Source organism: Pyrus communis, chromosome 5, assembly GCF_963583255.1.
Source record: "Pyrus communis chromosome 5, drPyrComm1.1, whole genome shotgun sequence".
In the NCBI taxonomy this organism is placed as follows: Eukaryota; Viridiplantae; Streptophyta; class Magnoliopsida; order Rosales; family Rosaceae; genus Pyrus; species Pyrus communis.
In genome coordinates this window covers 3,660,090-3,765,111 of record NC_084807.1, presented here as the reverse complement: position 1 = coordinate 3,765,111, position 105,022 = coordinate 3,660,090, and the positions used below count along the sequence as shown (strand labels likewise).

Sequence of the window (105,022 nt, the reverse complement as noted above, 5' to 3'; positions counted from 1 at the left end):
CAATATGAACTCTATATGTTGATGGCTCATCCAACCAACAGGGTTGTGGAGCAGGACTAGTCCTGACTACCCCCGATAAAGTGATAATGGAGTATGTTATTCGCTTCAAATTCAAGGCGTCAAACAATGAAGCCGAGTATGAAGCCTTTTTAGCAAGCTTACGTTTGGCCAAACACCTTTGAGTTAAACAAATTGATATTTTCAGTAACTCTCAATTGGTGGTTAACCAGGTCACAAACAACTTTGATGCTAAAGATAACTCCATGGCAACGTTTTTTGCGCAAACGCAGCTTTCGCCTCTCTTCAGCAGTGAAAGACAAGATTAGGAGAAAAATTCATGTCGAATTGTTGGCAGCACCAAGCACCATGGTCGTAGAAGTGTGCAACTTGCAACATAGGGATTGTTGGATCACCCCGATTTATAAATTCCTTGCTTATGGCACCCTCCCAAATGATAAAGTCCAAGCTAAGCAGATTCGATACAAGTCTACCCGCTACCTGATCATTAATGACCAACTCTACAAGCGAGGTTTTAACCTACCATACTTACGGTGCCTCACACATGCGGAAGCGGAAATTGTCCTTTGGGAAATACATGAAGGAGTCTATGAAGATCATGCTAGATCTCGATCCCTAGCACATAAGGCTTTTTGCCAAGGATATTACTGGCCAACACTCCACCAAGATGCCATCAGAATATCCCGCTCATGTGATAAGTGTCAACGCTACACAACTATTCATCACTCTCCTCCCAAGCCTCTTACTCTTATGATCAGCCCTTGGCCCTTCGCCCAATGAGGACTTGATTTGATCGGCCCAATGCCTGCAGGGAAGGGCAAGGTCCGCTATGCAGTCGTTGTAGTTGACTACTGCACAAAGTGGGCCGAAGTAGAGCCCTTGGCAACCATTACCGAGGTAAAAATAAAAGCTTTCGTATGGAAGAACATCCTTTGCAGATTTGGCATTCTCAATGCGATAGTCACCGATAAAGAGGCGACGGTTCAACAACAAGAAGTTCAGGATGTTCTGCTCTAAGTTCAACATCAACTTATGTTTCGACTCGCCAGCTCATCCCCAATCTAATGGATAAGTCGAGGCCATCAACAAAATAATCAAGCGCACTTCGAAAACCAGCTTGGATAAGGCTAAAAGTTGTTGGCCAGAATTTATACCCCAGGTTCTTTGGTCATACCGCACTTCGTATCGGACTTCAACAGGAGAAACTCCATTCTCACTTGCCTTTGGTACAGAGGTTGTTGGCCCAGTTAAGCTTAAGCAAGCAACGTTTCGAGTCTAGAACTACAGGGAAAGTGAAAATGACAAACAACTCACCCTTAACTTGGATCTAGTCGAGGAACACAGAAACCAGGCTCACTTAAGGACTGTCGCCTACAAGCAACGTATCTCCAACTACTATGACTCAAGAGTCAAACCTCGCTCTTTCAAAATGGGGGGCTGGATATTAAAGAAAAGATTGAAGAAAAGACTACTTTGCGATGGAGTCGCGAGCGAAGGCACGCTGAGTCCAAATTAGGATGGATCGTTTGAAGTTATTAGCATTAGTCGCCGTGGCTCCTACAAACTCAGGATCTTCGATGACAAGATCCTTGGCCATCCATAGAACACTGATCATTTGAAATACTACTACAAGTAGACTCACACTGTACAAGTGTTGAGTTACGGCCATTCGGCATCCTATGTAATAAAGGTGATTTGGCATCAATTTAATAAAGAGGTGATTTAGACAACTTAATCCTAACTCCTTACATCCCTATCACTTAAACGTTTAGGTTTAAAGCTTCAACACGAATGCGTACAACATGAAATAAAGTCTAAGTATATGTCAACATTACTTATATCCAAACAAGGGATCTATTCAAATATAGCCAAACATTCACCAATTATAGTACAAATACTTGGCAATTAATATCAAAGCGCACAACACAAGGTCGTAAACATACATAACACAAAAAAAAAAAACCTTCAGGCTTATAATATGGCACATGCCATACAAACAACAAACTAGCACATCGAGAGTACATGGCATATGCCACACAAACAACAAACAAGTACATTCAAAGTACATGTAGAAAAAGAGGGTATTATGAGTCATCCTCATCTGAGGCCGAGCTCGACAATATCACTCTGTGTTTCAACTGCATCGCCATCGCCACCATCCTCGGTATCTCTAGAACCATCCTCACTCTTCCGAGACTGCTCACCGACATTAGCATTATTATCAGAGTCATCCTCACTACTAGGATCAACTGCGAGGACGAAGGCTTTACCTTTTTGTCGGTACTCATCCATCTCATCACGGTACTTTCGGATAATACTTTCATTACCGTAACGCTCAAGGATGGCCATCCATTTTCTTTTCTCAAAATTAGACGTCCGAATGCAGTGAGGTCTAAAGGCATCATGAAAGGCCTGAGAACCTAAGAACTTCTGCACGACAGCGTTCCTCTCAGTTGGGATACTCATTTTCAACCCATAAACCTCAACCAAGGCACTATCCAACTCCCCTTTAACCTTGGAAACTTCGAGGATATTTGTCTCCAACTGTTTCTCAATCGCCTCCAATTGCTTTTTGAGCCTCACGTTCTCATCATTCCGCCTTTTCAAACTTTCATCCTTGAGGCGAATAGCCTTAGCCAAAGCTTTGCTCGTTTTTTTGGCATCATTCACAAGTTGCTTATTCTCTTTAAACTTTGCCTTTTACCGCTTGACCTCTCGTAGTCTGTCATCGTACTCGGTCATGACTTATATGACAAGATGATCGTCACTACCAAGAAAAATGGGAGAAAGTAAAGAAATGACAGAGTAACACTTACATAAGAAGATAGCTTCATCATCCTGTCAGGATCTAATTCATTCTCATCTAGCGGAATGAAGGCTCACCTAACACACATTCCATCCAAATAATATAAAACCCAATCAAGGTATCCCAAAAACCAGGATTGAGTTGCCCAGACGCATATCCAATGAAAGATAGCATTCGTTGCAACCACGGGTGCAAAGGCAGCTTCACCCCTAAGGTCAATAATATTTGGGTATAGAACATAACATGACCATTGGGTGGTTCAGAGGGCAATTCTTCATGATGTACCAAATGCATTCCTACACTACAGGAGATACTACATGATTGCCTTAGGGCCTCAAGCTGCTTTTCGCTGTCCAACAAGTTTTTCTCTAAATGGTCCGCTACGAACTCAAAGCGAAATATAGGTATGGCGTAAAAAACCTCCTCACCCATTGACATGAAGGAGCAAGAACCAATATTGGCTAAGGTTTGACAATTGTGAAGATCATCCAACGTTTCTTTTGTACAAGACTCTGACAAAGGTCATGAAGACTCCAACATTGTAAGCTCAAACCTAGAGCTAGAGTTAGGGGAGCCCTCATCATTAGGACTTCCAGACTCTGACATCTACAACAAACAGAAACAAACTCTATCACTACATGAAAGATTGAAACATAAGGAAGTTCCTAGGGCATGAAGAAAAGCTCAACCACCTCATCATGTTCTCAACAAAATACATGAACACTCAAACAATTCAACAAGAATGAAAGCATGCGATCTAGTGGAGAAGACTACCAACCTGAAGATGGTGTAAAGCAATGCTGGAATCTTTCTCAACTAGAGCACACTCTGTCTTCAAAAATTACTACAAAATGAGCAAATGAAGGCAAAGTAAAGAGTGGAAACTTATATTTTTTATATAAGTTCAACATAACCAAAGAAATTCAAAATTCAAATTCAAACCATGAGAAAGCCCCACATGGAAAGTCTTCAAACTTCCACACAAGTTAGGGAGTTTCAAACTTCAAATTTTCAGTTCCTCCACTCCCAAAAAAAAAAAAAAAAAAAAGGAAGGGGAACACAACAACTTCATCAATGAAAGACAACTACAATTCTCAAAAGCTTCACTCTTAATCAAGATAGTGTGAAGCAAAATCAATTTATGATGCCAACAAAAGCTTCAACAAATGAAGGGCAACGACAAATGTCAAAAGCCTCACACACTTTTGATCAATATAGTGTGAAGCAAAACCAATTTGTAGTGATCAACACAAAGCTTCACCCATAAAGTTTCACATACAAAGCTTCACTTATAAAGCTTTAACCACAAAGCTTCACCTACAAAGCTTCAACCACAAAGCTTCACCTACAAAGCTTCAATTTTCAACCACAAAGTTTCACCTACAAAGCTTCAACAGCAAAGCTTCACCTACAAAACTTCAATTTTCAACCACAAGGTTTCACCTACAAAGCTTCAACCACAAAGCTTCAACTACAAAACTTCAACCTTTAACTACAAAGCTTCACCTACAAAGCTTCACCAAATAGAGAGCAACTACAAATGTCAAAAGTTTCACACATTCTTGATCAAGATAATGTGAAGCAAAATCAAGTTCTTGTGTCATAAAAATAGCTTCAACTATTCAAGCTATATACCCAAATAAAAACCCACAACCAATACACCTTACCCATTTACTTATATATGTTTCCAAACATATTATAATACAGTAAATAACAAGTTAAAGTTCCACATTTAATGGTGAACAAAAGTACAAGAAAGTCACCAGTAATGAAGGTGCTACAAAAACTGGAATCTCCCCTAAACTAGAAATCCAACCCAAGCAGCCTCTTTCTCTCTCTCTCTTTTCCGTCTCCTTCTATCTATCAAATTCCTACAACTTCTGCTCTTCTTCAATGGAGCTGAATTTTGGACATCTTATAGTTCTTGAGCAGATGAACAACTTTCAAGAAGGAATTGTTTCTGTTTAAGTGACGGAAGTTAAGAGTATTGAAGCTCCAAACATGACAGTCGGATTTCTGCAGATCTCAAAGCTGCCGTAGTGTTACGAAGATCTGAAAATATTTAACCGTTAGTTTGTTCTGAATTTTTGATATGTTACAGAAGAAAGGATGAGGAACAACTTCGATGAAGAAAATATGTTGATCTGAACAAGAGAAAATGGAGTTTCGAAGCTCACAATATGTCTGACGAGTTGACAGAAAAATAATGAACGGTCACTTATCATACCTGAATTTTTGGAGTTGTACTGCTCTGATGGTTCTCAAATTTGGATATGTTGTAGTTCACGAGCTAAGGAACAACTTTCATGAAGACGACTTTGATATTCGAGCTACAGAGGGTGTTGTTACATTGAAAAGCTATCGCTGCTTCTACGTTGACTCCCTCCTCAACTTCCCCAGCTCCAACATCGCGTCAGAGTAGGACCTTATCCACATTTCCTTCAACATGACTCTGCAGCAACTTAGTTTGTTAGTGGAAATGAAAAGTAATTCCACCAAAAGAAGGGAAAGGTAAGACAAAAGAAAAGTTAAAAGCAGAAAAAAGTAGCTAAAAATTAAAAAATGAACATTGAAATAATTAGAAGAAGCAAGGGAAATGGGGAAGAAGACACGGGCAAATGGATGAGACCTTAGGTTTTATTTTTTAAGGAAGGTGTGACACAAAAACAAAGCTTCGTTACTTTGATAACTTGGCCACTACCAAGACACCTTCCTTGGCAACTATCCTCGCCCAAAGACTTGGGGAATTCCTACCATATACCACTACATCTTGGTACTCGAAAGTTTCGCAACTACTCAGTGACTTGGATTTTTCAAGTCCCCAATCAAGAAGTTTTCCTGTAATTGGTCAAGCTTTCTCTTCATGGTTGTAGCATAGCTATGTGCGAGCCTGTGCAACTGTTTATTCTCGTGCTTAAGTCCTCTGATCTCCTGTTTGAGACTTATCACTTCAGTCGTCAACGATTCAACTCGGCGGGTTCGAGCAAATAGGCGTTGGGCTATATTAGACACAGAACCCGCACACTGAACACTGAGAGCCAGATAATCCTTAAGAGACATGGCTAAAAAGGATGGGCGCCATATGTTATCCTGAAGAGACATGACTACCTCTTCCACAACATTCAAGTCCAAACGACGGTCGGGCATGCCAGAGATTCTCAAAAAATATGAAGAAAAAATGAGGTACAATAAGTTTCAGAAGTACGAAAATAAGGGAGGAATTCCTACAAGCAGTAACTTTCTGAACATACTTCTTGAACACAATTGGTGCTCCTATAAAAGAAAGGGCAACATGGTCGTTTGTTCAAAAATCGAAGAGGCACCACTCTGAATTTTGAAGAAGCAGATTTTCCTGAGTAAGATTTATTAACAATCTTCATACGCAACATCAGTTTCTCGGATACCAAAGATAACTTTGCCAAAGAACTTTAACAAAGTGAAGACACGTAAATTTTGAAGGTCCAACTACCCTACTATTACCCATAAGGGTAAAGAAACAACACCACTTTTTGATAACTGGAAAATCCTTATGTGTGTCAACCTTAATGCTCCGTGGCGAAGCAGACTTGCAAAAATGCCCAACATTTCTTCACAGTCGAGAAAGCACTCCCAACAAGATTATTTGCTTAGAAATCGAAGAGGCACCGCTCTCCAAACTTTGAGAGCCAGATTTCCTTGGATAAAATTTGTCTACAATCTTCACACGCAACATCAACTTTCTGGATACTACGAACCATTTTTTCAAAGTTCTCTGACAAAATTAAAACACGTGAATCTTGCAGCGGCCACTACGTTGCTCTGACCAAGAAGGGTAAAGGAGCAACATTACTACTCGTTGTTGGGACAATTCCTATATATGTCGACCTCTATCCTCTACAACCAAGCATCCTCCACAATCAGTCGGAACCTGAAATCAAGCTTTCGATTTATAACTAATTGCCCAGAACCTTTGCCTAGTTGCTTGCCTAGCATTGCTCTCGAGTACTCATTCTCAACTATTGTCAAGGTCACGAACTCCTTCGGCAAATACCTTAAAACAGTTGGTACGATATTGGCTCTTTACACTGAAGCTGCTAAGCATGGATGAGTCGCTAGGAATTAGTGCTCTGAATGACCATTTAAATGCAAAGGTTGCGCACCGTTTCTGCTATACAAAAGATTGAAGCAGAATGTTCAATGACGAGCTGGAACAGATCACTACAACACGACGCCTTTCTTGTAGAACTGCATAATCCAGACGAATGAGTCTAAGTCAAATCCAAGCTCAAACACATAAAAGAAAGGAACCCGCGATGAGATAGAACGGAACAACACATGAAAGTATAGCTTCAACAAAGATTTGATTTCTCATTAGATTCATTTCCACATAAAACTTCCGAATTCATGATGATTTCGACTCCAACTTCTTGAGTCATTCTGTACTTCTTGAGTAGCTGGTTCAATTCAAACAATATTGTTTGCTTATACTGTTATCTACGTCTTCATTTGCGCTATTTATAATGTCAAGCTTCAAACCATGTAGTTTGGTAAACATAATAACACCACAAGAAGTTGCAACTTCATAAAACACAAAGATCCTACAGTAGCCGGTGCAATTTCTAGCCTCGGATTCATGGTATAGCCTTTAAATTTGTCTATGAGTTCCCATGTATCATATTTACAAGATTCTCAACCACATACCTTGAATGAACTCATGGAATGGAGGGTCTTCTATGAACATGCTTCTCACTCTTTACAACCTTTGAGGCAATGTACAAACTAAAGAATCGCAAATCTTTCTAGATTACCCGAGCATGTCTCCGCTGTGTAATTTTGGCCCGCTCAAAGCTGGTGAGATGCTGAACGTGTTACTGTTGCCATTGCCAAAATTTGAAGGATAACCAAGAAGCATTGGCCTATCTGGAATCTGTGGCACCTCAATATCTCCCTCCAGCATTTTCAGGGCTTCCAAAATGGTAGGCCGTAAAGCCACCATTATATGAGCACACAAAATGCCGACCAGCAAATATCGCTCCATTATGCTCTTTGGATTCGAATTCGCATTATCCCCATCTCTCAGCAATGAGAAGTCTAAAGCTTGCTCAGCTTTTCCAGATTTCACTAATGACCAAGCCCAATATGTGATCAAGAAAGCACGAGGGGAACCCAAAGACGACAAATCAAGTGCTTTTCTCCCACACATAATCTCCAAAATAACCACTCCAAAGCTATAATCAAGTGCTTTTCTCCCACACATAATCTCCAAAATAACCACTCCAAAGCTATAAACATCGCTCTTCTCGATCAGCTGTCCATAAAGAGCATATTCAGGGGCTAAGTATCCATGAGTCCGTGCCACTCTAATAGTGAGATGAGACTGGCCTTCCATGCTCTGTTTTGCAAGCCCAAAGTCCGCCACCCTCGCTCTCATATCGGCATCTAATAGTATATTTGTAGCCTTAATATCTCTGATATATCGCAGGCTCCACTCCATAGTGAAGATACGCTAAACCCTTGGCTACATCCAAGATTATGCTCTTTCTTTGAGGCCAAGTCAAGGGTTTCCTTTCAATTCCGCTCTGACTACTAGGCTGAGAAATAAAGAGATGGTCATCTAGATTCCCATTCGGCATGTAATTGTAGACAAGGTATCTGTGACTTCCTTCTCCTCGTAACTGTCTTCCCCCTCGACCACACAACACCCTCTAAGCGGGACAAGATTCCAGTGCTTCAAATAATAATCTCAACCTCATTGCAAAATTCAGCATCCCCTTGAAAATCAGATTCTATAACTTTCTTAACAGCAACCATGGTCCCGTCCTGCAACACACCCTTGTAAACAACACCGAACCCACCTCGACCGATAAAATTCTTCTGCGAAAAGTTATTAGTTGCCTTCTCAAGGTCCTGAATTTTAAACCAAATTGAACCGGTGTTTGGTCTCACTCTAATCCTAGCATCTCGTTCATCCAAGTCAAAACCGGATTCCATTCGAGACCCTATAATCCTTTTGTTCCTCCACCACCTATCATACCAAAAGTACAACCCCAACAAACTAGACATGACAAACACCGCAACCCCAGCGCCAGTGAGGTCGAAAACAAGGGCAGTATTGCTCTTTTTCGACGATCGCGCATTGGAAGAAGACAACCCAAATATACAGTTCACAACACCATTGCTTTCAGGGCCAAACTCATTGACAATACCAGCAGCATAAAGAATAGTAAAGTACCAACAGTCTTCAGTGTGAGAAGAGTTACCATCGGCGGCAAGCAACATCTTCTGAATGGCAAAGCCGGCGTCGACACAGCCCCCGCAGGAGGAGAGATCGGAAAGGCCAGGGCGGCAGGCGGAGTCGAGGACGGTGGAGTTGCCAAGCTTGGAGACCCAATCACTGGTGGACTGAATGTTGGCGCAGATGTTGGGGGTGATGACAAACTGGAGAGGGTCAAAGCAGTAGGAGACAAGATTGGGAGAGAGGGAGAGGGAGGAGAGAAATACTGAAATGGCTATCATTTAGTCTAACAGTCATATTGTTTGGAATTTGAGTAATTTTTTATAAACATGATCCTTGAGGGAAAACTAAAAATAGATGATTTAAATCATTAAAATACATTACAAAGTAAGCCCTACAAAATGAGTGTCAGAATGTATGTTGTTTGTACCATACTTGACCAATCCCGAAACTACTGAGCATCGGTCAACAACATATTGTCAAGGACCCACAAGACTTTCCTCCAACCAAGAGGCCAATCACAACACGACACATGTCGGTATCAAAGGCCAATCATTGTGCTACACGTGTCGATATCAAAGGCCAATCACAACACGACACGTGTCAATGTCAGAACAAAACTAGAAACTCTCTTCTATAAAAGGGGATCATTCTCCCACAATAATCCCTAATGCCATTTGTACTACATTATTCACTAGAACTCACTAAAAGAAAGCTTGAACCTATGTATTTGTGTAAACCCTTCACAACTAATGAGAACTCCTCTACTCTGGGGACGTAGCCAATCTGGGTGAACCACGTACATCTTGTGTTGTTTGCTTCCCTATCTCTATTCATTTACATACTTATCCACACTAATGACCAAAGCAATCTAGCGAAGGTCACAAACTTGACACTTTCTGTTATACCAAAGTCTTCGCCGATTTTGTGCATCAACATATGTCAAAACATGTGTCCCTCGATCCTCACCCTTTATTTACAATTTAGATGTAGTCTCCGATCAAGCCTTAATTAGCTGGTAATTCAATATGGTGCTAATTTCTCGTTTGAGCTTGCTTTACAAATTAAATCTCATCATCGTAAGTGTTTGTTTTTGAGGTCTTCATTCATACATCATTTTTACAAAAATTCACTGAAATCAGAAATAAGCTAGTGTTTTAACTATCAATGTGAATATTTCATGGTTAATCGGAAAAATTGTGATCGTTTATATATCTTCGAGTCACAGTTAGATAATGAAGCATATTCTGGTTTCGATGAAATTTTGCGGGGATGATCTTTTATTGATAACATAACAAATAGTTGGTTCAGATTATGAAAAATATTGTCAAGGGGACTAGACAAATGATTAATGCCTTGTTAAGTTGCTAACTAATATCGCTTAAGCACTCACATCTATATTATTTAAATAAATAAAAAAGGCAATATGCTAGGGAGATCATTTTTAGACTACATTTGTAGACCATACGATGTGTCTCCAATAGAAAATAAGCTTGTTAATTAAGCATTTAGGTAATAATTCAATCTTTCCTTCCTCCTCATTCCTTTACAAAACCCTAAATCTACAAACTCCATAGCCACCAGCCCTTTGGTCCAGCTCAAGGCCATTGGCAGTCCCTTCTCCATTTTTTCTCTAGCCTTCCTCCTTTATCTTCTCATGGATTGTTGCTTCTCAATTTTTTGTCTTAGTATCTCTCCAGTAAATGTCTCCTTGGTGAGGTTATCTATGAGTCTCTCTTCGTGAGTATTTAATTTTGTATTTATGTGATATCAAATCATTTGGATCCACTTTGTTGGAATCATTATCTTCGTTGATGGTGTTACTCGTAAAATTCATGGTGGTATGGACACTAGTTGGTTCGTTGTCGTTGTTCATTATATTAAGGCTTTGTGCATAGAAGCTTTCATAAAAAATGGAGTTTATCTAGCTTTGGAGTGCCATCTCAATTCTCTTGAGTTTGGGTATGAATGATTTCAAGACTTGGATGTGTTTCTTTGCTTATTCTCAGGCATGTCTCGCCCTTAATCCACCAGTAAGGTGACAATTAGATTGGCCAAGTTGGTCTTTTATTTTATGTTAAAGTTTCCTTGGATTAAATATTATCTCGAATGTCCTTCTTGATATTTGTAATGATTCTTAATTTGATAGTAAAACCGCTATCTTAAAAAAAAAATATCAATCATCAACAACCATATATCATATTGTTTACAAAATATAATTTTAATAAATAGTCTCCAACATTACCAAAAAAAAAAAAAAAAAAAAACACATTGGCAGATTGGCTACCTTTTCTAGGAAACTTCTTGTTATAACCATCTTCACAATGAAATAAAGAAAACCAAACTAATTAAAACTAGGACAAAACATTAATTACATATGCCTTGAAATATATAATATCAATTAGTCCAAAGTTGCCAATTAGCTACGATAGTGTGTCCATCTTTTTTTCTCCAAAAGTTAGACTAGTTTATAATACTAACTTGTATAATAAAAAACAAATTTATTAAAAGTAAATAACTAATTAGAATTAATTAGAAGAAAAAAAATCAATGTGGTTTTAAATAATTACACGTGTATTGAAGGAGGCGGCGTGGACGGATCTACCCCTCTCACACACTCGAGATTGATGAGCACGATTGAAGTGAACACACATTTCAAAATATGTATGGCTTCAATTGACGAGCTTGCAAAGGTACTCTAAGGTCATCTCCAACCGAGGGCTGGTCAGATGGCTCGTTTTAATCATCTGGCCCTCCAAGATATTAATATTTTAATGAACAGTACAAGGCTATATTTGCCTCCGTCTCCAACCGATGGCCAAAGGGCCATAGGACTCATTTTAGCCCTGTCACAAAAAATCGTCTTCAACTGAGAGTCAAAGGGCCAAACGTAATTTATTATTTAAATTTAAAAACTACAACAACTTAAATTCAAATCCAACAACTTAAATTAAAAAACTACAACTTATATTTAAAAACTAGAACTTAAATTAAAAAACAATGAATTAAATTTAAAAACTACAAATTAAATTTAAAAACAACATTAACTTGAATTTAAAAACTACAACAACTTAAATTTAATATCCATAATCAACATCATCTTCATCATCAGCCATTGTATAATTTATATGTTGGTTAATGTTATTTACTGTTGTTGCATATTGTTTAATGTTGTTTCATGTTACTTAATTTAATTTAATGTTGTATAATGGCTTAGGAAGTTATAGGAAAAAAAATAATTTAAAATAAAATGAAACAAATTTTGTGAAATAGAAGTTATAGGAAAAAATGGAATTAAAAAAAAATGAACAAATTTTGTAAAATAAAAGTTATAGGAAAAAAATAGAATTTAAAAAAAATATGAAAAATAGAAGTTATAGGAAAAAATTTGTAAATAAAAAACAATAATAATAAAACTGTAAAAAAAATTAAAAAAAAAATCAAATGCAGCATTTGAATTTTAGCTTAAGCATTCATGTTGGTTATAACCGATAGGATTAATGTTTTTTCTAGCCATCCCTCCAACCCTTTGGCCCTTTCAGATTCCATGGGGCCCTCTCAAATTCCACGAGCTCTCTAGCCTAGCCCTCGGTTGGAGACGATTTTCGGGCAATTTTCGGCTCTCTGGACCCTTCGGTTGGAGATGGCCTAAAAACAACAAGGTCCCGAGGGCTCTTAATGATGTCCATAAATATGTCTACTCAAATCAAAGGACTAAATGACTTAAAAGACGAGATAACAGTTTATAAATTAACATATTAAAGAACGCCACGCACATCTCTATGAGTTATTATCATGTTCAAACTTATTAGGTATAAAAGGACATGGTCTTTCACAGTGCGACAAGAAAACACCTCTCTTTTCTTAGTTTGAATGATATAATCGGCTTTCGACACTTGCATAGAATTCGTTTCGGAACAAACAAATTTACTTATTTAGTTAAAAAAATCGAGTTATTTCCTATACAACCATATTCTATACTAAGACAATGTGATTTGACTAAGCCACACAATGAATAATCTGTAACTAGGTATCAAACTCTATTTAAATATTATATATCATCATTATTCAAGTGAGTTGAACTTAAGACTTTATGTCATAACTGAATATGTCAACACTGCTAAACAAAGAAAAATTAAATATGTTTTTAATAGGGGATTTGAATATTCTAAATCCTATAAATTGTTTGTATTAAAAAAATAATCTTTTAAATTAATGATACTTACTTCAGTGGAATATGTTGATGCTCGAATCTAAACAAGCGCGTGGGAAATAATTTTGCCGGCTTTGGATGAGAATGGGATAGAACGCTTAATGATAAGAAGTCTGCAGGCTGCATGTAGCAATGCCCTATAATATAATGAATGAGGATCCTCCTCATATTCTCTTTGTGAGGATCCCGGAGATCCTCTAATCATGTATGTTCATTATATATCATGAGGTAAAAAAATATTATAATTTTTATTATTTAAAATTGAATATAAATAGTACCAGACAAAAATTAACCACTCGATATATAATGAACGAATGTGATTGGAGAATCCCCTGGATCCTCACAAAGAGGATCCATAGAGGATCCTCATTCTAATATAATATATCGGTGTGGTAGCAAAAACTCATCATCTTCAGTTTTGACGAATGTGTACTTACAAAACAATCAACATACTTGATCAAAGACCAAAGCCTGACGCCCAATGGGGATTTGGTCAATGGTTTGATGCCCAAGTTAGTAACTTTGAATAGAGTGAGTGTTTAGGTCTGTATCTATAGCAAAAAGCTTCCCAAAATATGGTGAGATGAATGTATTTATAGGAGTGGTTAGCCATAGGGTTAGGGTTTTTTTGCCCTACACATATATTGGCCAAGATGGGTCATCGGTTTGATGAATGAGGAAAGGATATTCCCAAAATATTAATTATGAGATAATATCTTGGTATGAGGATGAACCTCCATGATTGATTATGATAGGGATTCCTTACTGAATAGAGTTGACCTTCAATTGACAATGTATGAAAGACATGATTTAGTCGTAGTTAACTGTTTGGATCTTCAAGGGTGCTGAGCTGCGTAAGAGAATATTTGAGAGCCCTGCACATTTGATGAGGGCAATCTTTTCTTTCCTCAAAAGAAGTTCAAGCGTCGTCATTTGATTTTTTGGGATTATTTTTTGCCCCAGAAATGAGATGGACCCATGACACCACTTTTTTTACACAACTTTTGACGCGCCTTCTTGTAATACACTTCGTAATGTATTTTAACGATTTAAACTATCTATCTTTTAGGTTTTTCCTTAAAGATCATGTCTATAAAAAAATACTCAAATTTGAAACCATATCATTTGATTTTTTGGGATTATTTTTGACTCCACAAAGGAGATGGATCCATGAAATTTATCTTAGAAAGCCTTAGCGATATTTAACGGTGAACCTCCAACGTATAATTTGTATATTTTTTGTTTATATCTTCGATGTAGAACTCTATCTTACATCTGTTCTCTAACACTTGAAACCCCTGTACTTTTTGGTCGATTTCAAGTTAGTATGAAGGATTGAATCTGAACACATCAAAACTTCAGTGGTAAAATTCATGTCTTGTATCGACTGTCTAATTCTTCTCTCTTTTAAACAAGTCTAATTACACCGACTGAATCTTAAGGTACAGCAAAACAAATGAGGAACACAAAATATAAGCCTGGCACTACAAAGTTACAAACCCTATCCTTCGGATAGCAAACAATAAACAATGAGGCAACTAGGAGAGAGATACTCGGAAGCAGCCTAAAGAATAACATTTTTACAAAAGAAAACAAAAAGGGGATGTCGAAAGCAATAACATCACCTGCTCATCTCCTCGGCGGGTCCAAGATCGCATCCATTTCTATTTGTGCAGGGTTTGACGCGCTTGGATTGCCAAACTTCTCAAATTCTCTTGCAATCTGAACATCACAAGGTCTATAGTACTGATACAGAAACTTCACAACAAAGCGTGGAGCGATCGCAGCTGTGACGATTGCCAACAAACATAACCAAAACGATGCAGTCTTTGCAACTTGAAAAATGGCCCTGTCAAATTATATTGGAGTTGCAAAGATTAGCATATGCAAATGCAAGTGCCATCTATAATAGAAAATTTCAGAAATGCATGTGGGGAGCTTCTCGAAGCACAATAAACTCGTTGGCATTTGTGACAATGACTTTTTTCAGTTCCAGTAAAAAAAATTACATTAATAAAATTGGTGATGGTGATTTCTTAGATGGCTGTTTCGCTATTTCTAGGAGGAGAAAAAGATAACGAATATCATGTTCTACCATGAGCTGCAGATAATGAAATTTAGCACTTAATGTAACCAAAGAAAAGGGTTCATGGATAGAAACCAAGATGTAATACTTCTAACAGAGTTTTTTCATTATGTAAAGCGACTTGAAACAGTTCGTTACTAGGAAAGTTTTGAAAGAGATTCAACAACCCCGATGCATTTCAGATAATTTTTTTCTTCTGGAAATGATGTTTATTTTGGGAATGGATTGCACAGGCATGAATTCTGCCTACATTAATATTTGGGATAGTTATACTGTGCCTCCAATGCAAAGAAACACTTGCATTTAATTATTTGTTGAAATTAGTAAGCAATCATGAACTAACCTAACATCCAGTTTTGTGTTCTTTATTTGACTCAGTATTGTGAGCTATTGCACTTGCACTAATTGAATGAGTCTACGAGTTTGAGAGGACCTATATATCATGATATCGAATCTTTGATCATTGCATGACATGAAATGCAACATAAATGCTTGCCGCTGCTTCTTATAGAGTGTCATAGTTTAAACAAGTTAGACGCAATTATGTTTGTGCAAAAATAAAGATATACATGCAATACTACTAAGATTAGAGAGCATACCAGTAGCCAACCAGTGAAGGTATAGCATCAATGACAATGACACAAATCCAAGTCGCAATTACAGATCCCCAAATGGCTGCATGTGTAATCCAATTCCACCGGATAACATCCATAGCCAAATGCAAATTAACCAAAATTACCACTGCCAGTGTCCAAAGATCTCCTATACTCGATGTATCAATGCTGCTGCCCCAATACGCAAAGAGAGGGATAAAGAAGACAGCCAGACTTTGCCACAATGTGTCAAGAATCGTTAACCAAAATAATTTTGAGTTGTAGCATTCTTGTCTCTGACCAGCTCCGTATAGCTGAGGATAATCTAGAAGGGTCCTTCTACTTAGGTCCTTGTCAAGAATCCCAACAACAATTGTAGGTGCTGCTGTGTAGATTATAGAATACAACATGCTGCTCCATTCAGTGATTGCAGTTGTCAAAGTAAAAGAAGTGAAGAGCACGTACCTACACAGATCACATGAAATATAATCAGCTAAATAATAAGCAAGACTTCATACAGAGTCTTCTTTCTTTTATTTTCCTTTACTGGTTAGCTCCATTCAGTCCTCCCCTTCAAACCAAAAATAAATAAAAAATACTCACAGCATGATCTCAATGTCAATTATAATTTGTAACACATTACACTTCGGACATAGAGACCTACTTTGACGCAAATGTATCCAAATCTGACGAGCTTCAAACTTTTAGCATCAAGTTCAAATGTCATTTCCACAACATTTCAAGCTAGAAATTAGATGATGAATTTTTATAATGGAAGGTAGAGATTCTTCCACTCAATGACATTGCTTTCTGACATAGACAACCATGTGTAATCCTCTCCCTAGTATTTTGTTAATTTAATTTTTAGAAGAAAAACAAAGTCCAAGTCAAAGTTCAGGCTCAAGGAAAACAATTGTAATCTGCAGAACAACCAGAGTGTGTAACTGAAAATTTATCCAACGAAGAATTACTCACCAAAACAAAATAAGAACAAACACTGCATTCCTATAGAAATTGTATAATATCATATAGCCCATCCGCTGGTAATTCCAATGGCCATGAACCAATAAAAGGGGAACTAAGAATCTGAACTGCCCCATTGCAAAATCTGATGCCATGACAGCTTGCCGACCTTCTTGGCCACTGATGCCAACTCCCACATCAGCCATTTGGATCATTGAAACATCATTAGCACCTATCAATATAACAAAAGAACTTTCTACTGTCAACACCAAATGTAAATGAGAGAGGGCATAAGATACTAATTCTGGTATTGGAAACATAAGATATCTACATAAGTGAAATAAATAGAATAGTGTACCATCCCCAATGGCAAGTGTCATATCAGTCGTCCTGTTCTTCACAAGGGATACAATTCCAGCCTTTTGCAATGGAGCGACTCGGCAACAAAGCACCACAGCACAGTTACTTGCTAGTTCAAAGAGCTATGGCAAAAATATGTTAGATCAGCATATAAGACATTATCCCAAAATAAAAAATAAAAAAAATAAAAAATAAAAAATAAAAAATAAAAAATAAAAAAAATAAAAACACATATGGCATTGTCTAGATACGTAAAAAACTAAATAGGTAGGTCTAAAAGCAATTACCTTTTCCTCAAGTTCACTGTCAAGAATGAACACAAGGCTGGTGCCGTCAATAATTAAAGCTACTTGAGTTCCACCATGTCCAGAGTTTCCTCCGTCGGTGTGTGTATCTGCGGACACCCTCACGAGCTTCCTAGACATTAGTATGGCATCCTCTAAACTCCTTCGACATGAATCCTTAGAGCTACTGTTAATTATAATCTGTGTCATTCTTCTTGTTAGAAGCTTTGAGGAGTAGCCGATTGATATGGCAGTTTCTTGCTTGTCCCCTGTCAAAACCCATACCTGAACCCCTGCTGTTCTTAGAGAGTCTATGGCTTCAGGCACCCCCAGTTGCAGTTTATCTTCAATGCCAGAGGCACCTAGTATAACGAGATTGTTTTCTATGTTGCCCGCAGCCTTGCGAAGTAGAGCAGCCCTACCAATTAAAGCAGTGCTTGCTTCCTCAAAAGACAAGTGCCACTGCTCGAATTCTGTACCACTCAGTTCTCTCATGCCCACCACAAGTGTTCTCAAACCCAAAGAGGAGTAAGCATGAATATGGGCTTCTGTTGCTCGTATTATATCCAAGTTCAATCGTTTGTCTATTACACTGAACATGGTTGTGTCAGCACCTTTTACAAAGACTTTGACAGTCTTATCAGGGCACCCCAATATAACAGACATTCTCTTTCGATCACTATCGAACTCGTGCAAACCCAAGACATTGAACCTGCGCTGCCCAGGAATGGTAAGTTATAAACAAGAAATGAAGGGTCTTTACTCTCTAAAGGAAGTTCAGTATTAATTTACTAGATTGTAATCACAGGGATTACACAAGCATGATTACTCAAAGTCAAAAGTATCTATATATAAATTAATTAAAAGACATTGTCAAATTACCTTTTCCTATCACCTTGGATATCAATAATTATATGACCAGAGGTTCGTTCAATAAGCATAAAACCATAGGCAGCAGCAGCATAAACCAATGCTTGTTCATCTGGGGACTCCCCTTGGTAATCTAATAATCCCACATTTGGATCAGACGTGTCTACAACAAGAGGCACAATGGTATTACAAGCTGCCAATGCCAGGAAGAACTCGTACACATGTTTGCCTTCATTTGTGTTCTTTCCACTTCTGAGTAATTGCTGAAGTTCTGGGTCAGCCTTCACCTTCATCTTTGGCCTCAAAATTTTCCCATCAACTGATACCAAACAAGAAAAATAAGAAATTGCAAACTAGTAAAACAATTGGAAGTACTAATCAGAAGAAAACATAATCAAAAGAAAAACATTTATTACCTTCAACAGAGTACCCCACTTGCTCCAAACTGCTTCTCCCACCATTATAATCTACTCCCCAAATGCTTGCACATTGAAATTCCATTTTATTTTCTGTCAGCGTACCAGTTTTGTCTGAGAATACATACTTAATTTGTCCTAAATCTTCGTTGATATTCAAAGCTCGGCACTGAAATCTTGAATTAGAGGCCTCATCATACATTTGACCATCCCTGATCATGAAGTAAGCCTGACCCACCCGGACAAGCTCCATCGAAATGTACAACGAGATGGGGATCATGACCTGGAACACGATGACAGACATAAGGAACGTGAAAAGAATCTCCAAACCCCATCCATAATAGTTATAATCGTCCACTTTCTCCTCCGAGTAGTCCTTCTTCCTGTAGAAAAGTATGTCATCCAACTTATCATTGTTGCGTCTCAACCAAACAGCAGCACATAATGAGACAACTGTACACAAAGTAACAAGAAACCCAGAGAGCATAATGATCTCAGAGTTCATACGGGTCTCAAGGCGACTCCTCTTGGATGGGGCTCCAGAGTTATTGAGCATAACTTTGGTCTCACGACCGGCATATACAGCAACTCCAAGTGCCCATTGAGTATTCTTAAGCTCACACCCTCGAAGTACAATGTTAGAGGGTCCCAGTGACAACCGCTTCCCATCAATTTCCATGAATGCGTGAAAACCGTATATGTTCCTGTTGGGAATTTCGCACTTAATCAACCCAGTAATCTTCTCCTTATCAGACAACTTGGAGAGGGTTTCTTGTTTTGCATACCGCGTCTTCAAATTTGACTCCCCATCTAAATTGATAGTCTGCACATAAGCAACCCCAGTTGGATCACTCGTCGAAAGCAGTACCATATCACAAGGTATAGCCTCATTTGCTTGAATTTTGATGATTTCACCAACTCGAACATCCTTCCACTTTTTCGACTGGAACTGGTTACCAACCAAAACTGATGCCAGACGATTGTTCTCAATTCTATCAGACCGATGCCGCCTGTAGTCCTCGTAGGCATCCTTAACAGCAGTAACAAGCAATACAAATGCCAATGGCAATATGGAAACTCCACGGCCAAAAACCGCCAGCTGGGGGAGCTGATTGAGCACAGCAATCACAAGAAAATATATGTATGCTACCCTATGAAACTGTTCAAACAAATTTCTAGGCAAAAATGTAAAAATTGAGTACTTTGCCGTCCTAATTGAATTACCAGAAAACGCAAACCTCTCATTTGTCTTAGCAACATCATCTATATAAACAACCCTTACATTCTCCTCGTTCAACTCCTTCTGGGACATGCTGAGCGCTTCAGAATCAGCTCCTCTCGAACCATAACGCACCGGCTTCGATCCGACATCGCCCAAACTCACTTCCCGAACAGAATTGTTCTGGGAAGCCTTGGATTGAAGGGAAGAAACGCTTCTACGGGAGGTAGAATTGAGGGTGCTGGGTTCAACGTTGATGGAATTGTCAGCTGCAGCTGGGTTTCTCGAACCCATGCCGGAAAACGACCCAGAGCCACCGGAAGTGGAATTTAAGAAATCGGAATAGATGGGTAGAGTAGGGAGGTGTTGGGTATTGGGGGTTCTTGGAGATGGGATCAGAAAAGGCCGCTTCGAGGTCATGATCCGAAAAAGATTCAGATCACAGAGACCTCTCCCAACAGCATTCAGTCAACAATCATGAAATCCACGAAATACCCAGATGCCGAATCCGACCAAAGTCGCACAAGAACAGCAACGAAATCTCGAAAACAAACGAACCCCAAAAAGAAAGCAAGCGAATAATCCAGTAGAGTCAGCTAAACATGCAAGAATCGTACATACAAATTAATACAGAAAGTTGGGAGTGAGAGAGAGAGAGAGCCTTCGGGTTGAGCTTAGTGGGTTAGCATTTAAGAGGAAATTGAGGAATTGCAGACAACAGTGGTGGTTGAAGGAAACGTGTGATGGATTGGAAATGGAGGATGAGGAAACGTAAAAGGTCGAAGGCAGGGATTATGGAGTCTGAGGAGAAGGAGGGCGGCTAATACAATAAATGTGGAAGAAGAACAAGTCGTAAAGGGTGGCGACAACAAACATAATCAAAATTCAAAAATATTCTTCTTCTTCTGTCTTTTTCTTTATTTTCAAATATTCTAGAAGGAAGGAAGGATGCTAGGAATCCAATTATATTAATTAAGCTGGAGATTATCGTTAGTTTTTGTATTGAAGGAAGGAAGGATGCTAGGAATTCAATTATATTAATTAAGCTGGAGATTATCATTAGTTTTTGTATTGAAGGTTATAAACGTGCGTGGGTGTCTGAGTTTGACTGGACGGTCTTTTATTTCCATGTTGTTTCCTTTTCTGTGAGAAATTTTCAGTACTAGAAATACAATCCGATAAGTCATGTATAATAATTCACGTCGTTGAAATTTATTTTATAAATTTTTCAATTAATTGTGTTATTGTACTTAGTATACTAAAAAATAAAGGTATGTTATCCACATATCCCTTTTTACTTCTCACAAATTTCTTGTTAATTTCTGTTACTTGATTTTCTTCAATTCACCCGATCTAACGGTCGAAAATTAAAAAAGAGTATAAGAAGTAAAAAATGATATGTATATATCACATCCCAAAAAATATCTCATTTCCTACCGTTTATGTAATAAATATGATAAATTTCTCAATTTTTTTTTCCATGCAACGAGCATTGGATAAATCGAAAAAAAGCTACTCATATGGTTATAAATCCGGAATATATAATATTACAAGATTTTTTTAAAAGAAGTGATATATATATATATATATATATATATATATTTTAATAAATGAGAAGGACAAAATGGTGAAACATTTGATAAACCCAATATAGTCCTTTGCTTCCTTCACAATCAAAATCCAAAAAAGTTTAGAAAATATTCAAAATAAGGATAAAATGGTAAAACCAGTATCACTACACAATAGAAAAGATGAACGTGGTTTGGTTTGGAACTGCTATGAGCAGTTACGTTCGGTTTCTCTCTTTCTTCCACCATCCACCATGCAAAAACTCAATCGTCTCAGTCTCTTAGGTTTTTTTCTTTATTTTCTTCTCTTCTTCTCTTCTCTTGCTCTTTTTGGCGTTGATTTCTCTCTCCATCATCTCTTATCAAGAATGAATTTGAAGTCTAAATTACGACTAAAAATATAGAGGAAATAATCTGGAAGGAATCCATCGGTGGATTCAGACGCGACTCTGAAACGGCAACGATCGAGGTGAGATCAGAAGCAGGCTGCAATGGGCAGTGAAACCCCGATTTCCAGAGCAGCAACAACCTTATTTGGTGGAGTTGAGCATGCGACTACTACTCGAGTTGAATAATCTCTGCGACGGAGCAACTCGGTTTGCAAATAACTTACGATGAACTGAAACCTTCCTCCCAATTCTACAGCCAACATCTCACCACATGCCTTGAGAACAAAGGGGTATGCAAAACTGTTCGCTTTCTGTCCAAAACTAAGTATTTCACGGTACAAAAACCCGAGACTTGAACGGACATCCATTGCAGGCATATCCCCTGATCATGAAATTCCACATGAACAAGTTTTTCAGTAAAATCCCATAAAAAATTTGCTGCGCTTGGGGCATTTTATCGCAGTACATAGAAAGGGCCGGTGAAGGTGATAGCGGGGAGGTTCTGGCCATTTAGTAAGGATTTGGTTTTGATGAGGGATCGGAAGATGGTATTTTTTTAGTTCTCCCTTTACTTCAAATGTTGCAGATCCATAAGAAAGAGGTGTTTCACTTCATTGGTTTGTATATTAGCAATTTTTATATATTTGTAGTTTGTAGCCATATGACAGGATTACAAATAGTAACGATATCACTAAATCTCTCTAGCTTTAATTCTTTGTTGTTTTATCCTTTTTGTGTGAGATTCTATCAAATTATTTATAATCTTTGCATTCTTATTCATGTGCTTATAACAACCATTTATTGATTATTATTTTTCTTGCAGTTCCAAACTTTTGATGAATTAAGGCCAAATCTCTCGATCTCCCTCTTTATCCTGCTTTCTTTCAATTTCTTGGTATGCAATATTTCTTTGCCTGGATTTTTTATAATATTATTTACTATTATTATATTTTCTTCTTCTATATATATATAAATCCAGAAGGCAAAAATTTTAAAATAACCACAATCCAAAAATACTCTTATTTGATTCAGATTTAAAAAAAAAAAAAATTATTTCAATCAGTAGTCTTCTAGCAACTACCATGTAGAGGGATAAAAAGGTAAAAACATGGGTATAAAGTTTTTTTCCTTTCGTAGAATGGCTATAGAGTTTTGAACGTGGGAGAAGACAAGATGAGAGCAGTGAGTTTTCTTTGGTAGAATGCTTTTCGATTTAAGTTCGTAATATGCTTTTCAATTACTGAATGATTTATTTCTCCCTCTCCTTCTTCTTATAGGGAAATCTATATATGGAACGATTATTGTTGGACTTCATGCCTGTTTCATTTGGAGAATAGTAATTCTGACTTTCCTCACTTTAATTCCTTTTTGCTATTCATATTCCTTTTCCATTCTCATTACATGTACGTTCATCCAAATTTATATGTTTTGCACGTTCTTGATCGCGGTGAGAAGATTGAGTTGTTGGTGGATAAAACTGATAATCTTTGCTACCAAGTTAGTCCATAGTTTATGCGTATCAGAATAATATTTGATTTCTTAATTGGTGGCTTCATTGAAATGGAGTTTGTTTTTAAATTGAGTTCTTACAAGGGATGTGATATCCACACACTTCTTTTTACTTCTTCCACATTTTTTTAGTTTTTGACCATCAGATCGGATGAATTGAAGAAGATTAACGGACATAAATTAACAAGGGGTGTGTGAGAAGTAAAAATAGATGTGTGAATAGCACACCCATTACTCTAGTCTAAAGTAGGAGGGGAAATCGAACTATTCATATGAACAGTGTTTTGTAAGACATTTCAGTTTATTTACAAGACTACCACTGGCTTTCTCTGCCGCTAATCTTGATGCATACGTGTTGATGATCGTGGGAAGGAAGAACGATGGTAAAGGCGGTCTTTTCCGTTTCCTTCTCAAACCGTCCTTGACTCTTCCGTCTCACAGACCGCAAGAGAACGACACAGACGGTCTCGCGTCCATCCTATCCTTCTCTCACCGCCATCTGCCTTCCCTTGCCTATGTCGTCTTACTCCATCGTTTGCGTCATGGAGGCCCGTGCGTGGTTTTTTGGGTGGGGATTTCAGATTTCAAGGGGGAGAGAGGTTGTGCTTCGTTTTGATCGGATCGAGCCTCTATGATTCGATTGGATCGAGGTGATGGGGACAACGCGAGGGGTTGAGGGAAGCCGGCTCTAAGACTCTGCATCTCTCATTTTCTCATCTCTCAAACCATTTCTGTGTCTCCCATCTCTCCCACTGTCTCCGTCTCTCGGTTTTCTCGCTCACTCTATATCCACTGAAATTTCAAGGTGAATTTCTAACCCTAAATTGATATATTCCATACCTTGATTTGATCTTAATTTATCTGGAATTGATCTGCATATGTGTAGTATAGATAATTTTATCTAATGTTATAGAATCCATGTCCTATTCGGAAATTCTGAAATTGCGATTCTACTATCTCAACTATATGTAAAGACTTGATTTTTAATGTTAATGCATCTGAAAATGGCGTGATGTGTGTCGTTAAGCGAGTTAAGCTGCCTGATTTTCAGTTATTGATGTCTGTTTGTATGTTGTTTGATTGGTCTTGAATTTTTTGTATCGTTGTTTATTGTTTTCTTTGCCCTGTTTGTTCTCGAACAGAAAGATTCAGGTGGAAAACGGGTGAAATTAGCAGGATCCAGTAATGAAAATGGCAGTTTGAAGGCTGAAGTTGAAGAAAGTTCAGCTGCTGGTGACAACAAGCCAGCTGAAGAAAGCTCTAAACCTGCCGAGCCACCCAAGCAAGACTATATCCATGTGAGGGCAATAAGGGTACAAGCTACATATAGCCACAGTCTAGCCGAGAGAGCAATGCACTTTTGGTCCTTTTAAATTTTCAATATAAGAATCTAGAACATCAATTATGGTTGCATGTTCTTAGTCAAGCTCTGTAGTTCTCGACAAGGAATAGGTTTCTGTTTTATTCTTGGATTGCCAATTGAGGATATAGCTGCAATTCAAATTCAGACTGCTTTCCTTGCACATGTTGGTATGTATGTGTGCACTAAAATCTCCAAAATATAAATTTCCAGTTTCATTCTCTCCCTCAAGAACATTATTAGAAGAAATTAAAGATTATTTTTTGTTCTGAGTATGAGTGCTATTTGTGTTTCTTTCATTGCTAAAAAGTATGAGACATAATTCTGCAAAACTTAATTGATGACCGTATGAAAGCTATGAAAGAACTCTCCAAATAATTCTTTGAATCTGGTTCAGTTTTATCTTAGATATGCATACAATCATTATTTGTGAGATAATTAGTTGCAGGGCTGGCTTTTAGCTGTTTGTTTGTTGATAAATTACATATGGTTCTTAAGGAATTATATATGATTTGTGAGGTTTGAGGTCAACATCAATATCCATGGCCTGTCACGATCCCCCATTGTACCATATGGCCATACAATTTGGCAAAATTATGATTCATTCAACTACTTCTTTTTGTCTTTGTTTGATCTTTGTTTCACTGTGTTTTGCAGCTCATGGAATACTCTTCCCAAACTTAAGACACTTAATCAGTAAGTGAGTGAACGACATAAGTTTCTAAATTACAGGTTAGTTATCCATTTTTTAAAATCATGTGCAGAGTAGTTGATAGATGTTATGTTATTTGAAAGTTCATATTGTTGTCATTGTGTTGTGCTTGCTGTGATTTGCTTAGCTTAATTATAAATTATGGGTGGTTGTTTCAGTTTTATTCATCTTAGCGCCATTCACTGTATTTAATCTGGTTTCATTCTTTAGATAGACTAACCATTTTTGCCATTTTGCTGTTTGTGCAGAGAGGAGATATCTCATTACAAGGAACTCTCTCCAACAGAACTCAGTCCAAAAGAACATTTGCTACTCTTAAAAGCATTATGTGGACTCCAAGCTCAAGTCAGTCCTTAATTTTCATGTATTTTTTATTTCTTTATGTCTAGGTGGTTTACATGGTTTTTAACCATGAAATCACCCAACTTTATGTTTGCAATTGTGTTGTTTCTGATTGTTGATATCAATTGAAACACATCATTTAGGTTATTAGATTTTATGCTATAAGAGTATGCTAACATATTCATTTTAGTAACTACCACTTGCTTTGATACATTGTAAATGCTATTTCTGTGACAAGAAAATAACCTTATTTCCCGTTTAATAAAACTATTTAGTAATTGGAAAAACTGTTTGTTTAATGTGTTCAACATGTTGTAATATTTTAATGTTGGAAACCATTGGCTGTGAATCTTTTGGACGAAATTAGCCCCATGAAGTAATAAAACAAGGTCATTTATGGAGAAATGAGATTGAATTGTTTGCTTTGCTCAAGCAATTATGTTTAGATTAATGGATGTTAGAGTGCATTTTGAAACCTAAGTAAGTTGTGGATTCATTTTCGTAGCGAATCTCAAATATTCAGTGTGCGGAAAAATGATCTCTTAGTTTCAATTTAAATACTTATAGAAAGTTAGAGATCTGTTGAGCATGTTGGAAATTCAGAGTAGTAGCACTTTTGCATGCTACACTACGACCTATAGTTCCTTTAATATTTTTGAACCAATGATATTGCATTTGTTATATCTGTTTGGTTCCCTATTTCTATAGTTACAGATGTGATTAGTGTGCGTTTGGTTTTGCTTGGTTGGGGTATAGGTTTAATTGAAATAGTATTGGTTTTTATTAGTGTTCTTTTCCCTTCCAGCAGTGCCCATTTCCACCCAAATTGAATCTCAAGTTCTTCTGCTTTCGAAGACGGCATGTTCGGCCAACCGTGTATTTTCCATCACTTTTTTATTCAGAAATAATGTATGCTGTTTGATTAATTGAATTTGTATTTTTGTTTTTGTAGATTTGACAAGATCATCAACAAGGAAATACCGAATAAGGTGATTTTGAAGACGATAAGGTGCTCCCTACTGTGTTTCTTCTCAGTTTCAATTTCCTATTCATTTTTTAATTGAGCTTTACCAGTATTTACTTTTTTTTCCTTATGAAGTTTGGATTTTTGAGTAATGGGTTTTGTTAATTAATTTTAGGAGTTAATTCTTAATCAATAATAAGTGAATTGAGAGTGGAGAGCTGGCATGGTTGGGATTAATTCTTAATCAATAATAGGTGAATTAATTCTTAATCAAACTAATCTCTAACCCATTCTTCATCTGTCGTCAAGGACTTGAAGAAGCAGCTGACGCTGATCTATCCCAGAGACGAAGGCAAATCCCTACTAAACAGCCCATATTGGCCGACGACAGAGATTTAGTATGCAAAGTCAGCGAAGCTGGTGAGGTTTCCAAGGACGTCACCAATTTCGTGAAGTTGCTGGAGAACAAATTGGAAAAGTTCAATGCTTTCTTTGTGGAGAAGGAGGAGTAGTACGTTAGTCGATGGAAGGTATAATTTCTTGATTTTCTTTAAAAAATTATCGAAGATTACAATTTGGATTCTAGAATTATGAGAATTTGTTTAGGAATTGAGAGAGATTGACTTGCTGCTTGCGAATTCGGAACATTTATTGTTTTTGTATGATAATTTTGGTTTAGGATATCGAAAGATTGTGTCTTTGATGTATAAAATTGAATTTGGATGAAATTGATTAGATTTTGCCTTTTTTTAGGCCATTGTATGTATTAAGTATGTAATTAGGAATTGTTTTATATGATTTTCTGTATTCGTAATTGTTTAGCATAATAAAAAATAGGGTTTTTTTTTTTGCTGTGCTGATTTTCATGTACTCTGTATTTATAATGGTTTATTTTGTAAGGGAAATGCGGGATATGATAGCGATGTAAGCAATTTCAAATCTTCATTTATCCCGTTTCCACTTTGTTCAATTCAATTTGATTTAGCGTTATTTTCGTTGCTTTTGAGGAAACCAAATTAAAAGTGCCTTTCGATCTTTGTATATCATGCTTATGTTCTCCTTTATTGGGAGACTGATTTACTGTTTTAAATTGGTTCAATTCTCTTATATTTGGCCTTTTTGTTGGTTCTGAAAAAACGAAATGACATGTGGATTTCTGTCTTCTATATCATGTTTATGTTGAAATGTTATACTTACCAAAACCACATGTTGAAATGTTGGACCGGTAAACATTTTTCGTTATTCTGTTTTCAGGACTTCATTAACCTAGAAGTCAACCCGCTGATGCCAAAGCAGAAGAGAAGTGAAGATGTGAGGTAATTTTTTATGTTGACAATTAATTTATTGAGTTTTAGATGACGATCACATTTTATATCCATATTTACTATTTCATGGTTTATAGATGTGGTTTGATTTTGATCGCTGGATGAGAAATCAAGCGTGTTTGTGACTTGGTTTTGTTTGTTTTAAAATATATGTTGGCGTGCCTGTTTATGTGGTTATGTCTGTTTCTTTTTAAATTTTCTATGTTTATCTTATTTGTAGAGTTAAATAGCTGATGAATCTTTATCAATGAAGCAGCAGGAATGCTTTTGTTGAATGTGAATGATCATTGTCTAGGGGAAACATTATAATACAAAGTTGTAAATTGAGTTTTGGAGCAAAACTCGAAAAAGCTTTATTACTAAATATTATCGTGTATGAATGTCATTATAATCTATAGCTATAACTTGAGGTTTTGGAGTGAAACTTGAAAGAGCTTTAGTACTAGATATTATTGCGTATGAATGTGATACTGGATCTTACTATAACTGGGAATAAGTAATAAGAGATGGTGAGCCCATTTTAAGTGTGATTTGTCTTCTGAAACTCAAATTTTGACTTTTTTGTATATATTGGTGGAAATGTAGAGATGGGTGCTCTTTGCTGCTGTCCTTGTGGTGAGGAATTTGAAGAATATGCGCTTCCAAGCAATCCATTATAATATTGCTTATTCCTGAGATACTTCTTCCAGCAGCTGTTCACTGGGGTAGGTATAAAAGCCATGATCAACTTAATACTTTCTCGGTTCTTCTGTTCATGAACTCTCCTAGGAAATTTACGTAGTTTTCTATTATCGGATGCATTTGGTTATATCAATGTTTTAGATTTATTGTCTGAAAAGAAAGGGCAGTGTGATCATAAATTGGCATGTGAGTTGGAAACTAAGGGGCCTGATGCAACTAAACAAATCCGTCTACATTACTTCTAAAAAATTGTAATGTTAATGATGGGTACAAAGTAAACTGTTCGAAAGCATCTATCATTTTTAATTTTGGGCCAACATACTTGAATAGAGAGACATTAAAGTTTATTTTTAAATGAAAATGTTCTTTCCAAAATGCTTAAGCTTTTATGAAAGTAATCCCAATAAGATCCATGAGTTTGATTCACTTTATTTTTTATAATTCTTATTTTTTTCGCATTTCTCATGTTCATGCATTACAGTGCACTTTTCCAAAGGCTTGATGGACGACTACCTTCATTACCTATTCAAGGGGCCACTTTGGCATCATCCAGAGTAGGCACATCGCTACAGAATAATCCCTTGAATGATGCTCAGCTCTCATTTTCCAAGCCAACCCCTTTTGATGCTGATCAGAGATGCTCGCGTTTGCAGCGTGATGGCTTGGTCTCTAGGTGTGAGAAGTCACTGACTCATTTGCAAGAAGATATGCAACAACTGAGAAGATGGAGTTCTGGCACCAAATACCTGGGTTTTGGGAAGAAATGGAATGGGGATGACACTGAAGAAGATTGTAAGTCATGCCTAATCACTAAATACATTAGCAACTTTAGTGACTGGTCTGAGCTCACCCTATATATAAGAAGACATATTGAAATAATGATAAGAATATGGTAATTCACAAATGATTAGGATTGTGTAAAGGTTAGTTTAAAATGAAGTTTCTATGATAGAATTAAAAGAACTATGCACGGTGGATTTTTATAGGTGTCAAGAAATTTTTATACCAGTTTTTTTTATTTATTTATTTTTATTTTTATTTTATGGGAATCAAGTATGGGTGGTTTTTTTGTTTTTGAAATTTGAAAGGGGAACATAAATTACAAGAAGAGGAAGACTGAGCGCCGATCATGGCCTTCTCTTCCTGCCTTATCCAAATCCGGACATGGTAATTACTCGATTCTCATTTCTCATTCATCTCCTTTTTTTTTTTTTTTTTTTTTTTTAGTTTGGCTTTTGTGAAAGTGTTTGTGAAAATTAGGACATTTCAGATTATGGTTTTCATTTTAAATTTATCGATTATCAGATGACATAGTTTGTGATATACTGTAATATGATTTGAGTGATTATTATTAATTTTAATTTTTCATGATCAGAGAGATGATGAATATGTGAAATGATTTTGGATAAATGAAAGCCAGGGATTAATGGATTTTTCTATAGTTGTCTTTGTAATGTTTCAGTTGTGTGGCATTGGAGTCATTCCTCAACAGGAGCGTGTTATTTTGGTCTGTTAACAAAGGAAGCGAGTTGCTCTGTGCTAAAGGGGGATGGTGAGTCGAAATTCTTGGCCCTATTTTAAGGCTATGAGAAAAATCATAATAAAAATTAACATGGCAATCATAGATGTAATCCTCATTTTATCAATGCTTATATATCCAGTTGAACTTGATCAGTTTCACAATTATCTCAATAGTAGCCGCATCATAACAATTCCTTCCTATAAGGAACTTTCATGCCAACTGGTAGTTTGTTCATAAGTTTCTCTTATTTTAACACTTACAATATTTATGATCCATTTGACATTCCCGCAACAACGCATGGGCTAAATGTGTTGCATATCAATTATTCCTGCTATATGGCTCAACACTACACAAAAATCTTACCTTAAATGTCTCAAGGTCACTTCAATTATTTACCCTACTCAACTTAAATTTAGTTCCCTTTTTTTCTCAAATTGTTATATGTTGTTTGATCCTTTATTGAATAGTTGTTAGAAATGGCGATTAAAACGTGACTCATATTTTTTGCAATTTTTTTGTTGTGTAGAAATATGCGGCGCATGATTGGCGAGAATTCTTCTTCATTGTGAACATTGAGGTAAATCATGTCTTTCAATATTTTTCTATTATTCTTTGCATTGTTCTTTCTTGGGTTTTGTGTGAGATTTATTGGAATGGTGGTGGTTTAATGCTTTTCTAGGTTGCTGATAAAAGAATTTTGGGTAACATGGTAGTTTAGGGGATAGCTATAGCCCTTGACGGATTTCAAATTAAGACAATATTTTAGTTTAAACTTTCAGTAACCCAAGGCAGAGGCAAATTTTGATTTTTGCCTTCCTTTTTCTCGCCTGCCGTGGGGTGTTTTGGGGGGGGGGGGGTGTCTCGGAGAAGCATGTAACAAAGACCCCACTTTTTTTATAATCTTTGGAAGTATTTAGTGGTTGGCTAACGATCCTATTAGCGTATCCATTGGAGGTTGTTTGGATTCATATTTCTACCTTCTTTTTTTTTTAACTATGCCTCGAAATCATAAAGATGCTTCTGAAGAATGATAAGTAATGATTTTCAAAATTTTATTGTATGTTTTTTCAATGGTGTCAAAGAGCTAAAATTGAAAGATGGGTTCTTTTTAGTTCTGTTTTGGATTGCTCCTGATTGAAAAAGGATGAACATTCTTTGTTATTTTCTCACCCATTTCATTATCTATTTCTATAAAATCTCATTACTCATGAATATTGTCATCAAGGCAGATAGCATGAAAATGTTAATGCATTTTCCTCTGCCAGTTTATCAATTTGAATTCCACTTTATTTGCGGTTTGTAATTGAAATATGTACTGCAAAATTCATTACTTTTGAGTATGAGCTTTTGAGTAGTTATGAAAGGTTATATATTTTATGCATGTTTATAAACTTATGACATGCAATTAGTTTCTTTTTAGTTGGGTTCAAATATATTGATTGTGGTGTTATAAAGCTCCTTTTAATAGTTAGGTTAAAAATAACATTAATAGATTCTTTATTTGGTTGATCCGATTTAATCCTCCTTTTGTTTTAGTTTCATGTTAGCACATGGTGTATATTGCTTTACTTGCTGGTTATTCAATGTGCCGTCAAATTTGAGTATCTTTATGTGGAAATGATTCATATCTGTTGCAGATTATAGCAGCACTTCGTTTTGCTTTGTAAACAAACTATATACTTTGTCTTAGGTTAAGTATAATGTTTAATGATTGAATTTGTAAGACGGTTTAGCAATTTTTTCAGAAACTTACTATTCTTGCCAGAGCTCAAGTATTATGTATTCTACTGTTCTACTTTCCCTTTTCTGCGTTTTTCTTCCATGTAGTGGGCTGATTACTTGAAACTATGATATTGATGACACAGTACGATCTACAAATGAATGTTTCTTATAGCTATCCATGATAGCAAGCAAAGTTTGACTTCATTGGTTCTTAGGTACTACATCTTTTTAGTTGCTTTGTGTGGAAATTATTCATATGAATGGATTTTGATCTGTTTAAAAATATCTTTAGTGATGATTTTGAGTATAATGTGTTTTCCTAATACTGTTTCTCTCCCTCTTTGTAGTACAGTCATGCAGAAAACATCTCCATTAACCGGTAACAGATGAAATCGTTTACTGTCGAGGTTCCCGTGCAGAAGAGCGAAAATGCTGCAAGTGGGGGATAGATAACAGCTCAAGACACATGGTATGAGGGTGCAGGTAAACTGTACATATGCATATGGAAAAAGTTAAGGCGGGTTAGCTATAGCTCCTCCTTCTTGCCATAACAGAAAATACTTTTGAACTGCATTAAGTTGTTAATAAATTAAGCTTAAGCTATATTTTACTTATCAAGAATGAGTAAACTGTTTTAAATAGGAAAATTATGTGCTTATATCGGGTAAACTGTTAATTTTACAAAGTTTTCTGGTAAATTAGATATATAGTTTAATTCAAAGAGCTCTGTTGACCTTTACTTTTGTTAAATTATATAGTTTAATTGTGTCCCTTTTTTCCAATCCCTATATTTGCTCAACTCTTGGGTCAATTATTTGTCAGTAGGAATGCTTAATTGCTTGATCAATGATGTCGATTCAATTTGAAGAAGAAATAGGACTTTTGTTCTTTTTAGTTGCTTTGTGTGGAAACTATTCATGCCTGTTGCGACAAATACATTCAAGTCCCGCAGCAACGCGCGGGCATATTTTCTCGTTCTTACAATTGTGGCAGCATAAAATTGACAAAGCAATTTGCATGCGGAATGGGAAAGGGTAACATATATATCAAGAAATAATAGATAACATACTATGAAGCCAAAAACCCTATCAACTCCATCTTTATCAATTTCTAATAAGATAAATTGTTCAAACAAATGTGATAAAAGTCAATGTATTTTGTGGTACTGTAAGGAATATATATATATATATTTATTTATTTATATATATATATATATATATATTTATATATATATATGAATTCTTACACTTCAACTTAACATCATAGATTAATTGTTTAATTTATTCTCTTACATTATTTTTACCTTTATTTTTTCCTAATCTCTTTGAATGTGCTTCCATGCGTATAAGGAGCATTTATTTTATCACGCATTTTACACCCAACTTAATTATATTCCAACTGACACATCCCGACTCGGAAAGTTTACTTGGACTCCGAATTGAGTTGTGATGGCCGACACTTTGAGGGTGACAAAGCCATAAAGTGTAGTGTAGTGGAAAAATAATGTGAATAAATTTAAACCTAAAAGTGCCTAAACAAAAGAGTGAGTGGGTGAGCGGGATTACACCCATTTCACACGACCCATCCTAGGAAATTCTCATGTGAATTCCCAGAAACAAAACCACAAAGGCGTGGCCGATGCCCAAAGCAGACAATTTCGTGCTATGGCGGAGCCAAGACTAGGATGTGACACCAATACCTTTTATTTGTAATTGTATGTTGTATTTTATTTTTAGGACGCCATATGAGAAAGATTACAACTACCACAACACATCTATAGGGTAGCGCCTGTGATTAAAAAAAGTCTCTTGCATGCGCGTGAGCACGTGTGGAGAGGCTAGTACATTAAGAAAGTGGGATAGTGGATCAAGCCTCACAATGGGCCAACCTTGATATTATCTACATTAAGAAAGTGGGAGAGTGGATTAAGCCTCATAATGGGCAAACAATAATAATATGTCTAAAATCCATCTTTAGCGAGAATCAAACCTAATACCTCTCACTTACAAGCGAAGATGAATACCACTAGACCGTAATACCAAGTGACATTTATATTCTAACTAGATTAAAGGAAGATAAAGATTGAACTCAAAACACAGTAATTGTAACTTCCGTAGTGAGATTTTAGTCATCTGATCATATGTGGTAGTCATATTTTAATTTTTTTAGTAGTCTATGTTGGTTTTCATCGATCTTCCTACAAGAGTTTGGGTGCAATGTAACCATTACAAACTTCATATCTAAACAAACATGCATCGACCCGATTGATCCAGCATATCTCAAATTGAGTTGGGCAACACAAAATCTTTGAAAGCATGACAAGAAACAGATTAGAGGCAAAACCTCAATTATTCGATCCAAACAAAAGTTGATAATTTAGATCTGCAAACCTGTTACTTCATTAGAGGATCATAAGGCCGAAGTGATGGAAGTGTTTTGTCCTTGGGCTTTGCCTTGGTGTCAATGTACTCATTCCAATTAGTGACCGGCAGGTGGTGAGGAGGGTGGCTTGGGCCAACTGGCTGTGGTAGGGGTGCGATTTTGACGGCTGCCGGAGGTGCATAATTAATGGTAAAAGAGTGATATACGGTGTTGTGCCCGTTTCACCAAGACCGATGGAAGACACTTGAGTACGACCCGTTAGATAATATGCTCATGAGGTCCCCAACATAGACCACCAGAATCGCGAACCAACCGGTTCCCTCTCAAAAAACTTGCAAGCCATCGATGTTGCTCTGGTGGGCAATGGAAACGAGGTTCGAATCAGTATGGGGAACAAGGTCTAGGGCCCGATCCGGATCCGGACAAGACAGGTAAGAGTTGAGCTGGAAGGCAGCAGATGCATCTTGGTCATCACCTTTTGGACAACGTTGTCCTTGGATATTCTTAACAAGGTAAGCATTAGCCACATGAGCCTAGAGGCAAGCCTCTTAATCTCTTTCTCAAATTCTTCGGTAATGCAACTGAAAAAAGAGAAGATATTCAAAAAGTTTGGTCAGTCAGTACACCCAAATTAAGTAACAACCTCTTAGAAAAGCGGAAATTAAAAGGAGTAATGCTACTTGGACGTACATATTTTTGTTTACAAACTCTAATGCATGTACGTTTCATCAACAAGCTTGGACAGCTTTTTCTGTCAAAGACTTGGGTGCATTGCACTACTTTTTGGGTCTCGAAATCACTAGAACTGCAGAAGGTATTTTTCTCTCTCAAAATAAATATGCACTGGATCTTCTTTTTAAAATTCACATGGAAGGTAGTAAGTCTTGTACTACTCCTCTTGGCACTCAAAAACTGGATCATACTGGTTCTCTATTACCAAATCCACATGAATATCGATCAATAGTTGGTGCATTGCAGTACATGACTTGGACAAGACCTGATCTATCTTTCACTGTTAATCAATTGTGTCAATTCCTTCACTGGCCACGAGACACACACTTCTAAGCTGTCAAGAGAGTACTACGCTTTCTCCAAGGGTCAGTTGATAAAGGACTATGGTTCAAGAAGAGAAATATCAATCTCACTGCATTTTCAGATGCAGACTGGGCCGGTGGTGTATTTGATAGGAGTATTAGTGGTTATTGTGTTTATCTAGGCAGTAATCTTATCAGTTAGAGTGCGAAGAAGCAACACACTGTTGCTCGGTCTTCCACTAAAGCTGAATATTGATCTCTCACACATACTTCTGCCGAATTGACTTGGATTCAAAATATTCAAGGACATTGGATTCCCCTTATCTCAGGTACCAGTTTTGTGGTGTGACAATGTTTTCTTTAGCTTCAAATCCATTTTTTCATGCTCGTACTAAGCATGTTGAGATCAATTATCATTATATTAGGGAGCTTGTTCTTGCTCATCTTCTGAAAGTTCAGTTTGTTCCCAATCAGTTTCAGATTGCTGACATTCACACTAAAGCTCTATCAAAGTCTAGATTTTAGTTTCTACAATCCAAGCTCTCTCTTGGTTCCCCTCCGCTCAGCATGAGGGGGTGTAAAGACACAGATCAACAATGTAGCTCCATGTCAGCTACACAGTCAGCAATATCTTGGCTAGGCTATCATAGTTTGTTATGGTTTGTTACAACAGAAAAGTAACTAACCTTAGCTTAAGTTTAATTAGTCTTTACTTAAGTCCTTGATCATTTTTGACAAATGTATAAATACCACAGTGTAATATTCTATTCAATCAATGAAAAGATATTTTCTCAATATGTTGCTTGTCCCAAAATGCAGCTATGAGATGGAAGCCGTAGCCGGAAATTTGACCCGGTGAGCGGGCAGCTTTGAGCTTTTGGTGGGCTGGCAGGGAGAAAAGGCTTCGCGCAGCAGATTCCATGTCATGAACCAGAGACTGGGGGATGCCGTGGTCTGTGAGTTGGAAGGCACCCCAAGCCTTGCATTCATGGCTAAGAGTTGACGGGCATTTGGGTCATTCAGATTGACAACGGGGACAGAGTCCGGGTCTTGGGAGGGATGCTCGTTCAGGGTTGTTCATGCATGAGAATCTGGTAACTCATGTAATGAGTTCAATTCATCAGGGACTTGGTCCAACACCACATTCACAGAGTTGCCTTCGTAGGCATCAGGGACCACTCTTGCACTTTTAGGCATGGTAGAGAGAGAGAGAGAGAGAGTGAGTATTTGATGCCCTTAGCTAGTGAATGTATAAGCATTGTCAAAGCTTCTCAAACCCAATAATTAACCCCTATCACATTTGTGTACATTTGTGTACCATATGGCGTGACAAATGATATGTTAACAATCACTGAATGAGATAAACTCATTAATAATATGTACAGCTCACTTATCTAATCAAATCGTACACTAATGTGATTTAATATTTTCCAACAATAAAAGACAAAGATTGGTAGAAAAGTAAGAGGAGTCAAATTCTCTGCTCTATAAAATATAAATTAAGGAAAATGTCAAGGAGACTATATTTTTGTATCACATTTGTATACCATTATGATATGGCAAGTGATGTGTATATGTCACGTTAATTAATGAATTTATCTCAATGAATGTTGATTGTATGCCTTACTTGCCACATGAAATGGTATAAATTTGTGGTCTCCTTAGCAATACTCATAGATTAAACTGTTAAATTTGATTTAATGAACTAAAACATTTAAAATTGAGAGAAAATAGTGAAACACAAAAAAAAAAAAAAAAAATCATAAATAAAAGTGAGGTGTGGCTTCAATGTTATATGTATCATTTAATGTTGATAGTGTTTAAGATGTTAGATTTGATCTCCACAACTATTTAAATTTTTTATTTTCAATCTCATCCATTTACTCATGTGCTATTCAATGTTATGAAGAAAATTCCCAAAAAAATGAGATATAAAAGAAGAGGATGAAAAAGGAGTCAAAATGATGACAGGACCGACAACACAAAAATGAGTGAAATAAAGGATGAAAAATGTGAATGCACACGCATTAAGAATGTGAGAAAAGGATGAAAATTGTGAATAAATATCTTCAAAAGATGTGAAACTGATAGAAGAATAAAAGAAGACAAACGTGAGTCGATGCATAACTGAAATATTTTATCTGCAACGATTGTTTGTTTCTATGAACTTGAATATATTTTGCCAAAATATATTAGAAGATTATCTATCCATGCATAAATGTAAATGAGAAAATAAACGAGAAACTTGCCATCGTAAAATAGTGGATTGTTTTAGTAATTAGGATTTTTTTTTTTTTTTTTTAATTTACATTGTTCGAGTTGAAATCCTTCCTCTTCTCTTTAATGTGAACTGGTATAGAATATCACTCGTAATAAAAAACGAGAAACTTGCCACCGTCTATATATATGCACACAATCCTCACTCTCTCTCACACAGTCCTCCCTCCCTCCCTCTCTCTCTCTCTCTCTCTCTCTCTCTGATCTCTCTCTCTCTCTCTCTCTAGTAGTACTATCTACTATGTCGAGTGGAAAACTCTCAGATGCATTCAAATCCCACCCTATCTTTCTTCACAAGCAACACCCACACGACTTCGGCTCATTACAGGAATTGCCGGAGTCGTATGCATGGACGTCACAGCTTAACGAATATCCGTCTTTCGAATCATTATCTTGCTCAGAGTCTGTGCCGGTAATCGATCTCGCCGACCCAAATGTCTTTGAACTCGTAGGACATGCATGCAAGACTTGGGGCATGTTCCAAGCCACAAACCATGGCGTCCCCCAAAAACTTGTTGACGACATGGAATATACAGTTCGAAGCCTTTTCTCTCTGCCACCCCAACAAAAGCTCAAAGCAGCTCGATTGGCCGATGGCATTTCCGGTTACGGTTTCCATCGCATATCTGCCTTTTGTGAAAAGCTAATGTGGTCTGAGAGCTTCACTACCGTTGGCTCCCCACTTCAACATTTTTGCCAACTTTGGCCCCAAGATTACACCAAGTTCTGGTACGTACGCATGCATGCACGTATTACTCCAACCACTTATAATTATATACAATATTTAGACATACAAAACTGGCATTCAAGGTGTGCTTTACAATATATCGTGTATTTGAGAATGCGTTAGCAATTTAGTATGTTAGTTTTTTGTCTTTAAATTGCATACTCAAATATATATTGCTTCTATATATATATATGTGTGTATATTGTGTTTTTGCTTTGAATTGTGTTTGATTTTTGTTTGGTCAGTTGTGTTACTGAAGAATATGAGAAAGAGATGAAAAGGCTTGCAGCTAGATTGATGTGGCTAATGCTTGGCTCATTAGGCATATCCAAGGAAGACATCAAATGGGCGGGTCCAAGAGGTGAATTTGAAGATGCATCTGCAGCCTTACAATTGAACTCATACCCCGCTTGTCCGGATCCGGATCGGACCATGGGTCTTGCCCAACATACTGATTCAAACCTCCTGTCAATCGTCCACCAAAGCGCTAACGCCAGTGGCTTGCAAGTTTTCCAAGAAGGGAAGGATGAGGGCCGGGGGTGGCTTATGGTTCCACCGGTCCCGGGGGCTTTTGTGATCAATGTGGGCGACTTAATTCACATATTATCAAACGGATTGTACCAGAACCCCCTTCACCGGGCAGTGGTGAACCGGAGCCAGCACCGTGTATCAGTTGCCTACTTATATGGTCCTCCGGAGAATGCTCAGCTCTTTCCCCTCTCGAAATTACTCGGCCCGAGTTGCCCTCCGCTGTACCCGCACGTCACTTGGAATGAGTACCTTGGAACCAAGGCAAAGCTTAACAACAAGGCACTTCAATCACTCCGACTGAATGCTCCTCTGAATTAGTTGCTGAGTGTAATCATATAACCATGCTGCGTCTTCCTTTGCTTTCTTCTTCCCCGTAACAAAATAATAAAACTTTTAATTTCTGCTACATAAGAAATTAAGGATCTAAATATTTCTTACATGCCCTTTGACTTGCTATAATATTCATGAATTTAACACAAGGAAAAGGATAGGAAGACAAATATAATACATTTTTGTACAAAAAGTAGAATTTCTAGTCTATGATTTCTTCCTCTTAGGTCTCTCTGTTCCCTCTCCTTCACCGTCATCTTCATCACTGCTATCAACAGAATTCTCGACATTGTTGTTATTTCCAGAATGATTGTTATAAACTCTTCCAACCATGGATTTATCACTTCCCTTAAAAGCATCTTTCTCTATAAGTGAGGACGGCTTTTGAGCCACCTCTCCGTCACCGGCACTTTCTTTTACTGCTACAGTAGGGAATTTCAAAGGTTTGTCAGGACAATCTTTGAAGAAAGAGTTTGTCACCATGAACCTAAACACCTGCAGCAGGTGGCTTCTGTCTCTCCTAATATCTGCACTAAGAAGCTTCTGCAGCAAGGTTGGCTCCCTTTTGTCGAAAGAAGGGTCATTAGACGAATCCTTTTGATGTGATCTTTGCCTCTTGGAAAACCGATCCTTTCTATCATATTTTTCTCTCTTACCAAACTTGTTTGTTGACCTCCCCTTCTTGGTCAATGTTTCATTATCTTCCTTTATATGCCCTTGATTTGAATCTGCAAGGTAGTGTGATGGTACTTCAGCAACTTGAACTCCCAACTCAGCCTGCTTTGTAAGAATATCCTTGAGTTGCTGCAACGAAGAATAAGTAAAACTATCAAATATAAGAAAATGGTCGTAAAGATTTACTTCCTCAATGTCCAGAACAAAGTCGAGGAAAACCAGTATATCACCTTCTGAAACATAAACATCAAGCATGATACCAGTAATAGAAGAACATTAGTCTCTAGTAACTAGGTTTTGATTAATTTCCAACACTTATGAATCTAATTTAAAGAAGATGGATGAAAAGACTTGGATTGATTGCATATCAACTCAGATCCTCAGACAAAAAACTAGAAGAAGCAACGAAGAAGAGCAGTCTCAAAGAGCTGTCATGACACGATCCAAAATTTCAGGTTTAATGTAATACTAGTGATCTCTTTGAGTAACAATTAGAAATATAAGCCACGATGCAGCTTAAAGACAACAAAATGCAAAAATTAACCAGAACTAGCTCAGTTGGCCAAGGTGATAATGAGTTGAGCAAAAGTATTGCTCAGTCTTGTTCAATGATTATAGTGTAAAAATAATCAGCATGAGCGCGCATACACACACAGAGATAGAGAGAGAAGTAATCAGCACACCTCTCGTCGAATGTTTGCCTCTCTTTCGATGACCTCTGAATTTATCTGCTTTCCACTTATCTTCTGCAAGTGGCATTTTAATATTAAAAAAATCTACATTTAGATGGAAAGAAAAAGCAGGCATGTCTCACAGTCAGCCTAACCTTCTCTATGTTGGATTTCGACGGGTAGTGCTTCCTACGTTCTTCCCGCCACCGCTCAATCTCTTGTTCCGTATATGACAAGAAAAGAGGTCTTCTCATTTGAGACAAAAAGAAGGCGTGTCCATGCACATAAAAACAGCAGTGAGTTTCATTAAGAAACAGGAGAGTGTGATCACTCATAAGGCAAGATATAAGGATTATGGATGCTGAGAATGTAAAGCTACTTCATGACTGTTAAGTTTGCAATGTAAAGAACAAATACATATTATTTTTCACTCCTATCAGTGAGTTCCTAGGTACCAAGCCCATAATTGGAGAGTTGGAAGACTTTCTGGATTCACAGATGGCAGTTACAGAAACACTCTTCTTAAACTAAAGAGGAAGTTTCTTGTTACCCATCCTCTTTCTTGGAGAAACATTATGGTATCATCAATTTTGGGATTACATTAAAATGGTATTTTCAAAACCGGTCAAGTTTCAATACTAATGTTACTGTGCTGCAAGGAGGAAGAACAAGAGGGAAAAACAATAAGGAACCGGTTGGTATTATTAATACAGTAATTAGCACTAGCACTAGGAGTTTGACTGAGCTAGCTCAAAAACCAACTTGTTTAGCTAAAACATTTTACATTGCGGTCTTTGAACTTCGAGTAAGCTTATTCTGGATAAAGGTTTTTAGGCCTGAAAACAGACTAAAGCATAGATCAGCCCACTTTAGGCCTCACACAGTATCTTCAAATAATTGTTCCATGTCAGCCTGCCAGTACCTCAGGCCAAATACTGATCTACATAAAGGCCATCTGACCACTTAGGCTCAGGCTAAGGAAATTGTATCTTAGTGAAGCTCAAACATTCCATCAGCCTGCCAACTGAAAATCCTACATTCGACTACTCAACTACTCAAGCAAGCTATTATATTTTGTAGCACTCCCATATTTGGTTTTCAATATTTTATATTTTAGTCATAGGTAGTGAGTAGATGCAAAGGAGAAAAGAGGGAGAAATAACGGACAAGGAAGGGACAGTGATGAATGAGGGACGAAATGTACATGAAGATGTAGTTAACCCACTTTGTTGAAAATCATCTTAACAGAGACAGGTATGATTTGATCAAGAGTATGTTGTTAAACTTATAAAGAGCAAAAAATCTTCAAGACAGTGTACAAGCCCGAGTGGTGAAATTTCAATTAGAGAAAACTCATTAATTCGTATTCAAAACTATATGATATGAGAGAGCAGAGGTTACCTCTTCCTTTCCCTGCCCTGGTTGGAAGAGTTGGCCAGAGCAAACTTTCCTTCGCTTTCATTTCTCAACCCTGCAATTTTGTGGACAGAGAGAGAATAAACATCATGCTTACAAAAAAGTATTCTGTACTTGAAAAGAGTAACAGGAAATCATGGTTTATGATATCTCTGCAACCCACGCTCAAGCATGCACAATGACATTAAAAGAACAGACAGGAAAGATAATATATAAACTTGGTAGACAAGTATAAGTCCATACCTTTTCCTTTGTGCCCATTAGGAAATGCAAACTTTCCCTTTGCATTTTTCATATGATGCGACTGAGGATTCTGAAATCTACACAAACCATATTTATTATGAATCACAAATCATTGGTCCAAATCTTCAGAAGTAACATAATGAAATGACACTAGTATAACCTACCCCCCTTGGTGATTCTTCAGATTCTTTGTAAAGCTTTTGCTTGGTGATTGTTTCCAATTGGAATTTGAATTGTAACCACCACTACTATTGGTTTTATTTCCCTGCAGAAGCCGACAATATTTTTATCAACCGCAACCAATGCATTTACTTCAAAGTAATATATTCTATTAGCAACTAACTGTTTTTAAGAAAATGTACTTAATAAAAAATGATGGCAGAATATCTATATTAAAGTTAACAGAAAAAGAAGGCAGGAAATTTTGACGGCCAAATGATGTATTTTAAAAAAGAATGGCATTACCATATCAATATAATGTAACAACCTTGTCCATTGAATCGTAACCCACAATAAAGTGACCTACTAATCAGTATAAGTAAATTAACCACTAAGTACACACATGTACACAGACAAAGGAGATCTCGGAATTTACCATGCCCTTATAAAATATTAAAAACTAAATCTGTTACTAAAGTTAAAAAGAAGAAACAAAAAAGGTCCATTTTATAACCATTTTGTTTTTAGTTTTTAGTTTTCATTTTTCATTTTTTCTTTTCCAGTTAGAGATAAAGGGCAAATACAGGGGAGCAACGAGGGATATAGAAGGGTGGAGGAAGGATGGTGGAAGAGATGTAGAAGAAATGTATAAGGAAAGGTACACACAATGAAAACTATAAACATAAAAATATCAAAATTTTGTTCTCTTCTCATTCATTTTTCTTTACTTCTACCCCTCTCCCCTACCACCCTTCTTCGTCCCTCCTTTTTCCCGTATATTTTGCCCATATCTCAAACACAATAATAGAAAATTAAAAACTAAAAACAAATTGGTTATCAAACGGATAAATAAATGTAGCGATATTCATGTAATACTTTTTGACAGAAAGAATATAAATTCAAATATCCGCAAGGCAAAACAAGGTTACCTGTGTCCCTTGCACTGGAGGTAGACCCAAGTTTTGCTGATTTTGGTTAACTTGCTGGCCTGCCTGATTAGAATGCAGATTAACCTGGTTATTTGCAAACAATGGGACATTTTGAGACATTGTGGTCTGAGGTGCTTGATTTGATCCCGGAACACCATAATTAGGATGGACTTGCGATGGATTTTGCATTTGCATTGGCACAAATTGATTCATGTTTTGCATTGAATTCGGCAAACAAAACTGTCCATACGGCAAACCCATATTCTGGTTCATCTGTTGCTGTAAATTTAACATGTTATGCCCAAATATTTTCCCAGGCACTTGAGATGACATCAATTGATTCACTTGCTGCACCAAATTGCAGAATTGAGGCATACCTTGCGAACCGAAAAACCCAACATTCTGCTGACCCGGTTGAGATGTAGGGCCAATGGAACCGAATTGAGGCACACCCAGATGGTTATTTTGCATAGGAAGAGGGTTGTTTGGTAGATTCATGAAATTGGGTTGAGCTATCATAGAATTAGAATTACTAAATTGGACTGGAATTTGGGGATTCCTGATACCCAATTGAGGTTGCATCTGCATACGCATAGAACATTGCAACATATCAGCAATGGATTAGATTCCGTAAGCTCCTGCTGCTGCTTAAACAAACCATAAAAGCGAAAACCCAGAAAGCAGAAGCGGGGTGAAGTTAGTGAAAGGAGTTGTATTTTGGAATGTGGAAGAAAATTACCTGGTGAGGAGGTGGAGCCAAGCTACCAGTTGTGTGAGCTCGGTTGGAATGGCGAGGAAAGGAATTGTAGTGAGGTAACATTTTGCAGCATCCGGACTGATACAGTGAGTTCTGGGTACTCTGAGGCAGGGGAGGAGGAGGAGCTAGGGTTTAAGAAGGGTTTAGAGTGCCTCGTTGTTCGCTTTGTCGAGGGGAAGGATTTGGAGGGCCGGGGAGTTTCTGGATTGACAAAGCGAAGAAGTTGGGCTTCATTTCTTTCTTTTTCTATTTTTTTACATATTGGGCCTACGACTTTAAGCCCAAAATATGTATGAGTCATAATCAGGTGACACACATTTTGACACCCACCTTATAAGGCTGATTTCGTAATGTATTTCAATAGTCCAACCGTCTATCTTTTGTGTCTTCTCTCAAATATCATGTTTACCAAGAATTATTCAAATCGGAAATATGGCAATTGGAATAAATGACAGCCGTTTTAGTGATTTTTTATTTTTTTTTTTGCAAAACCGTATTCGTCTATTTTATTTACTACAAATGAATGTCTTAAGGTTTTGGATTTATCTAAATTTTTTGCAAGGATGATCTATGAATGATGAATTGAAATATAGCGGGTTTGGATTGTGAAACAAGTTACAGAGTGGTTCGTACAAATGGGTGTATCCTAACTCAAATGTATATATATGGTTAGAATTCGATGACACACGTTTTTAACACACGTTTTGAGGAGGCCCACTCTGTAATATTTTTCAAGGATCCAATCAAAGATTCATTTTATTCACTACAAATGAATGTTTTAATCATTTTGGATTTATCTAAATTTTTGCAAGGATAATCTATGAATGATGTAATAAAATATAGATGGCTTGAATCGTTGAAATACATAACGAAGTAAGCACCACAAATTTGTGTCAAAAGCGTGTGCTCTAGATCCTAACCCATATAGGGGTGGATTTTTTTTGCCAAATTGCCGTGCCAACTAAATTGTCAACCATGTCATACCGATTTTGTGCCAATCGGCAATGGTATGGTATTGTACCGTAATGAAATTTTATATTACGGTATTGGTAATGTATACCGTTATCACGGTATTATCGTACCGTACTAAAAATATAATATGTTAGATAATTTATAAATTATATAATTATATAACACATATTTATAATATATGTAGTTGATAAGCTCTGATGAAGGAACTTATACAAGAAATGAGGGAGCAACACCTTTTGGAGATATCCAATGAAGTTGATAAGTACTTTGCCACTCCTTATATTAGCATTGTTGTTGGTGGCTTTGATCTCTTGAGTTGGTAGAAATCAAACACAAAAGAGTTCCAAATTCTTTCACAAATAGCCAATGATATCTTTGCAATCCTCACTTCTACCGTTGCTAGTGAAAATGCATTTAGCCTAGAGAGGAGGGTTGTGGACCCTTTTAGGGCATCCTTGACTTCTAAAATGTTAGAGACACTAGTGTGTACTAGTGATTGGCTTATGGTGAATGAAGTAAACTTCTACAAGGAACCAACGGAATATATGCTTCAATTTTACAAGGAAATGGAAGAAGTGGAAACAAGTAAGATATGCTTTAAACTTTTTAGTAAATTTGTTATTAAATGGTTTTCAACTTTAATTCTTCTTGCTACTAATATGTTTTCTTTGTTTGTAATGTAGGCTTGACACAAGTTCAATCTTCTACAAGTTCAATGCCTCCTCCAAAAGCTTCGACATCTCAAACTTAAAGAATTGATCAATGGATCTTTTTAAAGTTTAATTCCAATTTTCATTTGGTTTGAAACTTTAACTTCTATTTGTTTTGGTTTGTGACTTCTATTTGGATTATAAGCTTAATTTTCATCATGAATCTTGATACATCATTTGAACTATTGTGTGTGTGAATTGTGAATGATGAATAATAGATGAATTTAGGCTACAATGTATGAGATAACAGTGCCAAAAAAAAAAATTGCCCTTGAATTGGGTTAAAAAACAAAAACAAATTTTGTCCCAAAACAAAGTGGCAGTTACTATTACTATACCACATTAACCAAACTATTTGGCAATACCAAACTTCTGTGTACCGAAAATTTGGTATGGTAATGTTAATAAATTTTGCCAAACTGAAAGTTGGGTATAGTAATTGGTACTAGGGTTTTGGTGTGATAACCGTACCGAACCCACCCACCCTAAGCCCATATGTACATAGAGCCCCCTTCTTATGAGTGATCCCTCAAATAAGCTTATTAGAGCATCTCCAAAAGAGATGTTAAAATTGCCACGTAGGCATACAACAGTAATAAAATGAAAGCAAACTCTCTCTAACCAAGCCTTCAATTTCTTATGTGACGCTGAGTCATTTGAAAACAAAGCCTTTTACTATCAAATTTGATAGCAGATGTCAAATTTATTAAATGATTTTTTTAATAGATTAATATAAAATATAATATATAATATATGTTGTTATGTTTTTGAAATATTTAATTGGTTGTCTTAATCATTGGACTCCACAAAAAGATAAAAAATTTACTAAATGACATTATTATTTAATATATTGGGTAAAGCAAAATATTGTTCAAAATGTCAAATTACCACATAAGCTATTAACTATGATTTAATGTTTAAAAGGAGATGCTCTTAACAGATCTTTTGTAGAGCTGACTCCCATCGTATTTTAACAGTACAATATTGGAAAAACTAACCAAAATTGGGACCTTGAATTGAATTTTAGCCAATTATTATGTTTTTATATAATTCTAACCACATTTTGACATAAAAGTACTTACACACCCTCGTTAACTAAAAATTGCAGAAGCTAGCAACTTCTGTGGCGAATAATAGTCAACTAATAGTCATTCTAATCCATCATCTTTTAGATCTTATCGCAAAGATTATACAGGGTTTCAGATCTAGGTCCAAAAACATAGATGATTTTTTTTGATAAACCACCCAAATTCAAAACTATTTGACCGTTGGATTAAATAATAGTCATACTGATGTTTCTTTGATAAACCGACTTTGTCTAATTTCTTCACAATAACTGGATGCCTTAATATTTTTGAATTTGTTTAATTTTTTACAAATATGATCTTATGAATAACAAATCGAAATATATACAGTTAGAATCCTGGAAAAAAAGTTATAGATTGAACTTATGAAGTGTCAAAATGTGTGTCAAAAAAAGTCTCATCCCGACCCCTATACATAGGGCTAGAATCGAGGCATATTTTTTGACACATTTTGTTTATGAGACTTAACTACGATACATGCAGCTAATTAATACATTAATCATCTAACAGTCAGATACATGCAAATATAATAATCTCTCTTTTTTATTGCATCTGCAGAGGGTCCTCTTCTTGGAATGAGAGTGTTGACATATTCAACATCAAAACAGGTATATATGGAGATGGAATGAATTTCCTTCCACTTGCATGCTACTACAAACTCAAATCAACCAATGAGATATAAGTAAAGTGGATCAAGTAGATTGTGTACTACTAATTATCACTCTGATCACATTCTCATAACTAATCACAAGCTCATAGTCATACCATAACAGCACTAAAACAAACACACACCAACCAATTAACACCAAGCCGACTAGACGGGAGACGAGCTGAGTTTATTCAGATTCGTTACACCGAAGATGTGACTAGTTATGCTTATGCACGAGAATGTGATTAGAGTATGATTAGTAGTATACAATTCCTAAATCTTGAGGCACCAAGGGCCCGTTTGATAACCATCTCGTTTAGTTAGTGTCACTTTTGTGTTAGCATAGAGATAGAGGGAAATATACGAGAAATGAGATGTATAAGAGGGGAGAAAGGATGGTGAGAGAGATGTAGAAGAACGCATAAAGAACGTACACAAAATAAAAACTAAAAACCAAAAACTCTTCTAAGTTGTTTTCACTTTCAAGTTTTTGCTTTCGTATAATCTCTTTCATTTCTCCCTCCCACCCTTCATCCTTCTCCATTCCTTATTTCTTTCATATATTTCCCTCTATATCTAGGAAAAATAAATTCAAAAACTAAAAGCTAAAACGAGTTGGTTGTCAAAAGGGCCCGAAATTAATGAAAGCTCGTTATTTTTCAGCCACCACATCTCACCAGAGCAAAAAAAAAAGAAAAAAAAAATTTACCGGAAAGAACACAGAAGCAAAGCCTTAAATATCAACCCAAGAATCAATCAAACATAATCAAACTTGAAGCCGTGAAGAAAAGAGAAAACCACTGTAAAAAGACATTTACGAAAATGGCGCAATAATTTTCTGTTCAATTACAAAGTCGATGTATTTGTTAAGGGCAAGGACCAGAGACGCCAACTCACAAGAAGCACATATATGCCCATAATTCTATTATATTGGAGTCAAGTATGCCCTTGATGCATCCTTATGGAACCTTAAGTCTCTGCATCGCCTCAAAATTGAAAGTTTGAAGTTTTCCGGGGAATTAAGTGATAAATAGGAAAAACTCACCTGAAAAAATTCGGCATTCATCAATTTGTGTACGTCATTCAGCATTCATCCATTTATGTCAGTCTTATTTGCTTCTGATTCCAACAGCGTGAAAATGGAGAAAGGGATTACCGCACAAATCACCTCTCATCCAGAAGCAGACACCGCCCTCAACCATGTGTGATAGATTCCATAGTCTTTCACTCTGTCCAAAGACAATATACTTATTACAAACAAATAGATAATGAAAATGTATTGCATGTACATAATAAAAATAAGAGTTAGTCCTACCACCACCTTGTCATCTACATTAATTTTTTACAGAAATGCATAAATGTGAAGTAGGATAGCTTCAGGGTGTAAACTTCAAGATGTATCGCGTTCGTAAGTAGATCGAGGGTTTGGGATGGTTTAAGGGAAAAACTGGGGCATTTTTCAGTGGTTCAAGGCTTGAAATTTAAAGTCACAGGATGGTTATGCTGGACTTTGACAGTGGACATTCCAACTGCTAAACCTGTCACACATACACACTTTACACATGAGAATACGCAGACGCATGCATTATGTGTGCTATCCTAATGTCATAGGGTTCCCATTATATGTTTTTTTTTTGAGATGTTATTTCTCGCATTCAAAGTCTAGGATATCCCCACGTACTTGCATGCCTAATATAACGGCCGGAAAACAAAATATTCATTATCTACCCCCATCATCCATCTTTTCACTTTATTTTTACCATTGGCTCTGCCACCAAATAAGTACTACTGTAGAGGTTGATCTAATGATAATCTTTTTGAAGATGCTTAAATTGTATAAAAATCAAATTGAATCACTTGGAGACAAAGTAACTAAGATTTGACAAACACGTTCCTTCAGGAGAAGAGATAAAAGCATCAGATAAGGAGAAACATCAGTCTTCAAGATCAACGACAGATTTTTCACTTACAGGTACAAGTCATCTGGATCGAATTCTGGAAACAGGTTGATATAAAAGCGAAAGCCATCAGGGCTAATATCTCTGCACAGCAAACCTATATAACCAAAATTAATCAAAACTCAACCATAGAACTAATATATTTTATAGAAAACATATACTCTTATGAAGAAAACAACATCAGAGTATTGTCAAACAATGTTCTGCAAACAGGGTACCTTTGCTTTCAGCAGTAAGAAGATGCTCCTTGGCCATGCCTGGTGCAATACCTAATGTAATTGCAGCATCACTAGCACTTATCCCAGTTCGAAGAGCATCAGGCTTTGTTACAAGGGTCTTGATTCTAGCAAAAACCTGATTTAAAAAATATAGTGAGTTGTTTCATGCAACTTGAAATGGCTTCTGATGTAGAATGACAGATGTCATAATCTAAGATGCAAAATAAAGTACATTCTAGTATCGTACATGGCCAGGATGTGTTTTTCACCATTTTATCAAAAAAAGCTAAAAAAAAGGGGTGTGTACCGTATAGCTTGAATGGAAGAATGGAATAATTCTAATTCCTCCCTATTCTAGCTATCTTACACTAAAGCAATCAAGAGAAACGCCATTTAGGACCTGCATAAAATCTATCTCATTCCTGTTCAGGAATCAAATTCCTTGTGAGGAACTTGGAATTAAAATCATTCGAACCAAAACAAATATTTTTTTTTCTCTTAAAATGTTAGAACTGAATCTATCTTCTTTTTTGAAACCAATATCCTTTAATCTTATTGTGTACGAAAGCAATTCATTTGAAGCAGGACTACACAAGGGTTAGTAGTGTTATGGTTATGGTGGGCTTTAATGGTGTAATAGTATACATGCTTTCCACCATTTTGGCTCGGAAGTGCAAAGCGGATGTGTTTCAACCAAAACAATTACACAATTTTATCAATATAAAACAGCTTATAATGATATAAGATCACCTCTTCGTCACTGTGGGACTTATTCTGGATGACCATGACTCCACTATCAAACTTACGAAGCATTACTGGGCTGAAATGAAAGAATAATCAACAAGATGATATTATGGTACTCTTGCCGTACTCATGTCACATAATATTGATGCAGACAGGTAGTCATTTTTTACACATTACAAGTAATGTGAACTAGCGTTTATAGTTTGCATTATTTACTCACGTATTTCCATGCTTTCAAATAAATAAATTGAAGAAATTCCTACATACACGTCAAACTTCTCCCAAAGAGAACACGCTTGCAGCAAATCCTCTGGTGAGATCAGTTCTGCATAAAGAGAGATACTAAGCCACGTTTCACCATTCAAAAATTCCAACATGAACTCGAAACTTAACCAATTAGAGCTAACAAAATTAAAAACAAGAGATGAGGTATTATCACACAACACCTGTGCCGCGAGCACGATTGAAGAGACAGTAGATGTCTATGAGATTCATCATTCCTCCAGCTTTCTCAAGTGGAAGCCTGACAAAATCTGCTAACTATTTATCAGAAACAACAGAAAATTAATTTTCTTTTCGAAGACGAAGAAATTGAGAAAATAATAAATGACATGATGCATTTTTCGTGTGAGCGTTAACATCCAATAAGAATGAACGTAAATAGAGCTGATTTCATTCACACAAAAAACGGAAAGAAGACAACCTGACGGGACAATTGTTGGTGATACTGAGCACCAGCAGACTCCTTAGTAACGGGCGATATAATACCAACACTCAGCATCCAATCCTGCATCTCTTGTTTGGAACCCAATTCCTCGTCATTTGGCTGCGAAGTCGAGCCAGATAAAAGCTTCTGCCTCATTTTTTCTGCTAGCATCACCATCTCTTTAGCCTTACTCTGTAAATTTAATATTACTCTACAATGTAAAACCATTCACAAACAGAATGCACGCACACTCAACTCCAATCGAAAATTATACAAATTGAAGAATTCAAATGCAGCAATTAAATCCCTGAAATTCTAGAAATTGTTTGTCATGGTAACCGAAAGACGACATTTTTATTACCATGAGAGCATTCAAGTCCTGGAAAGCGTCCTGCAAGCTCTTATCGGTACTCTCCCACATCTCCTGTTCTTTCCTCAATATCCCCGAAACTCCAACCATCCTCACCGTCCCTTCCCTCGTATACAACCCGGAGCTGGACGCCGAACCGGAACCCGAAACCGCATCGGAGCTGCCCGGCTCATCCCCAATCTCCCAGGCTCTACCCCGCCAGCTCTCCCAAAATTTGCTCAAAAACGCGTCCAAATCGCCCTTCCCCCTCACCACCACCGTCACAACCACCGACCTCGAACCCGAACCCGAATCCGGAACCCGGCCTTCGGGCGAAACCGAGAGCTGGAACCTGAACCGGGGCCAGGCGAACATGGACTTGATCGACTTTTTGGCGGCAAAGATGTGGGTGATGGCAGCGAGAGGGATGGCGGAGGCTGAAGAAGAGGCGGTGGCTATTGTGGTGGTGGAGTCGGGAAGCCATAAGAGGCGGTGGGTGGTGAGAATGAGGAGACCCGATTTGAGGTGAGGGAAGTTGGGGAGATCTTCGCATTCGAGGTCTACGGCGGAAAGGAGGGAACATTCGATCTCAGTTGGGAGAAGGACTGGGCGGCCGCTCGTGGTTAGCTCCGCGGCTTGCAGGCAGTTCCCGGCCATTTGACGACCATGGGAGTCGTGAATCGTGATGATGATGATAATGTAATCACTATGATGATGACTCAGTTTCGTTTGAACTGCAGGATGTGGGAACGGAAGATGAAACGGTAGAAGTCAAAATTATCAGGCTAGTGTGTAAACTTTTTTTATTTTTTGTTATTTTTAAATTAAACGGTAGATCAACTAACGATAGAGTTGGAATTCATGCCGTAAGCGTTTAATTCTTTTTCTGCTACTGTGGTAAAAGACAATTTGCTTTGGTGTGTAAAATTTCAACATGCATTAATTTTTTTTTTTTTGGTACGGTAGACTCTCGCACGTTAAAAGCTCGGGTAAAGAACAAGCAGTGTATGATCAAAATATAAAGAAGATACAATACTATTACTTTTCTCAAGGTTATTGCATGTCTTTTCTATGCTCATTTTCGACTAACATCAGTAAAAAATAAAAATAAATTAAGTGATACATGGATCTCATTCCGCTTCAATATCTATTAAAGGTCTTCTCTCATTTTTACTTATTTATAGCACGTTATCAGCACAACGTCCTAATCAGTTTTTCATTTTCCTCAAAATGTTTCCCATAAGAATTTTACGGTTTCTCTTTCTTTTCTTCATCACATGTTGTGTGCTTCATCGCCACCACGATGAAGATCTGAAACCTCCATGCCTTGTCCTAATCCTCATCTTACTAACTTCTTATGTTTTTAATTTCTTATTTGGTATAACACCTGACTACTAACTCAATATTTGTTATACTAATTCTGTTAATAACTTGAGTATTGCAATATAATCGTCTATCATGCATTACATAATTCCAATAAAGTTATGCGCTACAATTGCACTTCTCATCAACTTTTTGTGGTGATAATACTCAATACTGATGGTAGTGTCTGTGTAGTGAGTATCACTAATTATCTAACCATTTTTAATTAATATCCTTATAAGTTATCCTTGAGTCTGAGTTTCAATTGCTTAGTTTGTTCTGGAGTTCAAAAATGAAAATTTTGTAAGAACCAAAAGTTTGTCGCAATTGACATCACTAGAAAGAACCACCTTACATTGGTCGTAGATGCAAATATCTATCTTGAGGCAAGAAATTTTGGGGACACCATTAGGGAAGAAAACACTACAACCTCCCAAGATCAAGCTAAAGCCATGATATTTATTTGTCGCCACATCCATGAAGGATTGAAAAGCAAATACCTGATGGTTGAAGAGCCATTGGCTCTTTGGAATGCCTTGATATAGATATATTCACCAGAAAATGGTGACTCTCTTTATAACTCGTTATGATTGGACACACCTGTGAACCCAAGATTTTAAGTTAGTCGTTGAGTATAATTCCGCAATTTTCAGAATCAGTTCCCAAATGAAAACTTTACGAGGAAAATGTCGCTAAAGCATAAGCGCCAAAAAAACATTCAGTACTTTACAACCACAAATTTGCTCCTGTAGTTGCAATATAAAGAGCGCGGGTTTACATAGTACAGTCAGCCGATATCAGTACTCTTTGTGATTGAGCAGAACAATGTGTTTTTGATAAAAAAAATCAGTAGTCCCGACCAATTGGATCGACGCCATGCTTAGAAGTGAACGATGCTTCCCTTGAAGCAAATACTTGAGCTATCTTGCGAACTAATACTACTTTCTTCTCTAATACGCATAAAACCCGCTCACAAACTGGAGATCTGTTCACTTATGAAAATACTGCATTATCATGGCACTTAACAAAACAAACTCTAGTTGTTACATCTTCCAATCACCCAAAAATACTTCCTTGTTAAGATCAATGATCCATAACATTCGAAACTCATGTGGTCTATCTTCAAAAGGAAACACTCCAACTATCGTTCATGAAGATAATGTATCGTGTATTGCTCAAATGAAGGAATAATTCATCAAAGGCTATAAGACTAAACACATATATTCAAAGTTTTTCAATACACATGAGATTCAGAAGGCTAAAGTTATGAAGTCAAACAAACTCATTCCAACAATAATCTAGTAGACCAATTCATCAAATTTCTACCAAAGTGTACGTTCCAAAAGCTGGTGCATGATATTTTTTAAAATTGCATTTTGTAAACCACATTTAATTGTTGATGGTTGATGTCCATTTTTTAACTCTTTAAATATGTCACCAATAGAAAATAAACACGTTAGTTAACACTTAATAATCTAATCATCAACATCTACATCATTTGGTTTACAAAATTTAGCTTAAAATTTTGATTTCCCGATTACCCTTTCTTAATTGGGTAATGCTAGAGAGAAGAAATTTTATAAACTAAATGACATGAGAGTTGATGATTAGATTATTAGCTAACATGTAATGCTAGAGAGACTAAATTTGTAAACAAAATGACATGGAAATTGATGATTGGATTATTATTAAGCACTGATAAATATGCTCATCTATATTAGTAATAAATCATTTAGTTTGCAAATTTTGTCTACAACAACGTTACCCTTATTATCTGTTGGTACTGTGGTGACTTTGTGATTTTATCCATAAAAAGATGACATGTGATTGTGTCCTTTGTTTTTAAAAGTCAAAGACAAATACTTTCTCCTCCATCCTCGTCGGAATTCCCAAACCAGACAAGAAGAAAATAGTTTACTTATTCATTTTTTTACGTGAAACCATCAATGTCATCCATGGAAACTTACCTTTCCCTTCCCCATCTGTAGCAAACCCCCCCTTCCCGTCCCTGCCGAATGATTACTTTTGTTTGTTGAATTCTTTTGAATTTTCATTCTGGGTATCGGCGTTGGCATTGGGCATTGCATAATGATGGATCCACACACAAGTGAAGGAGGCACCCTTTGAAGAAGAAGAAGATTTTTGAGCACATCTCCAACCCCTTCATTGCAAAAATGATGCAGGTAATACAAATCATGCCTTTCTTTACAAAAACTAGTCTTAAATTGTTAGGAAAACTAATGAAAGGTTGAAAACTTTGAGTTTTCAACGATAAGGACAAAATAAAGGGTAAAGTGAATGGTATCATGATTGACTTTTTAGTGTAAAAATGTAGTTTTTCGTTAAAATGAATAGTATCGGGAGCTTTTCGTTAAAGTTCCCTCAATTGTTTGCAATCAGTAAGTTTTGCTATATATGTCTAGAAGGAATTTGAGATATTTCAATTGGCCAGCACCCAGCAGGCAGCAGATTTTTCATTCTTCTTACTATCATTACCTGGAAAATGGAAGTCATGATCGTAATTGATATGAATTGTAAAGAGTAGATAAGCTTTATGAATAACAGATGTTGATCTTTGAACGCGTTTAGGAGAATATAATGTCAAGAGTAATGTAATTTACTTGTATGTGAAAAATCAAAGGATTTGGTTTTTTGTTTTGAATTTGAGGATGAAGAATTTGATTTCAAAATCGTTCGTTGAACATTCTGTTGGAAAATAGAACTTACTGGTTAATTTGGTGTATTAAAGGATGAAATTGTTTGTAGGAATTGTCAACCATTGATGATCTACCTGCAAGTAATGTGGAACTCAAACCGGAAAAGATTGAAGACGGGAAGGATGGAGGTCCTTCGTTTCATTGTGATCTTTACGACACAGAATTAGTTTACAAGATAGCTCAAGTGCTCATCCCTGGATTAGCTACAGCTTGTGTTGACAACACATCTGGTGATATCTTCAGGACTGCTGGTTCAGTGGCTGCTGATCTCAGAAAGGAAATGGTGGAGTACATTACTCAGAGAAGCGAAAATTTTGTAGCGGAGTCTGTTATCTTAGAGGGTGGGACTGATGCACAAGTCTCTGATCATCCGTATGACATCATTTCTGATTTTGTTGATGACTTTGCAAGTTCCAAGAGAAATCTATTTAGTCGGGTTACAGGATGGCTGCTAAGTGAAAAAAGAGAAGATAACATAGATGATTTCGTTCAAGAGATGGAAATAAACGGGTTTTGGCTGATTGATAAAAGAGAAGCAATAGCACAGACTCTGCTTAAGAATGTCGACTTCAAGAATGAACATCACTGCAACATGAAGTTTAACTCTTCAGAAGCGCTTGCCGAGCATGCTTCAAGCTGCAGTTTTAGGTCTATGACTTGCACAAATGAAGGTTGTACTATTGTATTTTGTGCAAGTCACATGGAGAAACATGATTCAATTTGCCCGTTCAAGATAATTCCATGTGAACAAAACTGCTCCAGTACCATCATGAGACGCGAGATGGACAGACATTGTATTACTGTCTGTCCAATGAAGCTTGTTAGTTGTCCTTTCTATGCAGTGGGTTGTCAATCTCCTGTACCACACTGTAAAGTTGAGCAACATCGTTTGGATGATCTCCATTCTCACTTGCTTTTCATTCTTCAAACTATCCACAAGGAAGCATCTGTGGAGGATCTAAAGAAACGGGTGGAGCAAGTAGAAAAGGTGAGTTTCTTCGTATGTTGCATTTTTGTTGGACATAAATTTTAATGGAAATTAAAAACAATGATATGCTAATTAAGATGATCACATTTCATGTTTACATGGCAGGCATCTTCATCCAGTCAATTAGCAGATGCTCGAGATGTGAGATCGTTAACATCTGCAGTCAAGGGTATTGAAGAGAAACTTGGTCCAATGGAAGTGAGCAGCACGCACCCAGAGGATGTTGAAGCAAAACCAGGACCAGCAGAATTGAACGGCAAACATCCAGAGGATGTTGAAGCAAAATTAGGGCCAACGGAAGTGACCAGCAAACCCACCGAGGATCTTGAAGCAAAACTTCAGCCGCAGGAAGTGAACAAAAGAACCCCAGAGGCTGTTGAAACAAAACTAGGGCCAAAGGAAGTAAGCCGCAAACCCCCAGAGGATCGTGAAACTAAACTAGGTTCAAAAGAAACGAGCAGCAAAACCTCCAAGGATCCTGAGGCAAATCTCAGGCCAAATGAAGTGAGCAGCCAACCACGAGAGGATCTTGAAACAAATCAAGGGTCAAAGGAAGTGAGCAGAAAAACCTCAGAGGATCCTGAAGCAAAGCTTAGGACAAAGGAACCGAGCAGAAAATCCCCTGAGAATGTTGAAAAAAAACTAGCGCCAAAGGAAGTGGACGGCAAACCCCCAGAGGATCATGAAGCAAAAATTGGGACAAATGAAGTGAGCAGCCAACCCCGAGAGGACTGTGAAACAAGCCAAGGGTCAAAGGAAGTGAGCAGCAAACCCCCAGAGAATCCTGAAGCAAAGCTTGGGTCAAAGGAACTGAGCAGAAAATCCCCGAAGGATGTTGAAAAAAAACTTGCGCCAAAGGAAGTGGACAGCACACCACCAGAGGATCACGAACCAAAAACCAGGACAAAGGATGTGGACAATGAATCCCTGAAGGATATTGAAGTAAAACGTGGGCCAAAGGAAGTGAACAACGAATCCCCGAAGGATATTGAAGCAAAAGTAGGGCCAAAGGAAGCGAGCAGCAAAGACTCAAAGAATTTTGAAGCAAAAGTAACTCCTAGTGAAAGCAGCAGCAAACCCCCAGAGGATCTTGAAGCAAAACTGGGGCCAACAGAAGTGAGCGACAAACACAAGGATAGTGAAGAGAGTAGGGAAACCTCAACTTCGAAAAATGTCTTTGAGGAAGCTGAAACATAAAACCTAAGTTACCTAACCTGCCAAGTATCCTGTTTTACGTAACCTCATTCGCGTTTGATGGAGCCATCGCGCTGCCAGAAACTGACATCATCTGTACGTGTCCACTTGGTTCCCGACCAGTAAGTTTGATCATTACGTAGATACTTTTATGATCAGCTTATTTTTTGCCTCATTGTTCATTCTTTGTTTACCTTAATCATTCTTTGTTTGTGATAAAGTTTATAGGTTTAACCATGGGATTTGTTTTAATTATTTTTACTTTTGGCAAAATGTGGTAAACAGTTTTGTAAATGAGAGTTTGAATGCAAGAATTTCTCAATCTTTTTGCCCGTGATCTAAAGTTGAATATACCTGGACGTCTTCGAAGCGTTTAGCGTTTGATCGTGCAATCTTCTTCTCGGGTTAGTGATTCATTAGGTGATATGGCTGTGATGTTATTTTTTTTAATCCATGGCCTGTTTGGTTGGGGAGAAAGTGGAAGAAAATGGAATGGAAAAAATGGTTCAATTCATTAAGCCGCCGAGTTAAAACATCGGTGGCGGCGACATCTCTTTCTGTCCGACTTCTGTGTTCAGGAATGAGAAATATTACAGAAACAAGAGGGAATACTCATAGTATAGCAAGAAATGTTAAATCTTTCCAACAGCTTAAGTTGATAACTACTCCCAAGTCCTAACCGGAGAATTCTTTACCATGTCACAATTTCTTCATCTATTTCAAGACGAAAGTAGAGCTGCAAATTTAAAATCGAAATACGAAATGCAAACAGAGGACACGCAAGGGAAAACAATGACATTATAAAGAGTAGGTTCATTCGATAGATAAATGGAGTTTGTGGAGTTTTATCAAACTCGTCTACTTAACCTTCAAGAACGATCCAGCTTGAAGTTTACAACTCGGAGAAAGAAACATGGCTCCAGTACTCTGTTATTCTTTGCCCACACAAGGCATTTGCTCTCACGGATAGAGTTACCGACAAACCTATGCATACAGATCAACGCCCCAAAACTTGGCAGGTTGATTTGTCCGGTGTTTCCTGTCCACCTTCCCAATCAGGTCCATGTCCTCTTTTGTAAGCTCAAAGTCGAAAACTTGGATATTCTCTTTCATTCTCTCAAGTTTTGATGTCTTCGGGATGACAACCGTGTTGCGTTGGATGCCCCACCTTAGAACAACTTGGGCGACAGTCTTTTTGTATTTCTCAGCCAGATTCTGACAAAAGAGGAATGTGATTGAGAGGAAACAAATCTTACTGTTAGCAAAGAAAATTAATTTATTTTCCTAGTAATTTGAAAATAAACCTAGTAATTCAAGTGATTATAAAGAAAAAAACAAGCTTACCTTGATAACTGGATCATCCAGACATGAAACTGAACCAAACAATTCGATGTTGGCGGCAGCACCTCCAAGAGGAGTGTGGGCAGTGACACAGATGCCATGCTTCTGACAGAATTTGACAAGAGATTCACGCTGGAAGTATGGGTGAGTCTCAATCTGATTCACGGCCGGCTTCACTTTGGAATAAACTAAGCAATCTCTCGTTAGAAAGATATCATAGTTACTGCAATTAATTGTTTCATCAGAGCACAATTCATAAACAAAAGAATTGACAAATGAATGAAATTTAAAAACCAGAATATAAAAATAGGAATCTTCCACTAGGGGCAGTGCACATTGCAATAAGCTGATCAAGGAGATAAAGAAAGTTGCTAACAGGGCCACAACTCAGAAAATGCCGGTTTATTGACATAAACCCAGTGATATTGCGATATAACTTGTAATCTTTCTCTAACTGCACATCATGTGTAACTTTGTAACATGCAGCAACAAGCAATAAGACACAATAGTTAACCTCTTCCTGAACTCGACTATATAATCTCCACTGAAGCTGTAATTGTAAAAATTTATTACCATTTTAACGTGCACACACACAAGGTTTCAATTTTCTTCAGCACATTCACTTACATTTTCCTAAGTTGTATAGCTAAAACAATAATAATGCATATGGAATAATAGGGATAGCTACTCTAAAGACACAATATCATTAATTTTGATTCATGTAGTCGTTGAATGAGCTAAGCTTTTAAGATCACCTAATTCCAATGCTACGAACTAAACCCATAGAGACCAGCTCTTCCATAGCATGCCAGGTAGTTTCCAAAGATACAGTTGTGTCTATTTCTAGCACCCCATCCTCATCCAAAGCACTGCCAGTCGTACCAACCCCTGCATGTATGTAAATTAATAGACAGATGAATTCAATAATCAATTTAAGGATGAATAAATTTGAAAATTAAAAGAAAACAGTTCATATGCTAATTCAAGATGGGAACGAGCATATATTTTTTATCTTGATCATCAAGCCGCCGTTTTAACTCAATAGAGCTTTTTGAAATAGTAAGTCATTTGTAAGCCAGCATGCATGAAAAAGAAACTAAGGTCGTGTCTGGTACTCTTGATTCTTGAATTTGTTCTCCAACATATGGAAAGCCCATTTCCCCAATATAATAGAATGAGCACCCACTAACATTTCTCCCCCACTTCAATTCCATTCCTATTTAACACAACAGAAAAGAAAAGCCTAATACCTTCATCAACTCCTTTCCACGACCTTTCGTGCCTCACTTGCCCCTCACTGTCTGATTCTCTCTTCACTCTCCTCACACACCCTAATCAGTTTGTCCTTTCTGTACCTCCCAAAGCACTCACATTCACTTTGGCTCTCAGCCCTCAGTGAGTCATTGAGTTTATAATTATTCCTTAAACCCTGGTTCGGTTTGGATTAGTGAATTGGAATGGTATTGCTTTCTGTTTCTTACTGAGCTCTTTTAGTCTGTAGTGAGTTTGGCTAGATAACTTAGATAACTCAGGAAAGGTTATACCCTGAATTTTCTTTCCATTTATCAATCATGTCCTTGACCATCCAAGCTGTAGAGACATCAGTTGGTAGCATGTAAACTGTTTTCCTTTTTTAGTTATCCACAGTTTTCAACCACGCACTATTATTGTCAACAAGATTTCAAAAATAGTGGAGTACATATACATAATACAGAGAATTTTTGCATAAAGCATGAGAAAAGCAAGAATAAATACCGGTATGCTTGGTGGCAACAGGAAAGTGAACAAGGTACAGATCTAGATAATCCAACCGAAGTTTCTTCAGACTATCTTTACAGGCCTCTACCACATGTCCATGATCTGAATTCCAAAGCTGCATTAAGGATGAAGAAACAGGGAGAAAAATGAATGCCATAGTCTAGACAATGAAGAATATGGACTAGTGAACTGGAGCAGAAAAAGAAATCTTGATTGAAAAGTAAACTAGCCTTGGTGGTGATGAAGAGATCCTCTCGCTTAACAAGCCCAGTCGAAAGTGCTTCTGCAAGTGCCTCCCCAACTTCTGGTTCATTCTTGTAATCAGCTGAAAGCAGCATTAACTCATCAATGTATATTACAACCGCAAAGGTAAGTTGTGCTACAAGCTACAAATAATTACCACCCATATAGGGCAAAAAATGAGTAGAACCTAGATTCAAATGTTTTAGCAAGCACAAGAAAAGCCAAACCCAAAACCTGAACAATAAACTGTTTCATGACTTCTTGTACTCGGTGGGGGCAATATCACAGTGAAGAGGCCAAATACAGTTCAGACACAAATTGGTAACTGGCAACCACCCCAGGGAGAATGCTAATAAGCGTTATAAGCCTAATAGCTTCCATTTTACTATGCAATCTTCTTAAATTTGGTGAACTTCGAATGCATGCATCATGCATGTTTATCATCAGTCATCACACACACGCGCACTGATGGAGGAGCCAAGTTAAAAATTCAATAAATTAGTTTCTTTACTTTCTTTTGTAATCAATGCAGTTCAGTCTGCAAGTTCTTTGCGTTTGGGTCTCTCTATGTTACAATATTAATATTTATGTGGCATAAGTTAGTCTTTAGAATTCCTACGTATATTAACATGGATTTTTCCAATTTCATATGCCAACTAGCCTATCAAAAGGGCTACTTTGTAAGCTTTTAAGATTAGTGTTGGTGACAGAAATTCTGGAAATTCTGGAAATTCTGGTTTCTTACTTGTGTGCGAGGCACAACAACCCTGGAGTGACACCAAGGAACCTTCAGCATGAGGCTGAAGGGCATTGTGATGCCGGAATTTTTCTAATTTCCCTATCGGAGTGATTCCAATACACCTTTGGTTTAGTGTGATGCCAAAGGCCGGAAGTGAGTCCCGACTACACCAAGCACACACAATGCTTTTACTCTACCAGAAGTAGTTGATGCAACTAAAACCCAAATCACAAATTAATTGAGCTACATCACAATCTAATTCATAATTTCATATCGAAACCTATGTACCAATAATCTAAGGAACCCTCTTGACATGGTGTAATTAGAGCATTTTGAACGAACCCAGATCACAAATTATGAAATGAAAGGAAAGAAATCAAACCCATATGAACAAAAAAGAAAATGAATGAGAGAGATATGGGATCATGGATACCAGCGCAATCGAAATGGCGATAGCCAAGGTTGAGGGCATTGAAAACGAGGTCTCTGATTTCTTTTCCTTCCATGCGCCAAACACCCAGCCCCACTACTGGCATCTTGAATCCACTGTTGAGTGTTATCGCCATTTTTCGACCTTCCTTTCTTTCTTTCGAGCTTGCCTCTGCCTCCTCGTCTGCCTCACTGTGCCAGTATATGTGCTAATCCTCCGTAAGAATGGGATTGAAAGAGGATAATGATATTCAATTTTTAGCCATTTATCTTTTTAAATTTATTTGATCTGATAGCTGAAAATTGAAACGAATGTGTAAGAATTAAAAATAGATATGTAGATAGGAATACATTTAAGGAAATTAGATATAATAGAAAGACTTTAAATTTAGGGTTCTAAATTATAAACAACGATACGAATAACATGAATGATAGAAATAAAAACATTGACAATGTCTAAATACCCTTGTTTATATTTCAATAACGTTGGCTAAATGACTAAGGGACATGTATTCAGTTAGAAGTTTAAAAGATTTAAAAGACTTTACAAATTCATATGTATTTAATGAAGATTTAAATGCATTTATGGAAGTCCACAAGTATTCAAACACGATTTTAAGGGGTTTATAAAATTCTACAAAAATCAAAGTGTATTTATTCTAAGTTTCAAAGTAATTCATAAAACTCTATGGACTCGTTTAGATGTGCTTTTAAAATGACTGAAAGAGCTTTTGGTGAAAATATTTTTAGAATCAATCGCTAGTAAAAATGCAAGTAAATCCTGAAAGAACACTTAAAATGCTTTTGAAACTCAAAAATATTTTCTCTAAAGGCGCTTTTAATCATTTTAAAATCACATCTAAACAAACCCTATACATATTCAATTATGACTGGATTTTAAGTATTCTGAAAGATGAAATTTTAATGGATTCAAAGAGATTTTATAGTGTTTGTTTCCTAGGCATTAGGAAATCTTGCCTTAAGATTTCTAATGTTTCATCCATCACAATTCAATAATCCAAGAGACTAAAGGGGTTGCATCCAATTGAAATTTTGAAGGTTTTTAAAGGAGCTATAAATCCCTGAAGTTTGATGAATGTCACATCCCGGCCCGGGGCGGATCACTTTCCGGGCCCGCTCCACCACCGTAGCACGATATTGTCCGCTTTGGGCTTACCATTCCCTCACGGTTTTGTTTTTGGGAACTCACGAGCAACTTCCCAGTGGGTCACCCATCATGGGATTGCTCTAGCCCCCTTCTCGCTTAACTTCGGAGTTCCTACGGAACCCGAAGCCAGTGAGCTCCCAAAAGGCCTCGTGCTAGGTAGGGATTAGAATATACGTTTAAGGATCACTCCCCTGGGCGATGTAGGATGTCACAATCCACCCCCCTTAGGGGCCCGACGTCCTCGTCGGCACATTTCCGGCCAGGGATAGGCTCTGATACCAATTGTCACATCCCAGCTCGGGACGGATCACTTCCCGGGCCCGCTCCACCACCGTAGCACGATATTGTCCGCTTTGGGCTTACCATTCCCTCACGGTTTTGTTTTTGGGAATTCACGAGCAACTTCCCAGTGGGTCACCCATCATGGGATTGCTCTAGCCTCCTTCTCGCTTAACTTCAGAGTTCTTACGGAACCCGAAGCCAGTGAGCTCCCAAAAGGCCTCGCGCTAGGTAGGGATTAGAATATACGTTTAAGGATCACTCCCCTGGGCGATGTGGGATGTCACAATGAAGGTCTAGTGGAGTTTCATGCACGCGTAAGATTTCAAAATCTTAGGAAGAAAAGCCTGATGTTAATGCATTATTCGACGAGGACACAATAATAAAAATGAAAGTGTTCCATGTAAATCGCTTTCTAACTTTAGGGCCACATGTAGTATTTCTATTCTCCAAGGTGTGTTTGGTTTTCTTAAATTCATGTCTTTGTTAATCATATTGCCCTAGGGTAATATTGTCCTTTACCACTAGGGTAAAATTTGAAATCTGAAAATAGTTAAAAGGGTAGGTTAAGCAAGGACATCCTTACCAAACGACCGATATCGATATCCATTAAGCATAACTATTGCAATTTAAGGGACATGACAACTGTGGAGAAACTTTGTTTAGTGTTTAGCGCTACTAATTGGTCACCCTTCTCACCAGAAACCGGTCACCAAGTTTGTTGCTTAGCTTACCCGTACTGCTGTACATACATATTAGCGCCAAAACACCGGCCAACACAAAACGATTGAATAGCGCCAAAACACCGGCCAACACAAAACGATCGAATAGGGCCACAAAAACCAGCCGGAACACAACGATTGATTAGCACCACAAAAACCGGCCAGAACAAAACGATTGATTAGCGCCAAAACACCGGCCAAAACAAAAAAAAGGGTTGGCGCTACAAAGTTGATCCTCCAATTGAGCTATTCACTTGTTAAGGTTAGCAGTTAGCCGTGTACGGCAGCTTCAACTTCTACCTCCTCAGGCTCCTCGTCCGTTGCTGACATTAACGAAGCAGACTGAATCTTTCCAGCATGATCAAGCCGCATTAAAATAACTCCCCTGAAAACGTGTATATCGATATAAAATATGTGAACTGGCACAATTTCAACCATGGCCACAATAAGAGAGAACAAGGGTTTGACATTTTAACACATGCAAATCCTATTGTTCCATCATACTGGTATTTAAATCTAAATTTCAGAATATAAGGAAAGAAAATACCGAAGTTGAAGATTACCTCGCATAGCGGGACTGTATTGAAATATCCCGCACCTTAATTCTGTTGACTGTGCCACTTTGGCTTACTAGAACCACTTGTTCATCGCTTTCTCCATCTTCTGTTAATTTAAATTTAAGTTAAAAACAACTCATGAGAACACTCGTAGCCATCAGAAAATAGACTACAAAGTAATTTACAAACATCACCTGCCACAGAGAACCCGACCACAAAAACTGCTGCCAAGCGATCCTCTAAGGCAAACTAATAAAGAGCAGCGAAGAAGGAATGAGCCCAAAAGCCGAAGACAAACAACAGATAACAAAGCTTTTTCAACAAAGGATTTTATATGATCATATACATACCTTGTACCCTATCAGACCAACCCTATTCAACCGGGAGCAGTGAAACCTGCTCAAGGGAACACGCTTTCCAAATCCACTCTCGGACACAAATAACAACCACGGGCCCTTCAGACTTCTAGTACTGTGGAAAAATTAACACAAAACATAACATTAACATATCAGATAATTCTGGTTGCACTGCCTCTAGAGAATAATTATTTCAAATAACCGACTCATGTCGAATGACTACCTCCGATTTTTTGCCAAGCAATTCCTACCCTACATTAGGTTTATTTTATTTCTTAATCTAACTTGCCTTCAATTCCACTCATCCATCACTTCCACTTTCTAACTACAGATTGCCCAAAACTGTCAACATTCTCTCCCTATCCATAATAAATGAGAAGCCACTCAGATTGGGTAAGTAACCCAAACATCCAGGAAAAAGCACATTTTAGTACTACGTTTTGGTCAGTCAAGCTAACCCAGCACCCCTAAAGTCAAGTATCAAGCTGATCAACAATTAGTTAATGACAAGCTAGAAACAACTCATTTTATTGCTAAAGAAATTACGTGTCTTGGGGAGCTTCAGACACCCTCTCCAAGTCTTTCCACATGGCTGCTGGTATAATGTCCACACTAGCCATCTTATCTCCCTCTCTAAGTCTCATGGCCACTGCACCCCTAGTGTTTCTCCCTTGTGCTCGAATCTGGGACAGAACATGAAAAGATGCAAAATGGTAAGTAAAGATATCCTTCAGGGATTTTTACATCAATTATTAGATAAATTTTGTGATGAATTTTTCTATTGAATGACCACGGATTGGAGCACAGATAGTACTACCCCTGTACTAGTTCCAATGATTTGGGACTTGCAAGATGCTGGACACTACACTTAAACATAAAAGGGTACAAAAGTACAAGGGAGATACAAGATGACCCCAGGAAAAAAAATATATAAATACGAAAGAACAAGGGAGATAAACAAACGGATAAATCATTGATCTTCCCTTCAAGAGTGTTCACATTAGACATGACGAGAAATTCCCCAGATAAAAACTCTTACAACTTCCCCAACCTCTATTTGAACTAAGCAACAGTAAAGGCACAGCCCTTGGCATCACTTGTCATTCGGTACAACGAAAAAAAGAAAGATATAAAGCTATCCATGAAGGCTATCTAGTAATTAAAACACTGATATAACAACCAAACTCCAAATTCAACTGCTATAAACTATAAAGCTCTTTGACATAACATATGGATGACTTTGATCAAAGGTAATCACGATGCAGATGCATCTACAAAAAAAAAAAAAAATCATAGGGAAATTGGTTTACTTGAATTTCTTGAAAGTAGCATAATCATGACTCACATGAAACAACTTTTAGCCAGTTTTTTTACCAGGATATCCAGAAGTAGCATAAGTATGACTCACATAAGTCTTCTAGAAACTGTTCACACAATCCTAGCATTGAAATCCTGAAATCATTTAGGTACTTTCTTTTTTGGTCAACAATTTTAAAGTATTTTCTCACTTTCAAAGTATATACAATTTTGTTAAGGACATAAAATTTCAAAATTGCACTCCACTTCTGCGGTCATTTGTATCATTGATTTCTGTACATACAAACAAACTACAGCAGTTGATATAACAATATTGATATGTGAACAAGAAAACAAAATCAATCAAGGGTAACATTTTTTTAGAACTCTATTGGGAACCACATTTATATCCTCATATCCTGTATCTTTCTTTCTAAAAGATTATATGATATGATGAATCTTACTTAAGATTACCTATCATATCCAAACTTATTTTAATGTAGTGTAAATTAACCATATTGTTTCTACCCTTACTCGACCACCTAGGGGTGCAACTTGGATAGGAATATCCGATTCTTACCAATTCTGAGCCGAAATATTCCAAAATATTTTGTCCGATTCATACCCAAAACCGAAATACCGAAAATCTGAAACTTGCATCTATTGCATACACTTAATCATGTACATAATTGACTTTGGATTTGTAATACAACGTACTCAAATATGTAACTATTTTTTCAATTACAACTCCCTTGAATATATTAATACAAAAAATGAGAATTTTAGAACTATAAAATTTAATATTATGTGGAGAGAGCCATTAAGATGACATTTTTTTTTTTAATCTTGGTATAGATGAAGTCATACAACTCCCATAAGTTTTGAAATTCCAAAATAATATGATTCAGAAAAATACCGGATTCGGCATGAGTCTATGAAATTCCGAAATTCCAATTCCAATAAGATTGGAATTGGAAACATGTATTTCTTATCCGATCCGACCAAAAATCAGGCCTACAACCACCTTATATAAGTAGCAGTTTTGCATCAAAGTAAAATATAAATTAGCAGTTTCGAAAGCTCCGATTTTTGCTGTTGCAATGTGGCAATCATGTTTCATGCAAACAATGATCAGAAATAAGTCCTGGACTTAAATAAAAAAAGAAATGATCTTCTTTCAATGGTCACGAATAACTACATTGCTGCCTCATAGAGACGGAAAAAAAAAATAGTTGTAGTACTACTAGTAATTATAAAATAGTATTAACAGTTTTAGTAGTAGTTGTAAAAGTAAAAGTAAGTTATATAGGTTTGAACTGCAAATGAATGTATGAACGAGACGGAAATTGATGTATACTTACAATACCAGAGGAACTTAAGATGACCATTCCATTCTGAGAAGCCATTGCTACAAGGTCATTGTTTGTGCAGCAACGAACCCATTTTAGTTCATCACCAGGAACCTGTCACAGAAATGATGAGCTGTGAGCCAAAAGAAAACTTTATGGATGACCAGCAATCAAGTCAAAAGCAGAAAAAAGAGAACGAACCAATTGGATTGCTATGATTCCTGTTGACCTGATTGACGAAAAAGAACTCAAAGAGACCTTCTTGATGTATCCATTCACTGTAAGCATAAGTAGAAACTGATCTCCAGCAAATTCACTCACAGGAATAACAGAAGTAATCCTTTCACCATCTGACAGTGCTAAGATCTGGCTCCAGTGTAAAAACAATGATAATCATAAGTAACTTTTAAATGAATGTCTAGAAAAGAGGGATTGATTAGTAAAAGCCAAAGGTAAAAGGTAAATTACCTGAACCAATGGCGTCCCAGCAGCTGTGCGGGTGCATTCAGGAATTTTATACGCACGACCAGAGTAAACTGTTCCTTTATCACTGCAAATAACTTTTGTAAGTCATCCATCACCAAAAATGTATCACAATTCTAATTCTGGAACCAGATAGAAAGTTCACTCATAATAAAAGTACAACAGCAAATTCTTTGATAACTTTCAATGGGCAGGCCATAGGGCATGACTCCAAGAACTAGGTTTGCAGTCTTTTAGGATTAGGAGCTCCCAAATCAAATACAACTATCTATAAAGAAAAGATTTCAGCCAAGTGACAACCTTACAAACACGAGTAAAAGCAATTAACATTACAGAATGTCAAATCTACATTATTGATTGTCCATTGATGATTTATCAATATATTTTCAACAACTTGATATTTGCTGGGGTTCGGCATAAAGTAGGCTATAATTAGTAAATGCATACAGAACAAGTTGGAAACCTTTGAAAATCATGACTGTTTTTTAACTTCTGACATCCTATATGACGACAGTGAACAATTAGATGCATAGGGGAATGTCATGATGCCCCTGATATAACCATACAAGGAACTAATCCATACTTAAAATCAAACCAGATGGGGAACTAACACAAATATAGAGTATTGTGATATGAAGTGCCAGACAATAAAAATTTGGTTAGAGGGAAATAATAAGGAGACTAGACATAGCAAAAATGAGCATATTAAAAGCGATAGAACCCAAGCTAAAAGACGGATGCATGTCTCAAAATCTGTATACAATCAGCTTTCTCAGTTCTAGCCTTCAATGTTAACTGGAAAGCTGTAGGTTGTGATTAATAATCTGTTACATGATTGATATGTTTTATGCAACATCTTGTGTGTGTAGATTTTAATCCCTCTTAGATGATCTTGTTTATCAATAGTCTCCGGTGTTATGCAAACTTATAAGATGATGCTATGCGAATATATGAACCATAAGGTAGACACGCAACACGCAAACAAAAAGAATTTAGCACGGCTCGGCGAACTTTGCATACTCCGATCTCTCTTGAGAAATCACTTGCACTATGGAGAATGACAACTCAGTTACAAGAACTTAGTGAAAACCTTATGCTAAGCCCCATAACCTTGCTTTAGATCTCTCTGCCCTTGTATTCTCTCTAATGTTCATGTGAATAAACAACTCCCAACAAGCCTATTTAGAGTACATAGACGGATGGTTACAAGCCTTACAAGTATAGGATTCCTAAATCCTTTTAGAATAGGGAAAAGTAACTTATTTCCTAATCCTAACCTGATTGGACAAAGACATTGTTGAGAAAACGATGGCTTTTGCTGGATGAAATGAGAATTGGATTCATGTAACAAGAGAAAGGTTTCCCATTCCTTGGCCGGAAAGATATGGATTACAAAGAAAACCTATTTTCCACTTCTTATGGGGAAAAACCTGTGCATATTCCTTTTTATCCTTTCCCAACACCGATTGGAAACATAAACCTGTTTGGCCTTATTTTGATGAGCCAAATCACAACAGTGTGGGCTGTGAGCCAGTGGTTAACTGATACTTTGTACCATCAATTATGAATAATCCAGGGAATGAGGTCAGTATGCAATTTAAGTATGTTTGGTGTGCATGATACTTAAGTTCCTATGCGGTGGCATTGTGGTAATGAAGAAAAATCATGCACGTGATTTGGCAAAGTATTCATGATTCCTAAGCTCCTACATGGTGGCGGTGAAGAAAATTCCAGTTGGAACAACAAAAAGGATATAGGGCCTTAGTGTCTCATCATGTTGAATGATGTGAACTAACCGTTGTGATATATAACATTGGTAATGAATGATAAGGACAAAACTATTGGATCTAATTTTACTTCTCCAAACACCCCTTTAGCAAAGGAAGTATTATTTTTTCAACATCAACATGAAAAGCGGCAGACCGCACCACATTATGATACTAAATATACCACTTTATAAGTCCTCGAGTACATATAGAGAGTTCCAAATGTTAATCCTTCAAATCATTAGACAAAGTTAGGGAGAGAAGTACCTAAAGTATAGAACATGATCATGTGCGCGACAAACAATAAAGTCTGACATTGCATCATTTACCCTCAATTTCCCAACAGATTTACCAATGGTTCCTCTATTTTGAAGATTGAAAGTGTTAGGTTTCATCCGCTTAACATAGCCCTTTTCACTGAAGGCCTGAAAATTATATGCAAAGAAAACTTAAAGAAAGAAACAAATGGCCAAACTATAAATTCCATGAAAAAGATGATATTAGCATGTACCAAAAGCATTTCTTCATTAGGAATAACATCTATGTCATCAACGTGGCCACCATCACTGTCCTCTAGCACAGAACGCCTCGGACTGGAAAACTTGTTTTTTAACTCGTTTGCTTCTTGTTCAATCAACTAATTGAAAGAAAGAAAGAAAGAAAGAAAAAAGCATTGTAATTCAATCTAAACCATAAATCTTTCATAAATGTTTCTTTTTTTTTCAGTGCAGAATGTTTCATAAATGTTTCATAATAATGGGGACAAGATGAGTCCAACTGGGCCATAACCTTAGCCTAATTAGGCAGAGGTAGGGCACGGGAGGTTAGCAAATAAGAGGAAAATCAATAACATCCTAGTACCATGTGACTGGAAAATAAGTAAATGCAGATACACCTTTCAATACACGCAATAAATGGAATTATATTTTTACCTGTAACATGGATTTCTTGCTTGACAATAGTTGTTCTAATTTTGAAATTTGCTCCTTTAACGATTCACTTTCATTTACAAACTTTTTCCTCTGCATAATATATGAAGAACAGGATACGAAATTAAGGAGCAATGCCCCTCATTAAGCAATCAAAAAATGCATTTGAATGGCACAACTGTTATGCACCTCAAGCTGGGTAATTCTTCTTAGGCTAATATCTAATATGGCTTCAGCTTGTTTCTCAGAAAGATTGAACTCTGTATAAGAGAATACAAGAAAATATTAGTGCCTTTAACCACGCCTACTGCTGAAAAACAGCCATCACAATTAAGTAAATGATATGAAAACAAACTGAAAAAAATATTCACCGTTAGTGGGAATAAGGAAATTTGGAAACCAGCTAGGGTGTAAGTTGACATATATTGCAGTTAGACACATATATGGCTTCATGAATTATTGGGCACTTTTAAAACTAGCGCATCCAACCCAAAATCAATTGGCAATGGACTGAGACTCAGGATTTTGTGGCTTCAGCTTGGGAAGCAGATTTTACCCACTGTTGATTAAGCTAAGATATCCATTTGAGAAAAATGAAAGAGCATATAAGGTTATGGACCAAATACGGATTAAAAAGTTCACATCCCAGAGAAGATAGAACTCCAAATATCAAAGAAAATAAATGCCAAACCCCAGACATCAAGGAAACGTGAAATAAAAAAATTGAAAAACATGATTAGATTAACTGTTACTGAATTGGAATTTTAGCCTATTTCAGAAAATGTCTTGCTAAGTGAGGCACAAAATGAAACCTTACCCCTAAAAACCAAGTTAGACAAAAATAAAAGCTCACTGAAAGGTTCTGACTGGTTAAATTGGTCCATAACTTTTGTTGCACTAAACCCCAAGTAAGTGCCAAAAAATTATCATCTTAGCAAAGGTAAGTCTCACCACATAAGGAAGAAAACATGAACACCGCAAAAATTATATATCCAAAAAACAGAGTTGTATTAAAAGCGTAAGGCTTGGGCGAGGCGTACGAGGGATAGCCCGGCCTAGGCGTGAGGCATGAGGCGTGAGGCGACCTAAATTTTTTAATACATTATATACACAGCATACACATATATTATATTAAAAAAAATAAAAAATAAAAATAAAAATAAAAAGAAAAGAAGAAGAAGATTATGAATCAATAATCACCCTAAAAACACACATATATATACATATATTATATTATATGTATCACAATGAGCGCACACATAACAATGCAAGCAGACAACACACACATCCATTATATAAAAAATAAAAATATAAATATAAAGGCAGAGAGACGATAGTGCAAGGAAGAGGTATGAGGCAATTAAAACCCTACCCAAAATTTGGGTTTGGGAGTTAAAAAAAATAAAAAAATAAAAAAAAACCTTGAGCTTGCCTTCCACCACCTAGGCGGCTCTGGCGACGCCTTACACCCACCCCCTCAAAACAGAGGCTGCAACCCTCACCCAGCCTCAGAGGGTGCCTAGGCGCGCCCTGAGGCGAGCCTTTTAAAACATTGACAATGACGGAATATCATGTCTCAGTTCTTTTCAAGCATGACTTATCTACTTCAGTTGAAGATAAGAGAAAACCCAAAAACATAGGGGAACTTACCAGTCCTTAAACCAGCTGATGCAATTGCATTGCTCGAAGCTTCCCTTAGTATACGAATTACCGTATCCAAATTATCAAGGCCCACAACAATGCCCTATGTCAACAAGAACATACATATGAACGATGACACACAAGTGCATTAAGACAAGCTAGAATAATATGAATGAAGTCTTCTCCAAGTTCTCACCTGTGGTTTAAAGCACACATCCAACCACATACATGGATGTCCAAAAATCCCATTATAATCATTACAACTTAAGAATAAAATTCATTAGAATTAGGAAAAAGAGTAGTGTACCTCAACAATATGTCTTCTGTCCTGTGCTTGTGAAAGTTTGAACTTAGCACGTCTCTCAACAACAGAGCATCTGAAGTCTAAGAATGCCTGTCAACGTTTAATAAACAAAGTAACATTAAGCACAGCCTTAACATTTAAGAAATTGAGAACCTTGCATCAGGACAAGTACCAATATCTTAATGCTAGAATATGATACTCTCTATAAGACAATGATTGAAAATAGATTAATCATCAATACTTAGGAGTGATGAGCCAAATTCGGATTGATGAACCAAATATCAACCATTAGTTGCATGCTTTAGAACCAAAAAATGAATAAAGGTAAATGAAAAACAGTAATAGGATAGGTTTGAGTTAGGAAAATCTATCCAAGCAGTTACATAAAATATTTGCAAAATCATTATCTATCAAATGATTCAAATCAGACTAGACTTCCCAATGACTGCTGTGCTGACTAGACTTATAATAGGAGCACGGGAACTAAATGGCGAATAACTTGAACAACCAGCAGCCTCAAGAATCTGAACTACCCAACCCATACAAGTGAAATATTTCTGAATTTTGAGAATGTTTGCTGTTAATGTAAGTATAATTTGTCGAGGGACCAGCCCACCTACTATGTATTGGATTCAATTACAATGTGGATGGAGTTTACATATAAGGAATAGGAATTTGAATCACTTTGATTTACCAGTGTTTACTAAAATATGGTTAAGGGGATCATTTTCACTCCTTAATTTCCCTTGCATGTACTTACACGCAAGGAATCGGAAAAGTGCAAACCTTTCCTTAAAATCCATAATCAAATACCTAAACATAAGGAATTAGATCAACTAGGAAGGACTGGTTGATCTGATTCCCCTTTCTTACTTTTCTATTTTTAAGCTCTCCTATTGGTTCATTTTTCCATTTCCGTTAAGTAAGTATGCCCTCAGTGTAAAACCATGAAACCGAAATAAATTCAACTATCAAGTATCCACTAATGAAGCAACATACGCCCCTATTTTAAAGAACAACATCACCCAATTAGCATTAATGAATTCTTAAGGAGAAAAAGGAATCAACATTTTCTTAAAAGAATTTACCACAATAAACCAAACCAACAGTCAGGTTTTCAAAGAGAAATTTTGAAGAAAACTTTTGTTTAAGCATTCTATTTTCTATGATAATATATAATTAATATTATATGAATGAGTGAGAAAATGGAACAATGCTTGGGCATGCATACTATAAAGTCCAAACATAGGTACCTGCAGCAATTCCTTTAGACCCATCTGCTTAGGTTGCCCATTATGAATACTGTGAATAGTAAAAAATACTAAATGAAAATCCAAGTAATGTGATGAATCATGTGCGCTGGAAAGTTTAATCAAGAAAATACAATGTAATTTTCATAAGGAGAAAACCAAAGTTCAGGAACATCAGAATCATTTAGAAGGAAGAAATTCAGCCCATCGAATTGTTTATTAATATATTGTGTGACAATGCAATAAAGGCTACATTGGACACTTCGCCAGTTTGGTTCTAAACAACTTCCCAATGATACAAGAATAGAAGATGTCAGGTCCAAAGATATGACATTGATTATTTTTCATATCGAAAATATTTGACAATAGTTCGCTGATATTCCTGCTTTATAATGAAGAACTAATGGCAGATTACAGCCATCTGATGCATGCAAGCATGGTCGACAAGTGTTCCACAACTTCACAGATTTAACTACCTTGTGCTTGTCTGATTGTATCTCCCAAAACCTGCTTCAATCTCAAACTTAATGGCCAAAACGCATTACTTTGGATTGAACCTTTCTCATTTTGCAAAAAGACAAATATTTAGTTGGTTGTTGCATTTATCACCCCATCCTTGTGACATTACAAAAGCTTTCATTAAATTTGCCTCCAAGATATCCCAAGTCCCAACAACGTTGAAACAAATACAATGAGAACCCAAAGGCCCTAGGCCTTGAAGTGATGGCTTTGTGTTTAAACCACTACAGCATTTAAGATATTTGTTTTACAGGTTTTGACTGAAATAATTTAATCCAACAACAATAGACTAATTTCATTTTTGTTATGAAATTAGTGTACAAATAGGAGTTCCAATGTTCCTTAAAGTCATAAAATTTGAGTAAAAATCATCGCTTTCAAGAAAAAGAAAAAAAAATCAAGTTTCAATTTTAGCTCAAAAAAATTGCTAGAGCTGTAAAGCAAAAAAAGGGAACTATTGTTGGCACTCCAAAATCTCATTTTGCACTCCAAATTTTCAATTATTCGAAAGAAAAATACACTTGTGAGGAGTGTAGAATGAGATTTTTGGAGTGCTAATAACAATTCCTGAAAAAAATTCTATACACCAGTCAAGAACCAAGAGCCAGAAATTTAACTCTCTACCTACATTCATAGTTATTGAGAAAGAAACTACTCACCCCACCATGTTACAACTAAAACTGCATTGAAGAGATGTGAGGCGGTAGAGATTATTTAAAACAATTGAGGGGTCGGATCCTCGCTTGAGCTGAAAAGAAGGATGCGAACAGATCATTATCAATTGCAGAATAATTTTTTAGTATTTGACAAGAACTGCAGAACCATTTTGCAAACTAAATTTCCCTAAACATGTGAGTTCTTAAGCATGTTTGTATTTAAAAGCTACAAGCTACACAGAGCAGTACACGGCATAAAACTAATTTTGTACCTCAATAACTACACGCATTCCAGAACGATCACTTTCGTCCCTAATATCACTTATGCCTTCTAAAATCTGAAGGGAGAAAAAGAAAAAAATAATTAAAGAAAGGGCAAACAAGAAAAGAAATAAAAAGGCGATAAGAGTTAACAACAATGTATGACCTTTTTACTTTAAGTGAAGAATTCAGCACTTTTTAAATGATCGTTTGCTACTTGCAAGAATGTCACCTTATTTTCCACAAGTTCCGCTATCTTCTCCACAAGAGCTGCTTTGTTGGTTTGGTAAGGGATCTGATTTATTCGCAGAGCACAATCAATAAAACAAGTAACTCTTTGATGAAAACTAAGACTGCATATTTAGTGCAAACTATAAAATGACCAAGATAGTTACCTCTTTTATAATAACTGCATTTCTCTTTGTTTTAGAATCAAGCAATTCAACATCAGTTTTCCCTCTTACAACAATACGTCCTTTTCCGGTTCGATATGCGTCTAAGATTCTTCAACAAATAAGCATATATCCAAAAATTAATGAATGCATAACGAAGCAGCCAGCTAAGAAAAATGGATAATTATGCGACCATGGCATTCCTATATTTCTCTCATAAACTTATTTGATATCTTCAATCACAGTAGGTACACTATTCTTCTCTATGTTATTCAGAAAATGTAATAAAACTGTCTGTATACAAACTACAAACATAGCAATATAGCCCCATGAAAATGGGAGCAAGTGTGTAACATAAGGCATATCACCACTTCCCATCAAACTATTCAAACGAAAGCGTTGAAAATGATAAGAACTAATAAAAACCAAGGAAAGAGCTATTAAAAGGAGGATGCTATCCGTATTTCATCAGAGCATATTACAATAGACCATGTTTCTAATTGCAAATTATTAACCAGTTCCCACTTACCCAAGGTTGCCCATGATCAGTCCTCCAGTTGGAAAATCGGGTCCTGGCATGTATTCTAGTAATTCTTGCAACTACCACAGGGAAAACAAAATGTCAAAAATTCAAAAGCCAAAATGAAAGGGAGAATAAAGAAACCACAAAAACAAAATAGAATTAGTGGAAATAAAAGTTCTCTTTAGTTAAATCGAGGGTTCAGAATATGCCCAATGAAACCTCTTACTTCAATGAAGAAAAGTGACAGCAATGCTATAGTCATGCTTAAACATTAATGTGTATGGCACAATAATTGAGATGCTTTAATATCATAGTTTCAAATCATCCTAATAAATGGCTCAACTTCAAGAGCAATTCAAAAGATATCAAAGCCCATTATAGCCCATAGTTATATTCGTAATTGCTGCATTTCTACAAATCAAAAGAAGTACTTTTGAATGGAGAATAGGTTAAAAGTTTGTTTGACAGAACAAGGGTTCCTGCACCGATATAGGATGAAAGTATATCCATCAACCTTGTCGGTGGAATGGAAGTGCGTGAGGAAAAGATGGAAACAATAATGTCGCTGGAGATAAAAGAAGAGAAGGTCGAGCTCTGTTACAGTTGGGTTTGTTAACGGACTCAATTTTGTTATTTACAATGAAAGTCTTTTCCCGAACAACACATTGTGATAGTCATTTGAAGGATACAGCACATTTTTATAAGTATCAACATGCACTATGAACCAATTGAAAACTTAAAGTACAACAGAACTTCTATTTTCCAAAGGAATAACTGTAATATACCTAAACATAAACATGAAAAAGAAAAGAGAAAAGAAAATTTCACCACTTACCGTGGCTTCTGGATTGTGAATTAACACGCTAAGAGCATCTACCAATTCCCCAAGATTATGCGGAGGAATGTTTGTTGCCATGCCGACCTGAAAATAGATTTACCAATGCGAATATAGAATTACTGAAGAAGAACAAGAACATAACAGAGGCAGCAGCTTTGGATCATGAAGGACAATGAAATCTTAAAAAAAATTACCGCAATCCCAGAAGCACCATTCAGTAATAAAGTTGGAAGTCGAGCAGGTAAAACTGATGGCTCTTTTTGTGAATTATCAAAATTTGGAGTAAAATCAACCTGCATCATGTTATTCACATTGTGCACAAACATATTAATGATGCAAGTATATTAGCTGTTCGACTAGATAATGAATGGCTCTGACCGTATTTTGATCTAAATCTGCCAACAGCATTGCTTCTGTCAGTGCCTGCAAAAATAAACCATATTAATGATTATTGCTAAAGATGAATACATTCCTTACAAATGCAAAGCCTATAGGAGAAAGGGGACTGACTGATTGAACGAGTAATGCACCCTAAATATCTGCATGCCTACTACAATATCATGTCATAACTTTAATGGTTATCAGTAACAGATTTTTTAGGGCCTGAATAATGACTTTTAATAAAGAGTATTATAAAGTATTCATGATGACACATTTACTTGGACAACCAGCTATGTGGCAAGAGAGGTGGTCATGGAAAAAGCAAAAACAAAAAAAGAAAATGCTTCTGAATAATGTTTCACAGACTGCTTGGATATGTATCCAGACTCCAGCAAAATGCAACGTGTTCACACTCTGCCACAATCCAACGGACATAAAGTAAACACTCTGGATCAAGATCTTTTACCTTTTCAAACACTTAAAAATTATCACAGCATTCTTATACATGCATAATCGGGTGGGGAGGGGGGGGGGGGGGGGGGGGGGGGGGGGGGTTGGGGGGAGAGAGAGAGGTAACTACAGCATATGGACATACTTCCAATCTGCATTCCGTGTAACGCATGGCAGCTGCAGGATCAGCATCAATAGAACCAAAATTCCCATGCCCTTGGATTAGTGGGAATCGTAAGGAGAAATCCTGGAAGATTATTATTCAAGGAAATCAGAACGCTTAATTTAGCTAATTACAGTTTGATCACATCAGAATTCAGCAAAGAAAAAGAAAACTAAAAAGAAAAATCAGTATACTCCAGAAGCTGGAATTTCCGGAAACGAGTTTTCCTTAAGTAATGGCATTTTATTGTAATGACATTAAGGGGACATTCCCGAGTGTACTAGCATACAGAAATTAATATACATAAAGAGAGAAAATCAAAAGATGCAGCAAAGGATGGTGTAGCCTTTCTTGTACATTCAAAAAGTTATCAATGACGCTGAGCTTCTGTTCTCCAAATTGATTATTCTACCGTCAAAATCTATTTTTCTTTCAAGCCATAAATACCAAAGATGTGCGAGTTTGTTGGTAAGAAAAAAAAATTCATAAGAAATCCACCAAGAGCAGAAGGAAAAATAACCCACAGAGCTACATCTGTATGAAGAAATTAAGATTGAACAAGGCACCGCACCCTTCCAATTTAGTGTAAATGGCCAACAGGGGAAAAAACTCTATTAAAAAACAAAATAACATATAGTGGACAGGTTATCCACCAAAACAACACGTCAACATAACCTGAACAGCAAAGGAAACAGTACACTTTCTCTCATAATCGGAACAAAAAACTACAAATTGCAAGCCTGATTTCCATTCAATTACATAATAAAATAACGTAGAACAAAACTCAATGACACAGAAGCTGAAAGTGAGTACCAAAATCTGACTTTTTTCCCAATAACACCTCAACCGCAACTTCACTATAATTCTCCAAATCCTCTTTTCCATCAAACGTTGAGCAAAGTTGTTTCTCAATATATATTGTGATTACACTTTTCAATAAACTTACAGTGTCATCCAGAAAGAAATATTTAAAAAAAAAAAAAAAAACAAGACAGGCACACAAGGAAACCCAAAATGAAGAAAGAACATATTCAAACGTTTCGGAACATATTCAAACGATTCAATACACTTACCTGAGCCATTCGCACCAACGAATCATACACAGCAGTGTCTCCATGGGGATGGAATTTTCCTAGAACCTGCATTAAAGTGTCACGATAAATGTTAAGCGTAAATGTAAAGATACCGGGCTTCAAATAAAAGAAACAAAAAGGTCTCGGAATATCAATAACCTCTCCAACAACTCTAGCACATTTCTTGAACGGTTTCCGTGACACAATCCCCAATTCGTGCATTGCATACCTGTAGTTTGAGAGAAATGCAGAATATGAAGCATCAATCTGAGTCTCTGACTAATAATTAGTTAAGATGCCAAAAATTACTAGGGTTATTAATCATTTCCTTTCCCTACAACTTCTCTCAGAAACCAGACAATGTATAATCAAACAACACTTACAAAATCCGGCGGTGCACGGGCTTCAAACCATCACGAACATCGGGCAGGGCGCGGCCGAGCAGGACAGACATAGCGTAGGCCATGTAGGCTTCAGTGGCCTCCTTGTGGAGCTCAACACGGACAATCCTTTCGCTATTCTCGCCTGTGTCCTTGACCAGCACACTCCCGTTCCCATCTTGCCCCTCGTGGGGGTCCTCCTTTTGGGGTTCGTCAAGGAGCGTCGCTTTAATTGGGCGGACGCGGGTCCTGGGGCGGGAGGATGATGCTGAAAGGAAGCGGAGCTCCGAGAGGTTGTGGCGGAGACCGGAGAGTCGGGTCGGGTTGAGCGGGGCGGCGAGGCGGTAGCGGAGGATGGAGGAAGACAAGCGGAGACCGGAAGCTAGGGCCATGGTAGGGGGGTGGAGGGAGACTGAGGGCTTCATAGAGATAGGGCAGAAAGCGCCATTTGGGTTTTGGGGGTTTTAGACTCTAATCTAAAACCCTGGCTTTGCGAATTGCTTTTGGAATTTCGAGGTTCTTGCGCGCCAAGATGGATGGTGTTTCGATTGGGAAGCATGCACGTGACTTTCTAGCCGGAAAAGTTTTAGGTTAATACGTACATTTTCTTCCTTGGTAACATAACCGTAGATTAAGATGAGCATGGGGTGGATTAGTCGAGTTAGATCTCAACTCGTTGGCCAACTCAATAGGCTTGAGTTGGCTTTGTTGAAATTCATTTTCAATCAAGAAAATAGACAAACTAACCCACCGTAATCATTCTTAAGCTAATTGGGTCGAGTGAGTTCAACTATGGGTAGGCATCGGATGACTCGGCTCAATTTCGACCCAAAACCAATGGCCTACCCAATATCCTCGGTTTTAAATTATTTCAAACCATTTTCGTCCAAGACAATAGACAGACCAATCCACCCAATTCCTTCTCGGTTGGGTTGGGGGGTGAATTTAACGGGTTGAGTTTCTCGATGCAGTGCATTTTATGAATGAATTTAACGGGTTGGATTTTAAAAGGGAGGAAAGATGCAATGATGTTTGTGGGCCAATTAAATTTAGACATGTATGCAACATAACTATGAACTATATTACACTGGTGGGATGGTCTCCATCTGTGGGATTTTTCAAACCGTCCATTAACCAGTTCATATGCGGGTGCCCGGGCCACAACCCATTATTCATCTTTTGAAATTATAATCGACCCAAAATCATCCATTTCAATTTAGGTAATCGGTTTGGACGGTTGATCTGTAAAAGTACCCATGGTCGTGATTTGGGTCAGATAACCCGATAATCTTTTTCATTTTATTTTTGTGAAAACTTGGGAATATTTAGGGGATTTGTAGAACCATCATAATGCCCCTTACCCTAATGTTTTCAACTTCTTTGTTCAAACTCGAAATCATGGGATATATATCTATTTAATTAGTTGAAAATCATAATCAAAAGGTCAATAATATTTTTCAATCCTACAAAATCAACTACAATCCTATTTAGGTCAAACCAACTATAATCTAGTTGTTGATGTCATTTTTGTACCTTAATTAGGGCAAACGTATTTATTACCAAATAACGCTTAGAGCATCTACAAGGAAGTACCAATTGGGTATCAAAGTAAAACTTACTCTGTCACGTAGAAAAACATCCCTCCTATGGAGATAGCAACCCATTTAGCAAAATAAAGTAGTAACTGACCTTGTGTAGGTCAGTTGTTACTTTTTCAAGTTAGGAAATTGGATCTTGTAATAGATTTTATTCGTAAGTATTGTTTAGTAAAGAATTTGGACCCCACAATATAAGATAAAGTTAAAATATTAATATTTTATAGTGAAAGATAAAATTTGAATAGATTGTAGTGATATGTTTTTTTTAACTAACGATATTATTTATACTAAGAGAGTGGGCTAAGCCTCACAATGAGCTAGCAATAATATGGGTCAAATTCATCTTTGATGATAATCGAACTGAACGCCTCTCACTTATAAGTGAAGATAAATATCACTATACCACAATACTAAGCGACTGTAGTGATAAATTTTTAAATAGCATGAAAGTGCCAAATACAAAGAACTCATCGAAAATTTTGCTAACTCTTTTGGAGATACTGTTAAAGAAGGTTGCCGAAAGGGGAAGAGAACTTCTCTGTATCTATACATCCATAGCCCATGGATCAAATAGTCATGGCCTTAAAATTTGGTCCTACAACCAAAAGCAGATAAATCAGTGAAAACTTTTAAAAGCTACAATAGTTTTTGGTCGCATTATCAAAATTTAAAGGTTATAATCATTTGATCCCGGATGTATAGATCCGGAGATGATCTATTTCATGTCCAAAGGGCCAAACCCATGAAAGTAACTAACATATACATACACGGTGGATACTTCAACTTTTAAAAGTCTGAGGATACATACATACATACAAAACGCGGAGAGAGAGAGAGAGAGAGAGAGATATTCTCTTTTGAAAGCTTAGTAGGATGGAAAAAGGGGCTAACCAGCGTTGACAGCAAGTTCGGATTGGTAGCATGGCCGACTGCAAATGCCAAGTGTAAGGTGTTTAATTAACTCTTGAGTTAACATAACCCACCCCCGAACTTTAACCCCTGGTTAACCTAACTTCACTTAAACCCCACAAAACTAACAAATTGGCATGAGGTGGATTAGTTGATAAGGATGAGCATGAAATGGATTTGTGGAGTTAACATAACCGTTGATAAGGATGAGCATGACTATGAACTACATTATACTGGTGGGGTTGGTGTCTGGGATTTTTCAAACCGTCTATCAACCGGTTCATATGCGGATGGCCGAGCCATAACCCATTATTCATCTTTTTTAAATTATAATCGACCCAAACTGACGTATTTCAGTTGGGTTGATCGGTTTGGGCAGTTGATTGGTAAAAGTACTCATCTTGATTGTGGGTCGTGATACGGGTCAAATAACCGATAATCTTTTTCATTTTCATCTTTTTTAACTTCTTTGTTCAAACTCGAAATCATGGGATATAGATTTATTTAATTAGTTGAAAATCATAATCAAAAGGTCAATAATATTTTTCAATCCTACAAAATCAATACAATCCTATTTAGGTCAAACCAACTATAATCTGGTTGTTGATGTAATTTTTGTACCTTAATTAGGGCAAACATATTCATTACCAAATAATGCTTAGAGCATCTACAAGGAAGTACCAACTGGGTGTCAAACTAAAACCTACTCTGTCACGTATAAAAATGCACCTCCTATGGAGATAGCAACCCATTTAGCAAAATAAAGAAGTAGTAAATGACCTTGTATATTTACAAGGTCGGTTGTTACATTTTCAAGTTAGGAAATTGGGTCTTGTAATATATTTTATTTAGAAGTATTGTTTAGTAAAGAATTTGGACGCCACAAGATAAGATAAAGTTAAAATATTAATATTTTATAGTGAAAGATAAAATTTGAATAGATTGTAGTGTTTTTTTTTTTTTTTTTTTAATTAACGATATTATTTACACTAAGGGATTGGAGAGTGGGCTAAGCTTCACAATGGGCTAACAATGATGTGTGTAAAATTCATCTTTAATAAGAATCGAACCGAAGATCTCTTACTTATAAGTAAAGAGAAATACCACTATATCACAATACTAAGTGACTGTAGTGATAAATTTTTAAATAACATAAAAGTGCCAAATGAACAAAGAACTCTTTCATCGAAAAATTTTGCTAACTCTTTTGGAGATACTATTAAAGAGGGTTGCCAAAAGGGGAAGATATCATCTCCAAATGTATACATCTGAAGCCTGTTGATCAAATGATCATGGTCTTAACATTTGAAACTACGACAAAAAACAAAGAAGTAAGTGAAATTTCTTGAAAGCTACAATAATTTTTTAATGTAAGATAAAATTTTAAAAATCATGATTATTTGATCCCGTATGTATGTATCTGGAGATGATCTTCTTCATGCCCAAAGGGCCAAACCTATAAAAGTAACTGACATATATGCACGGCAGATACTTCCAACTTTTAAGTCTAAGGATACATACATACATACACAATGCGCAGAGAGAGCGAGATATGCCCTTTTGAAAGCTTAATAGGATGGAAGGGCCCAACCAGCGTGGAGAGCAAGTTCGGATTGGTAGCATGGCTGAATGCAGATGCCAAATGTCTTGAGTTAACTTAACCCACCATCCATCCTTAACCCCTGGTTAACCTAACTTAACTTAAGCCGTACAAAACCATCAAATTAAACTTAGACATGTATGCAAGATGACTATATTACACTGGTGGGTTCATATGGGGGTGGCCGGGCCACAACACATTATTCATCTTTTTTAAATTATAATCGACTCAAACTGACCCATTTCAGTTGATCGATTTGGGCAATTGATTTGTAAAAGTACCCACCTTGATTGTGGATCATCACTGTCCTGATACGGGTCAGATAACTCAATGATTTTTTTCATTTTATTTTTGTGAAAAATTGGGAATATTTAGGGGATTTGTAGAATGATCATAATGCCCCTTCCCTTAATGTTTTCAACTTCTTTGTTCAAATTCAAAATCTTGGGATAGAGATCTGTTTAATTAGTTGAAAATCATAATCAAAAGGTCAATAATATTTTTTCAATCCTACAAAATCAACTACAATCCTATTTAGGTCAAACCAACTATAATATGGTTGTTGATGTGATTTATGTACCTTAATTAGGGCAAACGTATTCATTACCAAATAACGCTTAGGGCAACTACAAGGAAGTACCAATTGGGTATCAAACTAAAACTTACTCTGTCACATAGAAAAACGCCCCCCTATGAAGATAGCAACCCATTTAGCAAAATAAAGAAGTCGTAACTGACCTTGTATATTTACAAGGTCAGTTGTTACTTTTTCAAGTTAGAAAATTGGTTCTTGTAATATACTTTATTCGGAAGTATTGTTTAGTAAGGAATTTGGACCCCACAAGATAAGATCAAGTTACAATATTAATATTTTATAGTGAAAGATAAAATTTGAATACTTTGTAGTGATATTTTTTTTTTTTTGAATTAACGATATTATTTACACTAAGGGGAGGGAGAGTGGGCTAAGCCATAATGGGCTAGCAATAATGTGGGTCAAATTCGTCTTTGATGAGAATCGAACCGAAGACCTTTCACTTATAAGTGAAGATAAATACCACAATACTAAGCGACTGTAGTGATAAATTTTTAAAAGTGAGGAAAGATGCAATGATGTTTGTGGGCCAATTAAATTTAGACATGTATTCAACATAACTATGAACTATATTACACTGGTGGGTTGGTATCCGTCTGTGGGATTTTTCAAACCGTCCATCAACGAGTTCATATGCGGGTGGCCGGGCCACAACCCATTATTCATCTTTTGAAATTATAATTGACCCAAACTCATCCATTTCAGTTGGGGTGATCGGTTTGGACGGTTGATATGTAAAAGTACCCATGGATCGTGATTCAGGTCAGAAAACCCGATAATCTTTTTCATTTTATTTTTGTGAAAAATTGGGAATATTTAGGGGATTTGTAGAATGATCATAATGCCCCTTCCCTTAATGTTTTCAACTTCTTTCTTCAAACTCAAAATCTTGGGATAGATATCTGTTTAATTAGTTGAAAATCATAATCAAAAGGTCAATAATATTTTTTCAATCCTACAAAATCAACTACAATCCTATTTAGGTCAAACCAACTATAATATGGTTGTTGATGTAATTTTTGTACCTTAATTAGGGCAAACGTATTCATTATCAAATAACGCTTAGAGCAACTACAAGGAAGTACCAATTGGGTATCAAACTAAAACTTACTCTGTCACATAGAAAAATGCCCCTCCTATGAAGATAGCAACCCATTTAGCAAAATAAAGTAGTAACTGACCTTGTATATTTACAAGCTCAGTTGTTACTTTTTCAAGTTAGGAAATTGGGTCTTGTAATATATTTTATTCGAAAGTATTGTTTAGCAAGGAATTTGGACCCCACAAGATAAGATCAAGTTACAATATTAATATTTTATAGTGAAAGATAAAATTTGAATAGTTTGTAGTGATAATTTTTTTATTTTTTTGAACTAACGATATTATTTACACTAAGGGGTGGGAGAGTGGGCTAAGCCATAATGGGCTAGCAATAACGTGGGTCAAATTCGTCTTTGATGATAATCGAACTGAATCTCTCTCACTTATAAATGAAGATAAATACTACTATACTACAATACTAAGCGAATGTAGTGATAAATTTTTAAATAGCATAAAAGTGCCAAATGAACAAAGTTCTCTGTCATCGAAAAATTTGCTAACTCTTTTGGAGATACTGTTAAAGAAGGCTGCTGAAAGGGGAAGAGATCTTCTCCGAATCTATACATTCGGAGTCCATTGATCAAATGATCATGACCTTAAAATTTGATCATACGACCAAAAGTAGAGAAGTTAGTGAAAAATTTTAAAAGCTACAATAATTTTTTGCCGTATGATCAAATTTTAAAGGTCAAAATTATTTGATCCCGAATGTATAGATCGGTAGATGATCTCTTTCCTACCCAAGGGGCCAAATCCATAAAAGTAACTAACATACAAACACGGTAGATACTTCAACTTTTAAAAGTCCGAGGATACATACATACATACACAACGCACAGACGGGAGAGAGAGAGAGAGAGAGAGAGAGAGAGAGAGAGAGAGAGAGAGAGAGAGAGAGAGAGAGAGAGAGAGAGAGAGAGAGAGAGAGAGAGAGAGATTCTCCTTTGAAAGCTTAATGGGAAGGAAGAAGGGGCCAGCCAGCGTTGAGAGGAGTTCGGATTGGCAGCATGGCTGACGGCAGATGCCAAGTGTAGGGTGTTTAATTAACTCTTGAGTTAACTTAACCCACCCCCATCTTTAACCCCTGGTTAACCTAACTTCACTTAAGCCCCACAAAGCCATCAAATTACTAATTCGTCCTCCTACTTCTTTACTTCCACAGTATCTCCTCCCTCCCCCTCCCTTTTTTGGTAAACCACTTTTGGGCTTTGGCTACCAAAATGTCACTTCTTCTCATGCTTCTCGAAGCACTCCTCCTCCTCATCCCTCCAACATTCTCACCATAAAACCCCTCCCATGCTTTTATTTATACCATCACCCCCAATCCCAACACTTCTTTCTTCATAAGTCCTTCAACATTCCTCATAAATACTCCTCCTTTCTTTTCTTCAAGTCCACAGAATCTCCAGATGAAGCGGTCCTCCAGTTTCTCCTGCTCTTCTTCTTCTTCGTCCTGCGCCGGGCCGGAGATTCCGAACCACTGCGTCCAGGCGGAGATTCAGAAACCGAAACCGAAACCGAAACCGAAACGCGTTCGGAAGAAGAGAAAAACCTCAGGAGCAGCAGCGGAAGAGAAATGCCAGAATGCCAACGCCCCGAATTCAGGAACGGCAGGCGGAAGAAGCTCCGTTTACAGAGGGGTCACCAGGTAAACCCATCTTTTTTAATTAATTAATTGATTAATTAATTTTCCAATTTCTGCGCTGAAATTGCATGCCGAATTCTCAATTTGCATGTAGGAAATTATATTACATTTTTATAATTTTGGTTCGGTGCAGGCACAGATGGACCGGGCGGTTTGAAGCTCATCTGTGGGACAAGAGTTCATGGAACAACGTCCAGAATAAGAAAGGACGGCAAGGTAGTAATTTTAATTTCTAAATCCGGATTGGATCAAATTTTCTTGGTGTTTTTTTTTTCAATTAATATAAAAAAATTTATTTTTAATTTATTTTTCTTCTGTTTCTGACTATGTTTTTATTCCTGTAAATCTCTGTCAATGCAACGTTCATCTGCACCACTTTTGCCGCTGCTTATTTAGTTTATTTGGGTAAGTCAGACTCTTTCTTACTTACTCACTTGCTCTTCTGTTACATTATTTTCCAATCTTAATTTTTTATTTATTTTTACGTACCCTTTATCTTTCTATTTTTAATTTTAATTTTTTCTTATTTAAGAAATCCAAAATGATTTCTGCATAACTCTTCGATCACTGAAATTTAAAATAGATTAAAAGTGGTTTTTGAGATTGTTCATCATCAATTGTTTTGGTGCTTTTGTGAGATATCTCTATTAAATTGAAGGGGTTTTTGCCAAATCAACATCTCCCCTTAAATTGGTAGTTTCTTCAATTAACAGAGATTTTTCACAGAAAAATCAAAATAATTGATGGTAGACAATCTCATTGACTATTTCTATTTATTTTAGTTAAAAAAAAAAAAAAAAAAATTAAGATTCTCTCTTAAGTAATCCTTAATTATTGGCCATGGTGGCTGCCGGTGTGGTCATTAATAAAATTTGTTAAACTTCCTCTGCCTTTGACGTATCCACTATTTTTATGTATTATTTGTTAATATATATATATATATAAACATTTAAATTTATAAATTTATTAATGTAATTGGTGTTTTGCATACAGGGGCCTATGATAGTGAAGAGGCTGCTGCTCATACCTATGATCTAGCTGCCCTTAAATATTGGGGTCCTGGTACTGTACTCAACTTCCCGGTACATTTATTCTCCCACCCTCCCTTTATTTTCCAAATAACGCAACTCTTCTTTTACATTAAACTGTAACACACATGATTCATCTATGATGTGAAGGTTTAAAGTTAAAAATTGTATTCATTACTACATAATAACGTCTACTAATCTTACTGCTAATTAATGATTGAATGTGAATTTATGTTGCAGCTGGAAACATACACAAAGGAAATTGAAGAAATGCAGAAGGCCACCAGGGAAGAATACCTAGCATCATTGCGCCGGAGGAGCAGTGGATTTTCGAGAGGAGTTTCAAAGTACCGTGGGGTGGCGAGGTAAGTAAATTCGCACTTGCACGCCGAAAATTGGCCAGAATGTAGTTCGAGATCACGCTCTTAGTTGTTGAAATCAATGTTTAATTTCTCACAGGCATCATCACAATGGGAGATGGGAGGCGAGAATCGGAAGAGTTTCCGGAAACAAGTACTTATACCTCGGAACATATGGTATATACTTAGAACCCCATCTTTTTTCTTTTATTATGTTTTCTGCACTTTTAGATGCAGTTTCCAAATTGCTTCATTTTTCATTCACTTTGCATGCCTTCACATTTTGTTTGTCACAGGCATAAATATCCGGCCTTTTGTGCAATTTTCAGAAAACAAAATATTCAGACCATTCAGTCGGTCCAGCTTAATTTTAATTTGGATCTTTCTGAAAAACTAGATGCTGCCAACTGCTGTACTGACTCTGTGTGTGAGTGTGTGTGTCTATATATACAACATATATATATATATATATATATAGATGCCAATTTCACAAGCTTTTGGCTCAGTCAATTTTCACAGACGTGATACGTGGCTTTAGGTTTTCATTCCGGTCCAAAACTTAAAATATACATGTCAAATTCAACCTGTGTTTCTTTTCTGTTCAAATAATACTAATAATAAATTATTTTCTGTACTAATAATACTAAAAATAATAATTAATTAAACAAAATAGTTACTTTTCTGTAACTAAAAAAATCAAAGTTCGAGTTGTCCAAACAGCTTATGTGATAGACGCTCGCAAAGCTGAGAACCTAAACTTGGTTCTCCCATCCTTTATACCTTCTAATTTTTGGGTTTTATTAGTAGTTTGGAAAATAAAATTAACCTTAAAAATGCAGTTTGGTAATAAATGTTAATTAACTAGTAACTTTAGATTGTCACTCAGTATTATGATCTGGTGGTATTCTTATTCACTTGGAAGTGAGAAGGTCTTAGGTTTGAATCTCATGGATGTAGAATTCGATACCAAATTAGGTTGTTTATTATATAACTTAACCGAACTTCCTCTCACTTTAATGTAAAAAATATCAATTTACCAAAAATAAACTAGTAACTTTGGATTGAATTACAAAACTTTATAGGTTGCCAGAAAAAAAAAAATGGTAGGTAGTCCTAGGAAAGCCCCACAAGTAAATTCCACAGGTGAGACGGGCCCACCAAATTTGCTACAAAATTGTTTTAGCCGGATTTGGTAGATCTGCCCCTAAATAGTAGTACTTTGTTTGTGGGGTTTTGGGTTTAGCACGGCACCGATCTGGTACACCCGGAACAGCAGTAGCAGGCGACACGCAAGCATTTGACTAGATCTGCGTTTCAGCGGCAAAAGGAGTGTGATACCAGAGTTTTAGTGCCAGCAGTGGGGGCACGTGACTTCCTTTTGAAAAATAAATAAATTAATTAATTAAAAGTCGCCTGTATTTTTCTTTTCTTCAGAAGACAGGATCAGATTTTCAAGACTTTTATTTATTTATTGTTATTTTCTTTTCATTTTTTTACTTTTGGTTTTGATCCAAAAAACCTTTTAAAAAGCGACAGGCACGGGTGGTCACGTGTCTTATTGCTCCCCTTCTGGCTCTCTCTGGGTGTGCCAAGTCTTCCTGGACCTGGGTTTTGCTTTCCTGCCAGATCCTAACCGTCCAAATCTTGTCTGTGTTGAGCGTCTGCTTCCCATTTGTCCCATCTTTATTTCTTAGAGAAAAAGAAGACTAGAAACCTTGTGTCCATTCTCATTCGCGTGTGGACGATTTTCAACCGTTGATGGATACATCCCTCGTTGTGTGGTTAAAATCTGTTAACGGCTGGGAGTTGCGCACGCGCACAAGAGGGAAAAATAAAAAAGGGTTTGAAATCCAAGATAAAATATATTTTAAAGCATGAATTATGTAGTGTCGGGGAACATAGATCCATTGCTTCAGGTTCGGTGTATCTTATTTTCTCTGTATTTTTCATTTTTGTTTTCCACTTTTTATGTTTGTTGTTTGAATTGAGACCCCAAAGGAAAATTAACAAAAATAAATAAATAAATAAAAAGGAGAAGGAATTTGAGAAACTTAGATGTGAAAGTGTACTAGTTGTCTTCACCTAATTCCTACCCTCTTTTTTGCTTTTTAATGCATCAAAAATTAGGTATTGTGGGGCATATAAATTCTCAATGATTAACTGCATGTTGCAATTGTACGGATGAGTCTTCACTTATATGTAATTTTTACTAAAATATTGTCGTTAGAAAATTATAACGCTACTTACGCACTATAGACTGCATCACTGATAGAGATGGGTATGTTTCACAAATATATGGAATTACGTATCTCGCCTCTATTTGGGTTGTGGTCTACAATGTAGTTCACGGATGTAGTTTTATTAGTCGTTTAATGATCGTTAACTGTTTGCTTTTTTTGAAGATACACAAGAGGAGGCAGCAGCTGCATATGATAAGGCGGCGATAGAGTACAGAGGAACAAATGCAGTGACCAATTTTGATATCAGCAACTACATTGACAGAGTCAAGAAGAAAATCCATCCTCTGGATCATCAAGAATCAGAGGGTCAACCGCCTTCCACATGCTCGAACATTGGACCACCCCAAGAAGAAGAAGAAGAAGAAGAAGTCGACCGCAAAGTGCACCCATTACTACCACAACAGCAGCAGCAGCAACACGAACAAGAACAACGCAAAGTGCACCAATTGCAACCGCAACAGCAGCAGCAAGAACAAAAACAAGAGCTAAAACAAGAACGAATGATCTCGCCGCAACTTCATTACCCTCATCTGCTGCATTGCATCGGAAGCAATACAATGGAGCAAGTAATGGATCCTGAGCATGCAAAGGAGCACCAGTTTAGTTGGAACTTTTTGGACACCGGAATGATGACTCAGCAGCTTCCAGTTCCCGAAGACATCCACCTTGACAAGTCGTTGGAGTTACCTGACTTGTTCGAGGACTTGGGGTTCGAAGAGAATTTTGACTTGATATTTGGTGCAGCTGGGGATGGCAGCTTGGGTGGCTTGATGGAATCTGCTGGGAGCGGGGCGGATCAGGTGGGTGTCCAAAGAAACTTGGAGGACAATGGGTCATCTTTTTCTCTATCATCAACAACTACCTCTCTTTCTTTTATAACTTAATTGTGTTTGAAGTTTGAAGGGTGTTGGTCAATGTGGGAGGGTTGGGGGATTGTTGGGGTTGGTCTCGGTTTGTTGTGATTCCATGTGGGTGGGTCGACAGGGAAGATTGTGGACCAACAGAAATTATAAAACAAGAGAATGGCTTTGGCTTTTTTGTATCTTTGGTTTTGGGAGAAAGAAAGAAATTTTCTTTATTGTATACAAGTAGAGTATGGCGAAGGGAAAAAAAAGTGGGAATCTTGATAAAGATTTTCTCTATTTTTAAACCTAAAAAATTAGATTCGTATGTTTGGGTGTGGAATTTCTGGGTGCAGAATTTCCGAGTAACGAGATTGAAAGTCAAAATATAAAGAAAATGCTCACAAAATGTTGGGTATGGGTAATTAAGAAATGCACTTTTGAGCGTTTCAAGGGCATGGAGGAGAAGAGACAGATTACACATTTAAAGGAGGTTGGCTGATCCCTCTGACCTTGTAGTTCTTAAATAATGCATTTTCTAATCTCTCTTACCCAACGTTTTGCGATATTTTCCTTTGTTAAATGGTTTAGACTTAAAAAATATGTGTTATTGCCACTTAGTACTACGATATGATGATATTCCTCTTCATTTGGAAGTTAGAGGTTTTAGGTTCGAATCTTGATGACAAATTCGATACCAAATTAGGTTGCCTATTATGTGATTTAGCCGAACTCCCCCTCTTCTTAATGTAAAAATATCGATGTATTAAAAAATAAATATGTGTTATTAAATTTAGAACTTTACAATTTATAATAAGAGTGTCGGCTAAAAAGTTTGACCTGGCCTTGAGAGCTTGCTTGTGGCTCAAGCCCATCAAGCCTAAATGGCAAACAGTTACAAGAGGCTCTCTTCAAGTAGCGAATCGGTGGTTACAGATGGAGGTTCAGTCATTGAATCATTATTTACAGGAAAAACCAGTTCAGTTTGAAAAGACTAAGGATTGGTTTGGTATTGCGGCGTTTTGAAAAAAAACTGATTCTGCTGTGCTACGAGAATAAGTAGTTGTGAAATAAAGCAGCAGCGTGTTTGGTAAACTTCTTTGTAAAAATGCTTTTGAAATAAAAAAACAATATTATAGTGTTTGATAAACTTTTATGTAAAACAGATAGTGAAAAAAAGTTGGTTTTTCAAAGCTGGGTTTTGCAACTTTGTGTTTTTGGTTTTTTTTCATCCAAATCTGTGAAAAAAAGATGAAGCTAAATGTTTACCAAATATAAAAAAGCTCTCAGCTTTTTTTTATAGCCATTTTTTTCAGAATCACCTCAGTACCAAACAAGGGCTAACGAGTATAGCAATGAGCTGCAACATTTGCTTGGAATCGAATCTTCCACAATTTTTCCAACAATCAACATATTAGGAGACAATCTGAAAAGAATCATTCTCAAAAATAAAATTGTGGAAATTGAACCTCCTTTCCTGCACCAAGCGATGCCTTTTGCAATTATTTTGTATGCGTGTTCTACAAGTTGTTTTAAGGCATACATCTAACAAAAAGTACACAAGCGCTAGCTTGTAACTATCCTCTCAGTCCATCTAATTCAAAACCTTCATTTCTAATCTCTCAATGTAATTTTTACAAAAAAAAAAAAAAGAAAAAAAAAAGAAAAAAGAAAAATCTCTGAGTGTAATTAATAACTTTCCACCAAAGTGACTATAACCATCCTATTAGGATTTTGACATAAAATATCCGTACTCTAACGATGTGATTAAGAGTATCAATTTAGAACAAAATTGAATTGCATTCTAATTCTAACTAATAGGTTTCCAATATGTTGTATATTGACTTGAGTAGTCATAAAACGCAATTAGGTGTCACTCATGATTTGTGAAGCCCTCTTAATGACTAGTCATATAATGTGACATGAGAATTAAAAAAAAAGATTTAATTGTATTAGTGTTAATCACCTCACAAATTAGAACCTTATGGATCCCACACCGAGGCTAGTGTATTGGGATAAGTACATTAGAATGATGGAACGAATTAAGTGTGAGATTAATTAGATAGTCTTAATTAATCATATCAACGATTAGTCGTTAACCTACGAGCCTTGAAATTGTTTGCATTTCTAGGGCCCATTAGCTTGTATTTGGACATAAAGACGACTGAAGTGTAAAAGGCCCAAAGAAAGGCCCACCACACTAGCTTCTCCTTCATTTTTGGGTTTTCTTCTCATCTAAAACAAGAAAGGAGAAAACCTCTCCATCTGTGACGCAAAACCGCCCTCGGAGCATGCTTTAAATCCAATGTAGCAATCTCACCTACTTCTTTCGATCATTGGTTTCATATTATGTGGGAGTACCATTAAACTGTAATACTAAGTGACTTGTTTACTTGTTTAATCCCAATTGCAAAAGGGTCTCTTATGGCTCACTAACTAAACCTGAAACTTTATAGACAATGTTATCCAGACACCTGTTTTTACTTCTCACACACCACTCTTAATTTTTGACTGTAAGGATCAAATGAATATAAAAAGAGTATATAAAAAGTACAAATAAGTGTGTGAATAACACTATCTTTTTTTTTTTTATATATTGATACACAATATTATTGGAACAATTGCATTTTTCTTTCTCTTTGCTTCCAAAACCCTAGCTATTCATACCTTTGCACCATATATTCTCATCAAGTTCATCCAACACTTTTGGTTCACCCTCCTAGTGAGGATAAATAAGTCCTCGAGGACTCTCGACTATGAGTGAGACCTAGATGTATATTATTGCTCTCTATTTTGTCAAGAGAGGTCTTAATCTGGAGAATAATTTACATAAAATGAGTTCATCGTCACGTGGCGTCTCGATTCAATAATACATTGTTATGTGGAGAAAAACTTGCACATAATAATGTATTATTAGACAAAAAACAAAAAAAACCATAGTAACGACAAACCCGTTCCATATGAGTTCTTAGTAGTTTGAATTATTTCCTAATTACGATTTTTTTTTTTTAACAAATGGTATTATCTTACACAAAGGGAAAGAGAAAGTGGCTAAGCTTCACAATATGATAACAATAATGTAATTTAAATTCGTATTTAAGGAGAAACGAACCTAATATTTCTAAATTGCAAGTAAAGAGAAATATCATTACATTATAATAAACGACAATTATAAATTTGATATCTAGTTAAAAAATGTTCTGTAGTACTCAGCATCGCTGTTGGCAACACTACACGTGCACCAGACGTACACGTAATAATTACCAAACAGTGAAAATACACAAGAGATAGAGAGTGAAAATGTCAACCCAAAAAAAAAAAATAAAAAAACGAAGGCAGAGAGTGCAGCAGTGACGAGGACGACGGCGACACCCTCTTTTTTTCTGGGTTTTTGGTTTGGGGCTTATATTTTATGCACTCGCACTCTGCTACTCCTTTAACACAAACAATTTGGAGCTCTACGCTCTTATACTCTTGCAGGTGCTTTAGCCCCAATTTGACAAACCCTAATTTTCAACACTCTCTGGAAATTCAAGCGGCAATGCCACTTCAATTCCCAGTCCCAAAATTGAGGCTCGAAGAAACCAGGTGAAACTCTGGTTTTATTTATTTAATTATTCTTCAATTTTTTCTGTGCTTCGTTTGATCCCATTTTCGGTTCACAGAAATATCCAATTGAACAGGTTTTTGGTTTTGTTTTTGAAATGATATCTGAACTGAATGTTACTTTACTTACTGTTTTGTTTGAATTAGAGAGGTAATGAATTACTATGAATGATTTGTGTTTTTTGCTGTTAAATTTATCTTTTTTTTTTCTTCTGTAAACTCAAGAAATCAGGAATCAATGCAACACCGTGACCCGAGTATTTTCGGTTTTGTTTCAGTTTTAATAGATTTAATTTGAATAACAAAGATTTTTGCACCTCAAAGTGTTCTCGAAATTGTGTTGTGAGCATGTCATGGTAGAAATGGTACATTGGCGAGAATTCTTATTACACACCTAAATTGGATTGGAGTGGGAAAAGTGCAGTAATTTATCAGGATATTCATTAAAGTTTGGTTATTTGCAGCTAGTTTCTGCTCTTCTCATTCCAAGGAGTGTTCCCGGCCAGGATATTTGTGAACAACCACTTAGTCCTTGGCATTTGGATCTCGGTAATCTTTTACCTTTTCATTTGTTTTGATGTTTTTATATAGAATAACTACCTTTTGTTGATATATAATTTTTTGTATAATTAATCAGCTTGTTTTATTGTCCCTTCAGCTGGCATAATTATGAGGATTCTTCATAGTCAGAGCTAAAGGAATGATATATATGTTCATATCATTCAGAAAACTGTAATGGAAACTGAAGTGTTGGTAGATGCTGAGGGAGAAAACATGGAACATCACGTGGCAGAAAGCAATGAACCTGATAAAGGTCAAAAGCAGAATGTGAATGAAAATTTTTCAGGGAGAGAGGTAAATATTCAAGATGATTCTAAGCCACATGTGGGAATGGAATTCGAGTCGGAGGACGCTGCCAAGATTCTGTATGATGCATATGCGAGGAATGTAGGCTTTAGCACCCATGTTGGCCAGTTTACTCGTGCTAAGCCTGATGGACCTATAGTGACATGGGACTTTGCATGTTCGAGAGAGGTATTCAAACGAAAGAATGTAGAAAGCTGCAATGCCATGCTACGTATAGAGAGAAAGGATGCAAACAGTTGGGTTGCAACAAAGTTTGTTGAGGACCACAACCATTCTATGGTAAGTTCTAGTAAGGTCCATTATCTTCGACCCCGTAGACACTTTGCTGGTGCTACGAAGAATACATCTGAGACTTTGGATGCCACTACTGATTCATACTTTTCCATGGATGGTAATCATGTCTCTTATGAACCAAATTGCGGAGGCAGGAGCGTCTCCCCTGTAGAACCAAACCACTCAGCAAGGATCCTTCGGCCTGTTAACTGTATAAGGCCGTGTAGCCGAAAGAGAATACTCGGGCGAGATGCTCAAAATCTTCTAAACTATTTCAAGAAGATGCAAGCTGAAAACCCTGGCTTCTTCTATGCTATACAGCTTGATGATGAAAACCGCATGACCAATGTCTTTTGGGTCGATGCAAGATCTAGGACAGCTTATAACCACTTTGGCGATGCTGTAATTTTTGATACAATGTATCGACCAAATCATTACCAAGTCCCCTTTGCTCCTTTCACTGGTGTAAATCATCATGGTCAGAAGGTCTTGTTTGGTTGTGCATTACTTCTAGATGAGTCCGAGTCTAACTTTACATGGCTGTTTAGGACATGGCTTTCTGCCATGAATGATCGGCCTCCTGTTTCTATAACTACAGACCAAGACAGAGCCATACAAGTAGCAGTTGCTCAGGTTTTTCCAGAAACGCGGCACTGTATATGCAAGTGGCATATTTTAAGGGAAGGCCAAGAAAGATTGGCTCATATATATCTTGCTCATCCTTCCTTCTATGGAGAACTTTATAGTTGCATCAACTTTTCGGAGACAATTGAGGATTTTGAATCATCGTGGGCATCCCTTCTTGATACATACGATCTACTGAGAAATGATTGGCTGCAGGCAGTGTATAATGCTCGAAAGCAATGGGCCCCAGTTTATTTTCATGGAACTTTCTTTGCTGCAATTTCCTCAAACCAAGGTATTAGTTCTTTTTTTGATGGCTATGTGAATCAACAAACGAGTATACCTATGTTTTTTAAGCAGTATGAAAGGGCTCTCGAGCATTCGTTAGAAAAAGAAATAGAGGCAGATATTGATACAATGTGCACTACACCTGTACTGAAAACACCTTCACCAATGGAACAGCAGGCAGCTAACTTGTATACCAAAAAAGTTTTTGCGAAGTTTCAAGAGGAATTGGTTGAAACTTTTGTTTATACTGCAAATAAGATTGAGGGTGATGGGATAGTCAGTAAATACAGGGTTGCAAAATATGAACATGATGATAAGGCGTATATGGTCATATTAAATGTCTCCGAAATAAAAGCAAGCTGCAGCTGTCAAATGTTTGAATATTCGGGCATCCTTTGTAGACATATTTTGACTGTCTTCACAGTAACAAATGTTCTTACCCTTCCATCACATTACATATTGAAGCGATGGACAAGAAATGCTAAATCTTGGGTTGGACTAGATGAACAAAGTTCGGATTTGCAAGGTATTGAGACATTGACTATGCGCTTTAACAATCTATGTCGGGAAGCCATTAAGTTTGCAGAAGAAGGGGCAGTTGGTGTAGAGACTTACAATGCGGCAATGAGTGCTCTACGAGAGGGTGGGAAAAAGATTGCTGTTGTAAAGAAAAACGTTGCCAAAGTCACGCCTCCTAGCTCTCAGGCAAGTGGAAATGCACAGGAAGACAGTTTGAAGACAAGCCAATTGCCACCTGGCGAAATCGCCCCCTCGTTGTGGCCTTGGCAAGAAGCATTGCCACATCGCTTTAATCTTAATGATGGAGGAGTTCCTGCTGCTGATTTGAACCAGCCCAGCATGGCTCCAGTCTCCATTCACCCTGATGGTGGCAGTCTTGATAGCACGGTATGAATCTAGGAGGTTTATTGTTATTTAGTTTGTTTCCATTTATACCTTTTTCTCTGACTATGTGTTTATTTTATACCTGATATCTGGAGAGTCTTAGTTTTGAATATGTTCTCTAAAGATATAGGATTTTGACCCATTCAAATTTTTAAATTTGATGTAGGTGGTCGTTACTTGTTTCAAGTCCATGACATGGATCATAGAAAATAAGAATTCAACATCAGCTGGGAAAGTGGCTGTTATCAACTTGAAGGTATGCATATCCATTTTGTATATGTGAAGAATATTTCTAACTTTGCTTCCTATATGTTGGAGGTTTCTTGAATTTCACTCAAGAAGAGTATAACAATTTTCATTGGCTTATTCATTGAATTGCCGCCTGAAACCGCCATGTGTCACTTTACCTCCTGAAACTGGATTTGTCTCACATTACCCCTTGAAACTGCCAAAATCGAATCATTTCACCCCATTTATGTCCACATTGGCAGAGATTTGACAGTTTTAGAGGTTAAGGGCAGTCTAAAAATTCATACCACGCCAACCACAATAGCTCATCTTTGCCAGCATGGTATGCAATGTCCATAATGCCCTTCATTTATCTGTGAGACAGAATTAACGGAAATGGGGTGAATGGTTCGATTTTGGCAGTTTCAAGGGGCAAAGTGAGACAAATCCAATTTCGGGGGTAAAGTGAGACACTGAGACTAATAGGCAGGTTCATGAGGCAAATCAATATATAAGCCAGTTTCATTCTCATGATACCTTAATCATTAGAAGTGCTCAACTAAGGGATTTAAGTTGAGGAACAATGCACTAAAGGGCTAGATTCAGTGAATTATTTATTTCAAAAGTTGTGTCAAATTTAACCATTGAATGCATTGCCCCTCATCATAAGTCATTTTAGGTGGTAAACTTTTTCCTTAACAAAATGCTACTTTAGTTCAGAAGTGATTTATCATCTTTTGAAAACCATTTAAATATTTGTGCTATTTCTGTTCAATCCATTTAATTATTCTTCTCGCTGTATTTTCAAATAACTTATGCATGCTGAATTTGGCTCCACTATAGTAGCCTTCTTGGCTTGCTGTTCTAATTTCTTTTACTCCACCTGTAGCTACAAGATTATGGAAAGAATCCTGCAGGGGAGAAAGAGGTGCAGTTTAGGCTAACAAGGGTTACGCTAGAGCCTATGTTAAAATCGATGGCCTATATCAGTCAGCAGCTCTCTGCTCCAGCCAACAGAGTTGCTGTCATCAATTTGAAGGTATGAAAACTCAAAAATTTCAACCTATCTCCCATCAATTTTTCTAAGGAAGTTCAGTATGTTGAGATCTTATAACAGTTTTTTCTTTGTGTTAAAGTAATCACAATTTAATTTCTAGGCCTTCACCCTAGTTTTACAATTGAATTGGCATCAGTTAGACTTGTGACACATAGTTGTTGAATGTGCGATGGCTCTGATATCCAGGATTGGCATCACATCCTGCAAAAAATTGTGGGTTTAGTTCAACAAAGTTAAGTTACAGGAATTGTGCTGTAGCTTGGAGGTAAGATTTTGGGCTTCCAGAATAAGGATTTCCTGTCGGCAAAATTTTAGGGAAAGACAGACTTTTGGTTGTAAAAAGATATGCCTAAAGGGTCAAGGTAGGAAATGCTAAGCTCAGGGAGCTTTTTGGGGCTGTGAACAGTATCTTGAAAATATTGTTTCCTATTTCTTTTGTCTTTCTGCAAGCCGATTAATGTTGGGTAGTTTTGGGGTTTTAGAATAGGATTTGTATGGGTTGATGCAGCTTCTTTGAGTCACATTAAACTCTGTTTCCATGAGGGGCAGGGAGCAGATTTTCCCTTAGAGCATTTGTTATCTGGAAAGAAACTCGTCAAAATATTTGTGACATTATGGATACTTCGAGGACTAGAGGGAGAATTTGGCTCATAGATGGTAGGGAGGTGGTTGGAACTGTGGGGTTTTCTGTCCCTGTATTTTTCAGTTGGGATTAGAATCTTTGTTTTCGTTTGTTTTGCTAATTTGACATCCAGCTTAATGCATATTTTTCAGTTTGGTAAATGATAAAAATTTAGGTGAACAGAAATAGAGTTTAAGTATAAGAGCTTGGTTGGAGTAAACAATAACTAACCAATTGGAAGTTACACTAAACAAATTGGGTACAATTATTATACTGTCTTTTGTTTTTTAATGTATCGTCAAGTTCTTTTTCCTTAGAAATTGTGAAGTTTGTTCTCGTAGAAGTTTATTGGAATTAATTTGACGAATACGAGATTGTTTGGTAAAAAGTTAAGGGCATGTTTGATAATTATTTTGTATTTAGTTTTCAATTTTCGTGCTAGAGATGGAGGGAGAAATGAAGGAGATTATATGAAGCAAAAACTTGAAATACAACTTAAAATTGTTTTCAGTTTTTGGTTTTTAGTTTTCATTTTGTGTCATTCCATACAGATTTTTTTTCACTTATCTTTTACCATCCTTCCTTCACCCTTTTTTCGTTCGTCCTTTCACTCACATACTTGTCCTCTATCTATAGCACAAAATGGAAAATAAAAACTAAAAACTAAAAACTAAATGGTTATGAAATGAGCTCAATTGATTTATCACTGATCATGTGACATTTTGTGGAAATATATCATCGTGGTTTCTAAATGTGTTAACATCCGAGACACATTAAACAAAAAAGAATAACCAGTTAAGTAGTTTTCCCAAGCGTTTGCTTTGTATTTCTGATACCATGAATGGATGTCATAGAACCAAAAAACCTAAATCTGACATTCAGTTTATACACAAATCCGTATCTAGTCACAACTACCAAGTATAAACTGAAACCAAGTTCATCACTTCATCATTCAACAAACAACAAACAGAGAGGTGCAAGCTTGCCAGAGCTGGCTGGAAGCGGCCAGAGGAGATAGCGGTCATTGGGATTTGATGGTTGAGCTCTAATGAAGCCAAAAGGGTCCTTGTTTTTTGGTCAAAAGCTGATATGTCCTGGATGTTATCTCAGATTTTTTATGGAATTCATAATCCTATTATATTTAGGGTGGGCCTAGCTGGATTGCACATAATCTGGTCTACCAAAAGGGCACTGAGTGGTCAACATATGATATTTTTAAGTAATCCAAATTTATACGAAATTATTCAGTTTTCCGTAAATTTGTCAGCACAAGTGCTCATTGTACATTATTGTGGTTTCTCAGCTTCAAGATACAAAGACAACTTCTGGAGAAATGGAGGTCAAGTTTCAAGTTTCCAGAGATACACTAGGCTCCATGTTGAGATCAATGACTTGCATACGTGAGCAGCTATGACAAATGTAAGCATACTATTTGAAGTACTATTTTGGTTTTATATTATGAAATGATTGAATGACTTATTTTGATGCATTCTAGTTTCCATTTCTTTTGAGGCGTTGTTCTGTCCCTTTCCCTTTCTGCCATATTGTTACAAGTTGATTGGAGAATACTTTTTAATGTCTTTTTCTTACATCCGTACTACCAAAACATCTGGAAAAATTGATATCTAATCCTTGTTTATATCTATATGTATAACCTAAACCTTTCAAATAGGAGAAGCACATAATATAAGTTGTTTAGCTTTCCAACCGAGACCTAAACATTAAAATATTTCTTTTCAACGTTGCCTGGCCTATGCAAATCCACAATGTCAAATAGGTTCTTAGTCTGCCTCGCCCAAAACCTTACAGGAAATACCTTGTGATAATCACATTAGATAAATAGACAGCGCAATACTCTACACAACTTTAAAAAAGTTACCCAGTATTATATTGTCTTTCAGTGTATTTCTACAGCATGGAATTTATCAGTAGGAAGGTTAATTTCCACAGATATTCAGTAAAAAGAATTTACTACCTCCTCCTCAGCACCAGAAGCAGTGGGTTGAAAAGGAAGTTCCTTACCATCAGGGCAATCCACCACTTGAAAACCTTACCAAAATTGAATTAACATTCGACGAAACGTGCTTCATGGAGTTTACTCTCCTTGCACAAAGCATTAATAAAGATAGAGAGTATACGCACTTGGACACACATTTTTCCCATTCATCTCCCGCTAAAGCTGAACATCTTTTCCAGAGCATAAGACAAATCTTGATATGCAGAGTAGATTCTCAAAACCCTAAAGTAACATAAAACCAAACCAAATTCAACAAAATTGGATGAATCTATGAACCTGCGGGCGTATTCCCCTTGCCGAACAATGTAGGGCAGAGTCAACAGCTCTCCTGTTGTGTACACGACTGTACACGGTGCAGTTGCCTTTCCCATTGCCGTTCATGGTGGCCTCCTTGACCCGGTGGTTCTTGTGTGAATGCCTAAAGTTCAAGGATTTCAAAATCAAACTGTCTATAGCTCCCTGGTAACACACAGGGATTTCCAATCCCATCTCTCGTATTTACACTATCTGGGAACTAGGAAGGTGGAGTATTCCGCTATGACATCTAACAGCAGTAGAAACTATTATCTGCTCTCAAGCTTCCTTCGCTCTCTCTGATGCTGAAATTTTCTGAGGTTTGAAGGGTAAAGATTTCTGTTGAAGCTTGAAGTTTAAAAAATAAAAATAAAAAGTAAAATAAAGGATGTGGTCAGCTCTCAGTGTTGAGACCTTGATTGTTGTGGTCACTCGGGGCTTTTGAAATGCAAAGGCTCGTACGAGTTCTGTTCACTTGTCCTCTTTGAGTGGTCAACTGGAAGGGCTGGACCGGCAGAGAAAAACAGTATCTGAAAATCCAACTTCCTAACAACAATCTGAGAATCAAGGATGATTGGTCTTACAAGCTACCTAGGGTTAGCCTGGAGTATTCTTGTTTGCTAGGTTTGTTAAATAGGAGCCTCTATGAGCGCTCACCTCACTACGAGTCTGACTGTCTTCATGATGCTGCAGCTGCTCAAGGTTTTCGTACCGTCCAGACCATCTTGATATCTTCAAAACCACACTAGGATACTTTAGCAATTTAGCATTTACATATCATTTCCTACTTATTGTATTTATTCGGTATGATGAAGTAATTTTTGGTAGAAATGGATTTGTTCGATTTTGGTACAAGTGTTATAATTGGTGACTGTATCATGAATCTGTGTTGAAAACAGAGAGCTGCATTCTGATGTGATAGTCTATAAACAAGAGTTATTTCATCTGCTTTGAAGATGCCTTTGCCAAGCTTCCGAAGCCAATAACCGTATCGAAGTTATCATTGTAAGAAGGGCGGCACTAGAGATAGACAAGTGAGGATGTATTGCCCCATAACCAACGGATCCGTGTTGATTGAGTGTTGGATGAAGAAATTTGGTTTAGTTATTGTTAGTTGGAGTCTTGTTTAGTTTTAGGTAGGAGGTATATAAATTGTTTCCATGTAACCATGTTTTCGTTATATTTATATGTACATTGTTAGTTGTGACTGTCCAGATGCAATTGAGCCTCGAATGTTTTCGTTATATTTATATGCACATTGTTAGTTGTGAATGTCCAGATGCAATTGATCCAATTGATCCTCGAATGTTTTCGTTATATTTATATGCACATTGTTAGCTGTGACTGCCCAGGTGCAATTGAGCCTCGGCGTGTATTTTGTATCTCAAGTTTCGGACGGGTGCTTCAGTTTTGTAAGTGTAACTTAGAGAATTGGTCTCCGGACTTTAACCTTAGTTTAGATTTTGTCTCTAAACTAAAAATTCGTTAATTTGGATTCGTGAATTTTATTTAGAGTAAAACATGAAGCATCGGTTTGATTTTTTTGTCCAAATCTTTTATTTTTTTTATATTTTTTTATTAAGAAAATTCTCCACATTTTGTGAAATTTAACGACTTAATTAACGATTTCTTAGTTTAGGGATCAAAAGTTTGAGGGACTGATTCTATAATTTACTCATGTGGCATTACAAGAAAGATTAGATTAAGATTTATGTCTCTTAGTTACCGATCAACGAATTGAATTGAATTGAATCGAATATGTAGGGATTAGTGTGACTACTAATATTGCCTGAGATTAGTTGGTTGTAACAATGTGATATCGAGTTTAAATCATCAAATTAAACAGTTGCATACTTAGCATTCATGTGTTTGAAAATGTGAACGTGCAGCATTGATCGTTATGGCCGAGGCCGAAACCCTTTCCGTCCAATAACATGACGCGAATTTGAGCATCGTTTTGGAGGTTTATAGGTCAAAACAAGGACTAAAGAGTGAAAATCTTCATCTACCTTACCATCGTTGTGGTCGGCGATTTCCCTCCCATCCAACCTCTGACTTCACATGATATATTTCCTGAAATTGACATATTCTATCAAGATGGTCTCTAAAATTGAAAATCGATCAATATAGTTTCTGAAAATTAATGTCGTAAATCAACATG

General features: G+C 36.8%; 9 protein-coding genes and 2 pseudogenes across 13 annotated transcripts; 4 read left to right on the top strand and 7 right to left on the bottom strand.

The window, feature by feature from the left end:
• Positions 1-7,547: 7,547 nt before the first annotated feature.
• Positions 7,548-9,319, bottom strand: LOC137733585 (probable receptor-like protein kinase At1g11050; annotated as a pseudogene).
• A 5,057-nt stretch (positions 9,320-14,376) lies between these two features.
• LOC137734994 (phospholipid-transporting ATPase 1-like) lies at positions 14,377-20,929 on the bottom strand. Its single transcript, XM_068474344.1, has 7 exons — positions 18,824-20,929; positions 18,420-18,726; positions 17,541-18,249; positions 17,252-17,375; positions 16,906-17,125; positions 15,937-16,395; positions 14,377-15,100 (listed from the first exon to the last, which is right to left on the bottom strand). Exons 1-7 carry the CDS (start codon positions 20,460-20,462, stop codon positions 14,881-14,883), a joined length of 3,678 nt encoding a protein of 1,225 aa, XP_068330445.1. The 5' UTR covers positions 20,463-20,929; the 3' UTR covers positions 14,377-14,880.
• Positions 20,930-34,529: 13,600 nt separating this feature from the next.
• Positions 34,530-36,749, bottom strand: LOC137733584 (gibberellin 3-beta-dioxygenase 1-like; annotated as a pseudogene).
• A 1,321-nt stretch (positions 36,750-38,070) lies between these two features.
• On the top strand, positions 38,071-39,443 carry LOC137734886 (gibberellin 3-beta-dioxygenase 1-like). Its single transcript, XM_068474201.1, has 2 exons — positions 38,071-38,558; positions 38,802-39,443. Exons 1-2 carry the CDS (start codon positions 38,071-38,073, stop codon positions 39,403-39,405), a joined length of 1,092 nt encoding a protein of 363 aa, XP_068330302.1. The 3' UTR covers positions 39,406-39,443.
• On the bottom strand, positions 39,416-44,437 carry LOC137734885 (uncharacterized). 2 transcript variants are annotated; one of them, XM_068474199.1, is made up of 8 exons: positions 44,250-44,437; positions 43,511-44,092; positions 42,587-42,687; positions 42,423-42,499; positions 42,165-42,234; positions 40,919-41,009; positions 40,776-40,838; positions 39,416-40,221 (listed from the first exon to the last, which is right to left on the bottom strand). In XM_068474199.1, exons 1-8 carry the CDS (start codon positions 44,328-44,330, stop codon positions 39,625-39,627), a joined length of 1,662 nt encoding a protein of 553 aa, XP_068330300.1. In that variant the 5' UTR covers positions 44,331-44,437; the 3' UTR covers positions 39,416-39,624. The 2 variants fall into 2 exon arrangements, with proteins under 2 accessions (XP_068330300.1, XP_068330301.1); XM_068474200.1 differs by lacking the exon at positions 44,250-44,437 and having other exon boundaries at positions 43,511-43,789; positions 43,888-44,053.
• A 2,853-nt stretch (positions 44,438-47,290) lies between these two features.
• On the bottom strand, positions 47,291-52,415 carry LOC137734613 (vacuolar protein sorting-associated protein 36-like). 3 transcript variants are annotated; one of them, XR_011068567.1, is made up of 9 exons: positions 51,671-52,415; positions 51,307-51,501; positions 51,050-51,143; positions 50,871-50,928; positions 50,610-50,679; positions 49,860-49,995; positions 49,654-49,738; positions 48,729-48,912; positions 47,291-47,685 (listed from the first exon to the last, which is right to left on the bottom strand). XR_011068567.1 is itself a non-coding variant. In XM_068473855.1 (9 exons), exons 1-8 carry the CDS (start codon positions 52,313-52,315, stop codon positions 48,855-48,857), a joined length of 1,341 nt encoding a protein of 446 aa, XP_068329956.1. In that variant the 5' UTR covers positions 52,316-52,415; the 3' UTR covers positions 48,456-48,728; positions 48,840-48,854. The 3 variants fall into 3 exon arrangements, 2 of the variants coding, with proteins under 2 accessions (XP_068329956.1, XP_068329955.1); XM_068473855.1 differs by lacking the exon at positions 47,291-47,685 and adding an exon at positions 48,456-48,728 and having other exon boundaries at positions 48,840-48,912; XM_068473854.1 differs by lacking the exon at positions 47,291-47,685 and having other exon boundaries at positions 48,456-48,912.
• Positions 52,416-54,931: 2,516 nt separating this feature from the next.
• Positions 54,932-58,250, top strand: LOC137735686 (uncharacterized). Its single transcript, XM_068475131.1, has 3 exons — positions 54,932-55,203; positions 55,787-56,741; positions 56,853-58,250. Exons 1-3 carry the CDS (start codon positions 55,195-55,197, stop codon positions 57,920-57,922), a joined length of 2,034 nt encoding a protein of 677 aa, XP_068331232.1. The 5' UTR covers positions 54,932-55,194; the 3' UTR covers positions 57,923-58,250.
• A 432-nt stretch (positions 58,251-58,682) lies between these two features.
• LOC137734746 (NADP-dependent D-sorbitol-6-phosphate dehydrogenase-like) lies at positions 58,683-62,651 on the bottom strand. Its single transcript, XM_068474021.1, has 6 exons — positions 62,434-62,651; positions 61,249-61,343; positions 61,016-61,133; positions 60,016-60,148; positions 59,264-59,483; positions 58,683-59,134 (listed from the first exon to the last, which is right to left on the bottom strand). Exons 1-6 carry the CDS (start codon positions 62,564-62,566, stop codon positions 58,904-58,906), a joined length of 930 nt encoding a protein of 309 aa, XP_068330122.1. The 5' UTR covers positions 62,567-62,651; the 3' UTR covers positions 58,683-58,903.
• Positions 62,652-64,458: 1,807 nt separating this feature from the next.
• Positions 64,459-80,754, bottom strand: LOC137733984 (DNA gyrase subunit A, chloroplastic/mitochondrial-like). The gene is made up of 27 exons (XM_068473210.1): positions 80,169-80,754; positions 79,945-80,014; positions 79,786-79,851; positions 78,695-78,796; positions 78,097-78,141; positions 77,913-78,011; positions 77,716-77,802; positions 76,887-76,957; positions 76,361-76,469; positions 76,198-76,260; positions 75,977-76,042; positions 75,708-75,796; positions 74,533-74,581; positions 73,283-73,369; positions 72,985-73,078; positions 71,524-71,594; positions 71,338-71,427; positions 70,917-71,042; positions 70,673-70,830; positions 68,625-68,706; positions 68,358-68,522; positions 68,169-68,270; positions 66,058-66,194; positions 65,506-65,626; positions 65,350-65,404; positions 65,162-65,261; positions 64,459-64,983 (listed from the first exon to the last, which is right to left on the bottom strand). Exons 1-27 carry the CDS (start codon positions 80,588-80,590, stop codon positions 64,869-64,871), a joined length of 2,841 nt encoding a protein of 946 aa, XP_068329311.1. The 5' UTR covers positions 80,591-80,754; the 3' UTR covers positions 64,459-64,868.
• Positions 80,755-87,189: 6,435 nt separating this feature from the next.
• On the top strand, positions 87,190-92,332 carry LOC137735271 (ethylene-responsive transcription factor WRI1-like). The gene is made up of 7 exons (XM_068474685.1): positions 87,190-87,616; positions 87,747-87,829; positions 88,010-88,018; positions 88,607-88,695; positions 88,882-89,006; positions 89,101-89,177; positions 91,403-92,332. The coding sequence occupies exons 1-7, from the start codon at positions 87,378-87,380 to the stop codon at positions 92,122-92,124; spliced, it is 1,344 nt and encodes a 447-aa protein (XP_068330786.1). The 5' UTR covers positions 87,190-87,377; the 3' UTR covers positions 92,125-92,332.
• A 3,068-nt stretch (positions 92,333-95,400) lies between these two features.
• Positions 95,401-104,205, top strand: LOC137734736 (protein FAR1-RELATED SEQUENCE 3-like). Of its 2 annotated transcripts, none has more exons than XM_068474008.1 (7): positions 95,401-95,670; positions 96,153-96,237; positions 96,347-98,646; positions 98,810-98,899; positions 99,761-99,910; positions 101,854-101,969; positions 103,761-104,205. In XM_068474008.1, the coding sequence occupies exons 3-6, from the start codon at positions 96,424-96,426 to the stop codon at positions 101,962-101,964; spliced, it is 2,574 nt and encodes an 857-aa protein (XP_068330109.1). In that variant the 5' UTR covers positions 95,401-95,670; positions 96,153-96,237; positions 96,347-96,423; the 3' UTR covers positions 101,965-101,969; positions 103,761-104,205. The 2 variants fall into 2 exon arrangements, with proteins under 2 accessions (XP_068330109.1, XP_068330110.1); XM_068474009.1 differs by lacking the exon at positions 103,761-104,205 and adding an exon at positions 103,555-103,735.
• The last annotated feature ends 817 nt before the right edge of the window (positions 104,206-105,022 follow it).

Excerpts from the sequence above, each read along its gene's own strand:
- LOC137734994 (XM_068474344.1), bottom strand. The coding sequence starts at position 20,462 with ATGACCTCGAAGCGGCCTTTTCTGATCCCATCTCCAAGAACCCCCAAT. Across the intron at positions 18,727-18,823 it reads AGTGGGGTACTCTGTTGAAG|TTGATGGGAAAATTTTGAGG; the intron begins GTAATAAATGTT and ends GTTTGGTATCAG. Across the intron at positions 18,250-18,419 it reads ATCCAAGGTGATAGGAAAAG|GTTCAATGTCTTGGGTTTGC; the intron begins GTAATTTGACAA and ends TGGGCAGCGCAG.
- LOC137734886 (XM_068474201.1), top strand. The coding sequence starts at position 38,071 with ATGTCGAGTGGAAAACTCTCAGATGCATTCAAATCCCACCCTATCTTT. Across the intron at positions 38,559-38,801 it reads CAAGATTACACCAAGTTCTG|TTGTGTTACTGAAGAATATG; the intron begins GTACGTACGCAT and ends TTGTTTGGTCAG.
- LOC137734885 (XM_068474199.1), bottom strand. The coding sequence starts at position 44,330 with ATGTTACCTCACTACAATTCCTTTCCTCGCCATTCCAACCGAGCTCAC. Across the intron at positions 42,500-42,586 it reads CTGAAGAATCACCAAGGGGG|ATTTCAGAATCCTCAGTCGC; the intron begins GTAGGTTATACT and ends TGGTTTGTGTAG. Across the intron at positions 40,839-40,918 it reads CGAAATCCAACATAGAGAAG|AAGATAAGTGGAAAGCAGAT; the intron begins GTTAGGCTGACT and ends TGCCACTTGCAG.
- LOC137734613 (XM_068473854.1), bottom strand. The coding sequence starts at position 52,315 with ATGGCCGGGAACTGCCTGCAAGCCGCGGAGCTAACCACGAGCGGCCGC. Across the intron at positions 50,680-50,870 it reads CTTTGGGAGAAGTTTGACGT|CCCAGTAATGCTTCGTAAGT; the intron begins GTATGTAGGAAT and ends CTTTCATTTCAG. Across the intron at positions 48,913-49,653 it reads GATCCAGATGACTTGTACCT|AGTGAAAGACTATGGAATCT; the intron begins GTAAGTGAAAAA and ends GTCTTTGGACAG.
- LOC137735686 (XM_068475131.1), top strand. Across the intron at positions 56,742-56,852 it reads AAAGGTGAGTTTCTTCGTAT|CAGATGCTCGAGATGTGAGA; the intron begins GTTGCATTTTTG and ends CCAGTCAATTAG.
- LOC137734746 (XM_068474021.1), bottom strand. The coding sequence starts at position 62,566 with ATGGCGATAACACTCAACAGTGGATTCAAGATGCCAGTAGTGGGGCTG. Across the intron at positions 60,149-61,015 it reads TGTTGCCACCAAGCATACCG|GGGTTGGTACGACTGGCAGT; the intron begins GTATTTATTCTT and ends ACATACATGCAG. Across the intron at positions 59,135-59,263 it reads TGGATGATCCAGTTATCAAG|AATCTGGCTGAGAAATACAA; the intron begins GTAAGCTTGTTT and ends CTCTTTTGTCAG.
- LOC137733984 (XM_068473210.1), bottom strand. The coding sequence starts at position 80,590 with ATGAAGCCCTCAGTCTCCCTCCACCCCCCTACCATGGCCCTAGCTTCC. Across the intron at positions 78,142-78,694 it reads ACACGGAATGCAGATTGGAA|GCACTGACAGAAGCAATGCT; the intron begins GTATGTCCATAT and ends TTATTTTTGCAG. Across the intron at positions 71,428-71,523 it reads GAAGAATTACCCAGCTTGAG|AGGAAAAAGTTTGTAAATGA; the intron begins GTGCATAACAGT and ends TATATTATGCAG.
- LOC137735271 (XM_068474685.1), top strand. The coding sequence starts at position 87,378 with ATGAAGCGGTCCTCCAGTTTCTCCTGCTCTTCTTCTTCTTCGTCCTGC. Across the intron at positions 87,617-87,746 it reads GTTTACAGAGGGGTCACCAG|GCACAGATGGACCGGGCGGT; the intron begins GTAAACCCATCT and ends GGTTCGGTGCAG. Across the intron at positions 89,007-89,100 it reads AAGTACCGTGGGGTGGCGAG|GCATCATCACAATGGGAGAT; the intron begins GTAAGTAAATTC and ends AATTTCTCACAG.
- LOC137734736 (XM_068474008.1), top strand. The coding sequence starts at position 96,424 with ATGGAAACTGAAGTGTTGGTAGATGCTGAGGGAGAAAACATGGAACAT. Across the intron at positions 98,900-99,760 it reads TGGCTGTTATCAACTTGAAG|CTACAAGATTATGGAAAGAA; the intron begins GTATGCATATCC and ends CTCCACCTGTAG. Across the intron at positions 99,911-101,853 it reads TTGCTGTCATCAATTTGAAG|CTTCAAGATACAAAGACAAC; the intron begins GTATGAAAACTC and ends GTGGTTTCTCAG.